The 144,179-nt window shown below is 47.6% G+C and overlaps 2 protein-coding genes across 5 annotated transcripts; one reads left to right on the top strand and one right to left on the bottom strand.

Annotated features, from left to right (window-relative positions):
- Positions 1–37,053: 37,053 nt before the first annotated feature.
- Positions 37,054–59,321, top strand: ucmaa (upper zone of growth plate and cartilage matrix associated a). Of its 2 annotated transcripts, XM_038811930.1 has the most exons (5): positions 37,054–37,240; positions 39,429–39,488; positions 39,574–39,669; positions 53,228–53,326; positions 59,008–59,321. In XM_038811930.1, the coding sequence occupies exons 1-5, from the start codon at positions 37,183–37,185 to the stop codon at positions 59,103–59,105; spliced, it is 411 nt and encodes a 136-aa protein (XP_038667858.1). In that variant the 5' UTR covers positions 37,054–37,182; the 3' UTR covers positions 59,106–59,321. The 2 variants fall into 2 exon arrangements, with proteins under 2 accessions (XP_038667858.1, XP_038667859.1); XM_038811931.1 differs by lacking the exon at positions 39,429–39,488.
- An 11,888-nt stretch (positions 59,322–71,209) lies between these two features.
- On the bottom strand, positions 71,210–137,035 carry mcm10 (minichromosome maintenance 10 replication initiation factor). 3 transcript variants are annotated; one of them, XM_038811927.1, is made up of 20 exons: positions 136,960–137,035; positions 132,827–132,877; positions 132,181–132,501; positions 131,009–131,134; positions 130,023–130,163; positions 124,249–124,441; positions 119,332–119,497; positions 117,336–117,503; positions 115,821–115,937; positions 113,067–113,263; positions 111,270–111,367; positions 108,086–108,202; positions 107,346–107,472; positions 105,863–106,094; positions 103,040–103,184; positions 93,798–93,916; positions 87,567–87,680; positions 79,735–79,880; positions 78,410–78,452; positions 71,210–71,467 (listed from the first exon to the last, which is right to left on the bottom strand). In XM_038811927.1, the coding sequence occupies exons 2-20, from the start codon at positions 132,831–132,833 to the stop codon at positions 71,384–71,386; spliced, it is 2,661 nt and encodes an 886-aa protein (XP_038667855.1). In that variant the 5' UTR covers positions 132,834–132,877; positions 136,960–137,035; the 3' UTR covers positions 71,210–71,383. The 3 variants fall into 3 exon arrangements, with proteins under 3 accessions (XP_038667855.1, XP_038667856.1, XP_038667857.1); XM_038811928.1 differs by having other exon boundaries at positions 132,827–132,879; positions 136,966–137,000; XM_038811929.1 differs by lacking the exon at positions 136,960–137,035 and adding an exon at positions 133,059–133,159.
- Between the last annotated feature and the right edge of the window lie 7,144 nt (positions 137,036–144,179).

The raw sequence follows: 144,179 nt of genomic DNA, 5'->3' as shown, positions 1-144,179 counted from the left end.
GGTCGGGGTCCATGGAGGACGGGGGTGACGTGTGCAATGAAGTCCAGGGGGTTGCTGCACGGCCGGGGGCGTATGCGCGGGCGTTCAGGTCAGTAACCTCCAAGGAGGCTGCAAGAATCCGTGTCTCAGCTAGGCTGAGGGCGTTCTTCTCCAGCAATCGTTGGCGGATAGAAGGGGACTGCATGCCAGCAACATAAGCGTCTCTGATTAAAAGTTCCATGTGCTCAGTCGGCGAAACTTGGAGACACGCGCACGTTCTCCCTAGAGCTGCGAGGGCTGGTAAAACTCGTCGAGGGACTCACCAGGGAACTGTTGTCTAGTCGTCAGGAGATGCCGTGCGTAAACTTCGTTGACCGGCTGAAGAAAGTGCCCGTTGAGAATCTCCATGGCCGCATCATAATCGCGTTCGTCCTCAATCATTGAGTATATCGCTGTGCCCACGCATGAGTGGAGGATGTGGAGTTTCTGCCCCTTGGTGGGCTTGCTGGCTGCAGTTGCCAGGTAGCTATTAAAGCACGCCTGCCAGGGTTTAAAGATTGCAGACGCATTTGAAGCATGCGGGCTGATGCGGAGGCAGTCAGGCTTGATGCGTAGCTCCATTCCAAAATTTTAGCTGATTAAATTGATGTACCATCAATTGGACTCAAGACACGATTAAGATCCGAACTGTGGCTTTAATCAGCTAGTTGTTAGCCCGGTGGGCAACTACAGAGGAAGGCCGACTGCCGGGAACTCTGGGTACTTATACCCCGCCTCAGAGGCGGGGCCTACTTGCCTCTCGACCAATTGGTGAGCAGTCACATGACTAGTCCCAGCCAATCGGACGAGAGGCACATGACCAGCCAGAGCCAATGGGAAACCCATGCTCTGCACCAATGGCAGTGCTCACATTCATACCACCACACCCGGCACACGCACAGTTTTCACTCCCTGAATCCAACCCCCCCTTCCCCCTTCAAGATGTCCAACATGCCCCCCCCGCTCCCACCCACCATTTCCGCTCCCCATTCTGCCGTGGCAGATAAGGGGTTCTCCATTTATGAGACTAAGTGTTGATGCTGTGGCAGGATTTGTGGGCTTCCACGACAGCAAAACTGGCGTCCCACCTGGACCGATTCAGGGACAGCGGAGGGGCTAGCACCGGTGCCATGTGCAACACAATCGATTCCAATAGGGAACGGTGCGGGATTCACTGGATTCGCGATTGACACTCGGGAGGCTGACAAACTGCAACCGCACACACACACTACACTCCCCAAACACACTCAGCCCAGCCGCGCACACACACTACACTCCCCACACACACTCATCCCAGCCGCACACACACATTACACTCCCCAAACACACTCAGCCCAGCCGCGCACACACACTACACTCCCCACACACACTCATCCCAGCCACACACATTACACTCCCCACACACACTCATCCCAGCCGCACACACACATTACACTCCCCAAACACACTCAGCCCAGCCGCGCACACACATTACACTCCCCACACACACTCATCCCAGCCTCACACACACATTACACTCCCCACACACACTCATCCCAGCCACACACACACATTACACTCCCCACACACACTCATCCCAGCCTCACACACACATTACACTCCCCACACACACTCATCCCAGCCACACACACACATTACACTCCCCACACACACTCAGCCCAGCCGCACACACACATTACACTCCCCACACACACTCATCCCAGCCGCACAGGCACATTACACTCCCCACACACACTCATCCCAGCCACACACACACACTACACTCCCCACACACACTCATCCCAGCCGCACACACTACACTCCCCACACACTCATCCCAGCCGCGCACACACACTACACTCCCCACACACACTCATCCCAGCCGCGCACACACACTACACTCCCCACACACACTCATCCCAGCCGCACACACACTACACTCCCCACACACACTCAGCCCAGCCGCGCACACACTACACCCCCCACACACACTCATCCCAGCCTCACACACACATTACACTCCCCACACACACTCAGCCCAGCCGCGCACACACACTACACTCCCCACACACACTCAGCCCAGCCGCGCACACACACTACACTCCCCACACACACTCATCCCAGCCGCACACACACATTACACTCCCCACACACACTCATCCCAGCCGCACACACACACTACACTCCCCACACACACTCATCCCTACCGCGCACACACACTACACTCCCCACACACACTCATCCCAGCCGCACACACACTACACTCCCCACACACACTCAGCCCAGCCGCGCACACACTACACTCCCCACACACACTCAGCCCAGCCGCGCACACACTACACCCCCCACACACACTCATCCCAGCCTCACACACACATTACACTCCCCACACACACTCAGCCCAGCCGCGCACACACACTACACTCCCCACACACACTCAGCCCAGCCGCGCACACACACTACACTCCCCACACACACATCCCAGCCGCGCACACACACTACACTCCCCACACACACTCATCCCAGCCGCACACACACATTACACTCCCCACACACACTCATCCCAGCCGCACACACACACTACACTCCCCACACACACTCATCCCAGCCGCACACACACTACACTCCCCACACACACTCATCCCAGCCGCACACACATTACACTCTCCACACACACTCATCCCAGCCGCACACACACATTACGCTCCCCACACACACTCATCCCAGCCCCACACACATTACACTCCCACACACACACTCATCCCAGCCACACACACATTACACACCCCACACACACTCATCCCAGCCCCACACACACATTACACTCCCCACACACACTCAGCCCAGCCGCACACACACTACACTCCCCACACACACTCATCCCAGCCGCACACACACACTACACTCCCCACACACACTCATCCCAGCCTCACACACACATTACACTCCCCACACACACTCATCCCAGCCCCACACACACATTACACTCCCCACACACACTCATCCCAGCCTCACACACACATTACACTCCCCACACACACTCATCCCAGCCCCACACACATTACACTCCCCACACACACTCATCCCAGCCGCACGCACACATTACACTCCCCACACACACTCATCCCAGCCCCGCACACACACTACACTCCCCACACACCCTCATCCCAGCCCCACACACACTCAGCCCGCTCAGCGAGATGGCACTGGTTGTGCTGTAGCGCGGCCATCCCACTGATGGGTTGGCTGGGATCAGAAGTCACCCAGGGGGGTGGCCTGGGGGGGACATCCATACGACCTGTGGCCCTAGGATCACAGTGGGCATTTGGCAGCGTGTGCAGCTGTGTGGCCTTGCCGGCCGCAGCAATAGTTTTCCGTGCCCGTCCACCCCCCCTCCCACAGCCCACCTCCTGGCCAACCCGAGGTACTCCCCCCAGCCCTGGCAGAAACCCCCCGGCCAGAGGCACGACCGTCTGCAAACCATGCCGATGTTGGACTCTTTCCGTACCCCCTCCCTCTCCCTCAGCAGCCACGGCGCCTGTTTCACGATTTTTAAAAGCACAAGTGAACCACACAGCTGGTAATTCACTCCAGTGGCGGAGAATCATGGAGGCCTCAGAGAATACCGGGCCAGGCCCGCTAATGATACACAAACGGTGTCTCCTGTACATGCGTTCCGGACTGCATTGAAGCCACTGTCAAGGCGACGGAGAAACGCGACTCTCATGAAACCAGCTCCCGCCGTGATTTCAGCGACAATAGCCAATTCTCTGGCCATTCGCGGTTCCCAATTCCAGCATCAGTCGACAGAGAATCCCGCCCAAGGTTTTGCAAATTGAAGCCTGGAAACAGAAATGGGTGTAATTTTTGTTTTTGTTGTAGAAATGGAAACATAGATACCATCATAAAGTACGGATAAGGGGCGGCACGGTGGCACAAGTGGTTAGCACGGTTACCTCACGGCGCCGAGGTCCCAGGTTCGATCCCGGCCCTGGGTCACTGTCTGTGTGGAGTTTACACATTCTCCCGGGGTCTGCGTGGGTCTCACCCTCACAATCCAAATATGTGCAGGGTAGGTGGATTGGCCATGCTAAATTGCCCCTTAATTGGAAAAAATGAATTGGGTACTCTAAATTAAAAAAAAAATAAAATAAAATAATAAAGTACGGACAAGAAGAAAAGACGGATAATTATCACACAGTCCCTCAACCATTCAAAGTGTTTTCCATTCAAAATAAATAGAAGTCTCGGAAATTCTTAAAGATAAAACATTCAATATGGTGCTTGATTGGTAGCACAACCCTGCTAACAATATCCGATCAGAGAAGAAGCATTATAACAGGGATAAAGCCCGGATTTGACAATGAGCCGCCAATTATTCTCCAGGTTATTGTCTTCCATGGAGTTCACATAAGCCCAGGCTTTAGCCGATTGTTGAATGTTTTTGTGGAGATGTTGGATAGCATTCTCACTGTCGCAGAGCAAAGCAGGAAAAATTCATCCCAACAGCCTTGAGTCGCTTTCCTACTTCAGTGAGGCCTCCGTGCTTCCTGCTGCTTCACCGTTCAGAAACCTTCCCCCGCCTTGTAGAGCCAGGTCTCACCACACCTCACCGCTCCCAACACTCTCTGGTGTTCTCCAAACTTATGAAAATGGATGTGGTGAATGTACAATGCGTATAATTCACACTGTGTATCACTGTGTCCCTGTGGGCTGCATCTGTGAGCTGTTGCGCGGCTCTGCCCACAGGGGGAGATGAGGAGCTTGTACAGGGCTCCACCCGTGCCTCCGCCCATGGCTCCTCCCACTACTGGAAGTATAAAGTGCTGCGGTCTTGTGAGTCTGCCCTCAGTACTTCTGGTCGCAGGCAGGCTCAGTTGTAAGTCGATTAAAGCCACAGTTTACTTCCACTCGTGTCTTGAGTGAATTGATGGTCGCATCAATTTAATCGACTTAAAAAAACCCACCATGGAATCAGCCCTCAAACCTGATCGACTGGAACTCGACCCGCAGGCCTCAGAAGCGAAGGAAATCTTTTTACATTGGCTTTGGTGCTTCAAGGCCTACCTGGCTGCGTCGACTGCCTCCGCTGTTACTGAAGAGCAGAAACTCAGTCTCCTACACGCACGGGTGAGCCATCGCATTTCTACTCAACTCGATGGTACCGTCTCGTACACCAAAGCCCTCGCTATACTCGACCGCCTATCCGTGCGGCATGTAAACCAAGTTTACGCGCGGCATGTTTTCACTACCCGCCACCAGCGCCCCGCAGAGTTGCTGGAGGACTACCTGCGCGACCTAAAAGCTCTTGCACGGGAAAGTAACTTCCAGGCTGTAACTGCCTCCCAGCAAATGGAACTCGCTGTCCGTGATGTGTATGTTGCAGGGGTCCGGTCCAACTACCTGCGCCAGCGTCTCCTCGAAAAAGGGGCCCAGAACCTGGAGGACACGGTAACGCTAGCAACCTCGCTGGAGGTCGCGTTCCAAAGTTTGAACTCGTTCCCAGCCGACCACGCGACCCCATCGTGGACCCCGGACCAGAAACTGCCCCAGGCCTGCGCCGCGCAGCCCACTGCCCACTACGGAGCGCCATCGTGCCATTTCTGTGGACAGCCCCAACAGCCACGGCAGCATTGTCCGGCCCACAACGTGACCTGCAACAGCTGCGGGCGAAAAGGACATTTTGCAAAGATTCGCCTGTCTAAAACTAAACCCTCAAACTCTACCGCTATCCAGAGCAATCGCCCCTCCAACTCGCAGGCCCGCAGACCCCACAATGTTGCTGCGTGTCTGCCGACTCCGCATCCGCACGACATGTGCGACTCATGGGGGCCGCCATCTTGGCAATCCTCCTCCTCGCCGCCCGCCACATGCGATCAATGGGGGCCACCATGTTGGCCATCACCCGATGTGCATATCGACGACTACGACCTCCGCGGACAGTCATCACGGGGCCGCTCCAGCATCGCTGATCAAGCCACCGACTACCCGCATCTCTACGCAGTCACTTTGGACCAGTCACGGCCAAAGTGCCTCAAAAGCTCAAGATGTCCGTTCAGGTCAACGGGTACAGGACACCGTGCCTCTTCGACTCTGGGAGCACCGAGAGCTTCGTTCATCCAGACCTGGCAAGACGCTGTTCGCTCCCTATCTTCCCAGCACGGCAAACTATCTCCCTCGCCTCGGGGTCGCACTCGATCCACATACAAGGGCGCACCGTCGCGACCCTAACGATTCAGGGCGCCAACTACGCTAATTTCCAGCTGTACGTACTCCCAGACCTCTGCGCCCCACTCTTACTCGGGCTTGATTTCCAATGCAATCTTAGAAGCCTAACACTCAGCTTCGGTGGACCCCTGCCCCCTCTCACTATATGCTGCTTAGCGACTCTAAAAATCTACCCCCTCCACTCTTCGCTAATCTCACCGCTAACTGCAAACCCGTAGCCACTCGCAGCAGGCGGTACAGCCTGCAGGACAGGGCCACTCGCAGCAGGCGGTACAGCCTGCAGGACAGGGTATTTATCAGAGCCGAAGTCCAGCGGCTCCTACGTGAGGGAGTCATTGAGGCCAGTAACAGCCCCTGGAGAGCTCAGCTGGTGGTCGGCAAGACCGGGGAAAAGTTCTGGATGGTGGTTGATTATAGCCAAACCATTAACCGGTTCATGCACCTCGATGCGTACCCCCTCCCCCGGATTGCAGACATGGTCATCCAGATCGCCTAGTACCGCATATTCTCCACGGTGGATCTGAAGTTTGCATACCACCAGCTCCCAATCCGCCCGGAGGACCGCCACTACACGGCATTCGAGGCAGTTGGCCGCCTCTTCCATTTCCTCCGGGTCCCCTTTGGCGTCACGAATGGGGTCTTGCTGTTCCAATGGACTGAATGGTGGACCAGTACGGGCTGCGGGCCACGTTTCCGTACTTGGATAACGTCACCATCTGCGGCCATGACCAGCAGCACCACAACGCCGACCTCCACCAATTTCTCCAGACGGCACAGAAACTGAACCTCACATACAACAAGGAGAAATGCGTTTTCTGCACTACCAGACTAGCCATCCTCGGCTACGTCGTGGAAAACGGGGTTCTGGTGCCTGACCCGGACCGTATGCGCCCCCTCTTACAACTCCCTCTCCCTCACTGTTCCAGGGCCCTCAAGAGGTGCCTGGGATTCTTCTCTTATTATGCCCAGTGGGTCCCCCAGTATGTGGACAAAGCCCGCCAACTATTTAAGACCACACTCTTCCCACTGTCAGCCGAGGCCCGCCAGGCCTTCAACTGCATCAAGGAGGACATCGCCAAAGCTGCCATGCGGGCGGTGGATGAATCCGTCCCCTTTCAGGTGGAGAGCGATGCCTCAGAGGTCGCTCTCGCTGCCACTCTGAACCAGGCAGGGAGACCAGTCGCCTTCTTCTCCCGAACTCTCTCCGCTTCGGAACTTCGACACTCCTCAGTCAAAAAAGAAGCTCAAGCCATTGTGGAAGCCGTACGGCACTGGAGGCACCACCTCGCAGGTTGGAGGTTTACCCTCATCACCAACCAGAGATCGGTTGCCTTCATGTTCGACAACTCGCAACGGGGCAAAATAAAATACGATAAAATCTTGAGGTGGAGGATCGAACTCTCCACCTATAATTATGATATATATCGGCCGGGGAAGCTCAACGAGCCCCCAGATGCCCTGTCCCGCGGCACATGCTCAAGACGACCGATTACAGGCTATCCACAATGGCCTCTGCCACCCGGGGGTCCCCCGGCTCGCCCACTACATCAGGTCCGCAATCTGCCTTTCTCCACCGAGGAGGTTAAAGCTGTCACCAGGGACTGCCCGATCTGCAAAGGGTGCAAACCTCACTTCTATAGACCAGACAAGGCCCACCTGGTAAAGGCTTCCCGGCCCTTTGAACGACTGAGCATTGATTTCAAAGAGCCCCTCCCCTCGGCCAACCGTAATGTGTACTTCCTCAATATCAGCACGGACAGCACGGTAGCATGGTGGTTAGCATAAATGCTTCACAGCTCCAGGGTCCCAGCTTCGATTCCCGGCTGGGTCACTGTCTGTGCGGAGTCTGCACGTCCTCCCCGTGTGTGCGTGGGTTTCCTCCGGGTGCTCCGGTTTCCTCCCACAGTCCAAAGATGTGCGGGTTAGGTGGATTGGCCATGCTAAATTGCCCGTAGTGTCCTAAAAAAAGTAAGGCTGGGGGTGGGGGGTTGTTGGGTTACGGGTATAGGGTGGATTTGTGGGTTTGAGTAGGGTGATCATTGCTCGGCACAACATTAAGGGCCGAAGGGCCTGTTCTGTGCTGTACTGTTCTCTATCATAGATGAATTCTCCCGCTTTCCCTTTGCCATCCCGTGCCCCGATATGACCTCCCATACAGTCATCAGAGTCCTGCACAGTGTCTTCACCCTGTTCGGTTTCCCTAACTATGTCCACAGCGACAGGGGTTCGTCATTCATGAGTGACGAGCTGCGTCAGTACCTGCTCAACAAGGGCATCGCCTCGAGCAGGACTACCAGCTATAACCCCAGGGGGAACGGGCAGGTGGAGAGGGAGAACGCGACGGTCTGGAAGACCGTCCTACTGACCCTATGGTCCAGGAATCTCCCGACCTCCCACTGACAGGAGGTCCTCCCCGACCCGCTCCATGCAATTAGTTCCCTCCTAGGGCCACTAATCAGACTCCTCACGAGCGATTATTTGTTTTCCCCTAGGGGCACTACCACGGGGGCTTCACTTCCATCCTGGTTGAGGACACCGGGCCCTGCCAACTTCAGAAGCACATCCGGACACATAAAATGGACCCGCTGGTAGAAAGGGTCCTACTACTACACTCAAACCCACACTACGTCTTTATCGAATACCCCGACGGCCGGCAGGACACCGTTTCCCTCCGGGACCTGGCGCCTGCAGGATCCACCACCACCACCGCCGAGGTACCCCTCACCCCACCCGACCCCCCCACGCCCTGCGCCCCCACACCTGCGGGTTTCCTGCACCCCCTTTCGCCCGTCACACCGGTCAGGAACGAAGCTCTGAATGGACCACTCCCGGAGTCCACCCTCAGATCCACACCGGACATCAGCACACAGCCATCCGAAGCGGCTGCAACCCCGGTGCTCCGCCGATCCCAACGGACGACTCGGGCACCGGACCGACCCAATCTGTAGACCCGTCACCCCCGCTGGACTTGATTTTTTTTACAGGGGGTGAATGTGGTGAATGTATAATGTGTATAATTCACACTGTGTATCACTGTGTCCCTGTGGGCTCCATCTGTGAGCCGTTGCGCGGCTCTTCCCACAGGGGGAGATGAGGAGCTTGTACAGGGCTCCACCCTTGGCTCTGCCCATGGCTCTGCCCATGGCTCTGCCCATGGCTCCTCCCACTACCAGAAGTATAAAGTGCTGCGGTCTTGTGAGTCTGCCCTCAGTTCTTCTGGTCGCAGGCAGGCTTAGTTGTAAGTCGATTAAAGCCACAGTTTACTTCCACTCGTGTCTTGAGTGAATTGATGGTCGCATCAATGGATAATTACGGGCTGGAGACGTGGATTGTCCCTTGGCCTCAGAGACAGGATTGTGTGCCCTTCCCAACTTACAACGCCCAGATTTCATACCCAGCTATGGAAAGCTGGGCAGCCAGTTCTCAATGAATTTAACACCCTCCACTCCTGTTGGCAACCGGACAATCCGGACACTTCCGGCCTCGGTTATCCCGATCCTCCAGGATTTCTGACATACCACGCAGCTGATTTCCCAAGGATTGCAAGCGGGCCTTGGCTGAGGAAGCTGCATTGTCTCCTCCACTTCATCGAGCCTCTCATTACTATTCTGCAGCTCAGTCCCGTGAGCACTAATATTCTGCGCCAACAAGCCGAGTTTGTCGTCAATGACTTTAACTTGTTCCCAATCTTCATCCGCAACACCTTCGAAAGTGCCGGATCAAGAATGCGCTCGAGGATTAAGCCACCATATTGAGAAATCAGCTCCACCCCAATGGTTCCATTTTCCTTGACAAATTATTTTAGGATTCAAAACTACACAGCTAGAAATCTCCCAGGGACATACTATGGAGGGTTCACTCCCGGATTGTGTAACATGTGCCGTGTAAACCGAATAAATGAGAGAATGAATGGATAAGTAACCCCAGAGCCCACAGAAGCACCACTACTCCTGTGCCTGCTTCACATGATCCTGCCTCCCGCACCCCTCTCCCCCCCCTTGCCTTTCAGTCTTTTTTTGCCTGGTGTAATATAGTTGATTAATAAATATTTGAGTATTTCTGTTAAACGGTCATGAGCAGACTCCTGTGAATTTATTCAGTAACTTTCCTCTATGATATCCAAAACTAAAATTACGACCTATCACTCTGGGATTTGACTTGTCCAGTATTAACATCAGCCGGGGCCGTAACAATACGCACTTGACTAAATGTCAGCCGTTACCTCGAGGCCTTTATGACTAAACACGCCTTTCATGTTAATTTGGAAATGGCAATTTCTTTCCCAGCAAGATACCTCGACAGAGCAAGCAGTCCAGATTAACAGTGTGGCTTGTTTCCCGCAATGGCAAAAAATTGCACACATAGTCTGGGAAATTAAGCCAGTTTGTTTTCCTGCCTGCCTGTAACTATGTAAACAGAAATGAGGTGTTGTTTGATACAGCACTTATACTTCAAACAGGAGCCGTGTGTTTGCTTCACCCCCACTGCCCACCCCCACTGCCTACACCCCCCCCCCCCCCCCCCCCCCCCACCCCCAACTGTGCAGACACCGCACAGAATTCTGTAGCCATGCTGGCCACGCAAAATGGACACTGAGCCAAACTAAAATGGAAGGCTGCTGAGAAACAGACAGTTCAGCCAGAACAGCAGTCTGCAAAGAGCAGTTTGCATTCTGCAGCAGCAGAAACCAGTTTGGGCTCAGGTAAAGAGACCTTAGCTAGGTGCAAATGGCAAAACGCTTTGCATGCTAATGAGGCCATCAGACTTGAACACCCACACAATAGATACATTTGGTTCTGAATGGACACATTCCAATCAAGACCCAGACATCGAGGCACCAGAAACCTCCGAACAAAAGGACATAAGAAACGCCCCCTCCATCACGGAGACCCCCTCGCATTGGGGAATTAATCCAGTATCGATAAGAAATTGATCCAATAGGTAGAGCCCGCCCGAGAAGAGGGAAGGACAACGGAACCCCTATAAAAGATAGGGACCTCGTGTTGTCCGGTCTGTTAAACCTGTGCTCCGGCCCCGACTGACACCTGGTATCCTGACTCCAGCCGTTGAGCACCAGCCGCCGAAACCGTAAGTTCAACGCTCGCTACGCGATCCAAGCCCACTAGACTCCCAAGTGCCAGAACGCTTGCTGAAGGCTGCAGACAAAACCAGGACGAAGGCCTCGTTCTCTGACCTTGCCTGTTCCTGTTAGATAAGTATTCTGTTTGCTTATGTTTAGTTGTAGCTTAGTCTCTTAGTGTGTGTGTGCATGAGTATTTATTATTAACTGTATAATAAATATTGATCGTTTGAACTTGACTAATCGGTGTATCGTCTTTATTACTTTGAAACCTTGAGGAACTGTGTTTCGTGCACATTTAGTGGCGACATCCGCCGGGACCCTGTTGCAAGTGGAAACACCACAGTGTCCAGGACCCTGAAATTTGAATTAGAACTCCAAATTGCAGAGAAAGAAAGAGATCACAAGTATTCAAGGTGTTCAAAATAATAAGCGAAATTCGGAAGTGTGTTTTAGTGCATGCGTACTAACAGGGCTGTAAGGTAAAACTGAAAGCTTTTTGTTGCGACAAACTTTCGGTAGTTTTGTAATCGGAAAATAGCGTAAGCCGTACCCTTTTTACGAAACACCACCCCAGCAACCCCCTGTTCCAAATTATAAAAAGAGAGTCAGAGGAAATGGCCATGCAGGCAATGGAACGTCTGATGGATCCAGCAAAGTTTGTGGTCGCAGCGACCAGCAGCAGTAGCAGGGTAGGCCAGTGTCCCACGTGGGAGCTGGAACTCCGCAAATATCTGCAGGGAAAGGGATGGCCCCTTTGGAAAGAGTTTTGTGCAAATGAGGAGACAGGTCCCGGAAGTATAGGTCATACTTGGTGGGAGAACCTCTCTCAGATACACAAAAAGAGTTTAAGTAAAGCACGCAAGCCGATGGCGATTGTGTCCTGCTTGGCACAGTTGCGAGGCGCAGAGGAGGTCATCAGGACGCTCCGGGCAGATTTAGAGGAAAGGAACCGAATGAGTAAGGTCGATGTCAGGGACATCGAGAAAGAAAACCTGGATCTTAAAGGGAAGTTGGCAGAGAAGGGTAGAGAGGTGGATGATGCCAAGAGGGCTCACCAGTCTTGTCTAGCTCATCTGAACAGTTCCCAGACCCAGTATGAGAAAGCCTATCAGGACGTGCAACGTGCCGTTCTGATAAGACAGGAATCGGAGAAGCAGGTGGAGGCATTGCAGAGGCAATGTTCGGATCTCAAAGCAGCTTTGAGAGCACTCCACGCTGCAACAACCGAACAAAGACAAAGCACAGTTGACCACGCGAAATGCAGAAAACAGATTGCGGAACTGCAATCTCTGCTTTCGGTGCAGAATGGCTTCCAAAGCACCTTTGGAGCTCAGTTAGATGGGGAAAACGCCCCAGATTGGCAGGAATTAAGCGAGACAGCGCAGCGTTATGTTCAGGGAACATGTGCGCCCGCAGCTCAGCAGAAACGACAGGCACCCCAACCCCCCACAGCTCAGACCATAACCGCACCCATGAATCCCGTAACCACACAGAGGAAAGCCGAATCAGAAGGCGCCCCAGACATAACTTACACCACCCCGTTAACAGTAACCCAGCTAAGGGACGCTTGTGAAAAGATCACTCCGTTCCTCCCCACCGCAGACCCCCACCAGTTCTTCGCGAAAGTAAAACAGCAGGCTACCATGTACGGCCTGGATGAGAGAGAGCAGGTTAAGCTCACCGTGCTGAGCTTAGACCAGAGTGTAGTGGCAGCCCTCCCCGACCCACAAAACGTGGCAGGAGGCAGCCTAGAGGAGATGCACACTGCTATTTTAGATGCCATCGGGTACAATAGAGGTGACCCCGTAGAAGGCTTGAATAAGTGCAGGCAGAAGAGATCCGAACACCCCACAGCATTCGCAGGAAGGCTGTGGATTCACTTCAGCGCAGTTTTCGGACAGGTAGATAGAGCGCATTTAACCCGCGAAAACATGGTTAAGTGGACGCGCACAATTATCTCACACGCAACAGAAGCAGGACAGAGCGCTTGCAATAGTTACGACCCCTCAGAAGAGGCCCATAACGAAAAATGGGTCCTGAAAAGATTGTCCCGCGCTTGGGAGCAATCGCTTCAGGCAAAAGGAAAAGTTAGATCCCCAGAAGAGGCTCAGGCTGCTGCAGATATCCAAGCAGTCAGAGAGCACCGGAAGCCCGCATGGGTAAATGAAGGCAAGAGCAGCCCTCAACAGAAAGGACAGGAATGCTATAACTGTGGACAGTTAGGGCATTGGGCAAAAGAGTGTAATGCACCCCAGCGATCTCAGAGAGGCCAGCAGACAGGCACTCTGAACCGCAACAAAGCAAAACCCATCCACAATGTAACAGTACAGTCAGGACCCACCAATGTGGACGAGACGAACTGACGGTGTTCGGGCTCCCCCACTTGGGTCTGTGACACACTATGGGACTCATCAGGGAGGCCCGTAGTCACGGCAAAAGTCAAAGGGAAGCCCATAGAGTTACTGTGGGACACAGGAGGATCCCGCACCACCATTAACTCCACAACCACGGCACACGCAGACACGTGGCCGACCACCTCCACCATCACACTTAGCGGGTTCACCGGACACTCGCAGCAGGGACATATCACAGCACCCGTAGCGATCCAGCTAGGGAACATTAGCACAAGGCACCCCGTAGTTCTCGTAAATCTTCCCCGGACAGCAGAGCACATCCTGGGGATAGATTTTATGAACGCTCATAGCTTGTCGTTCGACCCAGTGAACCAGTGTGTCTGGCGAATGGCGAGATCAGACAGAGCCCCAGCCACCCTCACAGTAGGAGACTACGCTAATCGGATTAGCGCAGTGGGAGAGTACTCATTCGACCTGACTACGCTCCACACCGACAGACAAATTAAGGCCCTACTAAACAAACACAGGACAGCATTTGCAAGTCACCGTCATGACTGTGGCAGAATGACTGGACAAGTTCATGTTACCGGACAGGACCCCCGACCGCAAAAGCAGTATAGATTTCCCCTTGAAGCAGAGGTGGAAATAGAAAAAGTTATAGGCAGCTTGTTGGACCAAGGTGTACTGAGAACGGTAGCCTCCACCAACAATGCCCCTATTTGGCCAGTGAGGAAGCCCGATGGATCATGGCGTCTGACCATCGATTATCGGGAACTCAATAAAGTAACCCCCGCAGTAGCCCCAACGGTAGCTACTAGTCCCGAGACCATGCTCAAGCAGGGTCTCAACGCCAAGTACTTCACGGTATTGGACATCAGTAATGGATTCTGGTCAATACCATTGGCAAAAGCGTGCCAATACAAATTCGCATTCACTTTTAAAACGCAGCAGTACACGTGGACATGCCTCCCACAAGGATTCCACAATTCACCCTCCATTTTCCACCGACAGCTGGCAAGTGGATTAGAGAAATTTTCCCGACCCGATTGTCTGGTCCAGTATGTAGACGACCTACTACTGCAGACAGACACAAAGGCAGAGCACATTTCGCTTCTGGCCGAACTCCTAGAACTCTTAACTGAAATTGGCTGTAAAGTTAACCCGAAAAAGGCCCAAATATTGGAAAGTAAAGTGATGTATTTGGGAACAGTCATCACGCACGGCAAACGCGAGATCGAATTCAAAAGAATTGATTCGATCGTCAAATTGCCCCTTCCCCAGAATGTTTCAGCCCTCCGGTCGTTTTTAGGACTGGTTGGCTATTGTCGGAACCACATCGACGGATTCGCGACAAAAGCCGCCCCACTTTCAGACCTCCTTAAGAAAGGAGCCCCCTGGGAATGGCTTCCGCAGCATACCGGCGCTGTGGAAGAGTTGAAACGAGCCCTTAGTGCAGCACCCGCGCTGCTAGTCCCCGACCAACTTTCACCGTACGCAATAGAGGTAGCGAGCACCGATCTAACCCTCTCGGCCGTGTTGCTTCAAGAACGGCACGAGCAGCTAAGACCAGTGGCTTATGCCTCCCGACTGTTAGACCCAGTAGAACAAGGATTTTCGGCCTGTGAGAGGCACCTCCTTGCTGTCTTCTGGGCAGTGCAGTATTTCTCATACATCACCGGACTCAACCCCATTACTATTCTAACCGAACATACACCCACACAGCTACTACTAGACGGTCGACTGAAGGACGGTTCAGTTAGCCAGATTAGGGCAGCTAGGTGGACCCTACTTTTACAAGGACGGGACATTACAGTGAAACGGACACGCACACACACATACTTAGCAGACAACCTCCAATACCCCGGACAGCCCCATGACTGTGAAATTGTAGCTCCCCTGCATAACACAGGACCCTTTTTAGCAAAAACACCCCCCAGGAAGATAGGGAACCCGAAACAAAGCCCCCAGCCCACAGACACGTGTGGACCCTTGAGGATTTATGTAGACGGTTCCTCCACAGTTTTAAATGGTGAGCGTATCACAGGATGCGGCATCTATGTAGAGGACGCGCAGGGGCGCGCTCTCGAAGAAATAGCTCTTAAGTTACCAGGTCACTTAGGCGCGCAGGCAGCAGAGCTAGCAGCCATAGCGTACATAGTGGACCACCCCGATTCTTTCCCCAGCCCAGCAGACATATATTCAGACAGCTTATATGTCTGTAACAGTTTGACCGATTTTCTGCCCCTGTGGAGGACACGAGGTTTTGTCTCCGCAGACGGAAAACCCCTTCCATCAGCCCCTCTACTCCAGCATATTTTAGCGAAAGCGAAGGACAGGACCTTCGGCATAATAAAAGTAAGAAGTCACCATAGGTCATCACCCCCTGGGAATGTAAAGGCCGACGCATTGGCTAAGGCAGGTTCCAGGAGAGGACACTTATGGACCCCCCCAGCTAGCGCACCAGCTAGCGCCCCTGTGAGCGCAGTCCAAGTCTCACAGACTGATATTAAAGATCTCGTGGCAGCACAAAAACAGGACGGAGACCTCAGGGAGGTTTTCAAGGGAAACTTTGTGCCTGCTTACGAGCACTTTAAACACGCACTGACCACACATGAGGGTGTGATCATTAAGGACCGACTTTATGTGGTCCCACAGCAGGACAGGAATCAGATGATTGCCTTGTTCCATGACGGACACGGGCATCAGGGAATTGATGCAACAACGAGGCACCTCAGGCAACTCTGTTGGTGGCCTGATCTCAGGAATGATGTAACGCACTACATAGAGAATTGCCTGATTTGTGCTCAGAATAACCCGGACAGGTATTCTAAGAAGGCACAACTTCGGCATACTCGCCCAGTTAACGGCCCTTGGACAAACCTCCAGATCGACTTTATAGGTCCATTGCCCCCTTGTCGGAATGGCTATAAATACGTTCTGGTGGTGATAGATACCTTTACCAAATGGGTAGAGGCATTTCCCTCACGAACAAACACAGCTAAGACAGCTGCAAAGATCCTGACCCACCACATCTTCACGAGATGGGGTTTACCCCGAAGTATCGATTCGGACCAGGGATCTCACTTTACAGGACGGGTCATGAGGAACGTCCTGACAATATTCGGAATCAAACAGAACTTCCACATTGCGTATCATCCACAGTCCAGCGGGATTGTGGAGCGCATGAATCGGACCCTAAAAACTACCCTTAGGAAAATGGTTCAACAGAACAATTCCACATGGGATTCAGTGCTCCCCTTTGCACTTATGTTCATAAGGAACACTGTCTCCACATCGACAGGATACACACCACACACACTCATGACCGGACGCCCTATGAAAGGTACAGAATTCCTTTTAGGACTGGACATGACAAGCCCCGAAGTGACGGCCCTCACACATGAAAAGGCAGTTAGAGATCTAGTTGAGACTGTGAGGTCTGCACAGCTCGCAGCCGCAGTCCAGCTAGGGAAACGCCGACAGCAACGGACTGCCTGTTTCAATAAGACCGTACACACCACAGAATTCCAGGTTGGGCAACAGGTAATGTTATCTGTTTATAACCCCAGCAGTTTTTTGGCTCCAAAATATTCCGGTCCCTACTCAATTTCGGACAAAATTAGCCCCTCCGTTTACAGGATCAAATATCCTAATGGGAAGACCGCGTGGTTCCATATAAACCAGTTAAAGGCTTATGGAACACAGGCCAACCATGCTCACCATGTCCTGCTAGACGCGGCAGAACACTTCACCCCGCCCACCAGAGACACTTTTCCACCATCCCCCTCACAGACCAGTTCATCAACGGACTCGCCCACGACTCCGCCCACAGACCACTACAGACCACGCCCCGACACGCCCACAAGCTGCCACAGCAGAGACAGCAGGACTGACACTGACTCTGAAGACAGCGACACCACACAGCCATACAGCCCACACTGCACCAACTACGACCCCGACTCCAGTGACCCCATGGAAGTCACTTACCTTAAAAACCCAGAACCACCACCCGACCCCGACTACCCCGACAACACACTCGACGCCACACAATGGCACAGGGACAATTCCTACAGACTTGTCCGCAATGATGAAAGTGACCCCCGGTCACACAGCTCCAAAATAGCATGCCTGATCCACACAAGGGTGTGGGATCCGGGAGAGCAGGACGACACGGTGTCTGACTCCCGACACGGCAACCCCTTTGTGACCCTGTTCACAGAGGCAGAATCAAAGTGAGGTGTCCAGATGATGTAAGATAGGAATCGTTTGAGGGAAACGATGTCCTTTCTGATGGAACCTGCACGTATGTTTGTCTTCGTTTCATGTTTGTTTGTCTCCGGATTGTACAATGTTTCAGTTGGAGGATGGACATCTTCTTTTCAGCTGAAAAGATTGTGACCACCTCACATACACGTTAGCTTGTCTGCCGAAACTTCTGAGAACTTCGGTTTGATTGGAGATCTTTTCCAAAGTTGTAAGGCCACACGCCAAATAGTTTATCTGCAGATATCTCTGAGAACTTCAGGGATGTCCTCAGTTGGAGCATCTTGGCTCCCTTGGTTTTTAGGTGCCCCTCTATTCGGCGCAATAGAGGCTGCAAGTCATGGTAAACACATTCGTACCCGTTTCTTTCCAGGTTACTCAGGCAGTGGACAAACGGCACTGAGGACCCGCCCTGTCTGAGAACCAACCCTTGGTCAGCCAAGCTCGGGTATGGCACAGCACGCCCTACCCGGGGATCCCATCCAACTCGTACCCGTAGCGGCCCATACGCAACTCATTCGGATGTTTCTTTCCAAATTTGTTTTCATTTTACGTTAGGTAGCCCTTCGGCCACCATCCCACATGCTATTTACATCCGGGAACATTCGGATGGTAAATCAGCAAAGCCTGCGAGACGGCTCGCAGAAGGAAGGATTGTTAGGTGTATGCTGGTCTTTAAATTCGCTTTTTGAAAAAAAAAATGAGGGGAGTCACAGGGTGTGACTTAGCCAGTCATTTTAAAGGGTCAATTGGGTTTTGAAAGACAGATGCACTAACAAGTAAAGGTCTTAAACTGTGTATTGACAGATACTGTGCTTGATCCCAAAGGTTTCAAAGGACGAGACAGAGGTCGAAGCCAGGATTGTCAATACCGGAGGAAGAAGGAAGAGAAAGAGGAAGAACAGCAAAATGATGGAAGCCCACTTATTACTATTTAATGTCATATGTATATGTGTGGAAACAAGACACGTTTCCCCCACAACCCCCACCGTAAATGTTAGTACAACAAACCCCCAGTGCTCAGCTCTGATCAGCGAGGTTCAGACCTGGTGTACTAAATTCATGACGTGGTACTCCATGTCCTACATAATCGAATCACTGTTGGTGATTGCGATCCTCACCATCCTAGTGCAGACCCTCAGGTTGAGGAAATGGAAGAGGAGAGCCTCTCGTTCCAGCACCTCACCCATCTATAGAGTGCAATCCCCCATCTTCGGATTCCACCAAACCCCTCAACCCCTCACTGATTACAACACTCTGTAAATAAAATTCAGCCATGTATTATATTGTTCCATACTCGACTGCCGAGTTGGGAAGTGTTATGTTGTGGTGTGAATGGTTAAGGTTTAGAGTGATTAAATGTTTAAGTTAAGGTTAAGGTTAATAGTGATAGGTAGAGGTTCCCAATTGTAGTAATGCATGTCCCTTTGACATAGGGCCAAGTAGAAATGTTAGTTAAATTTTTTCTCTTCTTCCCATAGTTTAGAACAGAGTAGAACAGGAACCGGCAAGAGGTCAGAACACAAGGAGGCAAAGTACATAGGTGATCCTTCACAATAGTATGATTGTGAGGATCACAAGGAGGGAATGTAGCCATGCTGGCCACGCAAAATGGACACTGAGCCAAACTAAAATGGAAGGCTGCTGAGAAACAGACAGTTCAGCCAGAACAGCAGTCTGCAAAGAGCAGTTTGCATTCTGCAGCAGCAGAAACCAGTTTGGGCTCAGGTAAAGAGACCTTAGCTAGGTGCAAATGGCAAAACGCTTTGCATGCTAATGAGGCCATCAGACTTGAACACCCACACAATAGATACATTTGGTTCTGAATGGACACATTCCAATCAAGACCCAGACATCGAGGCACCAGAAACCTCCGAACAAAAGGACATAAGAAACGCCCCCTCCATCACGGAGACCCCCTCGCATTGGGGAATTAATCCAGTATCGATAAGAAATTGATCCAATAGGTAGAGCCCGCCCGAGAAGAGGGAAGGACAACGGAACCCCTATAAAAGATAGGGACCTCGTGTTGTCCGGTCTGTTAAACCTGTGCTCCGGCCCCGACTGACACCTGGTATCCTGACTCCAGCCGTTGAGCACCAGCCGCCGAAACCGTAAGTTCAACGCTCGCTACGCGATCCAAGCCCACTAGACTCCCAAGTGCCAGAACGCTTGCTGAAGGCTGCAGACAAAACCAGGACGAAGGCCTCGTTCTCTGACCTTGCCTGTTCCTGTTAGATAAGTATTCTGTTTGCTTATGTTTAGTTGTAGCTTAGTCTCTTAGTGTGTGTGTGCATGAGTATTTATTATTAACTGTATAATAAATATTGATCGTTTGAACTTGACTAATCGGTGTATCGTCTTTATTACTTTGAATTTGACCTTGGAATACTTGTGACGTTGCCTATACGGCAGCTGGCGACTCCAGAGCTTAAATAATTACATAGAACAGAGCCTAGCAGTGTTAAGCACACGTCGAACTCGGAGGCGTGTTAATACACTCCAATAAACGCGTTTTACGCCCATAGTAAAACGTGCAACAATTCGCAGAAACCAATTTACATTTTTCAGCAAGCTGTCATGCCTCCACATAGAGGCAGGTCTTTGCTTTGATTTTAAACTAACGTTCTGTTTTATGCTTTCAGATTTAAACAAAACAATCAGCCATGGCTTCTATTTGAAAGACCCCCAGAGTTCCAGCCTACCCGCGTTTCCATGTGACAATATAATAAAAACATTTTATAACTTGGAACTAGGAACTCATTTTTGGTTCCATCGCAATAAGTGTAACATTTTTTAACAAACATTTTATTGAGGTATTTTTGGTATTATAACAACACAATAAACAATGTACATCATTGCTTCTCAAACTATCTGATGTGGCGGACCGGCAGTTTTTTTTTTCAACGTTCCAGGACCGGTGAGCGAAACAAGCCAATCCAGGATTACGGTCTCTTTCTTTTCTGGAAACACTCCACGTACCGGCAGACGATGGCTCGCGTACCGGCACCGATACGCGTACCACACTTTGAGAAGCACTGATGTACATGAAACTATAAACATAGTGCAAAAACCGTCTCCCTCCGTTACAGGTCCCACCTTTATTAACCCCCTACTCGAAGCTAAACTAACCCCCCCCCCCCCCCCCCCTTCTGCTGACAATTAATTTTCTGCAAAGATGTCGATGAACGGTTGCCACCTCCGGGTGATTCCTAACAGTGACCCTCTCGGGGAGAACTTGATTTTCTCCAAACAGAGAAAGCTAGCTGTGGTGATATGATGCTCATCACTAGCCATATCCGATAGCCAGGTCTCCGACTTCGGGGGCTTTGAGTCCCTCCAAGTTAATAGTATCCGTCTCCGGGCTACCAGGGAAGCAAAGGCCAGAACGTCTGCCTGTTTCTCCTCCTGGATTCCTGGATCTTCCGACACCCTGAAAATCACCACCTCTGGACTCAGCGCCATCCTTGTTTTTAACACCATGGACATGATATCTGCAAACCCCTTCCAAAATCCCCTAAGCTTCGGACATGCCCAGAGCGTGTGGACATGGTTCGCTGGTCCTCCCGCACATTTTGCACACCTCTCTTCCACCCCAAAGAATCTGCTCATCCAGGCCACTGTCATGTGAGCCCAGTGAACGACCTTAAATTGTATCAGGCTGAGCCTGGCACCTGCTACGGATGCGTTGGCTCTACTCCACGCGTCCGCCCATAGACCATCCTCTATCTCTACTCCCAGCTCCTCCTCCCACTTGAGCTTCAGATCCTCGGTCTGCGTCTCCTCTGACCCCATAAGTTCCTTGTAAATGTCCGAGACGCTCCCTTCTCCTACCCACCCTCTGGAAACTACCCTGTCCTGAATCCCCCTTAGCGCTACGAGCGGGAAGGTTGACACCTGTTTACGTAGGAAGTCCGCACCTGCAGATACCTGAATTTGTTTCCCCTCACCAACCCAAACTTCTCCTCCAGCGCCCTCATACTCGGAAAGCTCCCCTCTATAAACATATCCCCCATCCTCTCAATCCCTGCTCTCCGCCATATCCGGAACCCCCCATCCATACTTCCCGGGGCAAACCGGTGAACAATAAGTGTAACATTAACCAGAATAGACTAGAGAAAATCTAAATAAGGTAGAGATTAAATACTGCTGGTAAATATCTTGGCCAGACTCCATCAACAAAAGCCTAATTGCCAATGTTTGGCTCTCTCAGTAATTAATGTTTGTTCCAAAACTCTGAGCCAAAAATCTACTATTGCTCGGGGATTTGTGGAGCCACTGACTGTGTTAAACTTTCAAGAGCAGATGTTCAATTTAAATGCAATGCTGTCTGGAATACAAGTGTGTAAATTCCTACACTGAGAGAGCTTATTAATTTGTTCAGGCTCAACTTCCGGTGACAGCGGGCGGGACGCAGCCGCACATTGGAGGGCTCCCGTTCGGGAGTGGAATTTTCGGGGTTTAACGCCCAGTCCCAGGGGCAACGATGGCGGCAAAAGCAGGGAGAAGGCACAGTGAAGGGAAATGTCAAAAATAAGTAAAAAAACGGCCGTGAAAAAAGCAGCTGAAAGTCCGTCAGGGAGTGGAAAGGTCATGGAAAGGTCACCGCGGGGACGACAAGAAAGGTGGAGACTCTGGCACCAGGAGAGGCCGCAATGCCCACGGCTGAAGAAATGACGAAGGTGATGGCCGCGGAACTCGAAAGCCAGTTCACAAAACACATGGAGGCGATGAGGAAGGAGATGGGGGCGGTAATGAAAGGAGGAGTGTAACATTAACCAGAAAGTGGAGGAGGCGATTGCCCCGGTGAGGGTGGCGGTATTGAGCGCAGTGGTAGAGGTGCGGGAGCAAGGGGAGACGCTGAAGGAAGTGGAAGAGGCATTGTCGCAGCACAGCGATCAACTTACCTCGATGGGGAAGGAGATACGGAAGGTGATCGAGATCAACAAGGATCTGTGAGCCAAAATGGAAGAACTGGAAAACAGATCCAGGCGACAGAATCTGAGGATCATGGGTCTGCCCGAAGGGGTGGAAGGCCCGAGGCCGACGGAGTATTTTGCCACGATGTTGGTGAAGCTATTGGGGGAGGATCCCTCTCGATATGAACTGGATCAGGCTCATCGGTCGTGGAGGCCTGTACCAAAGGCGAGTGAGCCGCCAAGGGTAGTGACTCTGTGCTTCCGTAGGTACAGTGTGAAGGAGAAGGTCCTGTGCTGGGCCAAGCAGAAGCGGGTGGTGCAGTGGGCTGGCGCTGGTATACGCATATACCAGGACTTTACGGTGGAGCTGGCGAGGAGGCGGGCTGCCTTCAGCCGGGTGAAGAAGGCACTGTACATTAGCAAGGTACAGTGCAGCATAGTATATCCAGCTAAGTTGAGGGTGATATACAAATCCAAGGACTTTTATTTTGGGACGGCGGAAGCAGTGGAGGAGTTTGTGAAGGTAGAAGGACTGTGCCTGAACTGAGAAGTTGTCATGTACCGATGTAGCCTCATGTAACTGTATTTTTTCAGTGCGTGTTGGTGTACGTGCTAAATGAGCCGACGTATATATTTGGACACGGGATGAGTTGGGACTTTCATTTGCAATGATGGTTCTTTGGGGCTTGGGTGCGTATGTGGGGTTTGTGTGCGAAAGGGGATTTCTTGGTTTTCCTGGGACCGGGCAAGGGGGACGGAGACCCGGGCGGGGGCCTCCACGCTGGCCGGTTTAAGCCAGCCAGTGAACGGGAGTGAGGTGGGGGGGAGGGGCTGCGGCCATCGGAGCCTGGTAGAACAGGTTTCAATGGGTCTAGCCAGGGTGCAAAGTTGGGGGGAAGGAACCGAGGTTGGGGGGAGGAGTTTTATAAGAGGAAGTGGAGGGGAGGAGTCGGAGAGGGGGGGTTTACAGTTCATGGGTGTCATTTATGGTACTCTTTTGGGGATTGGATGGAATTGAATGTCAAGCGAGGGGGGGGGGGGGCTCTATAGGTCACTGGTGACCATAGGCGATTCCTTTTTTTTTGGTCGCGAAGAGGCTTTATTGTGAATTTGTTCTCTCTTCAGAGCTTTTTTAAAAAAAATTTTTTTTATTGGAATTCTTTACAGAAAATATAACAACAAACAATAAAAAGCAACAATATAACCCCATAATAACTGTAACACCCCCAAGACCGTATCAACGCATGTATCACACCACCCCCCCACCCCCCCAAACCCAGTAAACAACAAGAAAACTTAAAAATAAATTAAAATTAAATAAGCAAACATAATCATCGTCTCACCCCCCCCCCTTCCCCCCCCTCCCCCCCTTCCCCCCCCCTCCCCCCCCCCCTTCCCTCCCCCCCCCCCCCCCCGGGTTGCTGCTGCTACTGTCCCCGTACCCTATCGTTGAGCCAGAAAGTCGAGGAAAGGTTGCCACCGCCTAAAGAACCCTTGTACCGATCCTCTCAGGGCGAATTTGACCTTCTCTAGCTTAATAAAACCCGCCATGTCGTTGATCCAGGTGTCCACGCTTGGGGGTCTCGCATCCTTCCACTGTAGCAAGATCCTCCGCCAGGCTACTAGGGACGCAAAGGCCAGCACACCGGCCTCTTTCGCCTCCTGCACTCCCGGCTCCACCCCAACCCCAAAAATCGCGAGTCCCTAGCCTGGCTTGACCCTGGATCCCACCACCCTCGACACCGTCCTCGCCACCCCCTTCCAGAACTCCTCCAGTGCCGGGCATGCCCAGAACATATGGGCATGGTTCGCTGGACTCCCCAAACACCTGACACACCTGCCTTCGCCTCCAAAGAACTTACTCATCCTAGACCCGGACATGTGGGCCCGGTGCAGCACCTTGAATTGGATGAGGCTAAGCCGCGCACATGAGGAGGAAGAGTTAACCCTCTCCAGGGCATCAGCCCATGTCCCGTCTTCGATCTGTTCCCCCAGTTCCCCCTCCCACTTAGCTTTCAGCTCCTCTACTGACGCCTCCTCCACCTCCTGCATTACCTTGTAGATATCAGATACCTTCCCCTCCCCAACCCAGACCCCCGAAAGAACCCTGTCACTAACCCCCCCTCGTGGGAAGCGAAGGGAATCCCTCCACCTGCCGCCTAGCAAACACCTTTACCTGCAGATACCTGAACATGTTCCCCGGGGGAGCCCAAATTTCTCCTCCAACTTCCCCAGGCTCGCAAACCTCCCATCAATAAACAGGTCCCTCAGCTATCTGATGCCCGCTCTGTGCCAACCCTGGAACCCCCCATCAATGTTCCCCGGGACGAACTGATGGTTCCCCCTTAACGGAGCCTCCATCGAGCCCCCCACTTCTCCCCTATGTCGCCTCCACTGCCCCCAAATCTTGAGGGTAGCCGCCACCACCGGACTCGTGGTATACCTCATGGGAGGGAGCGGCCACGGCGCCGTTACCAGGGCCCCCAGGCTTGTATCTCCACAGGACGCTCTCTCCATCCGTTTCCATGCTGCCCCCTCTCCCTCCATCACCCACTTGCGCACCATCGACACATTGGCCGCCCAATAATACCCCGAGACATTGGGTAACGCCAGCCCCCCCCCCCCCCCCCCCCCCCATCTCTACCCCGCTCCAAGAAGACCCTCTTCACCCTCAGGGTCCCATGCGCCCAAACAACACTCATGATGCTGCTAGTCACCCTCCTAAAAAAGGCCCTAGGGATAAAGATGGGCAAACACTGAAAAAGGAACAAGAACCTCGGGAGAACTGTCATTTTGACGGACTGCACTCTACCCACCAACGATAGCGGCACCATGTCCCACCTTTTAAATTCCTCCTCCATCTGCTCCACCAGCCTGGTAAAATTAAGCTTATGGAGTGTCCCCCAACTCCTGGCCACCTGCACCCCCAGGTATCTGAAACTCTTCACTGCCCTCTTAAATGGGAGTCTCCCAATTCCCTCCTCCTGATCACCCGGGTGCACCACAAATACCTCGCTCTTTCCTAAATTTAACTTATAGCCCAAGAAGCCCCAAATTCCGCTAACAGCTCCATCACCCCCGGCATTCCCCCTTCTGGATCCGCCACATACAACAGCAGGTCATCCGCATACAGCGATACCCGATGTTCCTCCCCACCCCGCACCAGACCCCTCCATCTCCCTGACTCCCTCAATGCCATAGCCAGAGGTTCAATCGCCAGTGCAAAGAGCAAGGGGGACAGGGGGCACCCCTGCCTGGTCCCACGGTAGAGCCTGAAGTACTCCGATCTCCTCCCATTAGTAACTACACTCGCCATCGGAGCCGCGTAGAGCAACCTCACCCATTTGATGAATCCCTCCCCGAATCCGAACCGCTCCAGCACCTCCCACAGGTACCCCCACTCAACTCTATCAAACGCTTTCTCTGCGTCCAGCGCCACCACTATCTCCGCCTCCCCCTCCACTGCCGGCATCATAATAACATTTAGCAGTCTCCGCACATTCGTGTTGAGCTGCCGTCCCTTGACAAATCCTGTCTGATCCTTGTGTATCACCCCTGGCACACAGTCCTCTATCCTGGTGGCCAGGATCTTCGCCAGCAACTTAGCGTCAACATTGAGGAGCGAGATAGGCCTGTATGATCCACACTGCAAGGGGTCCTTATCCCGCTTTAGGATCAGAGAGATCAGTGCCCGTGACATCGTCGGGGGCAAAGCCCCTCCCTCCCATGCCTCATTGAAGGTTCGCACCAACAGGGGGCCCACCAGATCCGCATACTTTTTACAAAATTCCACCGGGAACCCGTCCGGCCCTGGCGCCTTACCTGACTGCATTTGTCCAATCCCCCTGACTAGCTCCTCCAACTCTATCGGCGCCCCCAGCCCCTCCACCAGCTCCTCTTGAACCTTTGGGAAACATAGCCTGTTCATGAAGCCCTCCCTTCCCCCCCCCCCCCCCATCGGTGGCTCCGACCGGTACAGTTCCTCATAGAAGTCCCTAAAGACCCCGTTTACCTCTGCCCCCTTCTGCACCACATTCCCACCCTTATCCATCACTCCATCAATTTCCCTAGCTGCATCTCGCCTACGGAGCTGATGCGCCAACATCCTGCTCGCCTTCTCCCCATACTCATATACCGCGCCCTGCGCCCTCCTCCACTGTGTCTCCGCCTTTCTGGTGGTCAACAAGTCGAACTTGGCCTGCAAACTACGCCGTTCCCCCAGCAACCCCTCCTCCGGTGCCTCCGCGTATCTCCTGTCCACATCCAGGAGCTCCCTCACCAGTCTCTCCCTCTCCTTCCTCTCCCTCCTTTCCCTATGGGCCCGGATGGAGATCAGCTCCCCCCGGATCACTGCTTTCAGAGCCTCCCAGACCATCCCCACCTGGACCTCCCCCGTGTCGTTGGTATCAAGATACCCCTCAATACTTCCCCGGACCCTCCTACACACCTCCTCATCAGCCAGCATCCCCACATCCAGGCGCCAGAGCGGGCGCTGGTCCCGCGCCTCCCCCATCTCCAGATCAACCCAGTGCGGAGCATGGTCTGAAATTGCTATGGCCGAATACTCGGCATCCTGCACCTTCGGGATCAATCCCCTGCTCAGAACGAAAAAATCTATTCGGGAATAAACCCTATGGACATGAGAGAAAAGGAATACTCCCGCGCCCTCGGCCTCCCAAACCTCCAGGGATCCACCCCTCCCATCTGGTCCATAAACCCCCTCAGCACTTTGGCCGCTGCCGGTCTCCTACAAGGCCTTGAACTGGACCGGTCCAGTGGGGGATCTAGCACTGTGTTAAAGTCTCCCCCCATGATCAGGCCCCCTGCCTCCAGATCCGGAATGCAGCCCAACATGCGCCTCATGAAGCCGGCATCATCCCAATTCGGGGTATATACATTAACCAGCACCACCTTCTCTCCCTGCAGCCTACCCTGCACCATAATATATCTGCCCTCCTTGTCCGACACCACCTCAGCCGCCTCGAACGCCACCCTCTTCCCCACCAGAATCGCCACCCCCCGGTTCTTCGCATCCAATCCTGAGTGAAAAACCTGCCCCACCCACCCCTTCCTCAGACGAACCTGGTCCGCCACCTTCAAGTGGGTCTCCTGGAGCATAGCCACGTCCGCCTTCAACCCCCTTAGATGAGAAAATACCCTAGTTCTCTTAACCGGCCCGTTCAGCCCCATCACGTTCCAGGTGATCAGCCGGATCAGAGGGCAACCCGCCCCCCCTCCCCCGCCGGCTAGCCATAGCTCATCGACTGATCGCCCCAGGCCAGCGCGCCCCGCCCGACCCGTTCCCCATGGCGATAACGCCTCTCCCCTACCCCCCCGGCCCACACCAGCTCCTTCCTGGCCATTCCAGCAGCAACCCGGTATCCCCCCCACCCCCCCCAGGCTAGGACCCCTCCTAGCCGTGACGCACCCTCCATGGTACTTCCGTGAGTCAGCTGACTTCTGCTGACCCCGGCAACTCCCGCCTAAACCCGTCCCCTCCCGACATGGGGTCATCCCCCTCTTTTTTTTTTTTTTTTTTTTTTTTTTTTTTTTTTTTAAGGGGCAATTTAGCGTGGCCAATCCACCTACCCTGCACATCTTTGGGTTGTGGGGGTGAAACCCACGCAGACACGGGGAGAATGTGCAAACTCCACACGGACAGTGACCCGGGGCCGGGATTCGAACCCGGGTCCTCAGCGCCGTGGGTCATCCCCCTCTTGCCACACCTCCTTGGCACCGCTTCAGCGTGGGAAAAAAAACCAGTAGAGGCCACGCCCCCACCGCCAGCTCCGCCCCCCCGCCCCGCAGTGCGGGAAACCAGAGGAAAGCCCGCGCTTTCATACTGCCACACCCCACCCTTCTGACACAGCTCCCCAAAATCCAGTTTCACCCCAACCCCCAGCCCCGTACAGAAGAGAAAGTAAAAAACACAAACCCCCAACATTCCCCACATAACCCAAAACCATACCCAACAGACCCACCCGGAAACAGAGCAAAAAACCAGCATAAAAAACACATGTCAAAATTACAAAACAGCAACAGCAAAAACAGCAACGACCATAGTGTGGCCCCAGACCCTAGTTCGAGTCCAGCTTCTCCGCCTGTACAAAGGCCCACGCCTCCTCCGGGGACTCGAAGTAGTGGTGCCGGTCCTTATATGTCACCCACAGACGCGCAGGCTGCAGCAATCCAAATCTGACCTGCCTGGCATGCAGCACCGCCTTCGTCCGGTTGAACCCGGCCCGCCGCTTTGCCACCTCCGCACTCCAGTCCTGGTAGATTCTCACTACCGAATTCTCCCACTTGCTGCTCCTCTCTTTCTTGGCCCAGCGCAGCACACACTCCCGGTCACTAAATCGATGGAACCGCACCAGCACCGCCCACGGGGGCTCATCTGCCTTGGGCCTCCTGGCCAGCACTCTGTGAGCTCCCTCAAGCTCCAGGGGCAAATGGAAGGACCCCGCTCCCATCAACGAACTCAACATCGTGGTCACATAAGACGGAAGATCCGACCCCTCCAGCCCCTCCGCCAGGCCCAGGATCCTCAAATTCTTTCGCCTCGTGCGAACGTCCAGCTCCTCCAAGCGGTCCTGCCACTTTTTGTGAAGTGCCTCGTGCAACTCCACTTTCCCCACGAGGACCACGGCCTCCTCCTCCCTCTCAGCGGCCTGCTGCTGCAACTCCCGAATCGACACCTCCTGGGCCGCCTGGGTCTCAAGCAGCTTGTTGGTAGTCGCATTCAGGGAGTCCAGCAACTCAGCCTTCAGCTCCGCAAAACAGCACAGAAGAGCAGCTTGCTGCTCCTGCGCCCACTTCCACCAGTCCTCAGGTGTTCCGCCGGCCTCCATTTTGTCCTTCTTCCCCTGTTTTTCTTGGGGAGCTGCTGCAGCTTTTTCCTTTGCCCCACTCCGGGTGAGCAACATAACGAAAATGGACGATAAAGATGCATGGCATTAAGGGTAAAGTAGTAGCATGGATAGAGGATTGGTTAATTAATAGAAAGCAAAGAGTTGGGATAAATGGGTGTTTCTCTGGTTGGCAATCAGTAGCTAGTGGTGTCCCTCAGGGATCCGTGTTGGGCCCACAATTGTTCACAATTTACATTGATGATTTGGAGTTGGGGACCAAGGGCAATGTGTCCAAGTTTGCAGATGACACTAAGATGAGTGGTAAAGCGAAAAGTGCAGAGGATACTGGAAGTCTGCAGAGGGATTTGGATAGGTTAAGTGAATGGGCTCGGGTCTGGCAGATGGAATACAATGTTGACAAATGTGAGGTTATCCATTTTGGTAGGAATAACAGCAAACGGGATTATTATTTAAACGATAAAATATTAAAGCATGCCGCTGTTCAGAGAGACTTGGGTGTGCTAGTGCATGAGTCACAGAAGGTTGGTTTACAAGTGCAACAGGTGATTAAGAAGGCAAATGGAATTTTGTCCTTCATTGCTAGAGGGATGGAGTTTAAGACTAGGGAGGTTATGTTGCAATTGTATAAGGTGTTAGTGCGGCCACACCTGGAGTATTGTGTTCAGTTTTGGTCTCCTTACTTGAGAAAGGACGTACTGGCACTGGAGGGTGTGCAGAGGAGATTCACTAGGTTAATCCCAGAGCTGAAGGGGTTGGATTATGAGGAGAGGTTGAGTAGACTGGGACTGTACTCGTTGGAATTTAGAAGGATGAGGGGGGATCTTATAGAAACATTTAAAATTATGAAGGGAATAGATAGGATAGATGCGGGCAGGTTGTTTCCACTGGTGGGTGACAGCAGAACTAGGGGGCATAGCCTCAAAATAAGGGGAAGTAGATTTAGAACTGAGTTTAGGAGGAACTTCTTCACCCAAAGGGTTGTGAATCTATGGAATTCCTTGCCCAGTGAAGCAGTTGAGGCTCCTTCATTACATGTTTTTAAGGTAAAGATAGATAGTTTTTTGAAGAATAAAGGGATTAAGGGTTATGGTGTTCGGGGCGGAAAGTGGAGCTGAGTCCACAAAAGATCAGCCATGATCTCATTGAATGGCGGAGCAGGCTCGAGGGGCCAGATGGCCTACTCCTGCTCCTAGTTCTTATGTTCTTATGTTCTTATAACTTTCGGGGAATGCTCCTCCAAACACCTTCCCCCACTGGGATTTGTCGAAACAGCGCCATTTGGGGCCCTCAAATAGGCCCGAAAGTCCTTTAGTAGCGGGAGCTGCCGAACGTGCGGCTTAGCTCCGCATAGCCACAACCGCAAGTCCCCCCATAGGCGATTCCTGATTCCTTTTTCTTTTTTTTCCCCTTTGTTATTCCCACCGTGGGAGGATTTGTTTTATTTGATGCTTATATTGTCAGGTGGGCCATTGTTTGGGGGTGGGTGGGAGGATGGGATCGTTGTTGTTGATAAGGGGATTGACATTGTATCTGTTACCGTTTACTGTTTGTTGGTGGGGTGTAAATTCTGAAGAAAATGTGAAAATGGAGAATAAAAATATTGATAAAAGAAACGTGTTCAGGCTCACAGTTCTTCTCCCACTCGACCCAGTGTCCAAGCTATCCCCTGTTTGTACTGTTGTGTTTGGTCCTTTGTACTTTGCAAAGGAATCCGCCAAACACTTCAACTTGTCCAAACCACAATCTTTTATTGAATCTCGTGTGGTAAGATAACAACCCAATACAGAGCACGTTATCATGGAGTCTGCTAACTACTCCTCTGGAACTTGCACCGAGCACTGACCATTCACATGTACGTCTTACTATCCTCTCAATCTTCTTCTGAAGATGGCCAGATGTGTCTCCTCTTATAGCGGAGTCACAGGTCACATGACTTTGGTCTAGAGACCGCATGGTGTGCCTGTGCCGCCACCTGCTGGTTGGAGGTCCATCCATCTATGATATAGCCCATAGGCACATCACCACATATATGTGTCAAGGACATTAATACCTTCACCTGTTTCTCTTAATCTAAACACTGTAATTGACAAGACATTAACAATCTTCTAGACTAGTAGGTGCTAGAACAGTAAATCTAATTTAAATAAGGCAACAATGGATGAACTCATGTTCCATATTAGCAGTGACCATATCCACCCATTTAAAAAGGATGTTTAAGGTCAGCACGATTCTCATCTATTGCAATAGAATCCTTGAATCCGGATATTCCCATGTGAGTGTCATAAACACCGATTACACCCTATTGTTGAAAGTTTCAGTGCATCTTCCATCAAGGTGACACTGAATAATCAGGAAGACCCAGAGATTCACTCCTGAAATGATTCATTCTGGGCTGGATGGGATACATCCTGGAAGAATCCTTTGCAAAATGAGGAACAAAACCTCCTAAGACCTCGCTCAAAGTTTTGAAGGATTCGGTAAACACTGGGGTTACAGCTGAGGATTAGAAAGTTACTGAGAATTTCCCAATATTTAAAGATGGAGAGAGGCACAGACTGAGTAATTGTGCGCCACATAATTTCAGATCATAGTTGAGAATACATGTCCAAGGCTCATGTAAAGGGGTTTCCGTTTAAAACAGGAAGTTAGCGTGGCTTTAGAAGCGGTGAGTCCTGGCTCAGAAATCCACTGGTGTATGGGAAAGTGAGTCTACTTGATTTTCAGAGGACATGGCACATTGATGGGATTGAGTTTAATGGTCATTGGCCTATTTTTTACATAGTTGAATAATAGAGATACACTGGGCAACATTGGGTTCTTACTGTACTGACTGAAAATACTGTCTCAAAGCTAATCGGGCTGACTAGTTGCCTGGGAGACGGATGATACACTCTCAGACGGGGATATGGATGGGTTGGTCAGACAATCCAAAATTTGTTTACAACACAGATGCATCGTTTTTTTAATTTTTTAATAAATTTAGAGTACCCAATTATTTTTCCAATTAGGGGGCAATTTAGCGTGGCCAATCCACCTAACCTGCACATCTTTGGGTTGTGGGGGTGAAACCCACACAGACACGGGGAGAATGTGCAAACTCCTCACAGACAGTGACTCAGAGCCGGGATTCGAACCCGGGTCCTCAGCGCCGTAGGCAGCAATGCTAACCACTGTGCCACCGTGCTGCCCTACACAGATCCATCTTAAGGGACAAAAGCAAGCCGTGGTACAGAGCAAACCCCACTCTTTAGCTTGTAAAGTAGCAGAGGAGCAGGGTCACTCCAGACCAAGGGAAGTGATACCCTAAACCTTCCACTAGAGAGTGGATGACCAGGACAGCATTATGGAGAAAACCAACCCCAGAGTGAAAACCACCCCAGATCAAATGCTCACCAGTGTCAGCACAGTGTTGCAACTTCATAGGTCACTTTGCAAAGCCAACACAACCTGACAGACAGACGATTCTGAGGTGATTTGTGAAGTCAAGGTTTCACACCAAGATCAAACACAACCATGCTTCTTCGGTGAGGTCAAAGATTAACGATATTCATTCTGGAATGTGAACATCTTGACCAAGGGTCATCTCACAAATTTGGACTCGGGAATGAGTGTTACTGACGTTTTGGACAAGGGACTGTGGCTGAGAGACTTATGCCAAGAACAACAGATACACCAGTCCATGGGCCTGGAGAAATCCGACTCCTGGTTATAGGCATGACTGAGGAACCATAAGGAAATGGCAAGAAGCAAATCCTTGAAGTCATGTACGTCCTCCGTAATCGGTCCTTTCCTCTTCTGAGCAGAAATGCTCTTGTAGACCTGCCATTTTGAGCAGGTGGCCTAATAGCGAAGTCCAGTGTTGGGCCCCCTACCCACCCACAATGCAATTCTGTCCTCCCCACTCCTCCACCATGGAATTTTCTGTGTCATCCCACCCACAGTACGAGGGTGAACTGACCCCCTCACCACTGACCCCCAGAAGAGAGACCCCCACAAGACACATCCCCTCCAATTACTGACACCCCCACCAGAGACTGCTCAATTACAGAGAGCCCCACCAGAGGCCCCCTCATAAGAAAACCCCTGCCTGGAAGTAGAGAGCGGTCCAAACAGAGACAGTGAAAAAAAATTGCAGCTTTAACACTCACTTGTGCAACTCACCTGGCTTAGACAGAGGAAGCAGCACCTGTCAATTCTTGGAAAGAGAAAACCAGTCAGCTGGATTTAAACCCCCTTAGATCTTTGATCTGCAAGCTTATCTCTGTGAAATTGATTTTACGAGGCTGTGATTGACATTTTTCACATGCACCCTGCTGTTTAATTAATTTCCTTTCATGCTTGCGTGGAGTTTCAGTAGCCAGCTGTGAAACTAACCACAATGTGGATAAACGTCTGGCTGATTGACAGCTCTTGGGTCACATCAAAGACAGTTAAGTGCTTTCTGCAGAGAAAAAGAGGAAGCGAGAGAACTTAATTGGCACCCAGCGCGATTCGTTTTTTGCTCGATGCTGGATTCTCTGCCGCAACAGGAACTCTGCTACTGGCGGTGGGCAGCGGAGAATCAAGCCCAGTGTGAATATCACACAGAGAAGATGCTAATGGAAATAAATCTATTTATTAATTTATTGGACAGCACATGATTGTGTATAAGTCATAGAATCATAGAAGGTTTATGGCACAGAAAGAGGCCATTTGGCGCATTGTCTCTGCACTAACTGAAAAACAAGACCACCAGCCTAATCCCACTTTTCAGCCTTTGTTCCGTAGATCTGCAGCTTACGGGATTTCAGCTGCAAATCCCCACACCTTTTAAATGAGCTGTAGGATTTTTGCCCCTACTACCCCTTCAGGAAGTGAGTTCCCGACCCCGACAATCCTCTGGGAGACAAAGAACTTCCTCATTTTCCATCTAATCTTTCTGCCAATCATTTAAAATCTATGCCCCCCCCCCCTCGTCACTGACCTCTCGGATGAGGGAAATTCGCTTTGCCCATCCACTCTAACCAGGGCTCTCACAATATTGTTTCAATCAAATCTCCCCTCAGCCTCCTCTGTTCCAAGGAGAACAACCTCAGCCTAATCCTTCCTGATGATTTCCTTACTTTCCATGTTTTTTTGCCGTTATCTTTTTGATCCATGGATGCTTGATGGACATGTATCTTTAAGCAGCTGAGAGAATGAGAAATTCCAAACTTGCAACATGGTATATGGTGTTGGTTTTCAAATAGGAGAACTCAGACCTTATGGCACCCAAGAGATGGGGCGGGGGGGGGGGGGGGGGGGGGGACTTGGCTGAGACTGGAGCCCCTCCTCTCTGTATGACAGTGGGGGAGGGGCTGGGACTGGAGTTGCCATCCCTCCCTCCCAGAATGACACTTTTCACATGGCCAAGAAATTCCAAACCTATTGCCCCCATCAACAACAGAGACTTTAATTCCTGCAGTTCCTTCAGGATTTGTGAAAGTTGGCAACACATCTTTTATTTTTGCATGAAGAGTTGAGTTTGGGTGCAAGACGGTTAATGTTTGTTTCTGCAGTAAAAAAAATAAAGTTAAAAAGTAATTGGACCGCTGAACACTTGTGTGTCACCAGTTTTAATGGTTGCAGGGAAAGGATCATGTTTTGAAGTTAAGAAAGCTGCATTTCAGTGAAGGTAGAGGTGATATCTGGGAGGGGTCCATTTGTTGAAAACAATGCACATTCTCAGTTTGTGTTGAAGGGAGAGGAAATGGAGTCGACATCAACACCCCGAGACCACTCCAGTTTAAAGCTACAATCTCCATTTTCAGGCGCTGGGAAGATCAGCAATTCTCCCCAACTCAAAGTGTGTCATTTGAGGTGTGGTCAGTTACATTCTGCTGTGTTACACAATGCAGGGGATTCCTGAAAGAAAAGCGCAAACTGTATCAAGGTTAGCATCTGTTTGGGGCGCTTGATGTTTAATTCTTGGTTCGATTAAATTGATGGTGTTGCTATTTTGCAAAATGTTAATCAAGAGACTGAACAAAGATTGCTCAAACCTGGTGTTACCCGCTGCAGATTTGTAATATCAATCCCCTCTTCCTCAATTATTTTATACAGTTTATGCTGAAAAGCCCTTCACTAAATCCCAGCACATCAGCCCCCCCCCCCCCGCCCCCGGATCCAGCTTGTTTTTCTATCCCATCTGAAATCAATTGAACACCAGCTACTTACTCTGGACATTGTGTGAAAGACGGGAGGGGGGAGCTGGGTGAAATGTGATATGCTTTTAGTGATGTCCCCCCACCCCCTAGCTCTGCCAGCCCCCCCCCCCCCTTTGCTCTGGCAGCTCCCCCCCCCCTCTCCCCACTAGCTCTGGCAGCTCCCCCCCCCCCCTCCACACTAGCTCTGGCAGCTCCCCCCCCCCCACCCCCTAGCTCTGCCCGCTCCCACCCCACCCCCTAGCTCTGCCAGCTCCCCCCCCCCCCCACCCCCTAGCTCTGGCAGCTCCCCCCCCCCCCACCCTAGCTCTGGCAGCTCCCCCCCCCCCCCCCAGCTCTGGCAGCTCCCCCCCACCCCCCCACACCCTAGCTCTGGCAGCTCCCCCCCCCCACACCCTAGCTCTGGCAGCTCCCCCCCCCCCACACCCTAGCTCTGCCAGCTCCCCCCCACCCACCCCCTAGCTCTGTCAGCTCCCTCCCCCCACCCCCTAGCTCTACCAGCTCCCCCACCCTCTAGCTCTGGCAGCTCCCCCCACACCCTAGCTCTGGCAGCTCCCCCCCCCCACCCCCTAGCTCTGGCAGCTCCCCCCCCCCCCCACCCCCTAGCTCTGGCAGCTCCCCCCCCCCCCCCCCCCCTAGCTCTGCCAGCTCCCCCCACCCCCTAGCTCTACCAGCTCCCCCACCCTCTAGCTCTGGCAGCTCCCCCCACCCCCCACACCCTAGCTCTGGCAGCTCCCCCCCCCCCCCCCCCCTAGCTCTGGCAGCTCCCCCCCCCACCCCCTAGCTCTGGCAGCTCCCCCCACCCCCCACACCCTAGCTCTGGCAGCTTCCCACCCCCTAGCTCTGCCAGCTCCCCCCCACCCCCTAGCTCTGGCAGTTCCCCCCCCCCCACCCCCTAGCTCTGCCAGCTCCCCCCACCCCCTAGCTCTGCCAGCTCCCCCCCACCCCCTAGCTCTGCCAGCTCCCCCCCACCCCCTAGCTCTGCCAGCTCCCCCCACCCCCACCCACTAGCTCTGCCAGCTCCTACCCCACCCCCTAGCTTTGCCAGCTCCCACCCACCCCCTAGCTCTGCCAGCGCCCCCCACCCCCTAGCTCTGCCAGCTCCCCCCACCCCCTAGCTCTGCCAGCTACCCCCCACCCCCTAGCTCTGCCAGCTCCCTCCCCCACCCCCTGTTCGCAGTGAAACGCCCGCATCTCCGCCCCTCTCTCTAACACATCAGCAGCTGCAGAATCTCCGCCACAAACTTGCCCCAATTCGCCGCCCAGAGAACCGGCAGCTCCGCAGAAATGAAATGGGAAGAAAACTTTCTCCTGTGCAGCCTGGCCGCCGTCTGCATCCTGACCAGTGAGTGTTCCCATTATCCCAAATGTACCTCCCGCTTGGAAAGGCAGAGCCGGGATTGTAACCGGGATTACAGCAGCTATCCCGGCTGGATCCCTGTCCCAGGGAAAGGAGGGAAGATCGGGATTCTCCCTCCGGGAAGCTCGGGATTCTCCCTCCGGGAAGCTCGGGATTCTCCCTTATGGAAGCTCGGGATTCTCCCTCCGGGAAGCTCGGGATTCTCCCTCTGGGAAGCTGGGGCTTCTCCCTCCGGGAAGCTCGGGATTCTCCCTCCGGGATGCTCGGGATTCTCCCCCCGGGAAGCTCGGGATTCTCCCTCTGGGAAGCTGGGGCTTCTCCCTCCGGGAAGCTCGGGATTCTCCCTCCGGGATGCTCGGGATTCTCCCCCCGGGAAGCTGGGGGTTCTCCCTCCGGGAAGCTCGGGATTCTCCCTTATGGAAGCTCGGGATTCTCCCTCCGGGATGCTCGGGATTCTCCCCCCCGGGAAGCTGGGGGTTCTCCCTCCGGGAAGCTCGGGATTCTCCCTTATGGAAGCTCGGGGTTCTCCCTCCGGGAAGCTCGGGGTTCTCCCTCCGGGAAGCTCCGGGTTCTCCCTCCGGGAAGCTCGCGATTCTCCCTCTGGGAAGCTCGGGGTTCTCCCTCCGGGAAGCTTGGGATTCTCCCTCCGGGAAGCTCGGGGTTCTCCCTCTGGGAAGCTGGGGATTCTCCCTCCGGGAAGCTCGGGGTTCTCCCTTATGGAAGCTCGGGATTCTCCCTCCGGGAAGCTCGGGATTCTCCTTCCGGGAAGCTGGGGATTCTCCCCTCCAGACCCGCATTCTGGACAGTTAACCCTCTGGTTATGGGATGTTGCATCAACACTAATATTAAAGTGAGATTTCTTGTTCTAAAAGGAATTGACCTAAAACCTGAAAAATGTTATTGGAGAATTTGTTGGTTAATTAATAGGTTAATTAATAGAAAGCAAAGAGTGGGGATTAATGGGTGTTTCTCTGGTTGGCAATCAGTAGCTATTGGTGTCCCTCAGGGATCAGTGTTGGGCCCACAATTGTTCACAATTTACATAGATGATTTGGAGTTGGGGACCAAGGACAATGTGTCCAAGTTTGCAGATGACACTAAGATGAGTGGTAAAGCGAAAAGTGCAGAGGATACTGGAAGTCTGCAGAGGGATTTGGATAGGTTAAGTGAATGGGCTAGGGTCTGGCAGATGGAATACAATGTTACAAACTAGGGAGGTTATGTTGCAATTGTATAAGGTGTTAGTGCGGCCACACCTGGAGTATTGTGTTCAGTTTTGATCTCCTTACTTGAGAAAGGACGTACTGGCGCTGGAGGGTGTGCAGAGGAGATTCACTAGGTTAATCCCAGAGCTGAAGGGGTTGGATTATGAGGAGAGGTTGAGTAGACCGGGACTGTACTCGTTGGAATTTAGAAGGATGAGGGGGGATCTTATAGAAACATTTAAAATTATGAAGGGAATAGATAGGATAGATGCAGGCAGGTTGTTTCCACTGGCGGGTGAAAGCAGAACTAGGGGACATAGCCTCAAAATAAGGGGAAGTAGATTTAGGACTGAGTTTAGGAGGAACTTCTTCACCCAAAGGGTTGTGAATCTATGGAATTCCTTGCCCAGTGAAGCAGTTGAGGCTCCTTCATTACATGTTTTAAAGGTAAAGATAGATAGTTTTTTGAAGAATAAAGGGATTAAGGGTTATGGTGTTCGGGCCGGAAAGTGGAGCTGAGTCCACAAAAGATCAGCCATGATCTAATTGAATGGCGGAGCAGGCTCGAGGGGCCAGATGGCCTACTCCTGCTCCTAGTTCTTATGTTCTTATGTTCTAGTTGACAATGGGATGTCCATTCGCCTCACTTGGGTGTTTTTTATTTGTAACCTGGAGAATTAATTGGACTCTTTCTCTGTAATGGAGCTCAATGCCCAGCTGACAGTGTGACAGTCTGGGGGGGGGGGGGGGTCGGTTCTGGAAAATCATTCCCAGTTAAACTTTCCCTTTTGGCTGGAATCAGTTATCAATAAGCCCCAGTCTCCCCTCAGCATCCCTGTGTTCTGTCTGATGTCCCAGTCTTTCCAACCCTCACTGTGGAACAAGTAGCACTGAGAATCTGCAATGTGCGAGTTCTGGTCAATAAACCAACATTTCTGTCCCCCCCCCCCCCCCTCTCCATCCTGTAGTTCTGGAGGATTCGGAAGGAGCCGCCGTTCCTGTGGACACCAAAGGAGAGGAAGAGGAAGGTGAGGAGTATTTATCTGAATGTTGAGTGTGAGTACAAAGTGACTACTGTAGGCAGCAGTGAAAGTATCTGTCTTCACTCTGCAGGGCTGAACAAACAGGTTTTCGTGGCTGAAACAGACGCCTCCAATTTCTTCAAGCGGAGGACCAGGCGCTCTCCCAAATCCAGAGCTGAGATGATAGGTGAGTATTCAGGTGTCCCGCGGCTCAAACCTCTGCCCTTCCTGCAAGGGGACAGGCCGGAGGGGACAGGCCGGAGGGGAGAGCTCCTGTCTCCAGGCATCCCCCCAGTGAAAATGCAGAATGTTGCAGTTCTGAGGGCTGTGTTAATAACCCTCTCCCACTCCACCCTGACCACTTGCTGGGGCTGGGAAGGGTTTGAGGAGATTACCTGGAGATCAAAATTGATAATTGGAAAACAAATCCTCAAATATTCCGCGCGTTAAACAGCCCAATATTGAAATAGGGGCAATGTGCTATTCCTCATAGCGAGGGTGTTCTAAATTCTGAAGAAGTTGGCGTTTAGTTGCATGGTTAATCTGTGTGCTAAGGTTTGTATTCACGTCTGCTTCTATTTGGTCACGTTTTCAAACAGACATAAGAAAGCTAAGGGCAGAATGTGTGTAGTTACCTGGAGCAGGTATTCTGAGGCATGGCTGGAGTTTTCTGGGCTGCTATCAGATGTTGTTGCTGTTCCCGGAATCGCTTGTGGAGCCTGGATTTACACTGGGACTGTTCTGGGAGGACCAGGGCAGGCTGGTGACATGGCCATTCCTTCTGGTCTGTTCTAGACACGAACTTCCAATGGATTGCAACTGTTGGACCCCTGTTCAACCGCCCCCGCACTCAATCAAGACCATCCAACCTTCCGGGTCCTCAGCTCGTCATTAATCTAAATCTTTCACCCGGTTAAATTCTCTCCCAACCCAGTTGTCCAGAGTAACAGCTTCTATGTTTAAAGAAACTCAACAACAATGTCCATTGGTTGCTAATCCTATCAGTCAAGGAGAAGTGGATGTGAAATTCCAACTGGGAGCTGAACAACTGGAATTCTAATCCCAGGGAAAGTGTGCAGGGTGTCTGACTAAACCTCTGCATTACTGGAAAGTGTCCCCGTGATTCTGTCACGCGTGAAACTCCAAAATAATTTGAAATTAAGCAAAAAGTTCTCAAAACTCTGTGCATCAAAGTGGTTTGGAGTTGGATTTAAAATAGTTACTGGCTGGGGCAGGATCAGGAATAGAACCTTAACATTTTTTAACCATTGTAGTCATTTGCAAGAAGTCATTTTAAAGCTGAGTTTTCAAAATCTCTAATTTGTTTTGAACAAAAGTAGCTTCTGTCCATCGACAGGATAGTCAAAACAAAGTATAACTTTGAAAGCGTCAAGCCTGCCAAGTGTGGCAATAATACAACAGTCCTTCTGTACAGAGGGGCCCACAAATAAGTGGAGGAATGAGCAGAGCCTTGGTTCAGGCAGGAATGTTGGCTGTTGTTCCCGCAGAATTCCCTCCTCTTCAATGACTGACACACCAGTGAGCAGACAGGCAAGACCAGGGTTTAATCTGCATTCAAACCAACAGACCACCAACCACACCCTTCTTCCAAACCCAGGCCATCTGCTTAAATCAATCTTGGAATTCTAATCTGTATCTCCTGGCTTAATTGAACCATTGTTTAAATGATGCAACTTGGTGTAACAGTGCTGGATAGTCCTTGCCTGGTCTGGCCTACATGTGACAGCAGGTCCACAGCAGTGTGGCTGACTCTGTTACTGCCCTCTGAAATGGTCCAGCAAGCCACCCAGTTCCATCAAAGCTCCAGAGACCTCCCTTCCTGACAGCCCAGGGGCTTTACTTACACCACATGGATTGCAGTGTTTCAAGACGGCAACTCACCATCACCAACCCCAGGGGAATTAGGGACAGGCTGACCTTGCAAACAGTGATCATAGAATCATAGAATCCCTACAGTGCAGGAGGAGGCCATTCGGCCCATTGAGTCTGCACTGACCCTCTGAAAGAGCACCCTATTCAGGCTCCCACCCCATCCCCGCAACCTCACCTAACCCACACATCTTTGGACACTAAGTAGCAATTTAGCATGGCTAATCTACTTCACCTGCACTGTGGGAGGAAACCAGAGCACCCGGAGGAAACCCACGCAGACACAGCGAGTAAGGGCAAACTCCATACAGTCACCAAAGGACGGAATGGAACCCGGGTCCCTGGCACTGTGAGTCAGTAGTGGTAATCACTGTGCCACTGTGCTGACCCAATGATGAATAAAATAATTCCCCATAGATATTAGCACCAAACAGATAGGATTGCAATGACTGTCTGTCATGTACCTGTCACCCGCTGTCTGTTATATACCTGTCACCCACTGTCTGTTATACACCTGTCTCATGCTGTCTGTTATACACCTGTCACCCACTGTCTGTTATACACCTGTCACCCACTGTCTGTTATACACCTGTCACTCACTGTCTGTTATACACCTGTCACTTACTGTCTGTTATACACCTGTCACCCACTGTCTGTTATACACCTGTCACTCACTGTCTGTTATACACCTGTCACTTACTGTCTGTTATACACCTGTCACTCACTGTCTGTTATACACCTGTCACTCACTGTCTGTTATACACCTGTCACTTACTGTCTGTTATACACCTGTCACTCACTGTCTGTTATACACCTGTCACTCACTGTCTGTTATACACCTGTCACTTACTGTCTGTTATATACCTGTCACCCACTGTCTGTTATACACCTGTCTCATGCTGTCTGTTATACACCTGTCACCTGGGCAGCACGGTGGCCTAGTGGTTAGCACAACCGCCTCACGGCGCTGAGGTCCCAGGTTCGATCCCGGCTCTGGGTCACTGTCCGTGTGGAGTTTGCACATTCTCCCCGTGTCTGTGTGGGTTTCGCCCCCACAAACCAAAAAATGTGCAGAGTAGGTGGATTGGCCACGCTAAATTGCCCCTTAATATAGAAAAAATAATTGGGTAATCTAAATTTTAAAAATTAAAAAAAAAAAATACACCTGTCACCCACTGTCTGTTATACACCTGTCACCCACTGTCTGTTATACACCTGTCTCATGCTGTCTGTTATACACCTGTCACCCATTGTCTGTTATACACCTGTCACCCACTGTCTTTTATACACCTGTCACATACTGTCTGTTATACACCTGTCACTCACTGTCTGTTATACACCTGTCTCCTGCTGTCTGTTATACACCTGTCACTCACTGTCTGTTATACACCTGTCACCCACTGTCTGTTATACACCTGTCTCATGCTGTCTGTTATACACATGTCTCCTGCTGTCTGTTATATACCTGTCTCCGACTGTCTGTTATACACCAGTCACCCGCTGTCTGTTATACACCTGTCACCCACTGACTGTTATACACCTGTCACATACTGTCCGTTACACACCTGTCACTCATTGTCTGTTATACACCTGTCACTCATTGTCTGTTATACACCTGTCACTCGCTGTCTGTTACACACCTGTCTCCCACTGTCTGTTATACACCTGTCTCCTGCTGTCTGTTATATACCTGTCTCATGCTGTCTGTTATACACCTGTCTCATGCTGTCTGTTATACACCTGTCTCCTGCTGTCTGTTATATACCTGTCTCCCACTAACTGTTCTACACCTGTCACCCACTGTCTGTTATACACCTGTCTCATGCTGTCTGTTATACACCTGTCACCCACTGTCTGTTATACACCTGTCTCATGCTGTCTGTTATACACCTGTCTCCCGCTGTCTGTTATACACCTGTCTCATGCTGTCTGTTATACACCTGTCTCATGCTGTGTGTTATACACCTGTCTCCCACTGTCTGTTATACACCTGTCTCCGACTGTCTGTTATACACCTGTCTCCCGCTGCCTGTTATACACCTGTCTCCCACTGACTGTTATACACCTGTCTCACGCTGTCTGTTATACACCTGTCTCACGCTGTCTGTTATACACCTGTCTCCCGCTGCCTGTTATACACCTGTCTCCCACTGACTGTTATACACCTGCCTCACGCTGTCTGTTATACACCTGTCTCCAGCTGTCTGTTATAAACCTGTCTCACGCTGTCTGTTATACACCTGTCAGTCACTGCCTGTTATACACCTTTATCACGCTGTCTGTTACACCTGTCTCCCATTGTTTGTTATACACCTGTCTCGTAGTTTGTTATACACCTGTCTCCCACTGTCTGTTAGATGACTGTCTCACGCTGTCTGTTATACACCTGTCTCATGCTGTCTGTTATACACCTGTCTCACGCTGTCTGTTATACACCTGTCAGTCACTGCCTGTTATACACCTGTCTCCCACTGTCTGTTATACACCTGTCTCACGCTGTCTGTTATACACCTGTTTCCCACTGACTGTCATACACCTGTCTCGCGCTGTCTGTTATACACCTGTCACTCACTGTCTGTTATACACCTTTCACTCACTGTCTGTTATACACCTGTCTCATGCTGACTGTTATACACATGTCTCATGCTGACTGTTATACACCTGTCTCATGCCGTCTGTTATACACCTGTCTCATGCCGTCTGTTATACACCTGTCTCACGCTGTCTGTTATACACCTGTCACTCACTGTCTGTTATACACCTGTCTCCTGCTGTCTTATACCTGTCTCCCGCTGTCTGTTATACACCAGTCTCCCCTGTCTGTTGTACACCTGTCTCCCACTGTCTGTTATACACCTGTCGCCTGCTGTCTTATACCTGTCTCCCGCTGTCTGTTATACACCTGTCTCCCACTGTCTGTTATACACCTGTCTCCCACTGCCTGTTATACACCTGTTTCCCACTGTCTGTTATATACCTGTCTCCGACTGTCTGTTATACACCTGTCTCATGCTGTCTGTTATACACCTGTCTCCGACTGTCTGTTATACACCTGTCTCCCACTGTCTGTTATACACCTGTCTCCGACTGTCTGTTATACACCTGTCTCATGCTGTCTGTTATACACCTGACTCCCACTGACTGTTATACACCTGTCTCACGCTGTCTGTTATACACCTGTCTCCTGCTGTCTGTTATACACCTGTCAGTCACTGCCTGTCATACACCTGTCTCACGCTGTCTGTAATACACCTGTCAGTCACTGCCTGTTATACACCTGTCTCCCACTGTCTGTCATACACCTGTCACTCATTGTCTGTTATACACCTGTCTCATGCTGTCTGTTATACACCTGTCTCCTGCTGTCTGTTATATACCATTCTCATGCTGTCTGTTATACATCTGTCTCCCACTGACTGTTATACACCTGTCTCACGCTGTCTGTTATACACCTGTCTCCTGCTGTCTGTTATACACCTGTCAGTCACTGCCTGTCATACACCTGTCTCACGCTGTCTGTAATACACCTGTCAGTCACTGCCTGTTATACACCTGTCTCCCACTGTCTGTTATACACCAGTCTCCCCAGTCATACACCTGTCTCCTGCTGTCTCTTATACCTGTCTCCCGCTGTCTGTTATACACCTGTCTCCCCTGTCTGTTATACATCTGTCAGTCACTGCCTGTTATACACCTGTCTCACGCTGTCTGTTATGCACCTTTCTCACGCTGTCTGTTATACACCTGTCTCCCCTGACTGTTATACACCTGTCTCCTGCTGTCTATTATACACCTGTCTCCTGCTGTCTGTTATACACCTGTCTCCCACTGTCTGTTATACACCTGTCTCCCACTGTCTGTTATACACCTGTCACTCACTGTCTGTTATACACCTGTTCCTGCTGTCTATTATACCTGACTCCCGCTGTTTGTTATACACCTGTTTCCCACTGTCTGTTATACACCAGTCTCCCCCAGTCATACACCTGTCTCCTGCTGTCTCTTATACCTGTCTCCCGCTGTCTGTTATACACCTGTCTCCCCTGTCTGTTATACACCAGTCTCCTGCTATCTATTATACACCTGTCTCCCGCTGTCCGTTATACACCTGTCTCCCGCTCTCTGTTATACACCTGTCTCCTGCTGTCTGTTATGCACCTGTCTCACGCTGTCTGTTATACACCTGTCTCGTGCTGCCTATTATACCTGTCACCCGCTGTTTGTTATTCACCTGTCTCCCACTGTCTGTTGTGCACCTGTCTCCCGCTGTCTGTTATTCACTTGTCTCACGCTGTCTGTTATTCACTTGTCTCCCACTGTCTGTTATACACCTGTCTCATGCTGTCTGTTATACACCTGTCTCCCACTGTCTGTTATACACCTGTCTCACAAAGTATGTTATACACCTGTTCCCACTGTCTGTTATACACCTGTCTCACAAAGTCTGTTATACACCTGTCTCTCACTGTCTATTATACACCTGTCACTCACTGTCTGTTATACACCTGTCACTCACTGTCTGTTATACACCAGTCTCCCACTGTCTGTTATACACCTGCCTCATGCTGACTGTTATACATCTGTCTCCCACTGTCTGTTATATACCTGTCTCCCACTGTCTGTTATACACCTGTCACTCATTGTCTGTTATACACCAGTCTCCCACTGTCTGTTATACACCTGTCACTCACTGTCTGTTATACACCTGCCAGTCACTGACTGTTGTACACCTGTCTCATGCTGCCTGTTATACACCTGTCAGTCACCGACTGTTATACACCTGTCTCACGTTGTCTGTTTAACACCCGTCAGTCACTTCCTGTTATACAACTGTCTCCCACTGACTGTTGTACACCTGTCTCCCGCTGTCTGTTACACCCCGTCTCACGCTGTCTGTTATACACCTGTCTCGTTGTCTGCTATACACCTGCCTCGTGCTGTCTGTTATACACCTGTCTCCCACTGTCTGTTACATACCTGTCTCCTGCTGTCTATTATATCTGTCTCCAACTGCCTGTTATACACCTGTCTCACGTTGTCTGTTTAACACCCGTCAGTCACTTCCTGTTATACAACTGTCTCCCACTGTCTGTTGTACACCTGTCTCCCGCTGTCTGTTACACCCCGTCTCACGCTGTCTGTTATACACCTGTCTCGTTGTCTGCTATACACCTGCCTCGTGCTGTCTGTTATACACCTGTCTCCCACTGTCTGTTACATACCTGTCTCCTGCTGTCTATTATATCTGTCTCCCACTGCCTGTTATACACCTGTCTCACGTTGTCTGTTTAACACCCGTCAGTCACTTCCTGTTATACAACTGTCTCCCACTGCCTGTTATACACGTCTCACGCTGTCTGTTATACACCTGTCTCCTGCTGTCTTATACCTGTCTCCCACTGTCTGTTATACACCTGTCTCCCACTGTCTGTTATACACCTGTCTCCCACTGTCTGTTATACACCTGTCTCCCCTGTCTGTTGTGCACCTGTCTCCCGCTGTCTGTTATACACCTGTCGCCTGCTGTCTTATACCTGTCTCCTGCTGTCTGTTATACATCTGTCTCCCGCTGTCTATTATACCTGTTTCCCACTGTCTGTTATACACCTGTCTCCTGCTGTCTCTTATACCTGTCACCCGCTGTCTGTGATACACCTGTCTCCAGCTGTCTGTTATACACCTATCACTCACTGTCTGTTATACACCTGTGTCATGCTGTCTGTTATACACCAGTCTCCCCCTGTCTGTTATACACCTGTCTCCTGATGTCTCTTATACCTGTCTCCCGCTGTCTGTTATACACCTGTCTCCCACTGTCTGTTATACACCTGTCAGTCACTGCCTGTTATACACCTGTCTCACGCTGTCTGTTATACACCTGTCAGTCACTGGCTGTTATACACCTGTCTCCCACTGTCTGTTGTACACCTGTCTCCCGCTGTCTGTTATACACCTGTCTCCCACTTTCTGTTATACACCTGTCTCACGCTGTCTGTTATACACCTGTCAGTCACTGCCTGTTATACACCTGTCACTCACTGTCTGTTATACACCTGTCTCGTTGTCTGTTATACACCTGCCTCATGCTGTCTGTTATACACCTGTTCCTGCTGTCTATTATACCTGTCTCCCACTGCCTGTTATACACATGTCTCCCACTGTCTGTTATACACCTGTCTCCTGCTGTCTATTATACCTGTCTCCCGCTGTTTGTTATACATCTGTTTCCCACTGTCTGTTATACACCAGTCTTCCCCCTGTCTGTTATACATCTGTCTCCTGCTCTCTCTTGTACCAGTCACCCGCTGACTGTTATACACCTGTCTCCCACTGTCCGTTATACACCTGTCTCCTGCTCCCTGTTATACACCTGTCTCACACTGTCTGTTATACACCTGTCTCCTGCTGTCTGTTGTGCACCTGTCTCCCACTGTCTTTTATACACCTGTCTCCTGCTGTCTATTATACCTGTCTCCCGCTGTCTGTTATTCACTTGTCTCACGCTGTCTGTTATACACCTGTCTCATGCTGTCTGTTATACACCTCTCACTCACTGCCTGTTATACACCTGTCTCACGAAGTCTGTTATACACCTGTCTCTCACTGTCTGTTATACACCTGTCACTCACTGTCTGTTATACACCTGTGTCATGCTGTCTGTTATACACCTGTCACTCACTGTCTGTTATACACCTGTCTCGTTGTCTGTTATACACCTGTCTCCCACTGTCTGTTATATACCTGTTCCTGCTGTCTATTATACCTGTCTCCCACTGTCTGTTATACACCGGTCTCCCACTGTCTGTTATACACCTGTCTCATGCTGACTGTTATACACCTGTCTCCCACTGTCTGCTATACACCTGTCTCATGCTGACTGTTATACACCTGTCTCCCACTGTCTGTTATACACCTGTCACTCATTGTCTGTTATACACCTGTCTCATGCTGTCTGTTATACACCTGTCACTCACTGTCTGTTATACACCTGTCAGTCACTGACTGTTGTACACCTGTCTCATGCTGTCTGTTGTACACCTGTCTCCCGCTGTCTGTTGTACACCTGTCTCCCACTGTCTGTTATATACCTGTCGCCGGCTGTCTTATACCTGTCTCCCGCTGTCTGTTATACACCTGTCTCCTGCTGTCTGTTATACATCTGTGTCCCCCTGTCTGTTATACACCTGTCTCCTGTTGTCTATTATACCTGTCTCCCACTGCCTGTTATACACCTGTTTCCCACTGTTTGTTATACACCTGTTTTCCACTGTCTGTTATACACCTGTTTCCTGCTGTCTCTTATACCTGTCTCCCGCTGTCTGTTATACACCTGTCTCCAGCTGTCTGTTATACACCTGTCACTCACTGTCTGTTATACACCTGTGTCATGCTGTCTGTTATACACCTGTCACTCACTGTCTGTTATACACCTGTGTCATGCTGTCTGTTATACACCTGTCTCCCCCTGTCTGTTATACACCTGTCTCCTGCTGTCTCTTATACCTGTCTCCCGTTGTCTGTTATACACCTGTCTCCCACTGTCTGTTATACACCTGTCTCCCGCTGTCTGTTATACACCTGTCACTCATTGTCTGTTATACACCTGTCTCCCGCTGTCTGTTATACACCTGTCTCCAGCTGTCTGTTATACACCTGTCACTCACTGTCTGTTATACACCTGTGTCATGCTGTCTGTTATACACCTGTCACTCACTGTCTGTTATACACCTGTCACTCACTGTCTGTTATACACCTGTCTCACGCTGACTGTTATACACCTGTCTCCCACTGTCTGTTATACACCTGTCTCATGCTGACTGTTATACACCTGTCACCCACTGTCTGTTATACATCTGTCACTCATTTTCTGTTATACACCTATCTCATGCTGTCTGTTATACACCTGTCAGTGACGGCCTGTTATACACCTGTCAGTCACTGACTGTTATACACCTGTCTCACGCTGTCTGTTGTACACCTGTCAGTCACTGCCTGTTATACACCTGTCTCCCACTGTCTGTTGTACACTTGTCTCCCGCTGTCTGTTACACCCCTGTCTCAAGCTGTCTGTTATACACCTGTCTCATTGTCTGCTATACACCTGCCTCATGCTGTCTGTTATTCACCTGTCTCCCACTGTCTGTTATACACCTGTCTCCTGCTGTCTATTATATCTGTCTCCCACTGCCTGTTATACACATGTCGCACGCTGTCTGTTATACACCTGTCTTATGCTGACTGTTATACACCTGTCTCCCACTGTCTGTTATACACCTGTCTCCTGCTGTCTCTTATACCTGTCTCCCACTGTCTGTTATACACCTGTCTCCTGCTGTCTGTTATACACCTGTCTCCTGCTGTCTTAAACCTGTCTCCCACTGTCTGTTATACACCAGTCTCCCCTGTCTGTTGTACACCTGTCTCCCACTGTCTGTTATACACCTGTCGCCTGCTGTCTTATACCTGTCTCCCGCTGTCTGTTATACACCTGTCTCCCACTGTCTGTTATACACCTGTCTCCCGCTGTCTGTTGTACACCTGTCTCCCACTGTCTGTTATATACCTGTCGCCGGCTGTCTTATACCTGTCTCCCGCTGTCTGTTATACACCTGTCTCCCACTGTCTGTTATATACCTGTTTCCCACTGTCTGTTATACACCTGCCTCATGCTGTCTGTTATACATCTGTGTCCCCCTGCCTGTTATACACCTGTCTCCTGCTGTCTATTATACCTGTCTCCCACTGCCTGTTATACACCTGTTTCCCACTGTCTGTTATATACCTGTTTCCCACTGTCTGTTATACACCTGTCTCATGCTGTCTATTATACCTGTCTCCCACTGTCTGTTATACACCTGTCTCACGCTGTCTGTTATACACCTGTCTCCCGCTGTCTGTTATACACCTGTCTCACGCTGTCTGTTATACACCTGTCTCCGACTGTCTGTTATACACCTGTCTCCCACTGTCTGTTATACACCTGTCTCCGACTGTCTGTTATACACCTGTCTCATGCTGTCTGTTATGCACCTGTCACTCACTGTCTGTTATACACCTGCCTCATGCTGTCTGTTATAGACCTGTCTCCCCCTGTCTGTTATACACCTGTCTCCCACTGTCTGTTATACACCTGTCTTCTGCTGCCTGTTATACTCCTGTCGCATGCTGTATGTTATACAGCCACCTCCAGCTCCCTATCAATCTCCACTTCAGCCTATGTGCTGTTAACGCAATATTCCAATAAACAAGTAATGTGTTGCAATAATAATGACATTTGATTTACTGTTGAACAAGTACAAGTTCTGCAAGAATATGGCACTCTTAGAAATCAAAACTATTAAGTTTCAACTATTAAACTGACCATTTAGCCCTTTGAAATAATCTAATTCTTAATATATGATCAGCAATATTGGTTACATTTCTTTTTTTTAAATAAATTTAGCGTACCGAATTTTTTTTTTTCCAATTAAGGGGCAATTTAGTGTGGCCAATCCACCTATTCTGCACATCTTTTGGGTTGTGGGGGCGAAACCCACGCAGACAGAGGGAGAATGTGCAAACTCCACACAGACAGTGACCCAGAGCCGGGATTCGAACCCGGGTCCTCAGCGCCGTGGGCAACAATGCTAACCACTGTGCCACCATGCTGCCCTTGGTTACATTTCTTTTTGAAAATCAATAATCTGAAATAATTTGGATAAAAAGGAATTAGATTCTTTATGGTAAAATTGTACTTTTCAAAGATGCTTTGTAATGTGTTTTGTGGTAAACGAATAAGAAAAATGTAGTTGATTTGAAACTGCCAAATCCAGCAAACATGTCCACAGACTGCACCAGGCTGTGTCTTGTCTGTGAGACCAGTGGGAACTTTCATCTCGCTCCAGCCTGCCTGTGAGTTTCTGCATTCAGCTCAATACAATGCCGGACATTCTATAGTAACTCCAGTTGCACTGCTGATATTGGTCAATAAACATTCTCACCCCCACCTGAAAGGCGATCGTTAGCTTCCAGTCTCAGAAAGGTGGCCATGACCATCAAATCTATTGCCCATGCCCCAAAGAGTGCTCATTACCACGTCAGGAGTTCTGCCAATGTACACAAGGATTCTGCCAATAATTTGTCGCCTACGGCCAACATTAACAAGGAAGCTGGGACTTTCTCACCGTCCGCCAATTATTTCAACCTATTCAGGGTTTGTACTAACATTTTTAACTTGTCATAGTTAACTGGAACCTCTTCTGCTCATCCTTCAATGAGCACCCAGGGTCTGAGATGCTGTTTGAGTCAGTTCTATGAATTGTTGATTGGCTGTAAGGGAAAATATCCACTCATCACATCAGTCAATCAAAAATCTATTAGTTACATCAAAGACACCATTAAAATCCCTAGTACCAGTGATTTGAAATGCACCATAGGTGTGTAGAAAGATTCCAGTAGTTCATCCATGTATGGACGGAGCTGCTGTGCAGAGCTATTTTAATACCACCACCTCCATTGGCTATTTCGCTTCTAAAAGACATTTTCCTTCAATTATATTGCAATCTTGAGGTTGAATGGGATGATGCTTTGACACTGCTGGGGTAGCACAGCGACAGGGTCCCGAGTTCGATTCCCGGATTGGGTTACTGTCTGTGTGGAGTCTGCACGTTCTCCCCGTGTCTGCGCGGGTTTCCTCCCACAAGTCCCGAAAGACGTATGTTTAACCCTTTTGTTGGTTCCCTCACCACCTGCTGCAGGCTCAGTCTCGTCCCTTTGGACTTGGCCAGCTCAGTCTGTAGTGGTTCTATCGAGCCGCTCTTGGTGATGGACACTGAAGTCCCCCACACAGAGTACATTCTGTGCCCGTGCCACCCTCAGTATTTCTTTCAAGTGCTATTCAACATGGAGCAGTACTGATTCATCAGTTGAGGAAGTGTGGTAGGTGGTAATTGGCAGGTTTCCTTGCCCATGTGCCATGAGACTGGAGTCAATGTTGAGGACTTCCCAGGGCAACTCTCTAGAGTGTATACCATTGAGCTGACATCTCTGATTGATCAGGACATAACCAGGAGGGTAATGGAGGAGTAAATATGAGATGGTGAATGTCAGGCCATTATTCAACTAGTCTGACAGCCAGTTCTCCCAATGTTGGCAAAAACCTCTAGATGTTGAGGAATTTGCAGGTTCAGTTGGGCGTGGTGTGTGGTTGTTGTTTACGGTGCCTATATCGATGCCAGATGGCCCATCTGGTTTTATTCTTTCACAACATTTTCCAATGGTTTGGTATTTCAGAACTACTTTGACCATTTCAGAGGCAGTCTCATTTCCGAGGGTCAGGGGACCTGTAGGCGTCCAACTTGCTTCTCTGAAGGACATTACTGAACCAGTTGTATTTTTACAACAATTCAGTAGTTTCATGGTCAGAAACTATTCATTACAGAGACTAACTTTTATTTAATTCCAGATTTATTAATTAAATTTAAATTCCACCAGCTGCGTTAGTCGAGGTCTTTAGATTGCAGATCCAGTAACATTACCACACCACCACCACCCCCCCTCCCCACCCTATGCTTTATGAACCTTTTCTTAGCCTGCTGTACTATATAAATGATTTTCTAACAAATTGTTGTATGAGAAAGTCTCATCATAAAGTGAAGGTTGTGTTAAAAGTTCATAATCTCGATTAAAGATGAATAAACCAGCTTTAAGTTAATTTTAGCATTCACAATAAACTATTTTTATTGATTACAACAAAATAATCTCACACCCCGCTTTGATTAAAAGTTAGATAATCATTGCAAATGTTTACATTCGAAATCTGTGTTGCAGCAAAGACATGAACCTAAAAACATGTTTAAAACCTATCTGTCTTGTAGCTGAGAACAGCCAAAGGCGTGCAGCTGATGAACGAAGAAAGGAATATCATGAGGAGCAGTTGTATGAATGGAAGAGTTATGTGGAAGAGGAGCAAGATGGTAAGGAGTCGGAGAAAATCTAGATCATAAGTAAAATTGGAGCGCATTCAAGATGAAGTAATAGATTGTATAGTTAATTAAAAAATACAAAATTCTTACCATTGCCCGATTTTCTTAAAACCACTTTTTATGTTGCCGTCTCAAAGTTTCTACAATGGCCATAACTGCCATAAGGTGCAGTTGATTTTGATTGATGGTTCTTTTCTTACCTGCATCATAAGCTTCCCCATTTTGCAATGTGACTGCCAGTTCAAATTATGTTTTACCACTCCACATTTGTTCGTGCAGCAGCTTATTGTCCAACTGTGTTGTTCTCCTGAAAGTAATCTCTTAACTGAATTAGCAATGTCTTTGAACATGGTTGTTAAATTTGCACAGTCAACTGCAGAGAAACTGTGCTTTCGAAATTGATTCCATTTGTGAGATTTTCCAGTGAATATGGAGATGAATCAAAATACTTTTCTGATGTCATTTGTAACAGAGTTAACCCATGTTTGGTAGATTCAGGAAGGATGTTCCCGATGATGAGGCTATCCAGAACCAGGGTCACAGTCTGAGGATACGGGGTAGACCGTTTAGGACAGAGATGAGGAGAGATTTCTTCATCCAGAAGAGTAGTCGGCCCGTGGAATTCGTTACCACAGAAAGTAATTGAGGCCAAAACATGTTTTCAAGAAGCAGTTAGATATAGCACTTAGAGCGAAGGGGATCTGAGAATACGGGGGAAAGGTGGGATTGGGCTATTGAGTTGGATGATCAGCCATGGCGGCACGGTGGCACATGGTTAGCACTGTTGCTTCACAGTGCCAGGGTCCCAGGTTTGATTCCCTGCTGGGTCACTGTCTGTGCGGAGTCTGCACATTCTCCCCGTGTCTGCATGGGTTTCCTCCGGGTGCTCCGGTTTCCTCCCATAAGTCCCGAAAGACGTGCTTGTTAGGTGAATTGGATGTTCAAATTCTCCCTCAGTGTACCCGAACAGGCGCCAGAATGTGGCGACTAGGGGATTTTCACAGTAACTTCATTGCAGTGTTAATGTAAGCCTACTTGTGACATTAATAAAGATTATTATTATTATAAAGAATGGCGGAGGAGGCTCGAAGGGCTGAATGGCCCCCTCCTGCTCCTATTTTCTATGTTTCTACACTGATAGGATGCATTCTTTACAAACTGTTCATAATCATTAGGATAGTGGTCAGGAACAAGTAATTGTTTCGGTGCGTGGTAGAATAAGGCCTGGGATTGTGGAAAATCTGGATAAAAGGATAGTCAGGGACAAACCAATATCACATCCCTCTCATGGAGAAACGCCGAAGATTTGTACTTCCTACCTCAGAATGTTCAGTTAGTATCGTGCACCTTAGACTGATAGGCTGTAAATGTTCTCTGTCAGTTTGATGTGAAGATCCTACATGGTGTATTTGAACAGTGGTGGGTGATGGCATTGGCTTGCAGCATTAAACAGTTCCTGAATGGGCACTTTCACGTGGAGGGATGGCTGACATGAGAAATGGAAGAATGTCACATTGGTGCAGTATGGGGTGCTCTTTTAAGTTCAGGACATTGTTGAGACAGAGCAGCAGAAGCTTTATTCCACATTTAACCACGCTGTAGCAAACCGGCAACTGAATGACAGAAGCGGAAAGTATTCCATTCCTAACAGAATATCCTGCAACCTAATGATTACCAAAGAGTCACAAAAAATATTTGATATATCTGCAGTGCAAGATTTTGGATTCTGGGGTCAAAGATACCCAAGACAAGCTGTTGACTATTTTAAGATCGGTTATTAAGTTTATGAGAAGCAACAGTTTAGATATGATGCATTAACTAATTAGAAAAGGTATATGGCCCATGACAGGTGAGAGCAGTTTACTGATCCCAGAGGATGAACAGACAATACAGCAGCGTGTGTTGGTCTGAGCAGCTTGTGTTAACAGCATTCTGCTCTGTAGCTGAAGAGTTAGAGAACTCTTCCTCCCATTTTCCTCCTTCTCCTCGTCTTTCTGAAGGTGCCCCCCACCCCCCACCCCCCCCCCCTCCCTCCACCCCAGGCAGTCTAAATATGTAGACAACAAAAAAAGTAGACAATATTTGAAAGTACGTTTCACATAAGAACATCTGAACAGCGCCTTTAACATAGTAAAATGTCCCACGGTGAAACAAAGTCTGGCGTAACGGTAACAAAATATTGGGTCAGTTGACCAGAAACTTGATTAAAGAGGTATGTTTCAAAGAGCATCTTGCAGGAGAACAAGATGGAGAGGCAATGAGGGACAGGGCTGAGAGTTGTTGTGAGGAAAGATTCAGAAAGTTAAAGAGAAAGGACAAAGCAATATGGTAGATAATGATAATCAGAGTATCACAGGAAGGCACAGAGCACACAAACCAGGAAATAAGGTCAGATATGAAAAAGCGATTGAAAAAAGACAGTTAAGAGCTCTTTATCTGCGGGCAGCATGGTGGTGCAGTGGTTAGCACTGCTGCCTCATAGTGCCGAGGACCCGGGTTCTATCCCGGCCCTGGGTCACTGTCCATGTGGAGTTTGCACGTTCTCCCAGTGTCTGCGTGGCTTTCACCCCCACAACCCAAAGATGTGCAGGTTAGGTGGATTGTCCAGGCTAAATTTCCCCTTAATTGGAAACTAAAAATTGGTTACTCTCAATTTATTTTTAAAAAAGCTCTTTATCTGAATGCTCCCTGCATTCATAACAAGATGGTTGAGTTAATAGGGCAAAAATGAATTGGAATGATATGGTAGCCATTTCAGAGACATGGTTACAAGGTGGCCTAGGGCTGGGGCCGGAATATTGAAGAGTACTTGACACTTTCAAGGACTGAAAGAGAATGGGGTGGGGTAAGCTCTGTTAATAAAGGATGAGATCAGAAAATCAAGATGTACAACAGTTTAGGTCGAGATGGAAAATAGCACAGGAAGGAAATCACTGGTGGGAGTTGATTTATAGGCTTCATAACAGTAGTTACTCTAGGACAAAGTATGAATCAAGAAATGATGGGGATTTGTAAGAAAGATATGACAATAATTGTGCACAATTTTAATCTACATTTGAATTTGAAAAATCAAATTGGCAAAGGTAACCTGGAGGATGAGTTCATAAAATATATTTGGGAACAAGATTTCTGTAACCAAGCAGACAGCAGGTCATATTAGACCTGATAATGTGTAATGGGACTGGATTCATTAATGATCTCATAGGAAGGGATCATGTAGGCAAGAGTGATCATAACATGATATAGTTTCACAGTCCGTTTGATGGTAGAAAATGTGGACCTATAACTAGTGTTGTAAATTGAAATAAAGGCAGCTACATGGGTATGAAGATGGCGTTGGCTAAAGTGGACTAGGAAAATAGGTTAAAAAAATAATGGTAGAGAAGCAGTAGCAGACACTGAAGGAGCTTTTTCATAATTCCATTGTGAAAGAAAGACTCTGAGAGAAGGATGTACCATCTGTGCCTGATTAAGGAAGGTAGGGATGGTATCATTAAACTGCATACAACATTGCGAAGATTAATTATAGGAGGCTGGGAAATCTTTAGAAACCAGCAAAGGATGATAAAACAAAAATAAAGAGGGAAAAATTAGACAGAAAGAAAACAGGTACTAAATATAACAAGCAGACAGTAAAAGCTTTCACAAGTATATAAACATTTGGCAGATGGAATATCATGTGAAGTTGTCTACTTTGGCAGGAAGAATAGCAAAGCAGAATTAAATGGAGACACTGCAGGATAGTGGGATATGGATGCCTATCGTACAAGAATCACAGGTGCAGCAAGAATTTTGGCCTTTACTGCAAAGGGGAATGGAGGATGGAAGTAGGGAAGTCCTGTTACAACTCTACAGGGTTTTAGAGAGACCACATCTGGAGTGCCAGGTATAGTTTTGGTCTCCTGACTTAAGCAGGGATATACTTGCATCAAGAGTAGATCAGAGAAGGTTCACTAGGCTGATTGCTGTGATGTAAGGATTGTCTAATGAGGAAAGGTTGACCAGTTGGTTCTGTACAATTTGGAGTTCAGAAGAACGAGGTTATCTTATTGAGACATATACAATTCTGAGGGGGCTTGCCGAGGTGGATGCTGAGAGAATGCTTCAATTCATGGGGGATTCTATAACTCGGGGATGGTTTAAAACTAAGGGTCTCCCATCTAAGACGGAGATGCAGAGAAATTTCTTCTCAGAAGGCTGTTATTCTTTGGAATTCCCTTCCCAGTGAGCACTGGAGGCTGGGCCATTGAATATATTCACGGCTGAGTTAGACAGATTTTTGATCAACATGAGCATCACGGATTAGGCGGGGTGGGAACAGACAGGAAAATGGAGTTAAAGTTACAATCATATCAGCCACGATATTATTTAATGGCAAAACAGGCTTGAAGGGCCAAATGGCCAACTGCTGCTCCCATTTCTTACGATCTTATGAAATTCAGGGAGAGAATTTCAGAGCTTAGGACTTAAGGTACAGTCATCAACGATGGGGTGACGAAAATCAAGGATGTGTAAGAGACCAGAATTATAGTCGAGAGATAATGGAGGATTGTGGGGCTGAAGCAAGGTAGAGATAGGGAAGCGATGAAGGGATCTAACAATCAGGAGGAGAATTTTGAAATGGAGTGCCGCTGGACAGTGAGCACAGGGATGATGGTCGAACAGACCTTGGTGCGAATTACAGCACAGCTGGCAGAGGTCTGGATGAGCGTTAAAATTTGTGGCGGGTCGAAGGCCCACCTGGAGAGAGCTGGAATCGTTTAGTCTGGAGGCGACAAGGGCACAGTTGAGGGGTTCCAGCAGATTAGCTGAGATGGGGATGTACACTATTATAAGGTGGAAGTAGGTGTTGGAGGAAGTTGGGTAGGAGGCTCAGCTCAGGATTAAATTGTTTTCCAATTACAGGAGGTTCAGTTATGCTGTGAAGCAATAGAGCTGGTAACATCTATAGTTGCCAAGTGAATTTAACCAGCTTATCAGGAGTATAGAGCAGCTTATTCTCAGAGCTCAGACTCTTTATTGAAACCTAAGCTTAAAAATAAAGCTGTTTAAAGTATGAGTTTTAAGGGTTTATGATGAATTTATGGACTTAATATTTAAAGGGTTCCCACTGTGATGGGAAGTATATATAGTCATTCCAACCATGAAGTGCAAACATACTCAAAATTGTTATTTTTGCAATATTTATCATCCCTCTTGTTCTACAGTGACATGTCTGGAAGTTTGAAACACTAAACAGCACTTAAACTGTGATTTAAAGTGGAAGGCACTGCAGTTGTCCTTTTAAAAAAAAATTCTCCTCAACTTGGGACCCTGGTACAACTTGGGAATGCCAGGCTGTGGATGTTTAATCTACTGGTTCACAGGTATTACCAACGTACGATATTGTACTACACGAGGAGATATTGTGACTGCGTATGCTGGAAGAAGTCAAACTATTCCATTGGTAGCCATTCAATAGACACCGTTTCGGTCCAGTGAAAGAACTAGACAAAAACATGTGTAGCTGGTACCTCCCACTTGCAAAAAAAAAAAGCATTACTGCATGACCCACTTCAAAATACAGCCTGTGAGAGAATAAATCTGGAACATTGTGAATGGTAATCAAAATAATAGTTTTTAGTTAGCTAACTAACAATTTCAATCTAATCCTTTATTTCTTACTATTCCAGAGCAATATGAAAGATCTCATGAAAAGTCTCAATCATGGCGTCAATGGCACTATGGTGGTCGCTACCCTCCATACCTGTACAACCGCTATGGTTATTAAAAGAAACACTTTCTTTTAGTCAGAGCTGAAACTGCATATTATGATGTGAAGCAGATGGAGTCCGTCTAACAGATTTGGGGTTCTACCAAATCATTAAAGTTCTCTTCAAAGCGGCAATATAAGCACGAAGAATCAAACTATGTTTTTTGATTTACTGCATACAGCTTCTATAAGGCATTGCTTTGCTACAGCACAGCTTTCCATTTAAAAAAAAAATCAAGTTGAGAAGTCTTAAAGTATTTTCACTAAAACAAACTTTGTTGTTGTGAAGAGGGACAATAAAGTTGCATGTGGCAGCCTCCTATAAATACTGGTTACGCACAGAATACTAGACAGTCAAACAGCCAAAGCTTCAGGCTATTTGCATCTTTCCCCTTCGGTTTAGGGTAGTTTTAAGCTAAGATTCCCTGTATTGATAGGCAACTTTTCTCAAGAACTTATATTTATAAAGCACCTTTGTTGTGATGAAGCATCTCAAGGCACTTGACGGGAGCACGAGAAAGCAACGTTGGACACTGAGCCATGTATGGTGACATTAGGGCAGATGGCGATACCTTTATCTGAGAGAAAAGCAAATTACTGCGGATGCTGGAATCTGAAACGAAAGGGAAAATGCTGGAAAATCTCAGCAAGTCTGGCAGCGTCTGTAGGGAGAGAAAAGAGCAAACGTTTCGAGTCCAATGACTCTTTGTCAAAGTTTTGACAAAGAGTCATTGGACTCGAAACGTTAGCTCTTTTCTCTCCCTACAGATGCTGCCAGACTTGCTGAGATTTTTCAACATTTTCCCCATTATCTGAGGTAGGTTTTAAGAAGTGTCTTAAAGTGATAGAGGAGAAGATGGGTTTCGGGATGGAAATCCAGAACTTAGGGTCCAGGCGGCTAAAGATTTTGGTCTCCTTCCCCATAAATATTTGTGCTGGATAGTTTTTTTTTCACCATATAACTTTTGTGTACTTAAGTTGTACTCCAACTGCATGTAGAATATAAAAACAGAATAAATACTTTTAACCCCAATGTTTGATTTGGTACGGAGTTTGTTAAGTGGTTAACAGTGAATTATTAACCCATTGGTGTCAGGCTCTGTAATTGATGACAGAAGTTGACACTGCTGAGGGCCTTTTTGCTGGGTTTCAAAAATCAAAATGTAATGATAAGTAAAACAATAAAGTTGGCCAGTCTGTCTCGTTAATCCAAGAAATTCAAAAATTGTAATCAAATCTGCACACTTGGAGCCCCAATAATTTCTAATGTCATCAGGTCTCATGTTTATACACTACATTTGCAGCAATCATTAGGCAGCACGGTAGCCTTGTGGATAGCACAATTGCTTCACAGCTCCAGGGTCCCAGGATCGATTCCGGCTTGGGTCACTGTCTGTGCGGAGTCTGCACATCCTCCCCGTGTGTGCGTGGGTTTCCTCTGGGTGCTCCGGTTTCCTCCCACAGTCCAAAGATGTGCGGGTTAGGTGGATTGGCCGTGATAAATTGCCCTTAGTATGCAAAATTGCCCTTAGTGTTGGATGGGGTTACTGGGTAATGGGGATAGGGTGGAGGTGTTGACCTTGGATAGGGGGTAGGGTGCTCTTTCCAAGAGCCGGTGCAGACTCGATGGGCCGAATGGCCTCCTTCTGCACTGTAAATTCTATGTAATCAATTCTATGTAAACCACTCCATTCAAGGACTTGGATATCCAAAGCAGACTGATGCTTCAGTACAACAGCGAGGAAACACTACATTGTTCAAATGTTTTCTTTTGGATGAGATACTAAATTCAGGCTCCATTCATCCGACCAGTCCAGTGGTCATGAAAGAGCTCATAAAGGGTGTTTCATGTCCGAGCCAACATTACCGCAGTGCACACCGTTAAAAACAGATCATTGATTAAAAAAGGTAACTGAGATGAGAGAGGGGTCGCCAGGCTCATGGGAGAGGTGTATTTAACTCTCAGCTGTCTGCAGCCAACAAGAACAAACTGCTGGCAGTGACAGTCAAGGCAAATGCTGCTGCCTCTCACCCTTTGGCTTTAATGAAAGAGAACTATCACTTGCAAAGCAGGTCTACCTCAAAGAATGGAGGAACCGTCCTAATTTTGATCTTCATACTGAGATCCCAAGATTTCAGTTTCTAGTCCTGAATTTGGACCTTCCAAAGTGAAACTTGAATTAGCCCATTTAAGTATCCCTACTGCAATTATACAAATGTTTAATTACATAGAACTTTCTGGTTATATTTCTATCATTGGGTTACACCTATGTTAACAACCATTGCTGAAATACAAAAAACCTTTATTAGTACATGATTTGTAGTCAATTATTATACAATGTTCCTTTTTTTTTTTACAATTTTGTTATGATTAATACAACAATCCAATGCTACATGATCTACATTACAATACTGGAAAAATGCATAACGGGCAGCAAAATCACTTTGTGATGCCTTGGTCAAGAAACGCCCCCACCCACATCAATAGAACAGATCAGGTGGAGATGGCTGTAAATGAAAGTTGGCTGCCACTTCACCATTAATTTCACAGTGACTACACTTCAAAAGTATTGAATTGGCAGCAAAGTGCTCCGGAATAATGTGATGTCGCGAAAGCTGCTATATATTCTTTAATACAAGTCCAGAGAATGAGTAATGGCATATGTTTTAGTAATGGGGATATCAAAGACAAGTCATGACCTAATATTTAAAACCAAAACCTTCCCAGGAGTCATCCGTGGTTAGGAGTGGAATCCAGCCAATTTGCCCCTCCTTATTCCAAGGGCAGCAACTGCAATAATAATACCTCAGATCTTATCGCAATTAGATCAGAACAGGAGGAAAACGTCAAAGTGGTAAGAATTAAAAATGCCAGTTTACACATATTTAGTTTTATAAAGTAAGTAATTATGTTACAAGCTTCGAGCTACATTTTTAGGAGACTCCAAACTGTCTGGTAAATACTAAGGCCTGGCTTTTCCCAACGACAGATGCACCTTCCCTAAGAAATCAACAGTTCCCTCCACTCATGCCTGATTCTGGTGACCCAGGTATAGGAAATATGGGGCTGGATTCTCCGCAGCCCAGCGCTGAAATTGCGTTTGGCGCGGGGCGGAGAATCGAAGTTCCCGACCAAATCGGGCCTGGCACCACTCAGGCGATTCTCCCCAGAGAATCGCTCGTCTGTGAATTACGCCGCACGGCTGGGGGGGCCAATGCCAGAGGCCCTCCCAGCGATACTCCGCTCCTGACCGGCCAAGTTCCTGACGGCGTGGAACTAATGTGGTGTGGCCGTTCGGGACTCTCATGCAGCGGCTGTGAACTCAGTCCACAGACGCCCTGGTGGGGGATTGAGCACCGGTGGGGGGGGGGGGGCGCCTTATAGGCGGCCAGGGCAGCGATCAGGCCGGTCCGATGCAGGGGCGCGCGGGCGATCGGGGGGGGGGGGGGCCTACATTGTCCGTGTTGGTCTGCGGTCCGAGACCGACATGGTGCTCGGCAAAGCCGCTGCCACTTTGCGGGCTCGGAACCGGAAGTGCGGATGCCAGTATCCGAAGCCAAAGCTGCGAGAAGCTCCCCGGGTCCCTGCTAGCCCCCTGCAGGAAAGTGGATCGCCTATTATTTTTTGCAGCAAACTAAAGCAATTCAATGTCCATTGGAACTCATTGTCAAAATTAACTGTCAAAGGCAATTATCAAGCTGTGAAGGCATTTAAAACTCCTGTCCTTGAAAACATTTGGAGTTTTGAGATTATGCACTTGAATAAAATGTTTGTTTTTAATAAGAATGTAATCAAAGGTATGTAAATATTGTGAGTGGGTTTTTACAAATGAATTAATGATTTAAAAAAAATAAAGTCTGCAATAGACACCAATAACTTTATTTTATTTAATCTCAGCCTGGGTGCTGGGGTCTGCTCATGCCGGATACTGATGTGTTGGTATGGCAAGTGTGAGGACAAATGGTGGTAGGTGGGGGGGGGGGATGTGTTAGTTGGCGTAGAGGCTATAAAGGACTATATAGGTGGTAGAGGGACATAGGTTGGCATGGACCATAGAAAGGTTACAGTTCAGAAAGAGACCATTCAGTCCAATCTGGTTTTAAGTATTCTGTAATGACTTGTCTTTGATATCCCCATTGCTAAAACGTGCAAGGCTATGGGGTAGGTGCTGGAAAATGGAATTAAAATGAGCGACTAATTTCAGCCTCAGCCATCAACCTAGGCAACGAATTCAAGATGCTCACCACTCTATGGGTGGAAAAGTATTTCATTGTCCCCAATCGCCTTACTTCTATGCCCTCTGGTAACTGACCACTCAGCTATGGGAACCAAGTGTTTTCTGTCTCCCCTATCTAGGCCCCTTGTAGGTTTGTACACCTCAATTATGTCACTCATTACCCTCCTCTGTTCTCAGGAAAACAACCCTAGCCTATCCAATCTCTCCTCATAGCTGCAAATTTCAAGCTCTGGCAATATGAGAGGTCATATGGTTGGGTAGAGGGACATAGGGAGTGTTTGGGCCACTTAGGGCTGTTTTTTGCTTTGGAAGTTTTTATACAAAATCTTGGCAATACAACGCAGAGTAGTACAGAGGCTGGTTTAGCTCGGGGCTAAATCGCTGGCTTTGAAAGCAGACCAAAGCAGGCCAGCAGCACAGTTGAATTCCTGTACTAGCCTCCCCGAACAGGCGCCGGAATGTGGCGACTAGGGGCTTTTCACAGTAACTTCATCTGAAGCCTACTTGTGATAATAAGCGATTTTCATTTCATTTCAGAGGCAGGCCTTCTGCCCAGCCCACCTCTGTACGTGGCAGGCACCGCACTTGTTCCAGGAGTGGCAGGTCCCACCACCCCAGAACAAAAATTCCAACTTCCAGGGCACTTCCTCCTGAGTCAGGTTAGCAGAGCCGGGAAACGTCCCGACTCTCCGTTCCTGATCCAGTAGCGAAATTCCAGGCCTAAGTATTAAATTATGAACAGTATTGGGTCATGCAGCTCCTCAAGACTGCTCCCCCGTTTTGTTAGATCATGGCTGACCCGTATCTTAGCTTCATTAACACACTGTTGTTTCTTATCCATTAATAACCCAACCGTGCACATGAAGAAGTGCTTCATGACATTTCCCTTCTGCAGACTTGCTCTAATTTTAAGATTATTCCCCCTTGTTCTGAACTCCCCCTAGAGAAAATAGATTCCATCTACCCCAGCATGTCTTTGAAAAGGCAAATGGAATGCTAACTTTTATTGCGAAAGGACGGGAGTATAAAAGAAGTGTTGTTGCAATTGGATAGTGTTGGTGAGACCACATCTGGAGTATTCAGTTTTGGTCTCCTTATTTGAGGAAGGATGTGGTGGCATTGGGGGCAGTTCAGAGGAGGTTCACCAGATTGATTCTGGGGATGAAAGGGTTGACATATGAGGAGAGATTAAATCGCTTGGGCTTATACTTGGAGTTTAGAAGGACGAGAGGGGATCTGATTGAGGTGTATAAAATACTAAAAGGGATTGATAAAGTAAATGTAGACTAAATGTTCCCCCTTGTGGGGCAATCTAGAACGAGAGGTCACAAATATAGGTTGCGGGGGGTAGAATTAGAACTGAGATGAGGAAGAACTACTTCTCGCAGAGGGTGGTGAATTTGTGGAACTCGTTGCCCCATAGTGTGGTGGAATCGAAGTCATTAAATGTAATTCAAGAAGGAGATATATATATTTGATTTTAAAAACGGGTTAAAGGGATATGGGGAACAGGTAGTAAGGTGGATTTGAGACCAGGAAGAGATCAGCCACGATCTGATTGAATGACGGATCAGGCTCGGGGTGCTGAATTGCCAATTTCTGCTCTTAATTCCTGTGTTCCATCAAATCCTGAACACTGGGCTGGTTTAGCTCACTGGGATAAATTGCTGGCTTTTAAAGCAGACCAAGCAGGCCAGCAGCACGGTTCGATTCCCGTACCAGCCTCCCCGGGCAGGCGCCGGTATGTGGCGACTAGGGGCTTTTCACAGTAACTTCATTGAAGCCTACTCGTGACAATAAGCGATTTTCATTTAATTTCATTTTCACTTGGATGCTGAAGCCACACGGCTGAAAAAAATAATTGTTTTTATAATTTATACTTTACTTTCCCCAATGTTCTTCTGGACTGACCTCTCAGAAAATATTTGGCGAAACATCGGCTTCAAAAGAACAAACTTAAATGAGTGCTGAAACAAAGTCAGACCTTACCAGAGCCAAGTGACTAGATACACGTTACTGACACAATGGCCAAAACCATCTTCGATTTTAAAATTCACAATAAAACGTTCATTAAGTTTGTTTACAGTGTTACTGGACCTGGCTTGAAGCAGTGCATGTATATATCAATAACATTCTGAAATGTTAAATCCTTTCCCAGATGGCCTGAGAACGCGCACGCAGTTTTAAAAATATAAAACAGATTGAGTTCATCAAAGGGATACATACTGCTGCAGGAAACGCAACATAACCCACTCTATCTGGACTTGGTTATTAACGAAATTCTGGCCAAACTAAATATTCTGTTTAACATCAATAAAGTTTTCCTGAAAAGCCACAACAACATAAAATTGAGGACATGGCTACTTAGTACTCAAATACTTAAAAAATAAAAACATTTTTAAAAACTGGGAATAGAGAACTTTCCAATCAGACAGAAGATAGTTCGCCTCTATCTTGCAACACTGCATCTCTTCCCCAACATAAGTACAACTCCACTCCTTCAGTACAAGATTTTTTCCATTTACTACATTAACCATTCTGTGGTTCGAGGCCGACAACTACAACTGAATGAAGTATCATAACCAACTATTTCCATTTTGTTTACAGACAGAAGAGGATTTTGTTTATTGTTACATGTACCGAGGTACAGTGAAAAGTATTTTTCTGCAAGCAGCTCAACATATCATTAAGTACATGAAAAGAAAATGAAATAAAAGAAAATATATAATAGGGCAACACAAGGTACGCAATGTAACTACATAAGCACTGGCATCGGATGAAGCATACAGGTAGTAGTGTTAGAGGTCAGTCCATAAGAGGGTCATTTAGGAGTCTGGTAACAGTGGGGAAGAAGCTGTTTTTGAGTCTGTTCATGCGTGTTCTCAGACTTCTGTATCTCCTGCCCGATGGAAGAAGTTGGAAGAGTAAGCCGGGTGGGAGGGAACTTTGATTATGCTGCCTGCTTTCCCCAGGCAGCGGGAGGTGTAGATGGAGTCAATGGATGGGAGGCAGGTTCGTGTGATGGACTGGGCTGTGTTCACGATTCTGAAGTTTCTTGCGGTCTTGGGCCGAGCAGTTGCCATACCAGGCTGTGATGCAGCCAGGTAGGATGTTTTCTATAGTGCATCTGTAAAGGTTGGTAAGAGTTAATGTGGAGATGCCGAATTTCCTTAGTTTCCTAAGGAAAGACAGCGGGTAATGGTAATTCACTGCTTCTCCAGACCCACCTTTTGTTTCTTTACCCGTTTCAAAACCCTTTTGCCTTGCATCATCACTTGCAATTGAACCTGTTCCGTCAGACAGGCTTCCCTGTGGTTCTTTCCTTCTCCCGTCTCGGCATGTGCTTCAAATCTGGTAACATTCTCTAATCTTTTCCCGTTCTGATGAAAGGTCACCCCTCTACCATAAGCTGGCCAAATCGTCTCCTTCTGAGATGTAATGGCTCTGTGGCCTGAACTGATTTGGTTTCCCTCTGCACGAATGCTGGACATTTCCAACATTTCCTTTTTACAGGTTTACACAATGACCGTACGGCCTCTAGAAATTGAACTGAAACTATTTGAACTTGTTTCACGAGGGACCTTTCATCGGCAGAAGGATATGTCTATCCTTAAAAGTTTTCCTTCAAAGATTTTAACTGACGAACTTTCCCATGTTAAGTCTACGAAGCAAAACATACTGTATTTTTTTAAAAACTGCATAAACAGAAGACTTTTTAAGATTGTCTGGATTGAATAATTCATTTTAAACAGTGGAATGTAGACTAGCATTTGGCCCAGCCATAGCACTCCCATATCGTACCTCCCTATTGAACAATCAAATATTCTGGCAAGCCTGTAATACAGAAACGAAATGTAACAACCATTATATTTGTCTGTGTGGAGCTTGCACTTTCGCCCCGTGTCTGTGTGGGTTTCCTCCAGATGCTCTGGTTTACTTCCACAGTCCAAAGACTTGCAGGCTAGGTGGATTTGCCATGATTAATGCACGGGGTTATGGGGAGGGCCGAGATAGGGGTTGCGATTCTCCGCTTCCCACGCCGGGTGGGAGAATCGCGGGAGGGCCGGGCGACTCACGACACACCGCCCTGGCACCCCCCGCCATTCTCCCACCCCCACCTCCCCCCCCTCGGATGAATCGGCGCTCACCGTTTTTCACGGCAACTGGCGATTCTCCGGCCCGACGTTCCCAACCGAGGCAACCACACCTGGTCGTGAACATGGGTGCCAAAGTTCCGTTTGTGGCTTGTAGGGGGGGGGGGGGGGGGGGGGGGGAGAGAGAGAGAGAGGGGAGTGCCCACCGATCGTCGGGCCGGCGTCTCCAAGAGACGCAATCTTTCCCCTCCGCCGCCCCGCAAGATCAAGCCGCCACGTCTTCCGGGGCAGCGGCGGGGAAGACGGCAAGCGCGCATGCGTGGGTTGGAGCCGTCAGCCGCGCATGTGCGGGTTAGAGCCGGCCAACCTGCGCATAAGCGGCTGATGTCACTTAGGCGCCTCCGTCGCGTCATTCTCGGCGCGCCGGCTTGACACAAGCGTCAAGGCCTGGCGGCCGAGATTTACGGAGCGCCGCTCCTAGCCCCCTGGGTGTGTGTGTGTGTGTGTGTGTGTGTGAATAGGGTGCGAGGAGCGGCATCCGGCTGAGTTCACAATGGCCTTCTCGATTCCGTGCGGGAGCGGAGAATTCCGCCCAGGGTGCTTTTTCAAAGGGTCAGGGCAGACTCGATTCGCTAAATGGCCTCCTTCTGCACTGTATGGCGTAATTGCAGTGTTAATGTTAAGCCGACTTGTGACAATAAAGATTATATTATTATGAATTATTAAACTGAAGGAACAGATTCTTCAACTTTGTTTCTGGAATTTTATTTGAAGCTGTTGCTAAAGTACGGAATGGTTATTTCAACAGAGCAGCCAAAGTAGTGACAAAAGAACATAGCAGCCAAACACCCACATGGCTGAACCCCTACTGTCCCCTCTCAAGGTACTCAGTGCTTTTGTGAAGGACACCTCAAGACGATTTTGGACGTCTGGCACAAAACCCGTTTTAAAAAAAACATTAATGCATTAATTTCTCTAATCAAGAATTGATCTGTGCAGATTTGATGCTGCATTTATTACAGGCTGACCATCTCCTATCTGAAATTCGCAACCCCCCCCCAACAGAGTGCCGACGTGTCACGAGTGGGAAATCCCACATGGCTCCCGGGTGATGCGCAGTTCCCAACTCAGCGCACATGTGCAGTATATTCCGAAATCTGATACACTCTCTGCTCCACACATTTCGGATAAGGGACTTTCAACCTGCACTGCGATCTATACGAAGGACATAAAATCACAGCAGAAATAAGGATTCACAGGAATGATACTAGTATCAGGAAAGCATGTGGAACATTCCTTGTTCCAGGCCCACCAGGGTCCCCTCCCACAACTACTGTACCGATACATTGATGACTATTTTGGTGCTGCTTCATCCTCTCATCTGTACCTGGAAAAATTCATCAACTCCGCTTTCAGTTTCCACCCCTCCATCACTTTCATCTGGTCCATCACAGACACGTCCCTTCCCTTCCTTGATCTTTCTGTCTCCATTTCCGGCAATGGACTATCTACTAATATCCACTACAAGCCCACTGACTCCCACAGCTATCTGGACTACAGCACTTCGCACCCTACACCCTGTAAGGACTCCATCCCTTTCTCTCAGCTCCTTCGCCTCCGTCGCATTTGTTCCGATGATGCCACTTTCCAAAATGGTGCTTCGAAAATGTGTTCCTTCTTCTACAAGCGTGATTTCCCACCTACAGTTGTTGACAGGGCCCTCAACAGTGTGCGGTCCATCTCCCGCGCCACTACCCTCACCCCCTCCACTCCCTCCCAGAACAAGGATAGAGCCCCCCTCATTCTCACATTTTCATCTCACCAGCCTCCGTGTGAGAAGCACAATCCTCCGCCATTTTCACCAACTCCAGCGTGATGCCACCACCAAACACATCTTCCCTTCACTCTCTCTGTCAGCATTCCACAGAGACCGTTCCCTCCGAGACAATCCAGTCCACTCCTCCACCATACCCAGTACCTCTCCCATCATCCATGGCACCTTCTCATGCAATCGCAGAAGGTGTAACACCTGCCTTTACCTCTTCCATGCTAAACATCCCAGGCCCAAAGTACTCATTCCAGGTTAAGCAGCGTTTCACTTGCATTTCTTCCAATTTGGTCTATTGCAATTGCTGCTCCCAGTGTGGTCTCCTCAATATCGGAGAGACCAAATGCAGGCTGGGTGATCGCTTTGCTGAGCATCTTCGGTCTGTCCGCATTCAGGACCCTGACCTTCCCGTTGCTTGCCATTTTAACAAAAGACCCTGCTCCCATGCCCACATGTCTGTCCTTGGCCTGCTGCAATGTTCCAGTGAAACTCAACGCGAACAGGAGGAACAACATCTCATTTTCCGGTTAGGCACGCTACAGCCTTCCGGTCTCAACATCGAATTCAACAACATAGAACAGTACAGCATCAACTTCAGATGATTAGTTCTACCCCACCTCGACCCATTTGTTTTCATCCCCTTTCATTTTAACTATCTTTTACCATTTCTTTCTTGTCTTTATTAATATATATTAACCCCCCCCATCTTATCCACCTTTCCTTACCCTTTCTCCTGCTTGCTTCCCCCCCCCCCCCCACATCTACAGTTTATCCTCTGATGTTAGTTTTTCTGCTGTTTGGCTTTTCACATCTTGTTCTCTCTGGGGACTGCCATTAACACTCTTTCCCCTTAGTTTCTGTGGCCTGTAGCACCCGGTTTCCCTGGGTTTCTGTAGCTATGACTCATCTTTCATTCCCACTCCACAGTATAAATATTTCCCACTCTCTCTGCCTGTTAGCTCTGACAAAGAGTCATTGGACTCGAAACGTTAGCTCTTTTCTCTCCCTAGATGCTGCCAGACTTGCTCAGATTTTCCAGCATTTTCTTTTTGGTTTGAGGAAAGCACAAATAGACTGAAAGTCTTTTCTCTAGAAAAGCGAAGGCTGAGGAGTGACCTAACGGGGGTCTTAAATGATGCAAGTTTCTTTTCGTGGTCGAGCTGTTATACACGAGATCTACGACAAACAAATCTGAATTCTACTTCAATTCAATATCATTATTATAAATGAGGCTTTGAGAAGAAAATGAGACAAAGTCAACGCCTTCTACAAATTTGGTGAACGGCAGGAGGTTTTAAAAACAAAATACCAATAAATTGTAGAAAAAATAAAATCATTCACTCAAGATTACTTAGAAATAACAAGCCACATGTCTGAAAGTAAGCAGAGCTACTACATGATTTGCTGCATAAACTAGTTAACAACTTGGATCTGTCACAGCTCCAGGGTCCCAGGTTCGATTCCCGGCTGGGTCACTGTCTGTGTGGAGTCTGCACGTCCTCCCTGTGTGTGCGTGGGTTTCCTCCGGGTGCTCCGGTTTCCTCCCACAGTCCAAAGATGTGCGGGTTAGGTGGATTGGCCATGCTAAATTGCCCGTAGTGTAAGGTTAATGGGGGGATTGTTGGGTTACGGGTATACGGGTTACGTGGGTTTAAGTAGGGTGATCATTGCTCGGCACAACATCGAGGGCCGAAGGGCCTGTTCTGTGCTGTACTGTTCTATGTTCTAAGTGGTGAGCTTTAGTCTCCGCGCTCCCAAGATTCCTCTTCATTTAATCAGTGAGTAATTCTCCTCTTGCAGGTGAACTGGGTTACTCACACTAAACCCGGCGGACATCCAGAAACCATTAACATTCTGGCAAACCCTTTAATGCACCACTTGTTAGTGCTTGAAGCAGGATTTAGTAAACACCCAGTCCCACCTCTCCATTTTTCTGATACGTAGGAACATCAAACATAGGAATTAGGAAAAATGGTAAATTTATTCATGATTTAAAAAAAAAAAAATACACTCACTGTACACCTGGGTGTTTAATGCCAGAAATTAAAACTGCTCTCGCGGAGCACCACGTAGTCATTCAGATATAGCCTATATTAAAAATCTGGCGTCTTATATCACACTTCCTGTAATCAGGCATCATTTTGAACTACTTAAAAATTTGCCATGTTCTTCTCCTCGTGGTAGCAGCAGCTCTCCACCTATTTTTGGACCTTTCTTCTCCTACAGAGAAAGAGAGAATTCGCAAATATCAGCATGTGTTAACCAGTATGTAGACAACAAACATATTTAAACAGTTCTGCGGCAGTCTGATATGTCATGAAGCAAACTAGAGTACTTGCAGAGAATAAAAGTGAATTTGGTGTAAAACAGTTTAGTTACCAACAAAACACTAAATTGAAATGGCTCATCAAAATTGAGACCGGCATTTATGGATATAAATTAATCTCCATCAGGGCGGTGGTTAGCACTGCTGCCTCATGGCACAGACGACCCCGATTCAATCCCGGCCCCGGGTCACTGTCCGTGTGGAGTTTGCACATTTTCCCAGTGTCTGCGTGGGTCTCACCCCCACAACCCAAAGGTAGGTGGATTGGCCACGCTAAATTGGCCCTTTATTAGAAAAAAGTAATTGGGTACTCTAAATTTATATTAAAAATAATTAATCTTCAAATATGAAGTGTTAATGGGAAGATGGTGGTGTAGTGGTAATGTTACTGGACTGGCAATCCAAAGGCCGGAGTTATCTTCGGGGTACATGGGTTCAAATCCCCACCACAGCAGTCAGTATAATTCAAATTCAATTATTAACCATGGAATTGAAAGTTAGTCTCAGTAATGTTGACCGTGAATCTACCATTGACTTTTGTGAAATATAAACACCTGGTTCACTAATGTCCTTTAGGGAAGGAAATCTGTCACCGTTACCCAGTCTGGCCTACATGTGAATCCACACCCACAGCAATATAGTTGATTCATAACTGCCCTCTGAAATGGCCACTCAGTTCAAGGACAATTATGAATGGGCAGCAAATGCCAGCGACAACCACATCTGGTGAAAGAATAAAAAGATCCACACGCGGAAAAAAAACCATGCTGCCTATTAAATCACCGTTCATTTATATGATATTAATAGTAATGCATATTATATATAGAGAGACTGAACTGAGGCAGAGAGTGTTTTACATATATCGGGCTGAATTTAATAGTTGTGCCAGTGGCCCTGTTCACTAACCGGAGAGCTGGTGGCAATCTCGCCATGGCCTTTTCTGGGCGCCCCGATAGGATTGCATCCAAATCTGGCACTCACCTGCCTGCTGACAGGGTTCCCGGGGCGTTTAAGGGTCTCAATTCACCTGGAGCAGGAAACCTGATTAAATGCCACTCTCCCACTTTCCCGGGGGTGACTTTAATTGCATTTGTTGTGTCTCTAGTTACACTACTTCAAAACTAGCACTTCTCCCAAAACTCTCATAGATCATAGAATTTACAGTGCAGAAGAAGGAGGTCATTCGGCCCATCGAGTCTGCACCGGCTCCTGGAAAGAGCACCCTACCCAAGGTTAACACCCTATCCCCATAACCCAGTAACCCCACCCAACACTAAGGGACACTAAGGGCAATTTATCATGGCCAATCCACCTAACCTGCACATCTTTGGACTGTGGGAGAAAACCGGAGCACCTGGAGGAAACCCACGCACACACGGGGAGGATGTGCAGACTCCGCACAGACAGTGACCCAAGCCGGAATCGAACCTGGGACCCTGGAGCTGTGAAGCGATTGTGCTATCCACAATGCTACCGTGCTGCCCTTATCTTCCTCTCTTGCCACAGGATTAACTTTTGCTTCCACCCCAACAGCCATCTAAAAAAGATGTGAAAATAGTAAAGGATATGGGGGTGGGAAAATCGATGGCTAAATTTCAAGGCCCCTTTGGAGTATGTATTGCTTAGTCTAAGACTTTTCAGACTTACTAACCTGACTCAAGAACAGCTTCTTCCCTACTGCCATCAGACTTTTGAATGGACCTACCTCGTATTTAGTTGATCTTTTCTCTACACCTTGCTATAACTGTAACATTATATTCTGCAGTCTCTCCTTCCTTCCCTATGTACGGTATGCATTGTTTGTACAGCATGCAAGAAACTATACTTTTCACTGTATACCAATGCTAACACTGTTGGGGAGGTTTTAAACTAATGTGGCAGGGGGATGGGAACCAGATTAGGAAGTTAGAGGTCAGTAAAGAGGCAGCAACTAAAACCAGTAAGGTACTAGATAATAAACTCAATGTGACTAAGGGGAAGAGTAGAGAGGGAAGAATTGATGAACGCAAAGGGACTGGTGGCCTGAGGTGCATTTGTTTTAATGCGAGAAGTGTAGCAGGTAAGGCAGATGAATTTAAGGCTAGATTAGTACCTGGGAATATGATGTTATTGGTATTACTGAGACTTGGTTGAGGGAAGGGCAAAATTGGCAAATAAATATCCCAGGTTAAAGATGCTTCAGGAGGGATAGAGAGGGCGGTAGAAGGGGGGGGGAGGAGTTGCATTACTGGTCAGAGATGATATCACAGCTGTGATTAAGGAGGACACGATGGAGGACTCAAGCACTGAGGCAATATGGGTGGAGCTGAGAAATAGGAAGGGTGCAGTAACATTGTTGGGACTTTACTGCAGGCCTCCCAAAGGGGAGCGTAAAATAGAGTACAAATATGTAGACAGATTATAGAAAAATGTAGGAGCAATAAGGTGGTCATGATGGGAGATTTTAACTTCCCCAACATTGAATGGGACTCATGTAGTGTTGGAGGCGTAGATGGAGCAGAATTTGTAAAGAGCATCCAGGAGAGTTTTTTTAGAGCAGTATGTAAATAGTCCAACTCGGGAAGGGGCCATACTGGACCTGTTCTATGTTCTATGGTATTGGGGAATGATCCCGGCCAAGTGGTTGAAGTTTCAGTCGGTGATTACTTTGGGAATAGTGATCACAATTCCGTAAGTTTTAGAATACTCATGGACAAAGACGAGAGTGACCATAAAGGAAGACTGCTAAATTGGGGAAAGGCCAAGTATAACAAAATTTGGCAGGAGCTAGGGAAGGTGGATTGGGAGCAGCTGTTTAAGGGTAAATCCACATTTGAAATGTGGGGGTCTTTTAAGGAAAGGCTGATTAGAGTGCAGGACAGACATGTCCCTGTGAAAATGAGGGATAGAAATGGCAAGTTTAGGGAACCATGGATGACGGGCGGAATTGTGAGTACATAAGATCTAGGCGACTTAAAACTGATGAAGCTTTGGAGGAAAATCGGGAAAGTAGGACAAATCTCAAATGCGCAATAAAGAGGGCTAAAAGGGGTCATGAAATATCTTTGGCTAACAGGGTTAAGGAAAATCCCAAAGCCTTTTATTTGTATACAAGGAGCAAGAAGGTAACTAGAGAAAGGATTGGCCCACTCAAAGACAAAAGAGGGAATTTGTGCGTGGAGTCAGAGGAAATGAGTGAGATTCTTAAATGAGTACTTTGCATCGGTATTCACCAAGGAGAGGGACATGACAGATGTTGAGGTTAGGGATGGATGTTTAAATAGTCTAGGTCAAGTCGGCATAAGGAAGGGGGAAGTTTTGGGTATTCTAAAAGGCATTAAGATGGACAAGTCCCCAGGTCCGGATGGGATCTATCCTAGGTTACTGAGGGAAGCAAGGGACAAAATAGTCTGGGCCTTAACAGATATCTTTGAGGCATCCTTGAGCACGTGTGAGGTCCCGGAGGACTGGAGAATTGCTAATGTTGTCCCTTTGTTTAAGAAGAATAGCAGGAATAATCCAGGGAATTATAGACCTGTGAGCTTGACGTCAGTGGTAGGCAAACTGTTGGAGAAGATACTGAGGGATAGGATCTATTCACATTTGGAAGAAAATAGTCTTATCAGTGATAGGCAGCATGGTTTTGTGCAGGGAAGGTCATGTATTACAAACCTAATAGAATTCTTTGAGGAAGTGACAAAGTTAATTGAGGAGGGAAGGGCTGTAGATGCCATATACATGGACTTCAATAAGACGTTTGATAAAGTTTCCCATGGCAGGTTGATGGGAAAAATGAAGTTGCATGGGGTTCAGGGTGTACTAGCTAGATGGATAAAGAACTGGCTGGGCAACAGGAGACAGAAAGTAGTGGTGGAAGGGAGTGTCTCAAAATGGAGAAAGGTGACTAGTGGTGTTCCACAGGGATCCATGCTCAGACCACTGTTGTTTGTGATATACATAAATGATCTGGACAAAGGTATACGTGGGTCTGATTAGCAAGTTTACAGATGATACTAAGATTGGTGGAGTTGCAGATAGTGAGGGGGACTGTCAGAGAATACAGCAAAATATAGATAGATTGGAGAGTTGGGCAGAGAAATGGCAGATGGAGTTCAATCCAGACAAATGCGAGGTGATGCATTTTGGAAGATCTAATTCAAGAGCGGACTATATGGTCAATGGAAGAGTCTTGGGGAAAATTGATGTACAGAGAGATCTGGGGGTTCAGGTCCATTGTACCCTGAAGGTGGCAACGCAGGTCGATAGAAGGCATACAGCATGCTTGCCTTCATCGGACCGGGTATTGAGTACAAGAGTCGGCAGGTCGTGTTACAGTTGTATAGGACTTTGGTTAGGCCACATTTGGAATGGATAAAGGATCTGGATCGGCGCAGGCTGGGAGGGTGGAAGGGCCTGTTCCTGTGCTGTAATTTTCTTTGTTCTTTGTAATACAGGAGACAATAATAAATCAAATCAAATTTAATTCGTGCAGGTTATCCACATAGCTGCCATACAAACTGGTTGGCAACAAATAGTTTTGCCAGCATCACCCACACCCCACGAACAAATGAAGAGGAGTTTGATTACAAAGCTTCTTGAGCTGTTTTGCACAGGATTTCATGGCTTTTTCTTCCTCGCTTGAGAGAAAGTATCATTTTGCAACGTTGGAGATCCCCACCAAAGCACGAAATACCACTCCACAAACAGAGTTGAGTCAAAAATATGACAGGTTTCAAAGTCACACAAACCCACAGCTTCATATGGGTCAGGTTTTTAAAAGGGAGACTTGCGTTCGCGAATACTAAGATAGAGACTTGAGACCTGGTGGTTGCTTATGGACAAACAAATGGTTTAAGATTCCAGACACTATTCATGAAGCCGGCTACAACTGGATATTCCCTTCACAGAGTTTCCTACCAAAGGCATATCAATCCTGAATAAACTGTGCGATGGACTTTAAAAGAGCAGTACAGTATTTGTAAATAGACAACTATAACTAGGTTTCAAAACCTGCTATCATACCAAACCACAAATGGGTCACAGACTTTTCCGATGGTGGAAAAAGACTCAGATCCCTAACAGGATACGGTACCTGGAACATTTTGTCCAGTAATGTCTACTGGGAATAGTACAACTTTTTTTTCCTGTCACAGATTTATCTGACTGATTCACTTCAGACTGTTTGTATGCTACCAGGTCACTATCAAACGAGTATCTTGGTAACCTGTTGCTCAGCGCAGTCGCATTTGTTAAGGGTCTCAGGAGGTAAATTCAGATGAGGGTCGACATACAAGATTGAACATTGACCTCCACTTCTGACACTCAGCATCACGTTCTCCATCCCGGAGAGTCTCATCTGATCAACCTATTTTATTGCCTCCACAATGAGACACTGTAACTTATTATAGTCGTAGTTGTAGCGGCTGGTTTAGCACACTGGGCTAAATCACTGGCTTTTAACCAAGACCAAGGCAGGCCAGCAGCACGGTTCAATTCCCATGCCAGCCTCCCCGAACAGGCGCCAGAATGTGGCGACTAGGGGCTTTTCATAGTAACTTCATTGAAGCCTACTTGCGACAACAAGTGATTTTCATTCATTTCATTCCTTTAATTAAATACAATTAGGTTTATTCAGCTCACTGTTTGAATCTGGAGAACTATGCCAGATCAAATGTAGCTAAACTTGGATCTAAACTTTGGAGCTAGGCACCGACACCAGGGAAAAGGTTTTGGCTTAATCTGTTTCCACCCATAATGGCCAATGTTATATGGGCGGCACAGTAGCACAGCGGTTAGCACTGTTGCTTCACAGCACCAGGTTCCTAGTGGGCAGGGCCTGGAGTTATGATGATGGTGGATGTGGGGGGGGGGGGGGGGGGGAGGAAGGAGGAGAGCAAATCATTGAATTGACAATGCAGGAGCCATTTGGCCCATCGAGTCTGTACCAGTCCTTGGAAAGAGCAACCTACTTAAGTCCACGTCTCCACCCTATCCCCTAAGCCCACCTAATCTTTTTTATGGGACACTATGGCAATTTGGCATGGCCAGTCCACCTAACCTCCACATCTTTGGACTGTGGGAGGACCGGCACCCGGAGGAAACCCATGCAGACCCAGAGAGAAAGTGCAAACTCCACATGGTCACCGAGGCTGGAATTGAACCTTGGACCCTGGAGTTGTGAGACAGCAGTGCTAACCACTGTGTCGTGCCCCCGGTTAAGTTAGTTGGCACGGTAGCACAGTGGATGGTAATGTTGCTTCACAGCGCCAGGGTCCCAGTTTCGATTCTCGGCTTGGGCCACTGTCTGTGCGGAGTCTGCACGGTCTTCACATGTCTGCGTGGGTTTCCTCCGGGTGCTCCGGTTTCCTCCCACAAGTCCCGAAATACGTGCGATCAGGTAATTTGGACATCCTGAATTCTCCCTTTGTGTATCCGAACAGGCGCTGGAGTGTGGTGACTAGGGGATTTTCACAGTAACTTCATTGCAGTGTTAATGTAAGCTTACTTGTGACACTAATAAAGATTATTATGCTACTCTCCCACCAGTTCCCCCAGTCCTACAACAAGTAAATAAACCTACATAAAATTACATGTAAAACCAAGTTTTATTCCATTCTTTTAAACGTTAAGATCCATTTAATTCCTGATAGGAAAAAAACACTGTCTTGATGTAAATCTAATCAGAAATAAGTAGTTTGCTTTGAAAGTAATTGTTTAGAATTTGCCTCAGTCTCCTCTGTAAAGGATGGAGGAATCGACTGCACTGTTATACCAGTAGCAATTCAACAGATACAACACATAAAACACAATCCCTGGCAGCAAGCTATTCAGAACACAAGAACCTTAAATGAACTCACCTTCAGCATTCCATCTCTCTCCCACTTAAACAAGCCACAGTTGCTGAAAAGAAACATAAGAAATTATAATTGCGTTAGTCAAGTCAGTAAACCATAATTTCTTAGGTCATTCCAATGGTTTGAAATGCATTTCAAAATGAAGACCTGAGTTCTCAGAGTCTTACAAAGTTCTAACAGTATTGTGACTAGTTTAAACGAAGGTGCAAATACAGAGATCAACATGATTTGGAAAAAAAGTCACATCTGTGCTTAACAGCATACAATCTTGAGTGTGACTATTGAGAATATCAAAGAACTCGATGAACAGCTGCCAACTCTGGGCAAATCCCTGTATTGAACCTCTCAGAGTGACCTTGATTTTCTCCAGGCTGGGAAACTCTACCATAATCGCTGACGCACATTCCTGACTTCGGGGGCTCTGAGTCCCTCTGTCTCAGCAAGATCCATCTCTGGGCCTCCAGGGAGGAGAAGGCCAGGATATCGGCCTCCCTCCTCCACTTTGCCCCCGGATCTTCCAACACCCCAAATATTGCTAATTCTGGACTCGGAGCTACCCTACCTTCCAGGACTTCAGACATAACACCTGCAAATCCCTGCCAGAATTCCCAAAGTTTCAGACATGCCCAAAACATAGGAACATGGTTGGCCGGGCTACCCCCACACCATCCACTTCTGTCCTCCACCTCCTCGAAGAACCTACTCATCCGGGCTACCGTTATGTGGGCCCTGTGAACTACCTTGAAATGAAATGAAAATCACTTATTGTCATGAGTAGGCTTCAATGAAGTTACTGTGAAAAGCCCCTAGTCGCCACATTCCGGTGCCTGTTCGGGGAGGCTGGTACGGGAATTGAACCGTGCTGCTGGCCTGCCGTGGTCTGCTTTAAGAGCCAGCGATTTAGCCCAGTGTGCTAAACCAGCCCCTTGAACTGAATCAAGCTACGTCTACAACAGGACGAGGATGCATTCACCCTTTTCAAGGCTTTTTCCCACAGTTCAGTTTCCAGCTCCTCTCCTAGCAAATCTTCCCACTTCCTCTTCACCTCTCTGATAGGGGCCCCTTCCCACTCTAACAATTCCCTATATATCTCCGAAACCTTCCCACCTCCAATCCCTGTTTTTGACAGCACTTTATCCTGTAGTCCCCTCAGGGGGAGGCTAGGAAAGCTTGGGACCTGTCTCCGTACAAAGTCCCGCACTTGAAGGTACCGAAATCCGCTCCCACCCAGCAAATCAAACTCTTCCTCTAATGTCTCCAAGGTCGGAAAGCCCTCCTGGATGAATAGATAACCTTTTCATCTTTGCTTGTTCCGCACACTTACATACCTGCAGCTTTTCTTTGGCAATCTTGATAAAGCTATTGCTCTGTTACCACACGGGCATTTAAAGAAGCGCTTGATTGCATCATGCCAATGATAGTCATGGTTTTCACTCACACAAGTCTCCAGTGGTTTGAAGTAGGAATAGCTGCACTGTAAGGTAAGGGAGGAAACCATTAAGTATTTTATTTTTGCATAACCAGTTAAAGAAGATGTTACAGAACTCACTGACCGGCAGCAGGGAAACAGTTCAATTTAGTTTTGATGAGATTACATATTTTACCATGGTTAACATTACCAAAGTAAAATACTTAAGGAAGACACTTCATACCATCCGCAATTAAATAATTCCTCCTCAAGGTATGTTTTAATCAACAGTGCAACTTCAAATAAAATATAATTCTAGGGACGTAGCTGTCAATGTCAAGGCCAGTATTTATTGCTCGTCTTTATTTGCCCTGAGCTGGCGAACCATCCTCTTAAATTGCTGCAGTTTGTGTTATAAAGATGCTCCCATAGTATTGTTGGGTAGGGAGTTCCATGATTTTCCTTCCTGGAACTTGACACAATGCAGGGGCTGGCTAGGCTTTGTGCAATTAGATCAAGCATGTCGATGTGGGATTGAAGTGACCTAAATGGGTATGACAGGTTCCCTTCCTCGAGTGAAAAAGCTCCTGCTATTCGGACAGCTTCGTGGTCACTTTTACTAAACAAACATATCCATTTAACAGACCATGCGTGGGAATGGGCTTTTGAATTTAACCACATCGTGAAGTTCCTTGCTTCGATAATACAGGCTGCTCCAAACTGGCTACCTGGAGTTTGTGGTTAGCAGTAAAGCAAGGGCGTATGTGGCAGAACTAAAATAAAAAGCTTTCCAGAAAGATCTAGGCATCTCTGTGGCATGAATTTCCCCTTTCTCACTGCCAGCTTGAACATAAAGTCCCGTCCAGGGAACCTGCAGGTGTCTGTGACAGTGATGTCATCAGGCAGTGCAAGCAGCCAACCACAATGAAGTATTCTCACAGACAGCAAACCAGGAAATAAAAATCTCTGACTCCTTCCCTTTAAATGTATAACTTTTACAGATAGTGAAATAAATGATTGCAGGACACACGTGATATTTTAAGTAGAAGTTAAGATATCATAAACTAACTTTAAAGCAGTAAACGCATACTGTTAAAAACCCAGTTTATTCAACAGCTGTATGTTACTTCAAGGATTTTATAGTGCGACTAACAGCTGTCGAGTATAAATCCTCATCAATCCAATGAATCCCCATTGATTGCAGTCTTCAGGGACCTGAACAGCACACCCAATGGGCAAGTGTCTAAACACCACCAGCTTGGTTCTCATCACCAACGTGAGACCTGGGCCGATATTTAAAACGCAGGCTGTTGTTCCCATTTATCATGGATCAAATGTTAGGATTCAAAAATTGGTTACACAGTCACTGGCTCATCCAGAATGGAAATAGCTTGCATAACCTTGCTTTCCTCTCAGATGACAGGTTTAACCTATTATCCCACTTTTATGACTTCAAAAATGTCTGGTTTAACATGAAAGGTTATACAGAAAAGAAATGCGAAAATAAAAACCCCAGAAGAAGTTGGAATTTCTTAATGAACGCAGTTGGGTGAGCAGAAATCAGGTTTGCGGTTACATCCATCTGGAGGAAGACAAAGGCTACTTTCAAACAGACATTAGGCTGGGTGTTTACAGGAAGGTTCCAGGAAACGATTTCTTCATCTCACAGCAATGTTCTTGTAAAGTATTAAGGAATTTATCTGAACTCTATTAAGCATCATTCACTACAGTAACAAGGGATTAAATTGAACACATGTTATTTTCTGCATAAAATATCATATAAAAAGATTCCACGGTGATTTTAATGATATCCCTGCACATGCAACACAGGATTTTCCTCAAACCAGCTTTCGATTATTTGACTTCCAAGAAAAATTATACGACATGCATTTCAGGCAACAACAGTGCAGCTTCAACAACACTCAAGGTGTTCAACACCATCCCGGAGAAAGCAGCCTGCTTGACTGTCACCCCATCCACCACCTTCAATGTTCACTTCCTCCACCACTGATGCCGTGACAGCAGCAATGTGCACCAATCACGGGATACACTGCAGCAACTCACCATGGTTCCTTTGACAGCACGTTCCAAACCTGACCTCTACCGTCTAGAACAAAGCAGCAGACACATGGGAACACCATCACCTGCAAGTTTCCCCCCCCCAGGCACACACCATCCTGACGTGGAAATATATTGCCATTCATTCACTATTGTTGGATCAAAATCCTGAAACTTCCTACAACAGCACAGCGGGTGTACCTGCACCTCATGGGCTGCAGTGGTTCTAGATGGCAGCTCACCCCCACCTTCTCAATGGCAATTAAGGATGGGCCATAAATGCCGGCCTAGCCACACCCACATCCTGTGAAGGAATAAAAAAGAAACAAACTGTGCAGATAAAAATGTATTTTGGCTTTTGTTTAATTTGTAGGAAGCTGTGCGTTTCTTTCTTTTTCCACCTGCTCAAATTCCTCAATCTGCCAAGATCTTTGTGACATACTCCAATTCCTGCCCTGGTTTCCTTAAACCACTCTGCTGCTCTTTGCTGCTTTATGTTGGTCCTTAAAACCTCATTCTTCGACCAAGCTTTTAGACAGCTGTTTAACTTTGTCTTGCGTGGCTTGGTATCAACTTTTATCCTGTGATTTGGCCAGCTTGGGGACCCCACGATTCAATTAAATAATAACCACAAGATGGAAACGGAACAGCAAAATGAAGGGGAGAATTGACCAAACCAGAAGAGATTATGACAAAGAAAAAAAAAGAGTCAGAAAGAAAAGTTTCTGATATCCACCTATAACTCTGCGCTGTTGGAAATAGATTTAACTTAATCATGACCTCACTATTATTTGAATAGCTGAATTACAAAATGTGTCTTTACCCTCCTGCCTGCACATGCCATGTCAGAATATCTGACTTTTCACACTTGAACTTGAACTATTATTTAGAGTTTGTAAACAGTCCAATACCAATCTTGACTAAAACAAGAAAAACATGGTGGCTTCCTTGCTCAGCTATCTTCTCTTGACTCGCGATTTGGGCCTGAGATTTTACCAGGATCTTTATCTTTTAGTTCTCATACAGCAGGTTGCCTGTTTTCACATTCTGCAAGATATTTCAAACTTCGACATCTTCAGAGTCAATAGAACACTTGGTCAATGAAGGCCTAAATCAGTTTCCCATCAAGTGACCTCTCTGTCGCCTTTACCAGGAGACATCACAAGCAGGTTTAAGAATATAGTGCAGTCAGAGTAATATCATTTCACAATTAGTGAAGACTTTAATCTACAGTCAGTCATAGTATTTAAGTTAGCTCCCTTTGAGCAGCAAGAAAACTGGACATCGGCACTTCTCAGCATTCTTACACAAGTGATCACTGTCAGATTCTTTCTGATTTACACTTTAATTAATGGTGAGCGCCGACAGCTTCATCATTATTTTGGTTTCTGACTCCGAGGCTGTGTTTTATAAAGGGCCTAGAAATCTCACTAAAGGGTTGAAGCTGAAAGATTTTAAATCAAGCCAATTTTTCATAGGTCACTTCATGAACAATATTGCTCATTATGCAGTGCCTGGATGGCTTCCTTCCACTGCAATGACTGAACGGTACACAATATTCCATATCTGACATGGCTGCAGCTGTACAGAAATAGCATGATTTCCACCAATAGAACAAAGTGGTCTCTGTCTTTTATAAAAACTCCTTGGCATGTCAGGCAATGAAGTGGGTGGCGGGGTAGCACAGTGGTTAGCACTTTGCTTCACAGCGCCAGGTTCCCAAGTTCGATTCCCGCTTGGGTCACTGCCTATGCAGAGTCTACACGTTCTCCCCGTGTCTGCGTGGGTTTCCTCCCACAAGTCCCGAAAGACGTGTTTGTTAGGTAAATTGGGCATTCCGAATTCTCTCTCTGTGTACCCAAACAGGCGCTGGAATGTAAGCTACCTTTGCACTACACCACCTAATGTCAAATGAAGCCAAAGTGCTCTGTGCCATCATTTCATTGCAGTGTTAATGTAAGCCTTTTTGTGACAATAATAAAGATTATTATTACTATTAACTAACGCTCAATTCACTCCTCGGAAAGATCTATTCTCCCATAGAATAAATGACCCACCTTACGGAAATTATTGAAGAAATCTGAAGATATTGAAGAAAATATATACATTTTGCACCTGGTTTCAAATGAACAACTGCATTTGGTTATTCAAAAGTAGTATTTCTACTAACGTTGCCTGTTACAGGTTATTTTGGAAAAAATGTTTTCTTCCAATCTCTTATCTCTACACCCTGCCTGGGGAGTTCTGCCTCAAACTGATTTTGTGGATTTCAGCGATACAGGAATCACTCATAAATGATCCAACGCAAGTTTGCCTCCTCATTAACTCCTCCTGGTGCTTGGATGTGGTGACCCTGGCGACCTACTGCTCCCCAGGCCTGGAATACTTGACCGTAATGTGCCGCCCATACTATCTTCCATGTGAGTTCACTTCAACCATTATCACAGCAGTCTACATCCCACCCCAGGCAGAAGTGAGGAAGGCGCTGGATGAACTGTACACAGTCATAAACAACTATGAAACAGAACACCCGGAGGCCTTGTTCATTGTGGCCGGAGACTTCAACAAAGCCAACCTCAAGAGTGTACTGCCAAAATTCACCAGCACATCTCCTGTCCTACCAGGGGCGACAATATTCTTGACCACTGCAACTCAAAAATCAAGGGCGCCTACCGTTCCATCCCCCGACCGCATTTTGGGAAATCAGACCATAAGACTGTGCTCCTTCTCCCGGCTTACAAGCAGAAACTCAAGCGGGAGAATCCAGCTAAGAAGGTTCTGCAGTGCTGGTCAGAGGAGACAGACGAGCTCTTACGTGACTGCTTAGAGACAGTGGACTGGTCCAGATTTAAGAACTCAGCGACTAACTTAAATGAGTATGCCACCACCGTCACAGACTTCATCAGCAAATGTGTGGACGACTGGGTGCCAAAGAAAGCAGTACGTACGTTCCCCAACCGGAAACCATGGCTCAACCGCGAGATTGACTCCCTACTGAAGGACAGATCTGAGGCGTTCAAGGCAGACGACCTTGTCCTATACAAGAAATCCAGGTACGACCTCCGCAAAGCCATCCGAGATGCCAAGAGAGAATATCAAACTAAGCTAGAGTCACAGACAGACTCTCGGCGGTTGTGGCAAGAACTAAACAACATAACGGGCTACAAAGCGAAGCCGAGCAGTATCTCTGGCAGCAGCGCACCCCTCCCCGATGAACTTAATGCATTCTATGCTCGGTTTGAGCAGGTAACCAACAATCCACTGTCGAGTGCCCCAGCAGCCCATAATTCACCCATACCCACCATCACAGTTTCCAAAGTTAGATCGGCCTTCCTGAAAGTGAACCCACGGAAGGCGACGGGCCCGGACGGGATCCCTGGTCGTGCACTCAGAGCCTGCGCATACCAGCTGGCAGAGGTATTCACAGATATCTTTAACCTATCCCTACTCCACTCCGAGGTCCCCACCTGCTTCAAGAAGACCACCATCATACCGGTACCAAAGAAGAACCAGGCAACATGCCTCAATGACTACCGCCCGGTGGCCCTGACGTCAGTTGTAATGAAGTGCTTCGAGAGGCTGATCATGAAGTGCATCACCTCCATACTCCGGCACGCCTTGACCCACTTCAATTCGCATACCGTCGCAACCGGTCCACATCAGCTGCCATTTCCCTGGCCCTACACTCATCCCTAGAGCATCTCGAAAACAAGGACTCCTACATCAGATTCCTATTTATTGACTACAGCCCCGCCTTAAACAGCATAATCCCAGCCAAGCTCATATCAAAGCTCCAAAACCTAGGACTTGGCTCTCCACTCTGCAACTGGATCCTTGACTTTCTGACCAACAGACCACAATCAGTAAGAATGAACACCAACACCTCCTCCACAATAGTCCTCAATACCGGTGCCCCGCAAGGCTGCGTACTTAGCCCCCTACTCTACTCCCTGTACACACACGACTGCGTGGCAAAACTTGGTTCCAACTCCATCTACAAGTTTGCTGATGATACGACCATAGTGGGCCGGATCTCGAATAACGATGAGTCAGAGTACAGAAGGGAGATAGAGAACCTAGTGGAGTGGTGTAACGACAACAATCTCTCCCTCAGTGCCAGCAAAACTAAAGAGCTGGTCATCGACTTCAGGAAGCAAAGTACTGTACACACCCCTGTCAGCATCAACGGGGCCGAGGTGGAGATGGTTAGCAGTTTCAAATTCCATGGGGTGCACATCACCAAAAATCTGTCCTGGTCCACTCACGTCGACGCTATCACCAAGAAAGCACAACCGTGCCTATACTTCCTCAGGAAACTAAGGAAATTCGGCATGTCCACATTAAACCGTACCAACTTTTACAGATGCACTATAGAAAGCATCCTATCGGGCTGCATCATAGCCTGGTATGGCAACTGCTCGGCCCAGGACTGCAAGGAACTTCAGAGAGTCGTGAATACCGCCCAGTTCATCACACGAACCTGCCTCCCATCCATGGACTCCATCTACACTTCCCGCTGCCGGGGGAAAGCGGGCAGCATAATCAAGGATCCCTCCCACCCGGCTTACTCACTTTTCCAACTTCCTCCATCGGGCAGGAGATACAGAAGTCTGAGAACATGCACGAACAGACTCAAAAACAGCTTCTTCCCCACTGTCACCAGACTCCTAAATGACCCTCTTATTGACTGATCGCATTAACACTACACCCTGTATGCTTCATCCGATGCCAATGCTTATGTAGTTACATTGTATATCTTGTGTTGCCCTATTATGTATTTTCATGAATTTTGTTCAATTCCCTTTTCTTCCATGTACTGAATGATCTGTTGAGCTGCTTGCAGAAAAATACTTTTCACTGCACCTCGGTACACGTGACAATAAACAAATCCAATCCAATCTGACACATTGGAACAGAGATATCAATGACAGCAAGTCCTCGTTTTAAGTCGACTCACGTAACGTTATTGTTTTAAGTTGTTTATTCTTTAGGGCTTGTTATTCCGATATGCGGTACCATTTTCAATTCTGCATCATTTGCGTGTGTCGTTGGCGGAGTTGCACTTCGCCAACACCGTCGACAGAACAATGGAACAGTGCTGTTCACAGGGGCGATACCATGGCGGGATTTGAATACCAGGACGAGAATTTAAAATTTGGAGGGTCACTAGCCAAAATAAGACAGCAGGCACAGTGGTGTTAGGTGAATGGGACCTGGTAGGACAACAGCTCCTACGGTCATCAGTCAAGATGAATTCAAGGCGGCGAGGGGAGATGAAGAAAATCAATCAAAAGGAAAAACTGAAATGTTTTTGAAAATACCCGCTTTAGTCTCAATATATGGTCTTCTTTTGGGATTTTTTCACAAATCTTAGGTGTCAATGCCACTGTTGTAAAGCAGACAAGCAAAGTAGAAATTTCTTCTGGTATTTTTCCTGTTTTGGAGAAGTCAGTTGCTTCTCATTAACCCAAAACATTGCCGTATGGTTGTAAAACACAACTGCAATGGAAAGTTACACCAGGTTCTCAAAATGTCTTGTTTATCAGGGTTGTAAAACCACAAACTCCCAAATTTATCACATACTGTTGCAACACTTAATTTGTAGCACAAGGTACAAATGAGCTCTTTGATTACGAACAGTTCAATAGAGAATGGTGGCACACACTGGTTCACTGGTCCCATAAATTCACTCACCGTTTTACAGCTAACCACTCTGCACTTCAATTCGCGTATGTTTTTCATTTTTTCTTCCATTTGCTCTTTCTTCACCAGCGGTTCAAAGTATTGCTCTTGAAGTTCTGCCTCTACCTGTTGAAACATAAGGCAGTTCTCAATCCTGTTACCAGATCACAGCTGGCCGTTCTGAATAGATCACGTACCTCTTAGCTAAAAATCACAGAGTCCCAAAGCTATAACACAAACACTGCCAAAATGTTTCACATAACTGGTTAGTGTATGTAAATAAGCCAATGCTCATTAAAACGAGGGGACACAGATTAAAAATAAGGGATCTCTCATTGAAGATGGAGAAGGAAAGAACTTTTCTCTTTGAGAATTGTGAACCTCTGGAACCCTCCTCCCCCGGGGAATGCTGCTGGTAGCATCATTGAATAATTAAAAAAAAATTTTTTTTTTTTTAGAGTACCCAATTCATTTTTCCAATTAAGGGGCAATTTTAGCATGTTCAATCCACCTACCCTGCACATCTTTGGGGAAAACACGGGGAGAATGCAAACTCTACACGGACAGTTTCCCAGAGCCGGGATCGAACCTGGGACTCGGCGCCGTGAGACTGCAGTGCTACCACTGCGCTCTGCCCTATGAATAATTTTAAGGTGGATAGCTTTTGACTAACAAAGAAGTCGAAGGTTATCGAGGGTAGGGAGAAGGTGGAGTTGAGGCCTCAAATCCGATCAGCCACCACGCAGTCGAATGGAGGAGCAGGCTCGAGAGGCCAGATAGCTCCTAATTCGTAAATTAAATAGGCCACAATTAATAAAGGATAGGAAATTCAGAGGAATTAATCACTCACTATTGCCTTGATGTTATAAAATTCTACATGCCCTTTCAATTACGGAAAAAACGAACTTGCATTTACGTAGCACCGTTCATGGCCAAAGGACATCCCAAAATACTTTACAGACAATAAACTTGAATGATGAGCTGTTGCGATGTGGATATTTACAGCTGCTTTTTTTGTGTGCCACAAACAGTCATTTTTTAATTCATTAACAGGAGGTGGGTGTCGCTGGCTAGACCAGCATTTATTGCCCATCCCTAATTGCCCTTGAGATGGTGGGAGGGAGCAGCCTTCTTGAAACGCTGCAGTCCATGTAGTGTAGGTGCACCCACAGCGCTGTTGGGGAGGGAGTTGCAGGATTTTGACCCAGCAACAGTGAAGGAACGGCGAGATATTCCCAAGTCAGAATGGTGAGTGGATTGCAGGGGAACGTGCAGCTGGTGGTGTCTTCGATAAGATTAAATGACGAGATAGTGTGTTTAAATTGTGGCCGTCTGCCCCCTCAAGTAGGGGCAAAATATCCCATGGCTGTTATTTTGAAGAAGAGCAGGCAGGTTTTCCCCAGGGACCTGGCTAATATTTATTACTCAATCCACATCACAAAAATACATATTATCTGGTCATTATCACGTTGTTTGTTGGAGCCGTATTTCCTACATTGCAACCCGTGATCACACTTCAGAAAGTACTTCACGGGCTCTAAAAGCACTTTGGGATGTCCTGTGGTTTTTGAGACATCAGCCTAGATTACATGCTCACGTCTCTGGGCTGCTTGACAGACCCATGATCTTATTAATTGGGAGAGGATACTACCATTGAATCTCAGTAAACATATGAGTAAGATAAGGACTCATGGAATTGGGGATGATATATCAGCATGGCTAAATGATTAATGCACAACTAGTAGGAAGAAATGGGAATCTTTTTAGTTGGCAGGCTGCAATTATCAATGCTGGGTCTCAGAGATTTAAAAATAATTTAAAAAACTTGATGAAGAGACCGAGAGTAATGTTTCCAAGTTTGCTGACGATATAAAGCTAGAAGGGAACAGAATTCGGGAGGGCACAGAGATATAAACACAGAAATAGCTGGGGGAACTCAGCAGGTCTGACAGCATTTGTACAGCAAGAAATCTTCCAACACCAGGTTAAAGTCCAACAGGTTTGTTTCGAATCACTAGCTTTCACCGATAAAATATTAAAGCATGCCGCTGTTCAGAGAGACTTGGGTGTGCTAGTGCATGAGTCACAGAAGGTTGGTTTACAAGTGCAACAGGTGATTAAGAAGGCAAATGGAATTTTGTCCTTCATTGCTAGAGGGATGGAGTTTAAGACTAGGGAGGTTATGTTGCAATTGTATAAGGTGTTAGTGCGGCCACACCTGGAGTATTGTGTTCAGTTTTGGTCTCCTTACTTGAGAAAGGACGTACTGGCACTGGAGGGTGTGCAGAGGAGATTCACTAGGTTAATCCCAGAGCTGAAGGGGTTGGATTATGAGGAGAGGTTGAGTAGACTGGGACTGTACTCGTTGGAATTTAGAAGGATGAGGGGGGATCTTATAGAAACATTTAAAATTATGAAGGGAATAGATGGGATAGATGCAGGCAGGTTGTTTCCACTGGCGGGTGACAGCAGAACTAGGGGACATAGCCTCAAAATAAGGGGAAGTAGATTTAGGACTGAGTTTAGGAGGAACTTCTTCACCCAAAGGGTTGTGAATCTATGGAATTCCTTGCCCAGTGAAGCAGTTGAGGCTCCTTCATTACATGTTTTTAAGGTAAAGATAGATCGTTTTTTGAAGAATAAAGGGATTAAGGGTTATGGTGTTCGGGCCGGAAAGTGGAGCTGAGTCCACAAAAGATCAGCCATGATCTAATTGAATGGCGGAGCAGGCTCGAGGGGCCAGATGGCCTACTCCTGCTCCTAGTTCTTATGTTCTTTCGGAGCACTGCTCCTTCCTCAGGTGAATTAATCAGTTGTAGGGAGAGAAACAGAGTTAACGCTTCGAGTCCTTAAGACTCTTCTGCCAAACCAGTTACGCAAAGAGATAGAGACAGGTTAAATAAGTGGACAAGAAGGTGGCAGATGGATTATGTAGATCGTTGAGGTCATTCAAGCAGGAGGTGAGAAAAGCAGAATATATTTTAGAAGGTGTGTAACATCTAAAAGTTAACGTTCAGAGAAATTTGAGTGTACTCTTACGAGGAACACAAAAAATTAATGTGCAGGTACAGCAACCAATTGGGAGGGAAAATAGCACATTGCGAGAAGATTGGGGTACATAAATAAGGGTGTTGTTCGAATTGCAAGTGCTTTGGTGAGATCTGGAGCATTCGGCACAGTTATAGTCTCTATATTTCAGGAAAGATTGGAGGTGATACAGTGACGGTTCACTAGATTGGTTCCTGGAGTGGGATAAAGTCAGAGGTCTACAACTCAGAAAAAGGCCCTTTGGCCCATCACGTCTGTGCTGGTCAAAAACAACCTAATTATTCTAATCCCATTTTACAGCACTTGGCCCAAAGCCTTGTCTGCCCGATCACATCTGAATACTTCTTAAATGTTATGAGAGTTTCTGCCTCCAACACCTTTTCAGGCAGCGAGTTCCAGACTCCCAACATTCTCTGGGTGAAAACGTTTTCCCTCACATCCCCTCCAAAACTCCTGCCCCTTACCGTAAATCCATACCCACCGGTCATTGATCCCTCCACCAAGGGTAAATGTTTCTTCTCGTCCACTCTATCTATTCCCCATATAATTTTATACATCTCAATCATGTCTCCCCTGCTCCAATGAAAGGCTAGACTGAATGGCCTACTTATCCCCTCCTCTTGAATAATGGTTCCACATTGGCTATCCTCAAGCACCTCTCCTGTGGCCACAGAGGAACTGAAAATTATTGCCAGCGCCGTTGCTATTTCCTCCCTTACCTCACTCAATAGCCTGGGATACATTTCATCTGGCTCTGGAGATTTATCTACTTTTAAGCCTGCCAGACCACCCAGAACCTCCTCTCTGTCTGTTAATTTCTTTAATTTTATCACGCCATTCTCCCTGATTTTTATACTCACATTGTATCGGTGTTCACTCGTGACTGGGACAAAATATTAATTTAGAACTTGACCTACATCCTCCGTCTCCACACACAAATTACTACTGTGGTTCTTAATGGGCCCTATTCTTTCCCTAGTTATCCTTTTACCCTTAATGTACCTGTAAAACAACTTAGGACTTTCCTTTATTTTACTGCCAGTATCCTTTCATGTCCACTTTTTGCTCTCCTCATTTCCTTTTTAAGTTTCCACTTGCACAATTTATATGCCTCGAGGGCTTCTGCTGTTTTGAGCCCTCGATATTGCCGTAAGCCTTCCTTTTTCTCCTGATCCAATGCTGTAACCCCTCGATATCCAGAGTTCACTGGATTTGTTGGTCCCACCCTTTTTCTTTATTGGAACATGTTGCCCCCTGTACTCTCATTTTCTTCTTGAATGTGTCCCACTGTTCTGTCACAGATTTACCTAAAGGGTCCCTAGTCTGCTCTGGCCAAATCAGATCTGATCTTATTAAATAAGGACGTTGAATTTAACAGTTATGATTGCTGTCTGCAAAATGCTCCCCCCCCCCCAATGACACTTCAACCACTTGTCTGGTTTTGTTACCCAAAATTAAGTCTCGTCTCCTCTTTTTTTTGGTTTTTAAAATAAATTTAGGAGTACTCAATTATTACCTGCTCCAATTAAGGGGCAATTTTAGCATGGCCAATCCACATACTCTACACATCTTTGGGTTGTGGGGGTGAGACCAACGCAAACACGGGAAGAATGTACAAACACTACATGGACAGTGACCCGGGGCCGGGATCGAACCCGGGTCCTCGGTGCCACGAGGCAGCACTGCTAACCACTGCGCCACCGTGTTGTCCCTGACTGTCTCCTCCCTTGTAGGACTTTCTACGTACTGGCTTAAAATGTTCTCCTGCGGGCAGCACGGTGGCACAATGGTTAGCATTGCTGCTTACGGCGCTGAGGACCCGGGTTCGAATCCCGGCCCTGGGTCACTGTTCGTGTGGAGTTTGCACATTCTCCCCGTGTCTGCGTGGGTTTCGCCCCCACAACCCAAAAGATGTGCAGGTTAGGTGAATTGGCCACACTAAATTGCCCCTTAATTGGAAAAAATAATTGGGTACTCTAAATTTATAACAAAAAAAAAAATGTTCTCCTGGATGCATTTTAAGAATACTACTCCCTCTAAACCTTTCACACTATGACTACCCCAGTTAGTGTTGGTGAAGTTGAAGTCCCCCACTATCACTAGCCTATTACCTTTACACTTCTCTGAAATGTGCCTACATATCTGCTTTTCTATTTCTCTGACTGTTAGGGGGCCTACAGAACACTCCCAGCTGTCATATGATGCGAGGTTGACTCGGTTGGGCCTATACTTCGGGGCTTTTCCGTCACTCCATTGCAGTGTTAATGTAAGCCTACTTGTGACACGAATAAAGATTATTATTACTTTCTGGAGTTTAGGGGAATCTCATTGAAACATACAAGATTCTGAAGGGGTGACAGGTTGGACAGAAGCCGTTTCCTCAGGCTAGGCAATCTGGAACATGGCGAACAGCCCCATGCCTAAACTGTGGGGTTAAGCCAAGCTCTTGGTCATCTGTCCTGACTATCTGGATTAGGCTTGTGCCACATTGTATTTGATAATTCGCCTGTCAAGTGGATTGGGTCTATGTTAAAGGTGTACATAAATACAACTTACTGAACTTCTATTAATCAGGAAACAGTCTTTCAACTCTCCAGCAATTTCTAGTTTTCTGTCACCAAGGATCTTCAATGTGTTAAGCTAAGTATCACTTGGGTAAATTTCATAAACATTGTGGGTAGAAGCAAGCATAATGCATGCATTGCGATTATAACTGAACGCTTCATGATCCTTCACACAAAATGTGTATGAAAAAATGTCTACAATTACACAAATTACAATAGCTTACAATATATCATCTACCTTTCCTCCCTTGTACAAATACTATTGCCCAATTCTGAAGGGTTGATTTGAACTTTTGATTTGTGAAATACATCAATGTTGACTGATAAATAGTAGGGTGGATACTGGCAAAATGTGCCTGGATGGATAAAATTTGCTCTGTGGGCACATTTTAAAGCCTGCAAAAAGTCTGATTTAGGTAGTGCTTCTGTGCCAAATTATAAATGTCCTGTAGCAGAAGCAAATATGATTTAAGTTCCCTGTCTCTGTTGAGTGGAACACAGACTGCTATTATACGACTAGTAAGTGGAGTTTCAACAGGAAAAACAGGGCCTGAACATAAACCACAGCTGGCCTCATTCCATACTGTACAGTGTTGTAGTTGGACAGGAGAGACAGACAGACTGGTCGTACTTCTTGCATTGCGCCAACATGTCTCGACCTTGTGCTCAGAATTTTCTGAAACTCTGCCGAGTCCAGGTACTCCAGCTGTGAACGGTGCTTCTTTAAAGTTGGTTCATCATTTGCTTCATCTGGAGAAACAGAATTTTCAAAACAGGTATGGGTGCTAACAATCTTCATGTGCAAATGTTGAATAATTTTCTGTTTTAAAAAGGCACTATTATTTGTTCACCACAGATACCAAAGTTTACATGATATGACCAATGTACACTGATCTAGTCCGCCAACAAAACCGCCAAAGGTCTACAGAAGTTTCTGTGATGCAAGGCTGCCAAGGCCAGAGTATCAGAGGCATGAACAATTCTCAATTTCTCTTCTAGGACCGAATCTTACCACATTCTGGTGTGTAGCTCTCCAGCGGCACAGGCCGGTTTTCACTCCAGATCTGGCTGGGCAGGGCAGGTACCACAGATATTGGGGCGCCCCGACCAAAACTGAAATGTAACAACCCCCCTCTCACCAACCTTCAGAACCGGACGATGATCAGAGATTTCCCCCGCCCCCACACAATCATCGGGGGCTTTCCCTCCGCCCACAGAAGGATTGCAGCTGTCCCCTTCACCTCAGTCCACTCCGCTCTGTACCTGCAAACCCCCTTCTCCCCCCTTGCTGCCTGATCTCTTGCTCCCATCCCCCACCCCCCTCCCAACCACACATAAATGGAGATCCCGCCTCCCTTGGGGCTCCCCCATAGGCACAGGCTGGCACTACCAGCCTGCCAGTGCCAGGGGGCAACACAGAGGGCAGTGCAAGGACATGTTCCTCTCCACTGGGGGCTGGACTGACTGCTGCGCCCTCGGAGGAATCGCCTCGACTGAGTCTGCACATTGGATTGGATTTGTTTATTGTCACGTGTACGGAGGTACAGTGAAAAGTATTTTTCTGCAAGCAGCTCAACAGATCATTCAGTACATGGAAGAAAAGGGAATTAAACAAAATTCAAGAAAATACATAATAGGGCAACAAGATATACAATGTAACTACATAAGCATTGGCATCGGTTGAAGCATACAGGGTGTAGTGTTAATGAGTCAATAAGAGGGTCATTTAGGAGTCTGGTGACAGTGGGGAAGAAGCTCCACTGACTTATAAAAGCATTAGGAAAGAAGATAGATATATATTCGGGGTAATTTTCAGCCTGCCATCAGAACGGCGACACAGAAAGAAAATCCAGAGAGATCATGCTTCCCGCATCCCACATCCTCCCCGTGTGTGCATGGGTTTCCTCCGGGTGCTCCGGTTTCCTCCCACAGTCCAAAGATGTGCAGGTTAGGTGGATTGGCCATGATAAATTGCCCTTAGTGTTGGGTGGGGTTACTGGGTTATGATGACAGGGTGGAGGTGTGGACCTTGGGTAGGGTGCTCTTTCCAAGAGCCGGTGCAGACTCGATGGGCCAAATGGCCTCCTTCTGCACTGTAAATTCTATGATGAATACGGTTTTAAAAAAAACTGTTGTAAACTTTGCCGATGTGATGTCACGTTAGCGAGGTATGAATATTTAGTGGGGTTGGTCAATAATATTAAAATTTATTATAATCCATTTAAATGAAATTCCCGCCCTTTGTAGGCCCGAACCCCATGATGTCACCAGTGAGGGTCCGGGAAAATCGGGAAGCATGATCTCTCTGGATTTTCTTTCTGTGTCGCCGTTCTGACAGCAGGCTGAAAATTACCCCCAATATATATCTTTCTTCTTTCCTAATGCTTTTATAAGTCAATGGTTCTGCTTGTCACTATATACATAGGCCTGGGATGATAAGTGGCAAGTAACATTCCTGGCACAAGAGCACCAGGCACTAACCATGGGTGGCACGGTAGCACAGCGATTAGCACTGTTGCTTTACAGCTCCAGGGTCCGAGATTCAATTCCCCGCTGGGTCACTGTCTTTGTGGAGTTTGCACGTTCTCCCCATGTCTGCGTGGGTTAACTCCGGGTGCTCCGGTTTCCTCCCACAGTCCAAAGATGTGCAGGTTAGGTGGATTTGTCATGCTAAATTGCCCCTTAGTGTCCAATATGTTTGGGTGGGGTTACTGGGATAGGGTGGAGGTGTGGGCTTTCTGAGGGCCGGTGCCGACTCGATGGGCCGAATGGCCTCCTTCTGTACTGCAAATTGTATGATTCTATCTATTTCCACACTCCCAACAAAAGAGAATTCTGCTGAATAGGGGCTGATTTAGCTCACTGGGCTAAATCGCTGGCTTTTCAAGCAGTCCAGCAGCACGGTTCGATTCCCGTATCAGCCTCCCCGGACAGGCGCCGGAATGTGGCGACTAGGGGCTTTTCACAGTAACTTCATTGAAGCCTACTCGTGACAATAAGCGATTTTCATTTCATTTCATTTTCATTATCAATATCAGCATTACCATTGCTGAATTCCCCATTATCAATATCCCGGGGTTTTTTATTTTTTTTAATTTTCTTTTTACAAATTTAGGTTACCCAATTATTTTTTCCAATTAAGGGGCAATTTAGCATGGCCAATCCACCTACTCTGCACATTTTTGGGTTGTGGGGGCGAAACCCACGCAGACATGGGGAGAATGTGCAAACTCCACACGGACAGTGACCCAGAGCCGGGATCGAACCTGGGACCTCGGCGCCATGAGGCAGCAGTGCTAACCACTAGGCTACCGTGCTGCCCTCCGGGGTTTATTATTGAGCAGAAACCTCACTGGGCTAATCAGTTAAATACCATAGCTACAAGAGCATATCTACAGCAAGTTACTCATCTCATTTTGCAATGAGTAACTCACCCCCTGATTCTCCAAGTCGGCACAATCTATAAGTCACGCGGCAGTGGTGTGATGGAATACTCCTCATGTGCGTGAACAGTGCAACTCCAAGAACACCAAAGTCTGATACCTGCTTGATCAGTGCCCCATCCAGCACCTTAAATATTCACCATCTCCACAGTACCATCTACAGGATGCAGTGCAGCAACTCCCCAAAACATTCCTTCAACAGCACCTTCCAAACCGCTTACCTTTATCACCTAGAAGAACAAGGGCAGCAGATGCATGGGAATATCTGCAAGCTCCCCTCCAAGCCCCCCACGAGCCTGACCTGGGCTATATTACCATTTCCTCACTGTCGCTGGCTTTAAAGCCTGGGCCCCTCTTCCTAACAGCGCCGTGGTGTACCTACAGCAAATGGGCTACAGCAGTTCAGGGATGCAGTTCACCACCACCTCCTCAAGCGCAATTAGGAATGAGGAATTAATGCTAGTAATGCTCACATCCGAAGAAGGAATAAAAAATATATCCTCGCAGTTAGAATGGTTTGATTGCTCCTTGCAGCCAATGCCGTTTCAAAACAAAATGTGACAGTGGGAATGCGTAGGTCTGTGGTGAGATGGATGCTTTTACTGCCTGATTTTCACATGCCGGGCGGCATGGTTGCGCAGTGGTTAGCACTGCTGCCTCACGACACCGACGACCCGGGTCCGATTCCGGGTCACTGTGTGTGGAGTTTGCACATTCTCTCCATGTCTGCGTGGGTCACACTCCCACAATTCAAAGTTGAGGAGGGTAGGTGGATTGGCCGTACTAAATTTCCCCTTAATTGGAAAAAACAATAATTGGGTACTCTACCTTTATTTAAAAAAAGATATTTCACCTGCCATTATAATCCTCACGCTCATCTCGAACTGTCTGTCAGCACCTTCAACTCCACTATGAAAGCTTTTTTAAAAAAATGTCTTTTTTCCAATTAAGGGGCAATTTAACATGGCCAATCCACCACCCCTGCATGTCTTTGGGTTGTGGGGGTGAGACGCACACAGACACGGGGAGAATATGCAAACTCCTCATGGATAGTGACCCGGGATCGAACCCTGGTCCTCAGCGCAGTGAGGCAGCAGTGCTAACCACTGTGCCACCGTGCAGTCCAGTCTCCACTACAAAAGCCGATTAGCTGAGGCAGTAATAGATACAGCTGATCTGCATTATAATCACATGATTTGGAGGCCAGTTAATTAATGCACTATAGCAAATTTTCAGATACACAGCTTGGGGAAGTACTTCCAACAGTACAATAGAATTGCAATGTGAAAACAGCGTTCTACATTTGAATAAAAACAGCCCAGCAAATAAAAAGGATCTGAAACAGTAGTGTGAAATAAACAAAACACCCGGTTAGTATGGAAGTTATAAAACTATAATCCCCATCATACATATCAGGAAGATGTTTCTCTTTTCAATTCGGAAGCTACATTCGAGCTTCTGAGAGTATTAGGAGCACATCAGTAAGAAGATTCAGATAAATAGCGGGGATATCAACAAACAGCTGCTCAGTTCGCAATGGCAACATAAATGTACACAAGCTTACAGTCACAAAATTGTACAAAGGCAAATATTGTTTATTTTTTTTAGCACTGCTTTCACCAATACAGCTCTTGCTTGGAGTAGAAATGAGAGGCTGGATTCTCTGCCCTGCCCCGCCATATTTCTGTCTCACCCCGCCGGCGGGATGCTCTGTTACGCCGGCAGGTCAATGGGGTTTCCCATTGTGGGGCAGCCCCACGCCATCGGGAAACCCCCGGGCTGTCGGCAAAATGGAGCATTCCGCGGGCGGAGAATCCAGCCCGTGATCTTAGAATACAGCTACCTACGAATGGATAACTGGGGGTAACTGGCAAATCCATCCAGGGTATTATTCTATTCATCCGTGAATATCGTACGACTGGGCTCATTATGAAAAATTGCGGATGACAGGAATTGTGATTAGTTACTTTTAGAATCACTCGTCCGTCACTGCATTTAGTACCTTAAGACAATAAAGAAACCCTGATTCACTCTACAACGAGCAGGATTTCTGCTGCATTGGAGCAAGAAGTGGCTACTGTGAAGACCCCGTGACACTGGAATTAAAAAGGTGGCAGAAATGGGAAAGTTCAATGACCCCCCTAGTTAGAGGCAACCCTGAAGTAATATTTACTTCAGTGGTTTCTTCCTTCAGTACGAGTATATAATGGTGTTGATGTGGCTCCGTCTTTGAGGTTAGCAATGTTATACAAGCGGCATGCCACCACCGCTTCTCGCAAAACTGATGTAGTGTGGGCATGGCCAAAAAAGACTAGAACAGCCTTATTTTCTCCCCTTTCTGCCCCCAAAGCACTGAATGATGTGAAAAAAATAAAATCAGTATTTCTCCTTACTTCTATTGTCAGTATGTATTTCAATATTTACCACTTTCCAACATATTTTAGGATTCCACGACACACCACGATATTTAGATGCAGATCCATATTGTGTAAAAATACAAAATTGGCTTTTAGATCCATCTTGTTGATGTTTATCCAAAGCCAGAGCATTGCCTGCAGGTTCACTTTTATTAAGGCAACAGCTAGGTTTTGGTAGTTATTTATATCACTAAAAGAATAAACAACATTACCACAATGCTCAGAAATATCTGCGCTCGGGTGGCACAGTGACACAGTGGTTAGCACTGCTGCTTCACGGAACCGAATTCGATCCCGGCCCCGGGTCACTGTCCTTGTGGAGTTTGCACATTCTCCCCGTGTCTACAGGGGTCTCACGCCCCACAACCCAAAAAAGATGCGCACGGTAGGTGAATTAGGCACGTTAAATTGCCCCCTGATTGGAAACATCGGGTGCTCTAAATTTTTTTTTATAAAATAAAATAAAATTTGTATCATCCCAGTTGGGGGCATAAACATTGACCATGACTACCGGGGTGTTCAACAAGGAGCCACGGACAATAACATATCAACCATTGGGGCCAGCTATAAATGAGAGGAGGAAAACTGAACTCTTCTATAGAAATAAAATTTTAAAATACCAAAACCCAATTTAACTTGCACGCTCCACTAGTGACTAAATGTCATGCCAAACAACGTTGAAATAAAACCATATATTAATGTAAGGAACAAAACCCCACATAGTAGAGAACTCAAATCTAATCAAAGGCAATAAGAACAACCCCAACAAGAAATACAAACAATGTCAAAAAAGTAGTCTTTTTCCTCAAACGTGACTCAAAGACGAGCTGGATAGATCATCCCAAACCGGACTCCATTCTTGTACAGGGCAGCCTTCACTCCATTAAAAGCGAATCTTTTTTCCTCTAACTCTGCTCCCATGTCCTGATACAGCCGAATGGAGAGGCCTTCCCAGAGATTGCGGTGTTCCCATGCTCATTGCAGAACCCTCCCCTTTTCTTTAAAACTGTGGAATCGGACGATCACCGCACGCAGTGGATCTTCAAAATGTGGCTTCGGTCAAAGTGAGCGACGGGCCCGGGCTAGTTCAGGCTGGGATGCGAATCCACCCTCGCCGAGCATTTTGAGGAACATGTCTGAAAAATATTCCGTGGGGGTGTGGGCCCTTGACCCCCTCCGGCAACCCCTCAATCCAGCTGTTTGGCCTCCTGCACCGGGTTTTAGGTCATTCACCGTGACTCTAAACGACGCAATGGTCTTAGCCAGCAAAGTCAGACTCGGACTCCAGCGTGGCAATCCGATCACTGTGATCCGATAAAGCCACCTCTAAGCTCCTAATTGGGACTCCCTGGACATTGAGTGTAATAGCCTGCACGGAACACACTAGGCTGGGTTCACTGTTTTCCCGTGCAGCTCGAAGGGTATGAGCTCCCCCACTAACTACGGGACTGATACCATGTTGGCCAGATAGGAACTGACAGACAGAGGTGAGGTTGAACCAGGCATCTTTGCAAACCCTATGTATTATAAATAAATGCCTTCTTTGTATTACTCGTCAGACTTTACCTTCATTAAGTCAGTCATACTAGTTTTTTCCAGAGCCACATGAATGGAGACCAAGGCCTCTTCAATATATTTTTTTTTTTGCAGATTGTCCAACACAATCTGTCGATATTTTTTGATCCCTTTCGCAAAAATTCGAGTGAGAAACTCAGTCGTTAGTGAAGTGGACGGGGAGAAAAGAAACCAGTTCCTCAACCTTATTTCTCTTTTGAGCCCTGAAGGCTTCAGACTCCCTGGACATTGTTGACGAGTTTCTGCTCGAAGCCTTCTGAGCTTTGTTTTTTTCTGGGCCCCTCTGCAAAGAGAGAACTCTACCCCGATAACGATTATGGGTTTCTAAGGTATAAAACAACCCGCCACGCAAGAAAAAGGGCAAAAAGATCAGTTCTCCAGGTGGAGCCATCTTGTGCGGGTCTTCCCCATAACATTGCGCAAGTTCAGGAAATGTGATTGGACAAGGAATGCAGGTGTTTTGGGAGGATATCTTTCTTGCAATCCTACATCAGGTTTCCTTCTTAGTGGCCCTTAATTTACTCTACAGTCGCAGTCTGTTTAATAAACAAGCAAGCTTTCAGCTGATAATCTACTTGAAATGAAAATCGCTTATTGTCACAAGTAGGCTTCAAATGAAGTTACTGTGAAAAGCCCCCTAATCGCCACATTCCGGCGCCTGTTCGGGGAGGCTGGTACGGGATTTGAACCGTGCTGCTGGCCTGCCGTGGTCTGCTTTCAACGCCAGCGAGCTAAACCACACTTGTCCAGTAAGGTAAAGTCACCAGAGTCCCAGATGAACACAGGCTGCTTTCCCTTCTGAGGGAGGAAGCTGACTGGTGGTGGTTTAACCTGTGGGTCACCACACCTCAGGTTGAGAAGGTGGGGCCTTCATGAATAACCTAAGCCAGAACTGAAATTGAACCCACACTGCTGGCCTTGTGCTGCATCACGAACCAGCTGTCGAGCCAAGTGAGCTAAACCGGCTTGGCCATTAACAATTTATTGGTCCCTAATTACCAGATAATTGTTTCTTTAACAATTCTTATCCGTTCTGTTGGCTCCAGCTACTGTTGTTCACTGTAACCTAACTAACAAGAAACATCAAGATCACTTTTGGGTTGGTAAAAAATCCCTTTAAAATACATGAACAAGGTAAACTGAATATAAGTTTGGAGGAAAGGGGTCAATTCTTTCTTCCTATTTACTGTAGAGAGGTATGTCATATAAAATAAAGAGGCTTCATATATAAACGCACATTCTTCATGTAGTCAGATGATTCCCTGCCTCCACAAACATGACTAACACATGAAGTGGGCCATTTGAGCAAGAAATCATTTGCAAAGCAAAGGAGGTGTGCAAACTGAAGACTAACCCCTCATCTTAAGCCAACTGATTGAGAGTCATTGCCTGCCCAGCAAAGTTGTAGCTCCTATCTTCTCCTTGCCCCACACTTTGCAATCAGTTCAGAACAATACAGCACTTTTGTGGAGTGAGGGCGTCACTGGCAAGGCCGACTATGATCTTCGCTGTTTTACTTTGATTTTTAAAAAAAATCATTTTTACAGGGGTTTTGCTGGCTGGCCCAGCATTCAATGCCCGTCGCCCATTCCAGAGGACAGTTAAAGATTCAACCATGTTGGCAGCACGGTGGCTCAGTGGGTTAGCCCTGTTGCCTCACGGAGCCGAGGTCCCAGGTTCGATCCCGGCTCTGGGTCACTGTCCGTGTGGAGTTTGCACATTCTCCCCGTGTTTGGGTGGGTTTCGCCCCCACAACCCAAAGATGTGCAGGGTAGGTGAATTGGCCACTCTAAATTGCCCCTTAATTGGAAAAAATGAATTGAGTACACTAAATTAAAAAAAAAAAAGATTCAACCATGTTGCTGTGGGCCTGGAGTGACATGTAGGTCAGACTGGGTAAGGACAGCAGATTTTCTTCCCTGAAGGAACCAGATGGGTCTCGAGAACAATCAGTGACAGCTGTCAGTGGTTAGGTTAGCGTGACTAAGACTAGCATATCTATTGCAGATTTATTAACTAAATTTAAATTCAACCAGCTGCTGTGGTGTGATGCAAGTGGAGTGAGATTAAGATCCACCGCCACCTCCCTTTTGGGGCCCATCACACTTGTGCCAGCTTTTTCTAAGACCTCCACTCTTTCCCCATAGCACTGAAAATGCTTCCTCTTCAAATATACATTTAATTCCCACAGCAAGTCAGTTCCATCAATAACATCTGGCAATTTCAAGAATGCTTTCTTCTCAAAGAATAAAAGCTGGTTTAAAAAAAAAAAATCAATTAAGAGTTGTGAAGTTAAGAGTGGAAATCCTAAATGTCGGAAAAGTCGCTGGAGCCTCTACAAACAAAATAACTTTTGTTATATTTTTCTTTTTGGACTGGTGAATGGCTCACATCAAAGTAAAGGACAACAGACCCTGGATGTCTCAGCTGCAACTCACCATGCACGGCAGAGAGATTTTGCTCGATTCGCTCCAGCATCTTTGCAGGCATCTCCACCATGTTGGGAAGTTTCCTTTTCACACTGTTGGGGTCCGCCTTTGCCAGAATTGCACCTTTTTTACGTAGTTTGATAATGGCAGCCATCTGGAAAATATTCCAGATTAGAATCCAGCAATATTCCTTGCAAGATACAGAAACCGTGCTGCACCCCTCCGCTCTCTTTTTTATATTTTCTAAAATAAATTTAGGAGTACCCAATTATTATTTTTCCCAATTAAGGGGCAATTTAGCGTGGCTAATCCACCTACCCTGCACATCTTTGGGTTGTGGGGGTGAGACCCACGCAAACATGGGGAGAATGTGCAAACTCCACACGGACACTGACCCGGGATCGAACCCGGGTCCTCAGCGCCGTGATGCAGCAGTGCTAACCACTATCAGGAACAAGCATCTTGGCTACGTTTTCTCATCCAGAAGCTTTGTGGCCAATTACACCAGGTTGAGATCAGCTAATTCAAATTATACAGAGCAGGACTTAAACAGAGGCCCATCATAGTCTTCCTCAAACTTACAAATGACATCATCTGGGGAGCCTGCAATGTTCACACATTTATGGGAGCAGAGTGACACAGCAGAGGCATGCTGGGCCCATAACCCAGAGATTGATAGATCAAAACCACTCTCTGCTAGTTATATTTTAGGCTGGTTTAGCTCAGTGGGCTAGACAGCTGGTTTGTAATGCAGAACAAGGCCAGCAGCACAGGTTCAATTCCCATACCAGCTTACCTGAACAGGCGCCGGAATCTGGCGACAAGGGACCTTTCACATTAACTTCCTACTAGTGATAATAAACGATTATTATGTTCACACATGGGCAGCATGGTAGCACAGTGGTTAGCATTGTAGCTTCACAGCACCAGGGTCCCAGGTTCAAATCCTGGCTGGGTCACTGTCTGTGCGGAGTCTGCACTTTCTCCCAGTGTCTGCGTGGGTTTCCTCCGGGGGCTCCGGTTTCCTCCCACTAGTCCTGAAAGATGTGCTGTTAGGTGAATGGGACATTCTGAATTCTCCCTCTGTGCGCTGGAGTGTGGCGACTAGGGGCGTTTCACAGTAACTTCATTGCAGTGTTAATGTAAGCCTACTTGTGACAATAAAGATTATTATTAGTCTGCCTCATATTTAAAGAAAGTCAGAGAAATTAGTTAGGCAGGGTAAAAGAGAGAAGAGGAGGTATTGTGTGTCTTACCTTGCAGTCAGCCAGTCATGCGTTAACAATGATCACAGCACAAAGGAGTGTATAATGCAACTTACTTACGAGAGGAAAAAAAATCCTCACAAAAACCGTAGATGTGACTATTTTGATCTTTACTGCCAAAATAAACAGTGCACATTGTATACGTGCAATAAGTTTAATACTGGATATGCTCAGATTTTCAACTATGAACATTTTAAGGTCAAATAATTGACCTCAAATTGCCATTCAAGATTTAAGATAGTTAAATCATTTCAAATAAAAGTTTATAATTTTTAAAAGGTGACTATGACAACAATTACAATTTTCAGCAATATTTGCCTACTTCAACATGTCAATAGTGGGATATATATATATATATATGAATAGTCACTTGGTAGCATAGAATTTGAGTTTGGCTGAAAAAAAGAGACATGGGGCGCAATTCTCCGCACTCACGAAGGTGCGGAGAATAGCGGGGGTCGTAAATTTTTACGGCCACGCTAGTCCGACGCCCTCCCGCTATTCTCTCCCCCCCCCCACGCCCAACTCCCGACACGAATCGCTGCCGCCGTTTTTTTACGGCCAGCAGCGATTCTCAGCTGGCCGATGGGCCGAATTCCAAGCCCTTTACGGCCGTTTTTACGAACGGCAAACACACCTGGTCTGGCCGTTCGTAAAAACGGCTGTAAAGTCCCGATCTTGGCAACCATGGCACCGATTGGCACGGCAGTACCACGGCCGTGCCAAGGGTGCCATGGGCCCGCGATCGGTGCCCACCGATCGCGGGCAGCGGGTCCAATTCCCGCGCACTCTTTGTCCTTCCGCCGCCCCGCTGTATCACTTCGCGGGGCGGCTGAGGGGCATCCCGGTCCGCGCATGCGTGGGTTTCGCGCAAATGCGCGATGACGTCATCCGCGCATGCGCGGGTTGGAGTGTTCCGATCCGCGCATGCGCGGCCGACGTCATGTGACGCGTCAGCCGGCGCAAACTCTGGCAAGCCGATGCCGGAGTTCACGGCCACGGCATACTAGCCCCGACCGGGGACCAGAATCGGTTCCCGGTCGGGGAGAGGGAGGCTGGCTTCAAACCCGCCTGGTTTTGACGCCAGCCTTACGATTTCTCCCTGTCTGGGAGAATCGCGCCCATGCTGTCAATGCTTTGTGTCTTGCACTCATCAAGACAGGTGCAAGAATAGCAAATTTCAACGGGAACAACTTATATTGCATGGGAACAAGTTGCCGATTGGTTGGCAAGTGCACTCCAGCTGGTAGAGGCATTGCCATGGAGAATGCACCAGACAACAATTAACTGCCAAGGTTTTGTTTAAATTCAAATCAGGCCAGTCAACTCTGGCCAAGGAACTGCCATGGGGAATGTTAACTGTTAATGTTAAATTACATATTAAGCCATTAACTGTTTCCTGGTTCACCACTGGAAATCAACATTCTTTTCTCGTGCTGCGCAAATTGTTGCTCCCTATGAGACCTGGTACTCTTGCGTCAGTCCCGATGAGTGCAAGACAAAAAACTTCAACAGCATTTCTCTTTTTTGTACAAGAATCTGAATACACAAGAATGGCAGAATTTACCTTTTTGGAATCTGCATGAGGAGTCACTTGGGTTGGTGCTGACGGTGGTGATGTATCGAAAAGCAGGATATCCTCTCCTTCTGCAAAGCCTCTGCCCAGTTTAGGTGCCTGTGATGTTGCTACTAATTTTTGCTCCTTGGGAAATTCTGCTCCAACCCTGGGTGATACGTTAGAGGACAACCCTCCAGCCCCAGATGTGTGACTGCTGCTTCCACTTGGGCTCTGCATAAACCTGCAGGAAGAAGTTTTGTTATCACAGTGAAACTTGTTGCACTCCTGATAGCTGGTTGGTGAAGGGAAAATCCAAATCCTGTCTTTACTTACCATAGATTATCATAGAATTTACAGTGCAGGAGGCCATTCGGCCCATCGAGTCTGCACCGGCTCTTGGAAAGAGCACCCTACCCAAGGTCAACACCTCCACCCTATCCCCATAACCCCACCCAACACGAGGGGCAATTTTGGACACTAAGGGCAATTTATCATGGTCAATCCATCTAACCTGCACATCTTTGGACTGTGGGAGGAAACCGGAGCACCTGGAGGAAACCCACGCACACACGGGGAGGATGTGCAGACTCCGCACAGACAGTGACCCAAGCCGGAATCGAACCTGGGACGCTTGAGCTGTGAAGCAATTATGCTATCCACAATGCTACCATGCTGTGGCGCCTACTTGTGGTGGATTTATTCACAGAATGAAACATTACAGGTAACTATCCAATTAATGTTCTCCAACTGCATGTACTTAACTTCAATGATAATTATCACAACTAACAGCTAGCTATGTTAATGTAATTATCCATCAGTCACACATCAGAAATCAAATATTACTAAAAGTACTTTGCACCTAAAATCATTGCATTTCACCTGTACTTGCTGAAATTCTTGAATTTACCATAAATTTATCATAAAACTTTATTTTCAATTTGAATGGTTAAGAACAACAATCTAGTCAACAAAGAAATATATAAGGGCGGCACGGTGGCCCAGTGGTTAGCACTGCTGCCTACTCTGAGGAACTGAGTTCGATCCCGGCCCTGGGTCACTGGCTGTGTGGAGTTTGCACATTGTCCCCGTGTCTGCGTGGGTTTCACCCCCACAACCCAATGATGTGCAGGTTGGATTGACCACGCTAAATTGCCCCTTAATGGAAAAAAAGTCATTGGATACTCTAAATTTGTTTTAAAAAAACAAAGGGGCGGCACGTGGCTCAATGGTTAGCATTGCTGCCTATGGCGCTGAGTACACGGGTTCGAATCCCAGCGCTGGTCACTGTCCGTGTGGAGTTTGCACATTCTCCCTGTGTCTGCGTGGGTTCACCCCCACAACTCAAAGATGTGCAGGTTAGGTGGATTGGCCATGCTAAATTGCCCCTTAATAATTGGAAAACAAAATTGGAATTGGATACTCCAAATTTAAAAAAAACAAAGAAATATATAATTTATTTTCCCCAATCTGACAACTGACCTGTCAATATTACCTTTTTTCTAACTCTTCTGCTCTCTTCTTACGGGATTCCAACATTTGACGTCTTTGCTGCTTTAACAGTTCAGAAGCTGATATTGACAGGATTGAAGGTCCTGGCTGCACATGGCTTTTTGGTCCACCTGGAAAATCAGGTAACAATGAATGACAACTTGCCCAGTAGATCTATACCGATTATTTAAAGTCTTCTGAATCAGTGCAACAGGTATGCACAACCTTGATAAAATTCATATACCATCCCAAAGGTCTGCTACCTGCATCCTAACTCGCACCAAGACCAATTTATCCATCAGCTCTGTGCTTTCTGACCTACATTATCTCTCGATTGAGCAATGAGCAATGCCTTGATTTTAAAATCCTCACACCAGTTTTAATGGCACTGTAATCGTGTGTTTTACATCAGAAATTCCAGAACGTTTGTACAAAGTACACAAATAATTATTTTCACTGGCTAAATGGTGAGACTGAAAGAAAGCTATACCAAAAGAACAAGCTTGTCTGAGATTGAGACCCAACCACAGACAAATATGAAAATTTGGATATGAAAATCGGACCATGGAAACACAATTCCAGGGCAGAGGCAAGTTACTTCTTTTCACTATTGGAAATTCAATGGCGCTAGCATGAGATGCAATTTTAAATAATGTCTTCATAGCATTATTCCGTCTGCTGGATTATTGATAGCTGAACTTGTGAGACAAAAACAGTTTGAATAAAAGAAGAGTACAAGCTGACCTTTCACAGGTGCCCTGTTCAAGTGTTGCTTGAGGTTAAGAGCTCCAACTGTCGGCATTTCCATTAAATCCTTAAAATCTCCCGAGCAGCCCGTGAATACCGTCCCATTTGCAAATGCTGAAATTCCACACAAAATCTATTAGTGATTGTGACAATTCAGATATATTACTTTCCATTTGGAACATTATAAAACACTTCAATGTTCAGTGTTATTTTAAGACGTTGAAAAAATAAAACCAATTTCCCAAACCCTTGCATGTTTCCCAATTTCAGTTTTTAAACATCTAACCTTCCTGGCCCTCTAACCTACTGGTACCCTACTCTGGACTTTGCAAATTGAGCTGATTATAAACAGGCTCAGAATGGAATATACTTGCACAATGATGGCACAAAGCACTTTGGCTTCATTTGACATTAGGTGGTGTGGTACAAAGGTAGCTTAAATCTAGAGGTTACAGTGGGTGGCACGGTAAAGAGTGGTTAGCCCAGTTGCTTCACAGCGCCAGGGTCCCAGGTTCGATTCCCGGCTTGGGTCACTGTCTGTGCGGAGTCTGCATGTTCTCCCAGTGTCTGCGTGGGTTTCCTCCAAATGCTCCGGTTTCCACCCACAAAGTCCCGAAAAAAAATACTGTTAGGTGGACTGGACATTCTGAATTCTCCCTCTGTGTACCTGAACAGGCGCTGGAACGTGGCGACTCGGGGCTTTTCACAGTAACTTCATTGCAGTGTTAATGTAAGCCTACTTGTGACAATAAAGATTATCTAAGGACACTGAATCAAAGAGGAGTGAAAGAAGATGGAATTTAATTTGCCTAAAGTCAGTTACAATCTTATGCTCATTCCTGGTTTCATCTAACATTTTACTAAGAGTGACTCAACATATTTTTCCACATTCGCCTGGATTGAATTTTTTGACTGTCTTGTTATGCTCTAGGTATAGCATAAGCGGCTCCCTTGAGGTGCACTTGACAAAGGAAGGATCAGACGTGGAAATAACTTCAACACGTTTATTAAACTATATACACTTCTATAACTTGGGTTCGACACTGCTGTTAATCCTACTATAGCTACTCAGACTGACTAACCAGACTGCTACAATCCACGTGGTGGGAGTGATATTGAATCAACCCTGTGTCTGTGCTCACTGACTGTCTCCACTGGAAAGAGGCAGATCATGTGTGTGGTGTCCTTTATATATGGGTTGGTGTAATGCCCTCCTGTGGTCGTCTCACCTCTGTGTGTATCGTGAATGCCCATTGGTTGTGTCCTATCTAACTGATCTATTGGTTGAGTGTGTGTGTGTGATGTCTCTGGTCTGTACCAGGTTTGTATCAGGGAGCATCGATGGCGGGTTTCTTGGCTGGCACAGGGTAGGTATTAGGAGGTTGAGGGACCTGTACAATTTAACAGCAAACGGGATTATTATTTAAACGATAAAATATTAAAGCATGCCGCTGTGCAGAAAGACCTGGGTGTGCTAGTGCATGAGTCACAGAAAGTTGGTTTACAGGTGCAACAGGTGATTAAGAAGGCAAATGGAATTTTGTCCTTCATTGCTAGAGAGATGGAGTTTAAGACTAGGGAGGTTATGTTGCAATTGTATAAGGTGTTAGTGAGGCCACACCTGGAGTATTGTGTTCAGTTTTGGTCTCCTTACTTGAGAAAGGACATACTGGCACTGGAGGGTGTGCAGAGGAGATTCACTAGGTTAATCCCAGAGCTGAAGGGGTTGGATTATGAGGAGAGGTTGAGTAGACTGGGACTGTACTCGTTGGAATTTAGAAGGATGAGGGGGGATCTTATAGAAACATTTAAAATTATGAAGGGAATAGATAGGATAGATGCGGGCAGGTTGTTTCCACTGGCGGCTGAAAGCAGAACTAGGGGACATAGCCTCAAAATAAGGGGAAGTAGATTTAGGACTGAGTTTAGGAGGAACTTCTTCACCCAAAGGGTTGTGAATCTATGGAATTCCTTGCCCAGTGAAGCAGTTGAGGCTCCTTCATTACATGTTTTTAAGGTAAAGATAGATAGTTTTTTGAAGAATAAAGGGATTAAGGGTTATGGTGTTCGGGCCGGAAAGTGGAGCTGAGTCCACAAAAGATCAGCCATGATCTCATTGAATGGCGGAGCAGGCTCGAGGGGCCAGATGGCCTACTCCTGCTCCTTGTTCTTATTATCTCTCCATCCACGTCACCCTCTTCCTCAATTGGCTTACTGGAGTACAGAATTGTAGACACTTTTCTTAAGGAACATGAGTACTGATGCACAATACAGGCTACGCTCAATGTACATGTATTACATTAAAAAAAAAATCTGACACCACCTGCAAAGATAATTTTTCTGGCTAGAGAGGATTTTTGAAAAACAAACTATTTGTTCCCAGAATGTAGGTGACTTTGGACAGGCTGCATTTATTGGCCCAACTTGCACACAGCAAGCTCCCACAAACAGCAATGGGATAATGATCAGATAATCTTCGTTTTTGTGCGATGTTGCTAAATATTAATCATCTTTACTGTCACAAGTAGGCTTACATTAACACTGCAATGAAGTTACTGTGAAAATCCCCTAGTCGCCATATTCCGACCCCTGTTCGGGTACACAGAGGGAGAATTCAGAATGTCCAAATTACCTAACAGCACGTCTTTCGGGACTTGTGGGAGGAAACCGGAGCACCCGGAGGAAACTCACGCAGACATTGGGAGAACGTGCAGACTCCGCACAGCAGTGACCCAAGCCGGGAATCGGACCCGGGCGCTGTGAAGCAACAGTTATAACCACTGTGCCGCCCATATTATGCAGGACACTGGGGAGATTTCACACTTGCTCTTCTACAAAATAGCACCAGGGATCTTTTAACATCCACCCGAGAGGGTAAGCAGGCCCTTGGTTTAACACCTCATCCGAAAGATAGCACCGTTGTTCATTTGTAGCAGTAGTAGAATTCTCATTGAACTGACACACTCCCTGTAATGATTATGTTGTTGCCACGATAGAGTTAAGACATGGTGATTCCAGAAGACTGGTTTTATTGCTCGAAAGGAGATCATCTCCCCCGGGCAATAATCACTTATTGCAACTAATGTTGCTTCTTTATTTCTGGAAAGTGTACATTATATTACCCATTTCCAAGAGGACTATCTCCCTTTATGCCACAAAAAGTAATTCTATCTCACATTACCGATCTTCTTCTTAGTTTCTTGAACAATATCATCTGCGCCTTTCACCACCATGTGCGTTAGGGTCGTCTGAATACTTTTGTTGGGACCTGCTGCTCGACTGAAAAAAAAAAATCAAATGTAAAAATTGTCTTTATTATTGTCACAAGTGGGCTCACATTAACACTGCAATGAAGTTACTGTGAAAATCCCCTAGTCGCCACACTCCAGCATCTGTTCTGGTACACTGAGGAGGAATTCAGAATGTCCAATTTAACTAACAAGCACGTCTTTCAGGACTCGTGGGTGGAAACCAGAGCTGCCGAAGAAAACCCACGCAGACACGGGAAGAACATGCAGACTCCGCACAGACAGTGACCCAAGTGGAAATCGAACCCGGGACCCTGGCGCTGTGCTACCGTGCCGCCCATTATTCACTTCAGAATAAAACCATGAAGAACATTAGTGACCATAAAAGAAGGCATTTCATTTTGCACTCTTGTCAGCTATAGATTTTCTTTTCATCATCTATTTGTCTATAGACAAACCAAACAAAGATTTTCAAAAAAGGATGATATTTCTCTATTGGCTTCAGCTCTTTCCGTTCCAAGCAGGAAACATTTCGGGTTAAAGATGTAATGAATTGCTAATGACAGCTTCCAAAATGACTTAGTAGTAAATACACTTCCTAAAAATGTACAGGCTGAAACATAGAAATTAGGAGCAGGAGGAGGCAATTCAGCCCTTCGAGCCTGCTCCGCCATTCTATCAGATCATGGCTGATCTCTCCCTGGTCTCAAATCCACCTCCCCGCCTGTTCCCCATATCCCTTTAATCATTTTTTAATTAAACAAAATCAGAAACATATTTATCTCCTTCTTGAAACCATTTAATGATTCAGACTCCACCGCACTGTGGGGTAGTGAATACCACAAATTCACCACCCTCTGTGAGAAGTAGTTCCTTCTCATCTTCAGTTTTAAATCTACCGCCTCTCAACCTAATCGCCTTAGGAAGTCGCAGAAGAACATAGAACAGTACAGCACAGAACAGGCCCTTCGGCCCTCGATGTTGTGCCGAGCAATGATCACCCTACTCAAACCCACGTATCCACCCTATACCTGTAACCCAACAACCCCCCCTTTAACCTTACTTTTTAGGACACTACGGGCAATTTAGCATGACCAATCTACCTAACCTGCACATCTTTGGACTGTGGGAGGAAACCGGAGCACCCGGAGGAAACCCACGCACACACGGGGAGGACGTGCAGACTCCGCACAGACAGTGACCCAGCCGGGAATCAAACCTGGGACCCTGGAGCTGTGAAGCATTTATGCTAACCACCATGCTACCGTGCTGCCCAGAATTTTCCAGTTATTCCTGATGCAGCTGCAACAAGACCTTTGCATTTATGCAGCACCTTTAACACATTAAACCACTCCAAGGCACTTCATTGGGAGCATTATCAAACCGAATGACACCAAATCACATTATGAGCTACATGCCGTTTGTTCATTTATTTTGTTGGGGCTGGGGACGGGTAGAATTGGCTGATTTGGGCCAGATAGCAATCGTGTAACTGGTTGTACCACATCTTGATGGGACAGACTTGATGCTCTTTCCTCACCTTTTTTGCATGTGTTAGTTGCCCCCTCTGCAAACTGAATATTTTGCAGCATCATATATCAACCAAGTATGTAGAATAGCCCACGCTGAACTAGATAAGAGTTTTAAGATTTTGCTGAGCAAAAGCTAAATTGTAGTTCAAACAAATACTCCGCGTAGTAATCAACGCACTGTGCTAAGTGCTTTCTTACACGGAGGCTGCGTATGATGCTGATGACACTCCTCCGTAGTGGAATCCTTGCTGGCACAACCTCTCTTTCAGACTGCCAGCCTTGCCATGCACTTTGTTTGGCGCATGGCCAGAGAAGCTGGATTGCAAGTCAGCTCGCTTGGCACTAAGCTTTTTGTACTGGGCTTTGACGTGGTACTCACAGTATTCACAGTCCATCTGAAAACAAAGGAGGCACAATAGAAAGTTAGCGTAAAAAAGTGAAGTGCTGATTAAGACTGAAATGAAAGTTGCCCTAGTCCCAGAGGACCACAGGCTGCTCTCCCCTTTGAGGGGGAGAGCTGACTGGTGGTGATTTAACCTGAGGGTCACCACTCCTCAGGCCAAGGGAAATGTCGAGAAGGCTGGGCCTTCATGAATAACGCCAGCCGGTACGGGAATTGAACTCGCGCTGCTGATGTCACTCCGCATCACAAACCAGCTGTCCAGCTAACTGAGCTAAACCAATGGAACCTCACCAGCCTGACGGAGGAAGTTAAAAAGGACCTGCAAAGATGGAACACACTCCCGCTCTCCCTCGCGGGGAGAGTTCAGACGATCAAAATGAACGTACTGCCCAGGTTCCTCTTCCTGTTTAGATCCATTCCGATCTACATCCCCAAGGCCTTTTTCAAAGCGCTGGACAAACTCATCATGGCGTTCGTATGGGGGGGTAAAAATGCTAGGATCCCAAAGAAGGTCTTACAAAAAACAAAAACCAGGGGAGGGCTAGCCCTCCCGAATCTACAATTCTACCACTGGGCAGCAACAGCCGAGCGAGTAAGGGGATGGATCCAGGAGCCAGAGGCTGAGTGGGTGCGTGCGGAGGAGGCCTCCTGCATGGGAACCTCCCTCCGGGCCCTCGCCACGGCAGCACTCCCATCCCCACCCAAAAAACACTCCAGCAGCCCAGTGGTGACAGCCACCCTCCAATCCTGGAACCAACTGCGGCAGCAACTTGGCCTGACCAAAATGTCGAACAGGGCTCCCATCTGCAACAACCATAGGTTCACACCAGCACTGACTGACGCCACCTTCAAAAGGTGGAGGCAGGACGGGGGGACACTGACAGTCAGGGACCTATACACGGACGACAGGATCGCAACACTGGACGAACTGACAGAGAAGTTTCAGCTAGCTGGGGGGAACGAGCTACGGTACCTGCAGCTCAAAAACTTCCTACGAAAGGAGACAAGGACGTACCCACAACCGCCACGACAGACACTACTGGAAGACCTACTGGACGCAAGTATCCTAGAGAAAGGGAACTGTAGTGACATGTATGACCGACTGGTAGATAGGGACGACACCGTACTGGACGCAACAAGAAGGAAATGGGAGGACGACCTGGGGATGGAGATAGGGTGGGGACTCTGGAGCGAAGCACTGCATAGGGTCAACTCCACCTCCACGTGCGCAAGGCTCAGCCTGACGCAACTAAAAGTGGTACATAGAGCCCACTTAACAAGAACCCGTATGAGTAGGTTCTTCCCGGAGGTGGAAGACAGATGTGAACGGTGCCAAAGAGGCCCGGCCAACCACGCCCACATGTTCTGGTCTTGCCCCAGACTCGTGGAGTACTGGACAGCCTTCTTCGAGGTTATGTCCAAAGTGGTGGGAGTGAGGGTGGAGCCATGCCCGATAGTGGCGGTCTTCGGGGTTTCAGAACAGCCAGATCTATTCCTGGGGAGGGGGCGGACGCCCTTGCCTTTGCCTCCCTGATCGCCCGCCGTAGAATCCTGTTTGGCTGGCGGTCAGCAGCACCGCCCAGAGCTGCGGACTGGCTGTCCGACCTCTCGGAATCTCTCCAAATGGAGAAAATCAAATTTGCCATCCGAGGGTCGGACGACGGCTTCCACAGAACGTGGGAGCCATTCATGCAACTGTTCCGGGACCTATTTGTGGCCAATGTACAAGAGGAAGAATAGTCGGGGGAAGGTAGCGGGAGGGGGGGGGGGGGGCTACAGGTTCGGTACGGGGGTTCGATGGCTAGCTAAGGCCCAAAACCAAACTAAATAAACATGTTGAGGGGGGGGGGGGGGGGGGGGGGGGGGGGGGGGGGGGCGGGCGCAGTTACTACTACGAAGATGCTTACCTGTAAATATGTATGTTAATTTTTGCGTGTTTGTTTGTTGTTTTTTTTTTGTTCTTTTTCTCTCCTAACAATTTGTAATTTGTTCAATATAAAATATGAAAACTGAATAAAAACATTTATAAAAAAAAACTGAGCTAAACCACAGGGAACGCGATACCAAAACTGTGAAAACTTAATATCGCATCATTGAGGCAATAATAATGTAATTTCAACCAATCCAATTTCTGATTAACTTCCTTTACACCATATTTATTAATCCATTGCCGATACTGAGCTTTTCTACACTGGAACTTCAAGCTTTTAATTTTCAAAATCCTGAATAGAATTGTGGATTGACTCGGGTATCCTGGAGTTGAGATAAACAAGAATACTCTTTGTTTCGATAATATAAAGAGATCACTGGTGGCGGAGACAACTTCAATTCACTATTTGGTCTAAACTTCAATGCACCGCTTGGTCTAATTATATTATCAAAATAAAAGGTATTCTAGTTTATCTCAATTCCAGGCTACATAAACATTGTTAAAATCAAGAGGTCCATTTGAATGAGACACTTTGATATACAGACTAGAGGAACTAATTTCAGCATCGATGCAAGTTACTGACAAATCCATTTTATTTTTTATCAAAACAGGGTCTCACCAAGTTTACTATCTGGGTACAGGGATCTCCATTCTTCTTTCTAGCACGGCAGGTTCCCATGTCTAAGGCTTCACCCATGATCAGGATCTTCTGTGGGTGATCGACAGACAAACAAACCTGCACCAATAGACGGAAAAACGTCAAGCCACAAATATACTTGAGCTGCAGAAATTGAAATTAAATGAAAATGGCTTATTGTCACAAGTAGGCTTCAAATGAAGTTACTGTGAAAAGCCCCTAGTCGCCACATTCCGGCGCCTGTTCGGGGAGGCTGGTACGGGCATTGAACCGTGCTGCTGGCCTGCCTGGGTCTGCTTTAAAAGCCAGCGATTTTGCCCTGTGTGCTAAACCAGCCCCTTTAACCTGAGCTTCTTTGTAAATTACAATGTCACCGAGCCTCTTGATACTGGTGACACCAAATAAAAACACCTCGATAGAAAGGATGAAAATTTGAGGGACTCAATGCATGCAGTTTACTTCAGTCCCACTGGGAGTAACCATCAACACTTCCGTGTGCCTCTCCAACAAATACCAAAAGACAATGTTTCACGTAATTTATTTATTTCTTAACAAAAACTTTCCAAATGAGCATGGGTCCTCAAGGAAGTGTTTAAAATCAGGTTCAATAGCATCAAATCTATAGTTTAAAAACAAAAAGTAAAATTGCAGTGAGGTGCAGTATAATTTGGATAAGTGTGAGGTTATTCACTTTGGAAGCAAAAACAGGAAGGCAGATTACTCCCTGAATGGTTGTAAATTGGGAGAGGGGAGTGTGCAGCGGGACCTGGGTGTCCTTGTGCACCAGTCGCTGAAGGTAAGCATGCAGGTGCAGCCGGCGGTAAAGAAGGCTAATGGTATGTTGGCGTTCATCGCGAGAGGTTTCGAGTATAGAAGCAGGGATGTGTTGCTGCAATTATACAGGGCCTTGGTGAGGCCACACCTGGAGTATTGTGTGCAGTTCTGGTCTCCTTCTCTGAGGAAGAATGTTCTTGCTCTCGAGATGGTGCAGCAAAGGTTTACCAGACTGATTCCAGGGATGGCAGGACTGCCATATGAGGAGAGATTGACTAAGTTAGGATCGTTCTCGCTGGAGTTCAGAAGAATGAGGGGGGATCTCAGAGACTTATAAAATTCTAACAGGACTAGACAGGGTAGATGCAGGGAAGATGTTACCAATGATGAGTGTGTCCAGAACTGGCCATTTCGGACAGATACAGGAGACATTTCTTCACCCAAAGAGTGGGGAGCCTGTGGAATTCATTATCACAGGAGGTAGTTGATGCCAAAACATTGAATATATTCAAGAGGCGGCTAGATATAGCACTTGTGGAGAATGGGGTCAAAGGCTATGGGGAGAAAGCAGGATTTGGCTATTGAGTTGGATGATCAGCCATGATCGTGATGAATGGCGCAGCAGGCACGAAGGGCCAAAAGGCCTCCTCCTGCTCCTATCTTCTATGTACCTATGGCTAGCACGCTAGGTTTATTTAATCGAGGAAAGTTCTAGTCACCCACCTCATCCGATCCATCCTTGGATTTCATAGGATTCGCATTCAGTAGCCCAATGACAGTCCGCGTTTCCGTTTTCCAATGCTCTTTGTGGACATTGCCAAATAGAAAGAGGGACAAATTCAAGTTGCTGCTACGTAGGTCACTTAAGTGCCAGATACTGAATGTTTTACCCTGTAACAACAACAAGTATCCTATTTCAACATTACTGCAAAAATATAACTTCAGGTGTGTGGAAGCTAGTTAGACACACAAAACATTGTACATTGGGTGGTGCGGTGACTTATATATTGACCTCTCACCTCAGGAACTAGTGTATAGTGTGAAATACATCTGAACAGCCTCAATGTAGTTCCTCCTCATGAACCCATAGTTTAAAATTCACACCGAATAATAATGAGTTGGATTAGCTAGAAAGTTGCAGTCGAAATGAAATAAACAAGAAAATTCACATATTTTCTAAGGATATGATCCAAGGTTGTTGTTCGGACACGCTTGTAGCTGGCAGCACTGTATCTGACCGGGGAGTACTCCATTTTAAAATAAAAGATATGCTTGTTTTTTATGACCATAGGTTGCCCAAAGGCATTTCAGAAGTAGTCAAATACTTTTGAAGCATTGTGGTAATAATAATAACTTATTGTCACAAGTAGGCTTCAATGAAGTTACTTGGAAAAGCCCCTAGTCGCCACATTCCGGCACCTGTTAAGGGAGGCCGGTAGAGGAACTGAACCTGCACTGCTGGCCTTGTTCTGCATTACAAGCCAGGTGTTTAGTCCACTGTACTAAACCAGCCCCTAATATAGGAAACGTGGCAGACAATTTCCACAGTTTGCTGTGCAATGTGGTAATAACCAGGTTATCCGTTCTTCGTGCTATTTATTGGGGAGAGACATTGGACAGGACACAGAGAATTCAATCTTCTCTTCTTCAACATCGCAACATGCAATCTTTTACGTTCACCCGAGTGGCTTCTGAAATACAGCACCTCTGACCGTGCAGCCGAGATTATGTGTTAAAGTTCCCGTTGACAAGAGATGGCAAAAACAATTGACAGATTATATATGAAGATAATAACAGAGCTGCAGGAGGTGATAATTCTAGTTAGCTCAGATACAGAGCTAAATGGCTTCGTTCTTCGCTTTATACATCTACGGCTTTAAGTGAGGAAGGATTAGCAACCCACGAACGAAAGGTCATAAGCAAGATGCAAATACCTTCCTAAATTAGGGAACAACTAGTTATTATCCTGCTCTATACTACACCAAACTAAGAGAACTGGTACAAACAGTACATTTTAAAACCAGCAATAGTTCTTTTCCCTTCACCAATTTTCCTCTCTATATCCTGAAGACATAGGGATGCACGCTCACAATAGGCATGAATAAGTAACCACTACTTGATTGATCATCACCCAATTTTGCCTCGCATTAACATCACCATTGTAATTTAGTCAATCGTGCCCTATGCCCTGTTGCTCATTTTCTGGCCCCACCTTTTCTCTGGCTCTATACTTGCTAAATAGCTGTTGCTCTCCCAGTTTTGATCAAACGTTATGGACCCTGTAACATTAATTCTGCTTCTCCACAGATGCTGGTTGGCATTCCCAGCATTTCCTCTTTGTATTTGACCATTATTTATGTCAGTCCTCAGGTGCAAGCAATTGCATGGTGCGATATTTTGCAACCAAACCCAACCCTGGCTTCAAGAATTGTCCACAACACATGTACATGCAACCAGAGTTACTGGATAGTGAGTAAAAGTGATAACTCCCAGCTGATTATTCCCTAATGCAGGGTATTGAATCAAATTCCTGCGCTCTACTGCAGTTTTGGCTGAGATACGTTAACTACTATATTGTAACATCTTAAATTTGGGATTTCTGTCAATAATTAAGATTTAAATAGAAGAATTATGCTGAGTGAAATCAATAAGATGTAAGCAAATCATGGAGGGATAGAAAATCTCCAAATATTGATTAGTCTTCAGATGTTGTACATACATTGTTAGAGCTCTGAGGTGTAACCTTCTTCGTGACAACCGCGATGGTAACCCAGTCTGTGTCCTCCAGGTTTTCATTTGCAAGTTTTGAACGCAGCTGGGAGAGCCGGATCAGTTTTCGGCCGTGCATCCTTCGTTCCATCTCTGTTGATGAAACTATCGGGTTTCTGGTGGGACAAAAACATTTATAGTGGAGGGTAATTCTCGATGGCTCGATTTGTTTAAATGAAGCACATTAATAAACGTTACAATAACCAGGACATTTTAACACATTGACAAAGCTGCTTCTTCAATTGCACAGAACATAGACATTTCAACAGACAGCACCAATTTCGAATTGCAATCGATGCAATGATGAAGCTATTCCTGCTGCTTCCTCCTTTCATCATGATGTGGAGATGCCGGCGTTGGACTGGGGTGAGCACAGTAAGAAGTCTTACAACACAAGGTTAAAGTCCAACATGTTCGTTTCAAACACTAGCTTTCGGAGGTGATTCACCTGAGGAAGGAGCAGTGCTCTGAAAGCTAGTGTTTGAAACAAATATGTTAGACTTTAACCTGGTGTTGTAAGACTTCTTACTGTCCTTTCGTCATGTCAACCACATGCCAAACTAATCTGTTGAATGTGAAGTGCACTGGAATGTTCCGAGGGCGCAAGATCTTTCTTCTAGTGGATAGTGCTCCACCTAGTGACTGTGTGAAGGACTAGCAAAACTAATTTAATAAAACAAAACACAAGGGACTGAATACTCCCAAAATGGGGTTATGTCCCCACGACAGCGTAAAAGTGCTGATATTGCACTCCCAAGTTTCCTCAAACAAATACAAGCCAATTCATTTTACCTTCAGCGGGCTAGCAGGGACCCAGAGTGCTTCACGCAGCTTCTGGTTTCGAGTCTGCACATGCGCACGCCGGCAGCCTCCAGTGGTCGCGGCGAGCGCCATGGCGGACTCAGACAGTGGAGGCAGCATCAGACCGGTCCAATCTGTGTCTTGGCTGCCCATAAGGCCCCCCCCCCCCCCCACAACCACCTTCCGTTGCCCGATCCCCCCCCCCCCCACCAGGGCAACCATGGACTCAGTCCGCAGCCGCCACGCGAGCCTCCTGACCGGCAATACCATGTTAGTTCCACACCATCAGGAACTCGGTTGGTTGGGAGTGGAGCATCGCTGGGTGGGCCTCTGGCAATGGCCCCCCAGCCACGCGGAGTAATTTGCAATCGAGCGGATTTTCGGGGCCCTGAGAATCGCCGGACCAGCGCCGGGCCCGATTTCGTCGTGAAACCTGATTCTTCACCTTCGCGCCAAATGTGATTTCTGCGTGGGGCTGCGGAGAATCCAACCCACAACCTTCCAGATAGGGAAATAAAACAGAAACTGCTGGAACCGCTCCACAGGTCAGTCAGAGCTTGTGGAGAGAGAGAACAGATACCAACTCATTGGCTATATGTTCCAGGCTGTATGTTCCAAGAGTTTTCTGTTTCTGTTTCAGTTGTTCAGTACTTGCAGATTTTTCTTTAGATAGTTTGTTCCACTCAATACCCAAAAAGTCGAGTCAATACAGGAGGGAGATCGAGAACCTAGTGGAGACAACAATCTTTCCTTCAATGCCAGCAAAACTAAAGAGCTGGTCATTGACTTCAGGAAGCAAGTACTGTACACACCCCTGTCAGCATCAACAGCGCCAAGGTGGAGATGGTTGACAGCTTCAAATTCCTAGGTCAACACTCTGTCCTGGTCCACCCATGTTGATGCTACCAGCAAGAAAGCACAACAGTGTCTTTACTTCCTCAGGAAACTAAGGAAATTTGGCATGTCCACATTGACTCTTACCAACTTTTACAGATGCAGCATAGAAAGCATCCTATCCGGCTGCATCACAGCCTGGTATGGCAACTGCTCCGCCCAGGACCGCAAGAAACGTCAGAGTCGTGAACACTGCCCAGTCCCTCACACAAACCAACCTCCCATCCATTGACTCTACCTACACCTCCCGCTGCCTGGGGAAAGCGGGCAGCATAATCAAAGACCCTTCCCATCCGACTTACTCACTCTTCCAACGTCTTTCATCGGGCAGGAGATACAAAAGCCTGAGAACACACATGAACAGACTCAAAAACAGCTTCTTCCCCGCTGTTACCAGACTCCTAAACGACCCTCTTATGGACCGACCTGATTAACATTACACTCCTGAGTGCTTCATCCAATGCTGGTGTCTATATATTTACATTGTGCAGCCCTATTATGTATTTTCTTTTCTTTCCATATACTAAATGATCTGTTTGAGTTGCTCGCTGAAAAATACTTTTTCGGTACCTCGGTACCCGTGACAATAAACAAACAAAAGTAATTGGGCCTTCTACAAGTTCTGTACAATGGAAGCTCCATGATTTGCATTCTAACCCGGCCTCCTCCGCAAGTTCCCAGCATCACAGATGTCAGTCTTCAGCCAATTCCATTCACCCCATGTGATATCAAGAAACGGCTGACGACACTGGATACAGCAAAAGCTATGGGCCCAGACAGTGCTCTAGCAATAGTACTGAAGCATTGTGCTCCAGAGCTTGCCCGAAGCCAAGCTTTTCCAGTACAGGTACAACACAGCAATGTACCAGTCAATGGAAAATTGCCCAGGTTTGTCCTGTCCACAAAATGCAGGGTAAATCCAACACGACCAATTACGACCCCATCAGTCTACTCTTGACCATCAGTAAAGCGATGAATGGGTCAACAGTGCTATCAAGTGGCACTTGCTCAGCAGTAAACTGCTCACTGACGCTTAGCTTGGGTTCTGCAAGGTCCACTCAGCTCCTGACCGCAGTCCAGTCTTTGTTCAAACAAGGACAAAGGAGGTGAACTCCAGAGGTTAATTGAGTGACATTAAGGCAGCATTTGACAGAGTGTGGCATCAAGATGCCCTAGCAAAACTGGAATCAATGGGAATCAGGGGGAGGAAACTCTCCGCTGGTTGGAGTCATACCTGGAACAAAGGAAGATGGTTTGTGGTTTTTGGAGTTCAGTCATCTCAACTCCAGGATATCACAGCAGAAGTTCCTCAGGGTAGTGTCCAAGACCCAACCATCTTCAGCTGATTCATCAATGACCTTCCCTTCATCACAAGGCCGAAGTGGGATGTGCACTGATGATTGAAAACTGTTCAGCACCATTCATGACATCAGATACTGAAGCAGTCTATGTCCAAATGCAACAAGACCTGGACAATATCCAGGCTTGGGTTAACCAGTGGCAAGCAACATTTGTGCCACACAATGACTGCCTCCAACACGAGAGAATCTAACCATCACCCCATGGCATTCAATGGTATTACCAATGCTGAATCCCACATAATTAACATTCTGGGGGTTACCACTGACCCCCAGTGCCCATGAATTGGGCACTCTAAATTTATATAAACAAAGCTTAACACCATTCACGACAAAAACAGCCCCGCTTGATTAGCAGCCCATCAACAAACATTCAACCCTCCCACCACTGACACACAGAGGCAGCAATGTGCACCATCTACAAAATGCACTGCAGGATCTCATCGAGGCTCCTTTGACAGCATCTTCCAAACCTACGACCGCTTCCATCTAGAAGGACAAGAACAGCAGGCACATGGGAACCCCACCACTGGAAGGTTTCCTCCAAGCCACTCACCATCCTGACTTGGAAACGTATTGGCAGTTCCGTCACTGTCACTGGATCTAAATCCTGAAACTCTCTTCCAAATAACACTCTGGGTGTACCTACACCACATGGGACCACTGCGGTTGAAGAAGGCAACTCACCTCTACCTTCTCAAAGGCAATTAGGTAAGTGCAATAAATGCTGACAGAGCAAGCAAAGCTCACATCCCATGAATGACAAAGAAAAATTGTCTAAATCTGAGTTTCCACCAGACAAAGCTTTAAGCAAAAGTCACATTGGGCCAATCTCCCCTTCTGACCTAATTCTGAATTCTACCTCCGTGTACCCGAACAGGCGCAGGAATGTGGCGACTCGGGGCTTTTCACAGTAACTTCATTGCAGTGTTAATGTAAGCCTACTTGTGACAATACAAAGATTATTATTATTAATAATTCAAGCAACTCAAAGTTAAATTTGATTCAGATTGTTTGTATTGTCCTGGTGTTTATTTTAATGCTTAAGTTATTGCTTGACTCTGCTTGCAGTACCAATATTTAGACTAGTCGACTCGATGGGCCTGCCTTCTGACCTGCAAATTCTATGAATAACAGGAGTCCTACAGTAAGGATAAAATTGGATATCTGCTTTTGAGAGCGAATTTCTGTAACTGGGCCTTGCTTTGAAAAAAAAAAAGTATCTTTCCTCTCAGATCTGTCAGTACACTTACACTCCCCACAAGCCTCCTTAAGTGAAGAGGTCCTGCTCGCAGGCTGACACGAATCCACTTCGATGATGGCTCACGAAGAGGAGTGTTTCCTCGGATCTTTCACCCTCAAAGAATCCAGAGGTGTTACTGTCAGGTGTTTAACTGACTGTCTTTGCAGGATGTGTGTATTCGGGGAGTGCACTAATGACTCGGTGACTCTTTCTAAATTCTAAGTGTGAGGGTATAAACCATAAAGAGACAAAATGTAGATTTTAATATTCAGAGACATTCAGGATTATTCGCTCATTGCACTCAAATAATGTTTTAATTGCAAACCAAGTTTTTTTTTTAAAACTTCCATTGCACTTTTACCCTTAAAAGCATACAAAAAAAATCACAAAAATGCTGGGAAATGTCTGAACAATCCAAGTTAATTTGCAATGAAAAGACAGAGTGCAGTGTCAAACATAACTAGCTGAGAAACAGGAATAATCTTTCAGCGGCAGGGAAACCCAATTGAAGAAACAATGTCGTCTAACATTTTAGAAAGAAAACACATTGCACAGAAATCAATTACTGTACCTCAGCCTCAAGCCAGAGAATTTATCCACGGTTATGTCAGAACCGGTAGACCTCGAGGTTCCGGGCCTTTCGCAATCTCCTGCCGTTGCAGGACGTTTTTGATGTATTGTATTGGGTTTGTTGCTGGTTTTCAGAGGCGGAAGTAGCTGTCTACTTCCAGGTGATGTGTGGGTGGGACTTGTTCTCTGTGTGGCTAAGAAATAAATATTCACAAAATGTAAATCATACTGATCTTTTGCAATTAAAGTAGTAAAACAGTAGACACAAAATATGTAATTTTTTTTTAAGTGAACTGCTTGAATCTCAAAGGCTCAGCATTCCCTCCACAATATTATTTCTTGTTTTGGAGTTTCCCATTCAACTGGTCATGCACCGACTGAGCTCTTCTCCCCTTGAAAGGTTCTTTATTCAAATTCATCAAGAGTCTCTCTCCCGCTACCAAAAGAGATACCCTCTCTCACTCCGTTTCTCACAGGTTCTTGCTTTCTCTGCTTCATAAATGAGGATGTTTCTCCCTCTCCAGTTTGCCCTTTCCCCAAAAGCAACACATTTTTTGATCTCTATTTAATAGGTTGCAGCACAGCTGAATTGTTGGCCCAGATTTTCTAGGGGTCCGGCCCATCAATGGAACAAAGACTTCTGATTGCATTTAAATGAGGTGTTGCATTTTTATGTTGGATAATCCCAACTATCATAGTTGCATTGTATCAATATCTGCGCAACACATAAAACGTTAAATCTAAAGCCGGGCAGTAAATCTTTAATACTGTAGTGAATATTACATATACCGTTTCAAAATGCCATTTACATAAAATCCCACACTGAACAGGTTTGTGCAGTAAAGCACTAAGCATTATAGATAGCACTGCATTAAATACTATAATAAAACATATTCTTAGAAGTATGCTGCTTAGACTGTATTAGATACATCTGTAAGTTACGATAAATACTATGAATGAACCACACTATATATACACACCTACACCAAACATATAAGGCACCAAACATATACAGCACCTCGCTATAATACTAATAATAGATCATAAACAACAGTGGCCATTATATAGTGCTGTGTATAACAAACATGTATATCACATTCCTCATTTTGTTTCATTTTGACATAGCAATACATTTTATTAAATTAAGAATAGTGTAGCAAACCACCTCCAATAATGAGATTATTTGGCAAACAATTACTGTCCTGTTGTTGTGCTGTCGCTCTCCTCGGAGGGCAAACCAGAGATGATCACTCTGATGGATGTGGAGGAGGCGTTTGACAGGGTTGAGTGGGGATACCTCTTTGAAATCTTGGAGCAGTTTGGCTTCGGGCCTAAATTTGTGTCATAGATCGAGTTTCTATATAGGGCCCTCTCCGCAAGTGTACGTACCAATGCCCTGAGTTCAGGTTATTTCCAATTAGGCGAGGGTGCAAGGCAGGGGTGCCCACTGTCTCCGTCGCTGTTCGCCTTAGCAATCAAGCCGCTGGCCAATGCATTGAGGTTGTCTACCGGGTGTATTGGGATATGGAGCGGGGGGCAGAGAGTACCCCTATATAATACGGACCCTCTCTCCAATGTTGGGAAGATAATGGAGCTGCCCAGGACGTTTGGCTCCTTTTCGGGGTACAAGCTAAATCTGAGTACGGGCAAAGTTTTTCCGGTGAACCCCCCGCCCCGGGGGAGGGGGGTTGACCTGGGGAAGCTGCCTTTCCGTCTGGCCAAGGCTCGTTTTCAGTATTTGGGTAGCCCATGCTTCATAGACTCAATCTTTCTGGTCTGGTGGACGGGGTGAAGGCCAGACAATGAAGACGAATTTTTTGTTCCAGTGTCGCTTAGTCTTTCTTCCCAGGACTTTTTTTTTTTTTTGCAGGGTTAACAAGTTGATTCCTACTTTTGTTTGGGCGGGTAAGACTCCTTAGGTGCTTTTGTAGAGGGATGCTTTTGTAGAGGGACAGGCAGTTAGTGGGGGAGGGGGAGGGGTCAGCTTTACCCAATCTATTATGTTATTACTGGGCAGCAAACATTGATAGGGTGCGGGGTTGGTTCGAGGATTCAGGATCTATTTGGGGGCAGTTGGAGGAAGTTTCGTGCAAGCAGTCCAGTCTGAAGACTCTGGTTACAGCGTCACTTCCTTTTTTCCCGGCTAGATTCTCTTCTAGTCCATGGTGATAGCTACCGTACGGATTTAGAATCAGTTTAGACAGCATTATAAGCTTGGCTCCATGTCTCTTCTAGCTCCGATCTGTAGAAACCATAGATTTGTGCCATTGGGCACGGACTCATCATTTAAAGCTGGGAGAAGGGAGGGTTGGAGAGGTCTAGATATGATTTTGGAGGCTAGGTTTGCCGGTCTAGGTGAGCTAATGGAAAAGTTTCAGCTCCCGAGGCGGAATGTATCTAGGTCAGGGGTGGGCAAACTACGGCCCGCGGGCCGCATGCGGCCCGCCAAAGGTATTTCTGCGGCCCACCAAGTCATTAAAAAAAAAAAAAAAAAAAATTTTTTAAAAAAATTTTTTTTTTTTTAAATTTTTTTTAAAGGTTAATGGGTGGGGGGGCTGTTGGGTTACTTACTGGTATAGGGTGGATACGTTGACTTGAGTAGGGTGATCATTGCTTGGCACAACGTCGAGGGCCGAAGGGCCTGTTCTGTGCTGTACTGTTCTATGTTCTATATGAGGCGCCCACAATCATAACCGGGTGAAGTAATTATTTTACTTAATATACTATGCGGCCCTTTGTGAATTGTGAATTTCTGAATGCGGCCCTTGCACGGAAAAGTTTGCCCACCCCTGATCTAGGTCCTTGCAGGTGCATGATTTTTCGCGCAAGGAACTCCATTCATTTCCTCTGGTGTCGTCGTCATCGCTTATGGCCATGGGTGAACGAGGGGATGGTAAGATTTCAGAGGTTTATGGCGATGGAGCAGGCTTCTTTGGAGGAGGTGAAGAGGAAGAGCTGGGTTTGGTCGGCCGGGGGGGGGGGGGGGGGGGGGGGGGGGGAGTGATCAACTTCACATCCTCGTGTTCGAGGTTAAATCTGATCCAGTGTAATGTGGTGCACAGGGTGCATCTGACTCGGGCGTGTATGAGTGGGTTCTTCCTGGGGATGGAGGATAGGTGTGAACAGTGTTCTCGGGGAATGGTGAATCGCACGCACGTGTCTTGGTCTTGCTCTAAGCTTGTGGGCCTCCTTTTTTTGAGACAATATCAGGGATTTTGGACGTACAGTTGGAGCTGTGCCATTGGTGGCCACCGTTGGAGTGTCTGACTCGCCGGGGTTGAAGGCAGACATCTTAGCCTTCGCCTCGCTAATAGCCCGGAGATGAATTCTGGTTGGTCGAAGATCCCAGGTGCTGCCCAATTTCTCAGCTTGTTTGGGGGATTTTATTGAATTCCTGCACCTGGAGAAGATTAAGTGTACCTTCAGGGGGTCTGTGGAAGGATTGTACTTGAGGTACGGCAGCACAGTGGTTAGCACTGTTGCTTCACAGCACCAGGGACCTGGGTTCGATTCCTGGCCTGGATCACTGTCTGTGTGGAGTCTGCACGTCCTCCCCGTGTCTGCGTGGGTTTCCTCCGGGTGCTCCGGTTTCCTCCCACAAGTCCCGAAAGACGTGCTGTTAGGTGAATTGGATATTCTGAATTCTCCCTCAGGTGTATCCGAGCAGGCGCCGGAATCTGGCGACTAGGGTCTTTTCTCAGTAACTTCATTCCATTGATAATGTAAGCTTACACGTGACAATAATAAAGATTATTATGATTATTAAGGCGACAGCCTTTTATTTCCTTTTTTAAGGAGTTGGATACCGTCAGCAGTTTTTGGGGGGGGGGGGGGGGGGGGGGGGGGGGGGGGGGGGGTGGGGAGAGATGGGATGGGCAGTGGCTTGTTTTTTTAGTTGGGTTAAGGGTTTGCTGAGGTTTTCTTTTCTTTGTGGCGGCAGCAAGGGTTCGGGAGGGGTCGGTAATTTAAGGATAGGATTGGGTTGGGGTTGTGTTGTTGGGGGAATTGTTTGTTATAATTAAAATTTTGCTTGAATAAAATATTTTTATAAAACAATTGCAGTCCTGCAGATTGCAACCTTGTGCACCTAATTCCATATCAGTGCCCAACTTTGTCTTTGGACAGTTTCCATCTGCCAATTATTTTTTTTTTTTAAATTTAGAGTAACCAATTCATTTTTTTTTTCCAATTAAGGGGCAATTTAGCGTGGCCAATCCACCTATCCTGCACATCTTTGGGTTGTGGGGGCGAAACCCACGCAAACACGGGGAGAATGTGCAAACTCCAAACAGACAGTGACCCAGAGCCGGGATCGAACCTGGGGCCTCGGCGCCGTGAGGCAGCAGGGCTAACCCTCTGCGCCACTGTGCTGCCCTCATCTGGCAATTATCACAGAGCTCATCACAAACACTAGCGCCGCTATTCATCATCTCATACTACACACGAGAATCAAAAGGCACCAATATTGCTATTGAATGAAAATCATCTGCCAAGACTTGTTTGGTAAGCTGCTGAAATGTCTGCGGTTTATTCCAGTATACTCTTGTCTATGCCCCATATAATTTCATACATCTCAATCATGCCCCCCCTCAGTTTCCTTTGCTCCAAGGAAAACAATCCCAGTCTTTCCGATCTCCCTTCATAACTAAATCTCTCCAGCCCTGGCAACATCCTGGTAAATCTCCTCTGCACCTTTTCCAGTGCTATCGCATCCCTCCGATAATGTGAATTCCTGAACTGCACACAATAAATCTAGCTATGGCCTAACCAACGTTTTATACAGTTCCAGCATAACGTCACTGTTCTTAAACTCTGTGCCTCGGCCAACAAAGGCAAGCATACGATATGCCTTCATTTTATTTCTTCTAAAATTTAGAGTACACAATTATTTTTTTCAAATTAAGGGGCAATTTAGCGTGGCCAACCCACCTAACCTGCACATCTTTGGGTTGTGGGGGTGAAACCCACGCAGACACTGGGAGAATGTGCAAACTCCACACGGACAGTGACCCAGGCCCAGGCTTCGAACCCGGGTCCTCAGCGCCGCAGTCCCAGTGCTATCCACTGTGCCACATGTCGCCCACGATATGCCTTCTTAACCACTGTATCCACCTGCTCTGCTATCTTAAAGGACTGGTATACATGCACTCTAAGATCCCTCTGATCCTCGGTGTTTCCCAGGATCCTGCATGTTATCATGTATTCCCTTGCTTTGTCAATTCTGCCCAACTGCATCACCTCACACTTATCCGGATTGAATTCCATTTGCCACTGATCAACCCATCTAACCAGGCCGTCTATAATCTTGTGTAATCGAAGGCTATCCTCCTCACTTTTTAACCACATAAACATCTATGACTCTTTTGCAGGCAAGTGGGACTAGCTTAGTGATAGGAACTGGGCGGCATGAATCAGCTGGGCCGAAGGGCCTGTTTCAATGCTGTAAACATAAATGGCACTCCACCAACTTTCGTATCATCCGCGAATTTACTGATCAACTCTCCTACATTCATATCTGTAGCTTGAGGGATATCCTTCCACATCAAGCCTGGAGTAAGGCAAGCCTCCATGAACTATCAGTTGGTGTTATTCTGTTCCACATTATAGCCAGTTGGCTTAACCAACACCCTTGTCCTGAAAAAACTGTGATGTTTCACATATCACAATGACATGGGGCAGGTCTGGTGGACCAGTCTGGCTTTTTACCCGCCTGCCATTTTCGCACAATTGTAAATAAATACGTTTTTAATAAGCAAGAAGCATTGGATCAACTACCTGCTGTCGAATGTGCGGATTGCTGGGTCTTACACGACTTGGTTTTTTGTCGTCCAGGTATAGGACGGGAAGAGGGCATACAGAGAGCTTCCTGAAAAGACGGACTTTCCTGTATATTTTGTGAAGTGCGTGTAGCTTTACCTGTTGAAAACATAACCGTGAAAGTGAAAAACTTAAAACACTGAGGAAATAAAAGAAGACTATTACTCGAACCGTGAGGGAAACCGAGGGACAATGGTATTCCTCAAATAGAATCCAAACGGGGAGACCTCAGCTGAACAATTTCACTACCAATTGTGTGCACTCGTACATTATCAGGATGCCAACTATTCTAACGTCAGCATATTCATACGATGAATAAATCAGTGATAATTCCTGCTGTTCGACAACAGGTTCTGATGTGAACTGAACCTCTTGCACAATCAGGTCAAAGTCCGATTTCAGAAAAATGTTGATTTTGCTGCAACCTGAGTCACAGTATAAATTAGGCATCAACTTTTATCATGACTCATGAGGGTTAGAACTAATTTTTCTAAATGTCAAAACAATAGCAGGCGGCCATGCAAAACAGGCTCAGGTTCAAATCAGACCAGTAAGTTTTGCTGCCAGCCAGATAATCCTGCACGAAGGCCTGCACTGTTCCTATCAGGAGTCTATTTACAATAAAAACGGTGTAACACGGCATATCCTGGCCATGTAATTTCAAACCTCCAACTCAAAAGTAGTGAAGAACATTCTCAAAAAGACACACTTCAAGTCCTCATTGAAAAGGTAAAATTAAATTGCATCTGTGGGGCATATACCAACTTCCATGAGCTGGAATCTGGGCAACACTTTCTGGAATAAATCAGATACATCAGGTGTCCAGAACCTGAAACGCTTCAGCACCATTTCAATCGCAGTCAAGCTTCCTTTTCAGGGACCACTCAGTAAATCTCAGTGAGTTTCCTCAGCGTGCCAGCTTATGCCCACATATTGATCCATACCTGGTGTTTTCAGCTTGCTTTCAGGTGAGTTTTTCCTAGCACTAACATTGGATTTTGGACCATCTGCAACCTTCGCCAACTTCCTCTGCAACTTTTCCATCTGCTCCTTCATCTGCTCCAGTTCCACTTTGGGGAAAAAAGTTACAGGATACTTAGGTGAGGTAATCAAGACTCTTTAACTGCATAAAATTTAAATAGTATTTGATCTGCAAAGGTGTTTGCATTTATGGATTCATCTCCTCTTGTTTGTTCAATGCAAAGCAATTCCCATAAAAAATGTGCGCTTCTAATTCAGAAAAAGGCTTTCCCATGACAATTCCTCATCAGTATCAGAAATTAGACGGAACTTCACAAATCTTACACACAATGCAGAATTGAAAAGAATTTACATAGAATTCACAGTGCCGAAGGAGGCCATTCGGCCCATCAAGTCTGCACCGGCCCTAGGGAAAGAGCGCCCCACCCAAGCCCACAACCCCACCCAACCTTTTTGAACACTAAGGGCAATTTCTCATGGCCAATCCACCTATCTTTGGACTGTGGGAGGAAACCGGAGCACCTGGGGGAAACCCACGCAGACACGGGGAGAACGTGCAGACTCCGCACAGACAGTGACCCAATCCGGGATTCAAACCTGGGACCTTGGAGCTGTGAAGCAACTGTGCTACCCACTGTGCTACCGTGCCGCCCTCTGGCCATTGGATGACGAAGTTGAGAAAGGTGCTTCAGAAATTAAAGTGTTTCTTGATCTCATGGTGTGTATTGTTACCTGACCTCCTCATTGTGTTTCTCGTAATAAACTCTACCGTATACATAATTCAGTATGTTTATGTAATTGAGAAATCAATCCAATAGCAGTAATTATGTTGAACTGGAGGTCACAGCATCTTTATTTTTGCCTTAGAGCAACTCTGGCACTGTGCTTGCACACTACGTTCTCATAATTCACTCTGGATGAATTCCTCCAACTAAACATCTAATATCAGTAGGTGCTGCCTATTTACCCAGGTGGCGATCCATAGCGTGACATTATTGCATTTGTCTTGCTAATTTTTCAGCTTATGGAGTGTTGTCCTTTCAAATGCCCCTCCTCAAAAGTAGCTTCTGACTGCGTAATCCTGTCATCTCTGTGATTAAACTAGATGGAAAACAGCACATTAATTGTGAAATACCTTCTAATTGGGCTTTTGATTTTTCTGACTGCTCCTGATCAGAAATGGGATGCGGTTGGTCAGTTTCCCGGCCACTTGTTTCACTCTCCTCTTCTTCTTCCCCCATCAAGTCATCCACATCCCCAAAGAGAGCGCTGATTTCCTTAGCCCGGGCACCATTCCCTTCGTCGTCGTCGTCGAACAGCTCATCCCATTCATCGTCCTCGTCAAGTGGTCTCAGCTCCACACCATGTTCACCCTGCGAACATGCCGAAGCCGCCACAACCTCTTCCTCGTCATTCTCATCCAAAAGAGACGCCAGTAGGTCCACGTCCTCAGAACCTGTCACGGGGAGACAGATTACACCAATCAGAGTGTAGTTTGGTCTGCCAGCTTCAAAAGCGACCCGGTTTAATGGATGACGTTTTCCAGTGAAGTTGGATTGGATTTGGTTATTATGACGTGTACAGAGGTACAGTGAAAAGTATTTTTCTGCGAGCAGCTCAAACAGATCATTTAGTGCACGAAAATAAATGAAAATACATAATAGGGCAACACAAGCTACACAATGTAACTACACAGACACCGGCAGGAATGTAGTATTAATCAGGTTTCAGACATGCAAAATCATTTCAACGCCAGGGAGCGATGAATTGAGATGTCTTACCTTCCATGGATCAACAATACGATGAAGGTGGTTTGAGAAAACGGTTTCAAGCTGAAAGTGAAAATAAGGTTGTGAGATTGACAATTAAAACAGGTAACAGTGAACAGACTGGAGTGCTCTGCAGCCACAACGCCCCCCTCCCCACACCGGAGGGACAGGCATTTTCTGGGTATTGTGAAAAGATTCAGAGAGAGAGCCCACTCCCTCTGCCTGGGACAGAGTCCAGACTCACCTCAACCAGGACAGGAGTGACTGCAGGGGGGACCCGCAGGGCTGGCCTCTTTACCCGGGGAGAGGGGGGCTCTCCCTCTCTATCACGCTTACTCTCTCCATCTCTCTGTCTGCCTCTCACACTCACTCTCTTCCTATGTCTCTCACCCTCCCTGTCTCTCACACTCACTGTCCCCCTCCCTCACACTCACTCTCCCCTTCCATCTCTCACACCCACTCTTCCCCTCTCTGTCTCTCACACTCACTCTCCCCTCCGTCTCTCACACTCTCTCCCCCTCCCTGTCTCTCACACTCACTCCCGTCTCTCACACTCACTCCCGTCTCTCACACTCACTCCCCCCCCTCCCCGTCTCTCACACTCACTCCCCCCCTCCCCGTCTCTCACACTCACTCCCCCCCCCCGTCTCTCACACTCACTCCCCCCCCCTCCCCGTCTCTCACACTCACTCTCCCCCTCCGTCTCCCACACTCACTCTCCCCTCCGTCTCCCACACTCACTCTCCCCCTCCGTCTCTCACACTCACTCTCCCCCTCCGTCTCTCACACTCACTCTCCCCCTCCGTCTCCCACACTCACTCCCCCCCCCTCTGTCTCCCACACTCACTCCCCCCCCCTCTGTCTCTCACACTCACTCTCTCCCTCCGTCTCTCACACTCACTCCCCCCCTCCCCGTCTCTCACACTCACTCTCCCCCTCCGTCTCTCACACTCACTCTCCCCCTCCCAGTCTCTCACACTCACTCTCCCCCTCCGTCTCTCACACTCACTCCCCCCCCCTCCCCGTCTCTCACACTCACTCCCCCCCTCCCCGTCTCTCACTCACTCCCCCCCCTCCCCGTCTCTCACACTCACTCCCCCCCTCCCCGTCTCTCACACTCACTCCCCCCCTCCCCGTCTCTCACACTCACTCCCCCCCTCCCCGTCTCTCACACTCACTCCCCCCCTCCCCGTCTCTCACACTCACTCCCCCCCCTCCCCGTCTCTCACACTCACTCCCCCCCCCTCCCCGTCTCTCACACTCACTCCCCCCCTCCCCGTCTCTCACACTCACTCCCCCCCTCCCCGTCTCTCACACTCACTCCCCCCCTCCCCGTCTCTCACACTCACTCCCCCCCCTCCCCGTCTCTCACACTCACTCCCCCCCCTCCCCGTCTCTCACACTCACTCCCCCCCCCCTCCCCGTCTCTCACACTCACCTCCCCCCCTCCCGTCTCTCACACTCCCCCCCCCCCCCGTCTCTCACACTCACTCCCCTCCCTCCGTCTCTCACACTCACTCCCCCCCCTCCCCGTCTCTCACACTCACTCCCCCCCCTCCCCGTCTCTCACACTCACTCCCCCCCCTCCCCGTCTCTCACACTCCCCCCCCCCCTCCCCGTCTCTCACACTCACTCCCCCCCTCCCCGTCTCTCACACTCCCCCCCTCCCTCCGGCTCTCACACTCACTCGCCTCCCTCCGTCTCTCACAGCTCACCCCCCCCTCCCCGTCTCTCACACTCACTCCCCCCCTCCCCGTCTCTCACACTCACTCCCCCCCCTCCCCGTCTCTCACACTCACTCCCAGCCCCCCCTCCCCGTCTCTCACACTCACTCCCCCTCGCTCTCCTCTCACACTCACTCCCCCCCCTCCCCGTCTCTCACACTCACTCCCCTCCCCCCCTCCCCGTCTCTCACACTCACTCCCCCCCCCCTCCCGTCTCTCACACTCACTCTCCCTCCCTCCGTCTCTCACACTCACTCCCCCCCCTCCCCGTCTCTCACACGCACTCCCCCCCCTCCCCGTCTCTCACACTCACTCCCCCCCTCCCCGTCTCTCACACTCACTCCCCCCCCTCCCCTCTCTCACACTCACTCCCCCCCCTCCCCGTCTCTCACACTCACTCCCCCCCTCCCCGTCTCTCACACTCACTCCCCCCCTCCCCGTCTCTCACACTCACTCCCCCTCCCCGTCTCTCACACTCACTCCCCCCCTCCCGTCTCTCACACTCACTCCCCCCCTCCCCGTCTCTCCCACTCACTCCCCCCTCCCCGTCTCTCACCACTCACTCCCCCCTCCCGTCTCTCACACTCACTCCCCCCCCCCCGCTCTCACACTCACTCCCCCCCTCCCCGTCTCTCACACTCACTCCCCCCCTCCCCGTCTCTCACACTCACTCCCCCCCTCCCCGTCTCTCACACTCACTCCCCCCCCTCCCCGTCTCTCACACTCCCTCCCCCCCTCCCCGTCTCTCACACTCACTCCCCCCCTCCCCTCTCTCACACTCACTCCCCCCCGCCCCGTCTCTCACACTCACTCCCCCCCTCCCCGTCTCTCACACTCACTCCCCCCCCGCCCCGTCTCTCACACTCCACTCCCCCCATCTCCCGTCTCTCACACTCACTCCCCCCCCTCCCCAGTTCTCTCACAACTCACTCCCCCCCCACCCCAAGGTCTCTCACACTCACTCCCACTCCCCCCACCGTCTCTCACACTCACTCTCCCTCCCCCACAGTCTCTCACCTCCCCCCCCTCTCTCACGTCTCCCCCGCTGCGTCACTCTCCCTCCCCCCGTCTCTCACTCACATCCCCCCTCCCCGTCTCTCACAATCTCTCACTCCCCCCCTCCCCGTCTCTCACACCTCACCTCCCCTCCCCATCCCCGTCTCTCACACTCACGCCACCCCCCTCCGCCGTCTCTCACAACTCACTCTCCCCCCCTCCCCGTCTCTCACACTCACTTCCCCCCCTCCCGTCTCTCCACACTCACCGCCCCTTCCCCCTCCCTCTCTCACACTCACTCCCCCCTCCCGTCTCTCAACTCACTCCCCCCCCTCCGTCTCTCACACTCACTCCCCCCCCTCCCGTCTCTCACACTCACTCCCCCCCCCGTCTCCCTCCCCCTCCCCGTCTCTCCACTCACTATCCCCCCCCTCCCCGTCTCTCACACTCACTCCCCCCCTCCCCGTCTCTCACACTCACTCCCCCCCCTCCCCGTCTCTCACACTCACCTCCCCCCCCCTCCCCGTCTCTCACACTCACTCCCCCCCCCCTCCCCGTCTCTCACACTCACTCCCCCCCTCCCCGTCTCTCACACTCACTCCCCCCCCTCCCCGTCTCTCACACTCACTCCCCCCCCTCCCGTCTCTCACACTCACTCCCCCCCCCCCCGTCTCTCACACTCACTCCCCCCCCTCCCCGTCTCTCACACTCACTCCCCCCCTCCCCGTCTCTCACACTCACTCCCCCCCTCCCCGTCTCTCACACTCACTCCCCCCCCTCCCCGTCTCTCACACTCACTCCCCCCCCTCCCCGTCTCTCACACTCACTCCCCCCCCTCCCGTCTCTCACACTCACTCCCCCCCCTCCCCGTCTCTCACACTCACTCCCCCCTCCCCGTCTCTCACACTCACTCCCCCCCCTCCCCGTCTCTCACACTCCCCGTCTCTCACACTCACTCCCCCCTCCCCGTCTCTCACACTCACTCCCCCCCTCCCCGTCTCTCACTCCCCGTCTCTCACACTCACTCCCCCCCCTCCCCGTCTCTCACACTCACTCCCCCCCCTCCCCGTCTCTCACACTCACTCCCCCCCCTCCCGTCTCTCACACTCACTCCCCCCCTCCCCGTCTCTCACACTCACTCCCCCCCTCCCCGTCTCTCACACTCACTCCCCCCCTCCCCGTCTCTCACACTCACTCCCCCCCTCCCCGTCTCTCACACTCACTCCCCCCCTCCCCGTCTCTCACACTCACTCCCCCCCCTCCCCGTCTCTCACACTCACTCTCCCCCTCCCCGTCTCTCACACTCACTCTCCCCCCCCTCCCCGTCTCTCACACTCACTCTCCCCCCCCTCCCCGTCTCTCACACTCACTCTCCCCCTCTGTCTCTCACACTAATTCTCTCCATTTGAGGATTTTCTCTCTCACCTTCTCTCTCTCTGTTTTTCTTCCTGTCTTTCGGCGCCAAAAGTTCGGGGCCGCCGTCACCGACTGACGTAATGACGCTGCTCTCCGCTCCGACCAATGGGAGAGCGGCTCGCACTGGATCACCCGGAGCGGATCGCATTGGATCTCCTGGGGTTGATTACATTCGATCACCCTGGGTGGATCAGGTCATCTTGTCCCAGAGTAGTTAGCATTGGATCAAATAGAGCAGATCGCATTGGATCACATTGAGTTGATCACACGGAGCAGATCGCATTGGATCACATTCAGTTGATCATCCGGGGCAGATCGCACTGGATCTTCTTGAGTTGATCACCCGGAGCAGATCGCATTGGATCTCCTGGATTGATCACCTGGATCAGATCGCATTGGATCTCCTGGAGTTGATCACCCGGAGCAGATCACATTGGGTCACCTGGAGTTGATCACCCGGAGCAGATCGCATTGTATCTCCTGGAGTTGATCACATGGAGCAGATCGCATTGGATCACCTGGAGTGGATCACCCAGAGCAGATCACATTGGGTCACTTGGAGTTGATCACCCGGAGCAGATCGCATTGGGTCACCTGGAGTTGATCACCAAGAGCAGATCACATTGGATCTCCTGGAGTTGATCATCTGGAGCAGATCACATTGGGTCACCTGGAGTTGATCACCTGGAGCAGATCACACTGGATCACCTGGAGTTGATCACCCAGAGCAGATCACATTGGGTCATCTGGAGTTGATCACCCGGAGCAGATCGCATTGGGTCACCTGGAGCAGATCACATTGGATCACCTGGAGTTGATCACCCGGAGCAGATCGCTTTGGGTCACCTGGAGTTGATCACCCTGAGCAGATCGCATTGGGTCACCCGGAGTTGATCATCCGGAGCAGATCGCATTGGATCTCCTGGAGTTGATCATATTGGACCATCTAGAGTGGATCACGTGGGTTGCCAAGAGTGGATTGCTGATTGGATCACACTGGATCACAAGGAGCAGATTGCACCAGGTCACCCAGAGTGGATCACATTACAAAAAAACATAGTTAATTGAATTGGATCACCAAGAATGAGTAGTAGAGCGTGGATCACAGGTAGTGGGTCACAGTTGATCGTCAAGTGTAGACCACCGAGAGACGGTCAGCAATCGATTTGTTTCCCCCCCCCCCCCTCCCCGGAGTGTGGATCGTGGAGAGTAGCTCATAATGGATCATCAAAAGTGGATCATCAATATTTAATTGCATATAGTGGATCGAATTGGTCCACCAAGAGTGGATCATCGAGGGTGAATCATGTTGGATCACAGAGTGCTGATCGTGTTGAGTTACTCAGAATGGATCACATTAAATCCCCATAGAGAGAGGATCACTTGGGACACAGTAGATCGCATTGGGTCACAGATAATTGATCACAGTGGATCTGAGTTAATTACATTGGGTCGCTGACGGTATATCACACTTGATCATACTGAATAGTGGAGAGTGGGTTGGATCATGGAGAGTGGAACAACACTGGGTCACAGAGTTGGTCACATAGAATGGATCGTCATGCTGGGAAATTGAGTCAATTGCATTGGATCATATACAGTGAATCACACTGGATCACATACAGTGGATCACAGACAGAGTGCTGGCTGCAAAGAATGGAGCTTAGGACAAAGAACAATAAAAAGTACAGCACAGGAACAGGCCCTTCTGCCCTGTAAGCCTGTGCCAACTATGCTGCCCGTGTAACCTAAAACCTTCTTTACTTCCGGGGTCCGTATCCGTCTATTCCCATCCTATTCATGTATTTGTCAAGACGCCCCTTAAACGTCACTATCGTCCCTGCTTCCACCACCTCCTCCAGCAGCGAGTTCCAGGCTCCCACTACCCTCTGCGTAAAATATTTCTCCAGCACATCTCTAAACTTTGCCCCTCGCACCTTAATCCTATGTCCCCGAGTAATTGACCCCTCTACCCTGGGTAAAAGCTTCGGACTTTCCACTCTGTCCATGCCCCTCATAAGTTTGTAGACCTCTATCAGGTTGCCCCCAACCTCAGTCGTTCCAGTGAGAACAAATCAAGTTTATTCAACCTCTCCTCATAGCTAATGCCTTCCATACCAGGCCACATTCTGGTAAACCCTGGCGTACCGCAGGGATCAGTTCTGGGTCCTCTGCTGTTTGTGATTTTCATTAACGACTTGGATGAGGGAGTTGAAGGGTGGGTCAGTAAATTTGCAGATGATACGAAGATTGGTGGAGTTGTGGATAGTGAGGAGGGCTGTTGTCAGCTTCAAAGAGACCTAGATAGGATGCAGAGCTGGGCTGAGAAGTGGCAGATGGAGTTTAACCCTGACAAGTGTGAGGTTGTCCATTTTGGAAGGACAAATATGAATGCGGAATACAGGGTTAACAGTCAGGTTCTTGGCAATGTAGAGGAGCAGAGAGATCTTGGGGTCTATGTTCATAGATCTTTGAAAGTTGCCACTCAAGTGGATAGAGCTGTGAAGAAGGCCTATGGTGTGCTAGCGTTCATTAGCAGAGGGATTGAAGTTAAGAGCCGTGAGGTGATGATGCAGCTGTACAAAACCTTGGTCAGGCCACATTTGGAGTACTGTGTGCAGTTCTGGTCACCTCATTTTAGGAAGGATGTGGAAGCTTTGGAAAAGGTGCAAAGGAGATTTACCAGGACGTTGCCTGGAATGGAGAGTAGATCTTACAAGGAAAGGTTGAGGGTGCTAGGCCTTTTCTCATTAGAACGGAGAAGGATGAGGGACGACTTGATAGAGGTTTATAAGATGATCAGGGGAATAGATAGAGTAGACTGTCCGAGACCTTTTTCCCCGGGTGGAACAAACCATTACAAGGGGACATAAATTTAAGGTAAATGGTGTAAGATATAGGGGGGGGATGTCAGAGGTAGGTTCTTTACCCAGACAGTAGTGGGGGCATGGAATGCACTGCCTGTGGAAGTAGTTGAGTCGGAAACGTTAGGGAGCTTCAAGCGGCTATTGGATAGGTACATGGATTAGGGTAGAATGATGGAGTGTAGATTAATTTCTTCTTAAGGACAGCACGGTAGCATTGTGGAAAGCACAATTGCTTCACAGCTCCAGGGTCCCAAGTTCGATTCCTGGCTTGGGTCACTGTCTGTGTGGAGTCTGCACATCCAACCCGTGTGCGTGTGGGTTTCCTCCGGGTACTCCCGTTTCCTCCCACAGTCCAAAGATGTGCAGGTTGGGTGGATTGGTCATGATAAATTGCCCTTAAGTGTCCAAAATTCTATGATTAACCTAGGACAAAAGTTCGGCACAAAGGGCCTGTTCTGTGCTGTATTTCTCTATCTCTATCTTTAAACCTCTTCTGCACCCTCTCCAAAGCCTCCACATCCTTCTGGTAGTGTGGCGACTAGAATTGAAAACTGTATTCCAAGTGTGGCCTAACTAAGGTTCTATACAGCTGCAGCATGAGTTGCCAATTTTTGAGTAAGTGTGGGAGTTTGGGGAAGTGGGAGGTATTGCGGTGTCTTGTTTTCCTAACAACACCCACAGATCAGGGGGGCAAGGGCAGACTAAGGCTGGAGAGCTGGGATATAAGGCACAGGAGTCCTTCAATATCAAGAGAATGCCCATGTGATATCACAGTTAAGTGATTGGCAGGTCAATTTTTCTCTCTTCTACCTTCTCTGATTTATTTTGAGATTGAAGGCTAAGTAGGAAAAATTAAAGAGTCAAAACGAAAGATCAGTAGTAAATTTAAAAACAAATTGGTAATCTAATTAAATAAAATAATGATGCAGGGCCAAGCGATGTAGCTGCAGCATATGGGGCTTGTGGAATCCATTGTGGTTCATAATGACCACATCTGTAGCAAATGCTGGTTGCTTGAGGAACTTCAGCTCCAAGTTAATGAGCTGGAATAATAATAATCTTTATTATTATCACAAGTAGGCTTACATTAACACCGCAATGAAGTTACTGTAAAAAGCCCCGAGTCGCCTCAGTCCAGCGCCTGTTCGGGTACACGGAGGGAGAATTCAGAATGTCCAATTCACCCAAGAAGCACGTCTTTCAGGACTTAGAACATAGAACATAGAACAGTACAGCACAGAACAGGCCCTTCGGCCCTCAATGTTGTGCCGAGCCATGATCACCCTACCCAAACCCACATATCCACCCTATACCCGTAACCCAACAACCCCCCCCCCCCCCTTAACCTTACATTTATTAGGACACTACGGGCAATTTAGCATGGCCAATCCACCTAACCCGCACATCTTTGGACTGTGGGAGGAAACCGGAGCACCCGGAGGAAACCCACGCACACAGGGGGAGGACGTGCAGACTCCACACAGACAGTGACCCAGTCGGAAATCGAACCTGGGACCCTGGAGCTGTGAAGCATTTATGCTAACCACCATGCTGGGAGGAAACCAGAGCACCCGGAGGAAACCCATGCAGACACAGGGGAGAACGTGCAGACTCCGCACAGACAGTGAATCAAGCCAGGAATCGAACCCGGGTCCCTGGCGCTGTGAAGCAACAGTGCTTCAGACATTGTGACACATCAGGGAGGGGGGGGGGGGGGGGCGTTACCTGGACGCTGTGTTTCAGGAGGCAGTCAAACCCCTTAGATTACTTACCTTGAATTTGGTTAGTGATCAGGGAGAGGAGGGTGGACTACGAGTTAGACAGGTAGAGGGATCCAAGAGGTAGCACTGCAAGAGCCTTGGTCCCTGCCCTTAGCCAACAGGTATTTTAAAAAATAAATTTAGAGTACCCAATTCATTTTTTCCAATTAAGGGTCAATTTTAGCATGACCAATCCACCTACCCGGCACATCTTTGGGTTCTGGGGGCGAAACCCACGCAAACACGGGGAGAATATGTAAACTCCACACGGACAGTGACCCAGAACCGGGATTCGAACCTGGGACCTCAGCGCCGTGAGGCAACAGGGCTAACCCACTGTGCCACCCTTTTGGCCAACAGGTATGAGATTCTTACTGCCTGTGTGAACAAGAGCAGTGACTGTCAGGAGGATGGACAAACTAATCATAACAGCATGGTACAACGAGTCATTCAACTGGGGGGAGGGGGGGGTGGGAGAAAAGAAAAATGTAGCCATAGTCAGGGATAGTATAGTTAGGGGAATAGACACTCTTCTCTGAAGCCAGGATCGAGTATCCCATTGCCCAGCTGGTGCCAGGGTTCAGGATATCTCATCTGGGCTGCAGAGGAACTTGGGAGTGGGAGCAGAAAGATCTAATTGTTGTGGTCCAAGTAGATACCATTGATATAGGTGGAAAGAGATTCTGCGGAGGGAATACAAACAGCGAGGTGTTAAATTAAAAAGCAGAACCACAAAGGATATAATCTATGGATTAATACCTGAACCACAAGCTAATTTGCATAGGGTCAGAGAGATTAAAAAAAGAGGTGAATGTGTGGTTCAAAAATTGGTGTGGGAGAAATGGGTTCGAGTTCATGGGACCAGTACTGGCGAAAGAGGGAGCTGTTCAGTTGGGATGGGCTCCATCTGAATCATGCTGGGACCTGTGTCCTGGCAAATCGAATAGCTAGGGCTCTAGATCGGGCTTGAAATTAAACAATGCCGCGGGGGTGGGTTCAGTTACATGAAAATGTAAAAAATCAAAGCGCAAAGAAAATGTAGGAGTACAGGTTAATGATTAACTGGATTGTTATCAGATAATGAAAGGAAGGGACAGAGCGTGTGAACACCATATTACACCAGGGAATCATGCAAGAGTAGGGAAAATTAATTATAGGACAAAATTAAATGGTTTGTAGCTGAATGCACACAACATTCAAAATAAAATTAATGGGTTAACAGCACAAATAGAGACAGCTGGGTCTTATTTGGTGGCAATTACAGAGACATGGTTACAAAGAGACCAGGCCTGAGTGTTGAATATCCGAAGGTACTGTGTTTCGGAAGGATAGCCAGAAAAGAAATGGAGATGGTGTCGCTTGGTTCGTAAAGGGAGGGATCAGTGCTGTAGTGAGAAATTATATTGGAAATCAAGAAGTAGAATCAGTCTGGGTGGAAATAAGAAATAGCAAGAGAAATAAGTCCCTGGTGACAGTAATCCATAGGTCCCCTAATAGTAGTTCCACAATAGGACACTGTATACACCAGGAAATATTGGGGGCTTGTAAGACAGGTACAATAATCATGGGTGACTTTAACATGCATATAGACTGGCTTCATCAAATTGACAAGGCAAGTCTCGAGGCAGAGTTCAGAGTGCAATAGAAATATTTCTTTGGAACAATATGTTGTTTTGGATTTAGTAATTGTGTAACTAGATGGGATTAATTAATGATATTGTAGTAAAGCATCCTCCAGGGAAGAGTAATCATTGCATGCTTGAATTTCAAATTCAATTTGAAGGAATAAACTTGAGACCAACACTTGTGTTCTGACGTTAAAACAAGGTAATTACACAGGCGTGATGACAGATTTGGTCCTAGTGGACTGAGCAGAAAGACAAAAAGGTTGGACAATTGATGAAAAGTGGCAGATATTTAAGGAGATATTCAATTCCTCCCAATTAAAATATATTTCATAGAGAAAGAAAGAAATATTGTAAAAGGGGAAAAATGCATCCTAGGCTAAGGAGGTTAAAGATAAAATGGGCATCATGGCATCACTGTGGCTTCACAGCACCAGGGTCCCAAGTTCGATTCCCCGCTGGGTCACTGTCTGTGCGGAGTCTGCGCATTCTCCCCATGTCTGCGTGGGTTTCCTCCGGGTGCTCCGGTTTCCTCCCACAGTCCAAAGGCGTGCAGGTTAGGAGGATTGGTCATGATAAATTGCCCTTAGTGACTAAAAAAGGTTAGGAGGGGTTATTGGGTTACAGGGATAGGGTGGAAGTGAGGGCTTAATTGGGGTCAGTGCAGACTTGATGGGCCGAATGGCCGCCTTCTGCACTTTATGTTCTATAAAGGCACAAACTAGGGCATACCAGATTGCAAAGTTGTGGCAGGCTGGAGAATTGGGAAACTTTTCAAGACCAACAAGAGGGTTACTAAAAAAGTAATAAAAAGAGCAAAGATAAATTATAAAAATATAAGAGATAAATATATAAATATAATAATAATAATAATAATCTTTGTCACAAGTAGGCTTACATTAACACTGCAGTGAAGTTACTGTGAAAAGCCCTGAGTCGACACATTCCGTTGCTTGTTCGGGTACACGGATCGAGAA

Source organism: Scyliorhinus canicula, chromosome 11, assembly GCF_902713615.1.
Source record: "Scyliorhinus canicula chromosome 11, sScyCan1.1, whole genome shotgun sequence".
Classification (NCBI taxonomy): domain Eukaryota; kingdom Metazoa; phylum Chordata; class Chondrichthyes; order Carcharhiniformes; family Scyliorhinidae; genus Scyliorhinus; species Scyliorhinus canicula.
This window is presented reverse-complemented; position numbering and strand designations above follow the sequence as displayed.

What these genes read in the sequence shown, in the direction of transcription:
- ucmaa (XM_038811930.1), top strand. Translation starts at nt 37,183, where the DNA reads ATGAAATGGGAAGAAAACTTTCTCCTGTGCAGCCTGGCCGCCGTCTGC. An exon ending in CGCCGTCTGCATCCTGACCA is followed by an intron (nt 37,241 to 39,428) that starts GTGAGTGTTCCC and finishes TCCATCCTGTAG; the next exon opens with TTCTGGAGGATTCGGAAGGA. An exon ending in ATCCAGAGCTGAGATGATAG is followed by an intron (nt 39,670 to 53,227) that starts GTGAGTATTCAG and finishes TCTGTCTTGTAG; the next exon opens with CTGAGAACAGCCAAAGGCGT.
- mcm10 (XM_038811927.1), bottom strand. An exon ending in GTACCCAGATAGTAAACTTG is followed by an intron (nt 113,264 to 115,820) that starts GTGAGACCCTGT and finishes CTTTGTTTTCAG; the next exon opens with ATGGACTGTGAATACTGTGA. An exon ending in ATGTTGGCGCAATGCAAGAA is followed by an intron (nt 87,681 to 93,797) that starts GTACGACCAGTC and finishes ATGTTTCAACAG; the next exon opens with GTAGAGGCAGAACTTCAAGA.